At 38.5% G+C, this 115,111-nt stretch overlaps 1 protein-coding gene and 1 pseudogene across 2 annotated transcripts; one reads left to right on the forward strand and one right to left on the reverse strand.

The window, feature by feature from the left end:
* The first annotated feature begins 25,125 nt into the window (after window positions 1-25,125).
* NUP205 (nucleoporin 205) lies at window positions 25,126-106,734 on the forward strand. Its single transcript, XM_081244787.1, has 43 exons — window positions 25,126-25,208; window positions 31,452-31,594; window positions 32,836-33,007; window positions 35,443-35,587; window positions 35,973-36,132; window positions 36,932-37,160; window positions 38,388-38,552; window positions 42,937-43,112; window positions 46,019-46,135; window positions 46,318-46,455; window positions 48,335-48,485; window positions 49,531-49,736; window positions 51,469-51,651; window positions 52,770-52,820; window positions 53,341-53,550; window positions 56,279-56,378; window positions 56,824-56,961; window positions 58,156-58,345; window positions 59,332-59,452; window positions 61,232-61,313; window positions 61,589-61,753; window positions 62,086-62,210; window positions 65,226-65,340; window positions 69,272-69,421; window positions 69,991-70,062; window positions 70,424-70,581; window positions 71,100-71,180; window positions 71,969-72,160; window positions 72,664-72,931; window positions 73,024-73,122; window positions 80,948-81,096; window positions 82,027-82,218; window positions 83,329-83,450; window positions 84,982-85,120; window positions 87,150-87,276; window positions 92,261-92,337; window positions 94,364-94,492; window positions 94,714-94,840; window positions 102,103-102,269; window positions 104,223-104,346; window positions 105,044-105,172; window positions 105,741-105,814; window positions 106,381-106,734. The coding sequence occupies exons 1-43, from the start codon at window positions 25,181-25,183 to the stop codon at window positions 106,531-106,533; spliced, it is 6,039 nt and encodes a 2,012-aa protein (XP_081100913.1). The 5' UTR covers window positions 25,126-25,180; the 3' UTR covers window positions 106,534-106,734.
* LOC308622346 (ras-related C3 botulinum toxin substrate 1-like) lies at window positions 67,435-68,964 on the reverse strand (annotated as a pseudogene). Its single transcript has one exon. The product of its transcript is annotated as a ras-related C3 botulinum toxin substrate 1-like (transcript).
* Window positions 106,735-115,111: the final 8,377 nt, after the last annotated feature.

Genomic DNA, 115,111 nt, shown 5'->3' on the forward strand with positions numbered 1-115,111 from the left:
AGACATTTATCCTCCAATAGTCTTAATAACCTCATCAGAAGGAAGGAGCGTTATCTAATCCCCAGAGACCAGTGCAGCCCTTATGTACCTTTGCCCTGCTTTTTACTTTTCTGGCCTTGCGTGTTGAGACCAAGTCTATAGCCCAGTGTCAGAGGTTTTCCCTTTTAGGACCCAGTTCTGGGGATCTCTGCCCTTGTCCTTATTTCTGTCAGAGTCTGGCCCCAATCACTTCACATTCACTGTATCAGTCGGGGTTCTTGAAGACAAAGAACAGTGATGGGTCCTGGCTAACAAAAGTGGAAAATAAATGTATTAGAAGGACATTGGATGACTCACTCAGTTGGCTTGGAAATGGAGAGCCAGGCTTGGAAAACAGGCAGGAACCAGGGGGCTGGCAGCTGAAGCAGTCTGGTTAAGAGCACAAATGTCACAGGCATCGCATCCATCACCATTGTTCTGTTGTCTCTGTTGCATACTGCCACAAGTAAATCTGACTAACCCTTCCTCCTTGCATCACTCAGAGTCCTAGAAAGAGCATCTAATTGCAGACCCTAGGTCACATGCATGGTCTTTAGCTGTCCAAATACTCAGGCAAAACTTGGTGGCATACTGATTGGTATTTTTGCTTTGTTGCCACTGGCTTCCCCTGGCTGATACTCCCCCCAAGTTGAAAGAATCAGGATTGGTCATGGAGATGCAAAATCACTTTGGCAAAGAGGCTTCCATGGATTTCATGCTGACCCTATTTGGACTGATCATTGTATAGCCATCCTTTGGATAGTTAGCCTTTCTTTTCAACTCAAGACTTGCCCTTAGTTCCGTTATAACTCTCTTGCTCTTGTTCTCTGCCTTTCCCTTTGCCATGCTTCTCTACAAAACTATTTGAACCTGTTCATTCTACTTTGTCTTCATGACTAAGACCCTTCTCCCAGCCTTAATCATTTCAAACATGTAGTCCCATGTTTTATACCTTTTCCAGCTTTAAGGCTTTTGTACAATGGAAAAATCTGCACACATGTAGCTAAAGTTATTTCTCTTCAACCGTCTTGTGCTCCTATCCAAACACTTCACTTAACTCTTAAACCAACCTATTCATAAAGAGAACATTCATTACAAAAAAATCCAGTTTTCTTTTGCATGTTACAAGCCTCTAATTTCTATTGTCCTACTAAATTACTAGAGATTTAAATTTTTTTCCTTTTTTAAAAATTTGAAAAAAGTACCCCTAAAATGGTTTCAAAGAGCCCTTTTTCCCTGTGTTTACCTAATATTATTTTCCCTCTGAAATACCTGTATGTTTATGTATATTCTTTTCAGTATTTTTTATAATAGCTGGTAATTGCTTATAAAAATTCTAAATGTCCAGTGATAGTAGATTGGCTAAAGAAATTATAGTATATTCATATAGTGGAACTCTGTGTAGTTCATGTAAAGAATGATATAGATCCATATATGCTGGTGTGGAGCCATGTCCATCACATCCTGGTATGTGAACAAGAGAGACCAGAAGTATGTGTATGGTATATTATCATTTGTGAAAAAACATTTTATGTATGTGCAAAGAATGTCTTCAGAAGGATATATAAGAAACTAGTAATAGTAATTCCCTCTGGAAGAAGAATCTGTTGCCTGGGGAAAGAGGTGAGAGGGAGAGGTTCTTTTCATTTCATGCTCAATGTGGTACCAAAATAAAATAAATTATTTCTACTTGGGGGAAAATTCAGACACAGAGACAAAAACCGTAATAATTTATGATTCATCTGAAGGACCTTGAGAAACAACTCCATTTAAGGACTTTGGGTTCATGGTTTCTGATTTCTCATTTGAGTTTGGTTGCCACAAAAACTTTGGGGAAAACGGGATTTGGGGTTTCACTTTTATCTCTTTGGAGAAGCTGATCTGCATTTTGGAAGAGCCATTCTAGAACACAGGAGTTGGATATCTAATCTTCTACGTTACTCTTTCTTCAACAAGTATTTATTGAGCACCTGTGGGGATACTAGGGCCAGTGCTACACACTGAAGTGGCCCATATGCTGCAAACAGTTTTCATATTCTGATGAGAATAAAGTGGGAGAAAATATAAACTTGACTATAACTCTTGCTCCATCACTTGGAGCACAGTTCTGTGTGATTTTCTCATTCCAAGTCCTTGAAATACCAGTAAAGAGACTCAAGAATTAAAAAAAAATTTTGTTTATGTTCAGGCACATTTACTTCCAAACTATGCCTTTTTTTCCTCCCAATATTCCAGTAGGTATCAAGTAGTTTTTAAGAAACCAGGATCCTATTTTCATGGCGCAAGCTTTTGTAGGACAAATCAAGTAAGTAATAAACTGCAGAAAATGTCATAGAAGTTTGTTTGAATATTTTAAATATGTATATTTAATTTTGTTTCAACATTTTATCACAAAATTTACTTGAGACCTGAGGGATTTCAGCAAAATAATGCTGCATGTTTGGAAATAAAATCATTCTTTTAGCCTTTTTTTCCCATTTGGCACTCTACTGACATCTACCAATGCTATGAAAATCTAGTTCTTTAGTTCTTTTCCAAAGATTTAGACAACTATTTCCACCTTGAGACATTTGTAGAGACTAAATAAAAAGCAACATAACTGAGACAGAAATATCTGGTACTTTACTCAGCCAAGTTACAATTGTAATGTTCATCATCTTTCCACTGGGGGAGGCCAGTGAAAAATAAGTGTGAGCCATCAAGAAGCCACTAGGAAAGCTAATTGACCACAAAAGCCTAAGGAACAGCAGTCCCAGATTACATAGTGCATACAGATAGATGTTTCATTCATTCATTCATGTATTTATTCAGTTTAGTACTAATGTGGACTCTCGAGTCAGACTGCCTGACTTTTAATCTTGACTTTGTTACTTATTACTAGTGTGTGACCTTGTTCCAATCATTCAACTTTTCTGTGCCTCAGTTTCCTTATCTGTAAAATAGTACGTAGTGCTTCATAGGGTGTTTACTATTTGCTCTTTGAACAGTGCCTGGCCCATAGTAAACATTACAGAAGTGCTTGTTAGATTAATTTAACTCAATAGTTTAACAAATATGCATTGAGCAACTACTATGGTCCAGGCATTGAGCCTGATGCTTGGGTTACAGTGGTTAATAAGAGAGTCACAGAATCTGCCGCCTTAACTTTGAGACAATGGAGAAAGACACAATTAAACACGTGATAACAGAAAATGTGAGGAGTATTTTGACCAGGAATGTATAAGGCATTATGGGAGCACAGTGTGGAGGAACATCTCTAGCCCATGTCAAATGGAAGTCTGGCTGTTCTTGGGAGGAGCTTTGCAGGCACCAGAGGGGCAGTACAGTATAGTGGTTAAGTGGCCCTGAGAAGCCCAGCTTTCTGGGTCTGTATCATGGATCTCTGTCACTTACTGCTTATGAGACCTTGAGCAACTTACTTAACCTCTCTGTACCTCAGGTTCCTCATCTACAAAATGGGAATCATAATTGTACCTGCCTCTTAGAGTTGTAATGTGGATTCAATGTGTTTACACATCTAAGTTAAACAGTACCTGGAATATTGTAAGTACATTTTAAGTGTCTTAATAATGAGTATTACTTGAGTATTAGTATTATTACTTAATAATAAGTAATAAATGAAAATAGGATGATAATATGATAATACTGTTGTAGTTGATCTTTTTTTTTAATACACGTTTATTGATTTTTGGCTGCGTTGGGTCTTTCTTGCTGCGCGTGGGCTTTCTTTTCTCTAGTTGCGGGCAGGCTTCTCATTGCAGTGGCTCCTCTTGTTGCAGATCATGGGCTTCATTGCTTTGTGGCACGTGGGATCTTCCTGGACCAGGGCTCGAACCTGTGTCTCCTGCATTGGCAGACAGATTCTTAACCACTGTGCCACCAGGGAAGTCCCTGTTGTAGTTGATCTTATCTAGCTCTCTTCTTCAGCTTTACCTCTCCTTTTATGAGACAGGTGAAAATTTTAGAGCATTTTAGAGCGTTATGTTTTTCCTGCATCTTTTGCCTAAATCCGTGGTATAACTAAAAACTTCCTCCTTACTTCCTCCCCTTTGAAGTCTAGCTTTTTTTAAAAGTTTTTCTTTTTTTTTTTGATGTGGACCATTTTTAAAGTCTTTATTGAATTTGTTACAATTTTGCTTCTGTATTACGTTTGTTAGTTTCATTTTTTTGTTTTTTTTGCCTGAGGCATGTGGGATCTCAGCTCCCCAGCCAGGGATTGAACCCGCACTCGCTGCATTGGAAAGCGAAGTCTTAACCACTGGACTACCAGGGAAGTCCCTGAAGTCCAGCTTTTAGTATAGGTTTTAAAAGGGATCTTTAAAATTCTAGAAGCTGGATCCATTGCATGCATGGATAATACCAGCATGCCTTCTAATGTATTTTGGCTTTCCGTTTCTTGAAAGAGCACTCAACTTGCAGTCAGAAGACTTAGGTTTCATGCCTGGCTGTGCCACTTTCTGGATGGCAAGACTTTCTGGGCTTGGGCAAGTCACCTAATTTGTCTGATCTTCAGTTTTCTCATCTGTAAAACTGGAGAATAATAACTCCTCATTTGGGCTTCCCTGGTGGCGCAGTGGCTGAGAATCTGCCTGCCAATGCAGGGGACACGGGTTTGAGCCCTGGTCGGGGAAGATCCCACATGCTGTGGAGCAACTAAGCCCGTGCACTACAACGGCTGAGCCTGGCTCTAGAGCCCGTGAGCCACAACTACTGAGCCCACATGCGGCAACTACTGAAGCCCACGCACCTAGAGCCCGTGCTCTGCAATGAGAGAAGCCACTGCAATGAGAAGCCCGCGCACTGCAACGAAGAGTAGCCCCCGCTCACCGCAACTAGAGAAAGCCCACGCGCGGCAACAAAGGCACATAGGAAGGAAGGAGGACTTTGTAACCTGTAACAATCCATTCAATTAGAAATACAGCTGATCTCCCTTATATGTGGAATCTAAAATAGTCAAGCTCATAGAAGCAGAGAGTAGAAGTGATTGCCGGGAGCTGGGGGGAGAGGGGGATGGGGAGGTAATGGTTGAAGGGTACAAAGTTTCGATTATGTGAGATAATTAAGTTCTGGAGATCTGCTATACAGAATAGTGCCTATAGGTAACTACTGATAAGTTAAAATTTGCTAAGAGGGTAATTCTTTTCTTTTTTTTGAATTTTTGAATTTTATTTTATTTATTTTTTATACAGCATGTTCTTATTAGTTACCTATTTTATACATATTAGTGTATATATGTCAATCCCAATCTCCCAATTCATCCCATCACCACCACCACCCCCGCCGCTTTCCCCCTTGGTGTCCATACATTTGTTCTCTACATCTGTGTCTCGATTGCTGCCCTGCAAACTGGTTCATCTGTACCATTTTTCTAGGTTCCACATATATGCGTTAATATACGATATTTGTTTTTCTCTTTCTGACTTACTTCACTCTGTATGACAGTCTCTAGATTCATCCACGTCTCACAAATGACCCAATTTCATTCCTTTTTATGGCTGAGTAATATTCCATTGTATATATGTACCACACCTTCTTTATCCATTCGTCTGTCGTTGGGCATTTAGGTTGCTTCCATGATCTGCCTATTGTAAAAAGTGCTGCAATGAACATTGGGGTGCATGTGTCTTTTTGAATTAGGGTTTTCTCTGGGTATATGCCCAGTAGTGGGATTGCTGGGTCATATGGTAATTCTATTCTTAGTTTTTTAAGGAAACTCCATACTGTTCTCCATAGTGGCTGTGTCAATTTACATTCCCACCAACAGTGCAAGAGGGTTCCCTTTTGTCTACACCCTCTCCAGCATTTGTTGTTTGTAGATTTTCTGATGATGCCCATTCTAACTGGTGTGAGGTGGCACCTCATTGTAGTTTTGATTTGCATTCCTCTAATAATTAGTGATGTTGAGCAGCTTTTCATGTGCTCCTTGGCCATCTGTCTGTCTTCTTTGGAGAAATGTCTATTTAGGTCTTCTGCCCATTTTTGGATTGTGATGTTTGTTTTTTTAAATATTGAGCTGCATGACCTGTTTATATATTTTGGAGATTAATCCTTTGTTCGTTGATTCGTTTGCAAATATTTTCTCCCATGCTGAGGGTTGTCTTTTAGTCTTGTTTATTATTTCCTTTGCTGTGCAAAAGCTTTGAAGTTTCATTAGGTCCCATTTGTTTCTTTTTGTTTTTATTTCCATTACTCTAGGAGGTGGATCAAAAAAGATCTTGCTGTGATTTATGTCAAAGAGTGTTATTCCTACATTTTCCTCTAAGAGTTTTATAGTGTCTGGTCTCACATTTAGGTCTCTAATCCATTTTGAGTTTATTTTTGTGTATGGTGTTAGAGAGCATTCTAATTTCATTCTTTTACATGTAGCTGTCCAGTTTTCCCAGCACCACTTATTGAAGAGACTGTCTTTTCTCCATTGTATATCCTTGTCTCCTTTGTCATAGATTAGTTGACCATAGGTGTGTGGGTTTCTCTCTGGGCTTTCTATCCTGTTCCATTGATCTATATTTCTGTTTTTGTGCCAGTACCATATTGTCTTGATTACTGTAGCTTTGTAGTATAATCTGAAGTCTGGGAGCCTGATTCCTCCAGCTCTGTTTTTTTCTAAGAGGGTAATTCTTAAGTGTTCTTATCACATACACACATAGGCACACAAATAATAATAATACTAATGAGGGAGGTGGGAGGAAAATGTGGGATATATTTATGGCTTTGATGGTGGTGGTTTCACAGGTATATACTTAACCCAAACTCATCAAGTTGTATACATTAAATATGTACAGCTTTTTACATATGAATCATATCTCAACCAAGTGGTAAGAAAATTAGAAATACAACCACATGAATATACCTCTTAGAATATCTGATCTAGTTTTCCACATAGCTGGTTACTCCTGTGGCCCATTCATGTTGCCCAATAAATCCTCAGCCATCTGCCCCAAAGCTTTGGCTACTTACATCAATTCCAGATCAATCTCAGAGGGCTAACTAGGGCTTAAATTGCGAGAGGGGTAAGTTTGTGGGTATGGGAAAGAAACCAAAATTGTTTTCTTCTTTTTTACCCTGTTCTCTTTCTTCTCTCTCTCCTTTACTTCCTGAAAAACCTTTGAACCACCCATTCAACAAAAGGAAAATAGGTAAGAGGAGTTTTTCTTTCTGTCCCCTATCTGTATTTCTATGGTCCTTTATTTCCATCTGTATCACATAGAGAGTCATGGTGTATTGAAGTTATGTGTTGATCTATCTGTTATTCCTACAGATCTCTTTTTTGTTTGTTTTTCATGGTGAGTTCTCAATAAATGTTTGTTGGATTGAATTTACCTGAATAGAGTGTAATATAATTGAAGCTATTCAGAGCTCAGAGCGTATTTCACACACTTAGATCAAGTGATTTATTCAAAAAGAGTTTCAGGGGGGTTAAAAATAGAGATCTGGATCCAGGCAGTTTTGTTCAGAGAATTTTGAGGGGGTAAAATAGCTCTGGCTGCAGGCTAGGGTCTTTGTAATGAGAAAAATGCAAATATGAAGAATTGCAAAACACCACTGGGGAAATGTCTGGGTATTTTTGAACCTTTGGCAGAGTTGTATTTCTGTCTGGAATACACTTCCTTCTCTTCCCTCATGTCTCTAATCTTAGTCATGGCTTAACCCAGTAGCACATAATAAATATGCAAAATTTATAGAAGTCTTTTTCTAAATCCTCATCCCTTGAAATTACGACCTGGCAATTTCTTCCCTCACCAATAATTCTGAATTCAACATGGAATATAAATATGGCAACTGCATATCCTGACTTTTCCACCACAGTTTTGATTTAAAATATTATCTCAGTATCAGACTTGTTTCCTTTTTGTTTCATATTTATGGGGGTCCTATAATAAATAGTTTATGTGAGAAAATGACTAAATGACATTATTTTTAAGATATTATGATTTATTTAATTATGTTTTTAAACATAAGGTAAGGAGAGTATTTGGATTCCTAAAGAAATATATTTCAACAAATTCCCGAACTTGGCCAGCAATAAAAAATGCAAGTTAAAATTAGATATCACTTTAATAAAAAACTACCTAATAACATATATTTAAAAGTTATAATATTTAGTGTGGGTGAAGGTTGGAGAATCAGGTTCATCCTATGTAAGGAAAGTAAATTCTTTAAAACAAATTTGCAATATTTGTTGAGAGCATTAAAGAATTCATGCATGTTAAACTAATAACGTTACTTCTAGGAAACCTTTCTAAAGAATATGGACAAAGATTCATACATAAAGATGTTCATCAAAGTATTTATAACAATGAAAAATTAGAAGAAATCTAAATATTCAGTATTAGAAGCTCGGCTACATAAATTTAGGACTGTATATCCATGCACTGGATTAATACACTGGCTTTTGAATTCTTAGCACATAAATGTTCTCTGAGCAGAATGACAAAGTTGAAAACGGTGATTTCGAAGAATATTTAATGATGAAGAACATAAGAGGGACTTCCCTGGCAGTTCAGTGGTTAGGACTCTACACTCCCATTGCAGGGGGCCTGGGTTTGATCCCTGGTTGGGGAACTAGGATCCTGCTCAGCCAAAAAAAAAAAACTACACATAAGAAACAATGTAAATACATAGTATTAATAATTTATATTAATATCAATATGTCCAGCTGGAATTAAAGCAAGATCTCTAATGATGGGATTACAGCTAATTTCAGTTTTTATTCCTTGAACTAGTTTGTGTTTTCTAAATGCTCAGTGATGAGCATGTGTTATTGTTATAATCAGAAAAAAATAATTTAAAATTATGGATGCTTAACAGTGACCTCAACACAGAGATAAACTATTATCCTAGAAGCAAGGTTGGGTGAGTGAGGGAGTCAGGAGAGGTGTGTCAAAGAAATTCTTGCCTGGAAAGAGCATTGCAGTGGACCACTCTGCAGACCCAGAGGTGAGAGCTGGGCTTTGCCTGTTGACATCCAGAGAATATTTAAGCACTGAGAACTCAGAAAGCCAAGATCGTGGAAGAATTTGGTTTGAACATGTTTAAAAGAATTGAAAACCCCTCTGTCTTGTAGGAGAGAGGATCAGAGAAGAGAGCACCAATAGTTTAAGAAAAGCTAACAGCTATGAAGTCACACAGCAATGCAGAACAGTGTCCTGGGAAGGTCAGCCAGTCACCCAGACAGGTCCCCCACCTCTGTCCAGGAAGGTGGAAACTAACAAATTATTCTCATTTATTTATTTATTTAAGATATTTATTAAGCACCTCATAAGTACCAGGCACTGTGAAAAACCCAGGGAATATATATTGGTGAATAATATACCAGGAACACAGGTATAGTTGAACAAGCTGAGTTTATTAACTCATTGTTGCAAATGAGTTAATAACACCATGGGGAAATGAGGGGCGTTTCAGTAAGAAGGTTTTAGAAAGGACTTAAAAGATTTGGATTTTGTTTGGGTAATTTGGGGGAGGGTTCAAGGAAACACAGGTTTGTTCTGGATTGGGTGCTTTCAGGAAGCAGGAATAATCCTGATTCATCATATCAATCTATCTTATCTATAGGGAGGGCAAACTGAAGTAAGGCTAAAACTGTAGTTGGGAAAGAGGTGACAGTCACTCACATTAGCTGGAGGGAGGGTTTGGGCTTGTTTTGTTTTGTTTTGTTTTGTTTTTGTTTCTTTCTTTTTTTTTTTTTGCGGTACGCGGGCCTCTCACCGCTGTGGCCTCTCCCGTTGCGGAGCACAGGCTCCGGACGCGCAGGCTCAGCGGCCATGGCTCACAGGCCCATCCACTCCGCGGCATGTGGGATCCTCCCGGACCAGGGCACGAACCCGCATCCCCCGCATCAGCAGGCAGACTCCCAACCACTGCGCCCCCAGGGAAGCCCGGATTTTGGCATTTTATAGCTTGGAAAATGTTATCATTTTCTCTCCTATTCAGATGTGATTACAGAGTGGTCTTATTTTGGTCTTGATTCATCATGGTCACAGAGTGCCTTTATCTGCTGTTGATGTTGTGTGACATTGTTTATGTTCAGTGGGAAAACATCAAGACCTAGTTATGAGCGCTGGGCCAACTCACAGCAACACCAAGGCCTAAGTGATTATATCTGGCCAGCTCCTGGATATCAGTGGGCTACTTTTTCTCACAAGTAAGTAAGTAAATGTAAAACTTCAGATTATGCTAAGCGCTATACAAAATTAATAGGATGCAATGATAGAGAATCAAGGACAGGGTGGGATCCATTTACATAAGTTGGTTAAAGAAAGCTTCTCTTAGGAAGTAATGTTGCAATCAAGGTCAGAAGCACATTACATTTTCTTATATACATGTGGATTCTGGATGATGATGTAAATGTATTTCTTATTGTGGGTTGTCAAAAGAAAAAAAGAAAAAGGAAAACCATCGCATTATGAAGATATGAACATGCGTAAAACAAACAGATGAGATTGGATCCAGATCATACAAGTCCTTATAGGCGAGGAGTTTCTGTTTTATTTTTATTAGATTGATCAACATAAAATTGTTGATTTTCACTTTTGACCAGTGATTTTGATGCTGAAAACGTAGCCTCTGTGCACCGGTGCCTACTGAATCTTGGAGACAGAGTTTTGGATAAAGTAGAAAAGAATAGCTTTATTGCTTTGTCAGGCAAAGGGGGACACAGCAGGCTCGTGCCCCTCAAAACTGTGTGTCCCAACCTGGGAAGATTTGGTGAGGGGTTTTACAGCAATGGTTCAAGGGTGGGATTGCTGATAAGGATTAGGGTGTGTGCAGGGCCTGCACTCCTTTAATCTGGCCTCAGGTGGTCTTCTTCTGGAATGAAGAATGATAACATCTTCCATTTGTTGGGGGTTTTAGTCCTGTAAAGAGCTCAAAGATGTTGTTATGTGTATCCCTTGAGGTGGAACCAGGACCCTGCCCTAAGTCTGCACTGTTGTTTCTTGGCTGCTCCTCCCGTGTCTCTGTATCCCCTCCCTTCCCTGATTAACAACTCTTCCAATCTGCCCTTTGGGACTCAGGGAAGGTCATGGAGGCTGGACTCTATTCCCTATAAACAAGTAACAGGGGACACAGAAAGGCTTCTGAGCCCAGGAGCCCCACAGGGTCCTGCTAGATTTCTATTTCACTTGGTTCAACTTAATGCAGTTAAACACCTTTAAAGGTTCTAAGCAGGGGCTGCAATGACTGGATTTATGTTTTAAAAAAATCACCCTGGCTGCTGGGTGGAAGATAGATGGGAGGCAGGTCAGAGGGCAGGGAAAAGATCAGTAAGGATGTGATTGCTTTGAAATAACCCTGTTTTGATACAGAGTCCTCGCATTGGTTGACTTAGAAATCTGTTTTATTAGTTACGCAGTGGAATGTGGGCAGTAAGGAGTTGACTCATGCTAGAAAAATTCACAAGAGAGTGATAATAGTAGAATCAAAATGCCATTTATTAATTCACAATGAAAAATAAAACTATCAGGCAGGGCTTCCCTGGTGGCGCAGTGGTTGAGAGTCTGCCTGCCAATGCAGGGGACACGGGTTCGGGCCTTGGTCTGGGAAGATCCCACATGCCGCGGAGCAACTGGGCCCGTGAGCCACAATTACTGAGCCTGCGCGTCTGGAGCCTGTGCTCCGCAACAAGAGAGGCCGCGATAGTAAGAGGCCCGCGCACCGCGATGAAGAGTGGACCCCGCTCGCCACAACTAGAGAAAGCCCTCGCACAGAAACAAAGACCCAACACAGCCATAAATAAATAAATAAAAATAAATAAATTTAAAAAAAACTGTCAGGCAACTGAATTCTTGTGTTTATTGATTAATGCCATCTTTTTACATGGGTAGCTAAATTCAAGTCAATAGATTATTTGATGGGATTGCAAAAAATCAGAGCGAGGGGGGGCTTCCCTGGTGGCGCAGTGGTTGAGAATCTGCCTGCTAATGCGGGGGACACGGGTTCAAGCCCCTGTCCGGGAGGATCCCACATGCCGCAGAGCGGCTGGGCCCGTGAACCACACTACTGAGCCCGCGCATCTGGAGCCTGTGCTCCGCAACAAGAGAGGCCGCGATAGTGAGAGGCCCGTGCACTGCGATGAAGAGTGGTCCCCGCTTGCCACAATTAGAGAAAGCCCTTGCACAGAAACAAAGACCCAACACAGCAAAAATAAATTAATTAATTAATAAACTCCTACCCGCAACATCTAAAAAAAAAAGAAAAAAAATCAGAGCAAGGGGAATTAGCCATTGCTAGCAAACATTGTTGGCGTGACCCCTAGTCGGAAGTACATTTTACATGGAGACCTAGTTTACACCACACAAAATAGAGCTGAAACAAAAATTTTACAAATCAGAACATACCCTTATTACACACGAGACACTGATACTTTGTTATATTCTATCTTTTTTCAATAAAAAAATATTGAGGCACAGGCCCAATAAATTGATTTCAAGATCTACTAATGTGTCACAGCTTGCAATTTCAAAATCAGAGTCAAATCATCTTAATGCTAGTTGGCATCACACTGTGATAGTCCAGTTTGGGATGATGCATCAGTAGCACCTCTAGATTCAGGGTTAGTCTGCCAGCTGCCCTCTGCAACAACTTCCTGGCTTTCACATTTCCTGGCAACGGCCCCAGGCTCAGTCTCCCATTATCCTCCAAAACCTGCTGGGAGCCTTTCCTTGCCGCAGTTTTTTCCCAGTCTCTGCTCAGGTCCTAGGTGATGGGTAGCACCTTGCTTGAACTGCCTCCGCTCTCAACCTCACCTTGCCTTTACCCTGTTGAGCAACAGTGGTCTTTCTCACTCTGGGTAGGACAGAAGGAGAGAATGAGTCACCTGCACAGCTAACGGCCTATGCCCCAAAGTTTAACTGTGCTACGCAGCTCCATATTTCAGATTCAGCAAATTAAAGTTAGCTATAAGGACTCAGTTCCACCTCCAGCAGAGGTCCAGGACTGATTGGGTTGAGGATGAAATGAGGACTCTGCAAATTAGAGTCATGATCCGAAACACCCAGGCGTCAGGAGGCCAGCAGCAGCCCCTGAAAGTGAGGTTTCTCCCTGGAGATCTTTCCACTTGCTACTGATCCAAGTTTCCTACCAGAACAGCAAAAAGGGAAATGCTTCCTAGAACTCCGTTAGGTCACCCACCAGGGAGCAGTTTAAGGGTAGGGGCGATAATGCTGAGAGGAGTTAGAGGTCAAGAAGGCCAAGAAGGCCTGTTGCAGGAGTGACCTCTGGGGAGGCCCAGATGCAGGTGTTGTCACTCTAACCTCTTTTGGTTGGCCCTAAGTAGAAATGTTGCCCTGCATAATTGTAGGTAGTACTGTCACTCACATCTATGTTCAGGTCCTGGACTGGTTCTCGTTGTTGAAAGGATTTTGTACCTTTTCTTTTTTTTTCTTTCTTCTTTTCTTTTTCTTTATTTTTTATTGAGGTATAGTTAATTTACAATGTGTTAGTTTCAAGTGTACAGCAATGTGATTCAGTTATACATGTATATATTCATTTTCAGATTCTTTTTCATTATAGGTTATTACAAGATATTGAGTATAGTTCCCTGTGCTATACAGTAGGACCTTGTTGTTTATCTATTTTATATATAAGTGTGTATATGTTACTCCCAAACACCTAATTTATCTCCCCGCCCTCCCACTACCCCCTTTGGTAACCATCAGTTTGTTTTCTATGTCTGTGAGTCTATCTCTGTTTTGTAAATATAAGTTCATTTGTATCAATTTTTAGATGCCACATATAAGTGTATCATATGATATTCATCTTTCCTTTTCTGACTTACTTCACTTAGTATGATAATCTCTAGGTCCATCCACGTTGCTGCAAATGGCATTATTTCATTCTTTTTATGGCTGAGTAGAATTCATTGTATATATACATATATATATAGCACATCTTCTTTATCCATTCATCTGTTGATGGACATTTAGGTTGTTTCCATGTCTTGGCTATTGTGAATAGTGCTGCTATGAACATAGGGGTGCATGTATCTTTTTGAATTATAGTTTTGTTGGGATATATGCCCAGTAGTGGGATTGCTGGATCATATGGTAGCTCTATTTTCAGTTTTTTGAGGAACATCCATACTGCTCTCCATAGTGGCTGCAGCAATTTACATTCCCACCAATAGTGTAGATTATTATAAAATATTGAGTAAGACATGCTTAACTTTCATTCGGTTTAAAGTATCTTCTAATTTTGCTTGTGATTTTTTTCTCCTTGGGTCCTTCTCAGTAGTTTCTTCTCTCTCAATCTCACTCTGCCTTGCACACCAACATTTTTCTCCTGTATATTCATTCATTCAACAAATATTTATTGATCGCCTGCTATGAGGTGCTAGGTACTGTTCTAGGTATTTCAGAGACAAGAGTGAGTAAAATAACTATCCCTGCCCACACAGAACATATATCTTAGTAGGAGTTACTATTTTATGATTTGGCCTGTATTTACTCCTATCAAAGGGTCACCTTCCTTTTGAAGTCTTGACATACTATTTCCTTCCTATATCTCCTTATGACTTTACAGAACTTATTTACAACTATGCAATGGTACCAGTGACTTTTACATTTAAAAAGTACTTAATGCCTCTTATTTATATTATACTTAAACAGTAGATTCAAACCTCTTGCCTGCATATATTTCCTAAATTTATAATCATCTTTTTGAGAGGGATGGTATTTATTGGGAGATGTGTTCTTCTCTGTCGTATTTATGACTTGTTCTGTCTGAATTCAGGAAGATGGACTGAATTTTCATAAGCAATGGCTAGCTTTAGGATTGAATCATAACCAAGGTTTCCTAACATTGTCAACAAAAAAAATTCTGGGATTATGCTGATTTAAACTTTCTCTTTTATACTTTCACTGTTTGAAAAATGAACAAAGTAAGGAGACTCTCCAACGACTGTGAACATAATTAACAACTTTTCCTGGTCACTTGTGGAGTGATCATAGTTTTTAAAATAAGGCAGTCAAAAACCAAATACATACAAAATGAAAGCAAAAAATGAATAGCTGAGAAGGGATTCATATCCACAATATATAAAGAACTTTAAAAATCCAACAACAACAAAAATCAAATTAAAAAATGGACCAAGGACTTGAATAGACATTTTTCCAAAGAAAATATATAAACGTCCAATAAGCACATGAAATGATGTTCCACATCATTAATCACTATGGAAATGCAAATAAAAACCAAATGAGATACCACTTCATACCCATTAGAATGGCTATTATCAAAAAAATGAAAATAACAAGTATTGATGAAAATGTGGGGAAATTGAAAAGCTTGTGCACTGTTTGGTGGGAATGCAAAATGGTGCAGCTGCTGTGGAAATGTTATGGTAATTCCTCAAAAAGTAAACACAGAATTACCATATGATCCAACAATTCCACTTCTGGGTATAATTCCAGAGTAATTGAATGTAGGAACTGGAAATGTTTGTTCACCCATGTTCATAGCAGCATTATTCACAATAGTCAAAAGGTGGAAGCAACCCAGGTGTCCAACAGATGAATGGATAAACAAAATGTGGTCTATACATACACTGGGCTATTATTTAACCTTAAAAAAGAAGGAAATTCTGATACCTGCTACAACATGGATGAACACTGACATTATGATAAGTGAAAATAAACCAGTCACAAAAGGACAAGTATTGTATGATTTGTCTTATATGAGGTACCTAGAGTAGTCAAATTCATAGAATCAGAAAGTAGAATGGTGGTTGCCCATGGGCTGGGAAGAGGGGAGAATAGGGAGTTGTTTAATGGGTACAAAGTTTGGATGGGAAAGATGAAAAAGTTCTGGAGATGGTGGTGATGCTTTGAGAACAGTGTGAATACACTTAATGCCACAGAACTGTACACCTAAACATGGTCATAATTTTAGGCTATGTTTATTTTATCACAGTTAAAAAAAATGAATACCCAGACTTGGTCTAGGTACTGTGCAGGTGTAATTTTAGAAACCAAGAAGCAACAATATTTCAATGCTAGAAAGTACCTTTTTTTTTTTAACTACATTTTAAAAATGATTACCTTGCTTTGGCATTGTCACGCTTATGACTGGAGATTAAAAATCTTAAAATCAGGACTTCCCTGGTGCAATGGTTAAGAAACCACCTGCAGGCGACATGGGTTCGAGCCCTGCTCTGGGAAGAATCCACATGCCGCAGAGCAACTAAGCTCGTGAGCCATAACTACTGAGCTTGCGCTCTAGAGCCCACAAGCGACAACTACTGAGCCACAACTACTGAAGCCCATGCGCCTAGAGCCCGTGCTCTGAAACAAGAGAAGCCACTGCAGTGAGAAGCCTTCGCACCACAATGAAGAGTAGCCCCTGCTCGCTGCAACTACAGTAAGCTGGCGCACAGCAACGAAGACCCAACACAGCCAAAAATAAAATAAATAAATATATTTTAAAAAAATCTTAAAATCACAATATACTCAACTAAGTTCTAGCAGCCACATTAATTTTCTGTCTAATTTTAAAAGCATCTAAATTAGTCTTATTACTACTTATATGCTTATTAAATGAAATGTGTAAATTAAAATGTATAAGGTTATGCAACATGGCTGAGTTAACACTGCCATGGGAGCCTCATTAAAAGAGTTCGTTGGGGCTTCCCTGATGACGCAGTGTTTGGGAGTCCGCCTGCCGATGCCGGGGGCACGGGTTTGTGCCCCGGTCCGGGAGGTTCCCACATGCCCTGGAGAAGCTGGGCCCGTGAGCCGTGGAGAAGCTGGGCCCGTGAACCATGGCCACTGGGCCTGCGCATCCGGAGCGGGGGAGGCCACAGCAGTGAGAGGCCCGCGTACCGCAAAAAAAAAAAAAAAAAAAGTTCGTTGATGCTATGCTATTATTAACACAGTCATCCCTGGGTATTCACAGGGGATTGGTTCTAGGACCCCCTCACCAATACCAAATTCTGAGGATGCTCAAGTCCCTTATATAAAATGGCGAAGAATTTGCATATAACCTACACATGTCTTCCCCCCTAACCATACTTTAAATCATCTCTAAATTACTTGTAATACCTAATACAATGTAAATACTATGCAAATAGTTGCCGGCACCAGGCAAATACAAGTTTTGCCTTTTGGAACTTCCTGTAATTTTTTTCCCCCAATATTTTTGTTTTTTGGTTTTTTTTTTGCAGTACGCGGGCCTCTCACTCCTGTGGCCTCTCCTGTTGCGGAGCACAGGCTCCGGACGCGCAGGCCCAGCGGCCATGGCCCACGGGCCCAGCCACTCCACGGCATGTGGGATCCTCCCGGACCGGGGCACGAACCCGTGTCCCCTGCATCGGCAGGCGGACTCTCAACCACTGCGCCACCAGGGAAGCCCCCCCCCCCAATATTTTTGATCTGTGGTTGGTTAGATCCTTAGTTGTGGAACCCACGGATACAGAGGGCTGACTGCATTAATACAATGTATCTTTATCAGACACTCATTCAATGGCTCCTTTTTTCTTTACTTAATCCCCATATTTTACCCTCATTGTTCTTTATACTGATCGTCCTATGACTACAGCAGAATATCTTCTAAGTGTTTTATATTAAATTTATATGTTATTTTACTGAATCCTCACAGCAATTCAGGGAAAGTATTATTTCTATTTTAATGGATGAGGAAACTCAGAGAGGTTGAAAAACTTGCTTACTATCACACAGTGTGTCACTGGCAAGGTAGAAATTTAAGATTTTATTTTTTTTTAATAAATAAATTTATTTATTTATTTATTGGCTGCATCGGGTCTTTGTTGCTGCACACGGGCTTTCTCTAGTTGCAGCAAGTGGGGGCTACTCTTTGTTGTGGTGTGTAGGCTTCTCATTGTGGTGGCTTCTCTTGTTGCAGAGCACGGGCTCTAGGCGTGCGGGCTTCAGTAGTTGTGGCTTGCAGGCTCTAGAGCGCAGGCTCAGTAGTTGTGGTGCACGGGCTTAGTTGCTCCGCGGCATATGGAATCTTCCCCGACCAGGGCTCGAGCCTGTGTCCCCTGCATTGGCAGGAGGATTCTTAACCACTGTGCCATCCGGGAAGCCCAAGGTAGAAATTTAGATTCAGGGCAACCTGTCTCAAAAGTCTCTCCTCAACTCCACCAGCATGTAAACCTTACACTGCTGATTAGTCCCTTCCTAAAATCTCAACTCTTCCATGAAGCAAGAAGAGAAGATACACAATACACATCACTGAAGAATGGCCCTAGGCCAAAATGGAAGCAGAGATATGACACACACAACAGCTTCATGGTAATCTGGTGTCTTAAAATCTTCTTTCTCTAATTTATTTATCTTGCATTTGTTTGCACTTGGGAATGTTTCCTATTGTCCTTTGTTTCTGAGTTTACATCATGTCCTGAACAGTACGGTAGTTTATTTCAATTAATGCTCTCTTGTTCCTTGTACATAGTTTCACTTTGAGTATTCTTCTGATAGGATGAATGCTCTGCTTTTTCATCACACTCAGACAGAGCTCTGCTTTCCTCAGTAACTCCCCACTGTCCTTCACACACTGCTGCCCAAGACTGGAGCCAAGTATTCATGCTAATTCCCAGAATACAACCCAGACTCTTTTTTGATCAGGTAAATTGACTTTGCCACCAGCACTATTACACTCCTTTACTCCTCCTGCTCGTTTTCCTGTTCTATGTCACACACCTCTGTGGCACATGCCTCCTGTCAGGACACAAGTTCTCACATGTATGTGTAGGAAAACCTCTCAAGAGGATTCAACCAGCTAATTCCTTAGCTGGAGCCCTGGTGTTTTTCCTCTAACGAAGTATGGAATACCCTATCCCCTTCAGGTCCGTATTGGCAATCCATGCATGAGGAAAAGAGGGACCAGCCTTCTTTTCCAAGAGTTGTCAGGTACTTGCGAGAGAGATGGTGGAATATGAAGCCATTTTCAAGGAGCCCACGGTATAGTCTGGCAATGGGTAGAAGACAGCAGCTTGACCTTTCCTTACCTTTATTCATTCAACAAACGTTTGTTGGCTACTAGCTGCCTCTACTCTTCTGTGTGCAGCTTTCAGTCCAGAAGGACAGACAAACTTCTGGGAAATTATAGTACATTATTGGAGAGCACAGGATGGTGTGTAGTCCAGGCTGGGGTAGGAGGGGCGGGGCGGAAGTGATGCTTGAGAAGAGTAACCAGATGAAGGGGCTAAAGTTATTCCTGAACGAGAAGATAGTGCCAACAAAGATTTGGAGGGAAGAAGGTGTGACTCCAGCAGCTAGAGGGAATACCCCATGAAGAAGGGAGCTGCCCTGGTAAAGGGCTCCAGGAGCTGAAGAGGCTCAGAATGTCTATCTAAGTAACCCAGTAATCACTAAAGAGCCTAAGGGGAGTAGGTGTGAGTATAGTTGAAGAGGCCTGAAGGGACCAGGTCGTGAACTGCCTTGTATTCCATTGTAAGAAGTGTGGACTTGCCCTCAGGATAGTGACAAGAACTTGAAGGGTTTTAGGGGGAGGATGAAGTGGACCCTCTGGTCACACTGTGGAAGGTAAACTGGAAATGAGTGGGACTGGAGGCAGGAAGACCAGTTAGAGGGCTGTTGGAATAATCCTGCCTATGAAGGGAGGCTTTTACGCAGAGTCATTTGCTGCATTGTGGTTGCGACTCTCTCAGGGAAAATCTGGGGAAATTTTGTGTCCTACTCCACCAGAGACTGCCAGTGTTCCAAGGCCAGTAGTTCTGCTACTGCAAACCCACAGCTGGCCACTGACTGGGGGCAAACATGACGGTGAATCTGTCATGCCTGGAGTCCTCCACTGGCCGGATATGGAAAATCACAGAACTTGAAACTCACCTAAATTTCTAAGCCTTGTCCAGAGGAATTCTGGCAGCTCTGTAAATATGAAACCTTGGACTTTGTCACTTTTTCACTGATCTGTTCCCCCACTCCCAGCCCCCATACGCTCTCGTGACCATCTCGTCAAATTGTAGCATCTGTCCATTCATGTGCCACTTCTTTCATGTAATTTTCCACTTTTTATTTCCTGGACTCCAAATAAGAGTTAACTGTCTTGGAAAGATACCTACATCCCCATGACCATTGCAATCTTATTTACAATAGCCAAGATATGGAAACAACGCGGCCAAAAAAAAAAAAAGAATGAAATCTTGTCATTTGCGACAACATGGATGGACCTTGAGGGCATTATGCTGAGTGAAATAAGTCAGGCAGACAAAGATAAGTACTATATGATCTCACTTATATGTGGAGTCTTAAAAAAAAACAGCAAACAGGGAATTAATTCCCTAGCAGTCCAGTGGTTAAGACTCAGCTCTTTCATTGCCGGGAGCCTGGGGTTCAATCCCCAGTCTGGGAACTAAGATCCCGCAAGCCATGTGGTGCAGCCAAAAAAAAAAACACGCAAAAAACAACCAAACGTCATAGATACAAAGAACAGATTGGTGGTTAGCAGAGGCAGAAGTTGGGGGATAAGTGAAATGGGTGAAGGGAGTCAAAATATACAAACTTCCCAGTTATAAAATCAATAAGCCACTGGGATAGAATTACAGCATGGTGACTATAGTTAATAATACTGTATTGCACATTTGAAAGTTAAGACAGTAAATCTTAAAAGCTCTCATCCAAAGAAAAAGGATTCTGTAACTGTGTATGGTGACCATGTTAACTAGACTTACACGGTGATCATTTTGCAGTACATACAAGTGTTGAGCTATTATGTTGTACACCTGAAACTAATATAATGTATGTAATTATACTTCATTTTTTTCAAAAAAGAATTAACTGTTCTTATTTTAAGATTTCAAAGAATTTTGTGTATACAGTTAAAACAATTAACTGGAGCAATGAGGGAAGTTACAAACAATGGATCAATTAGACTGGGGCACAGTTGTACCCCTTACCCCAGATAAATCACAAATTGGTTAATTGCTATTACTTCCATGTTTGCAGTGCACTCTTACAGCTTGGTTAAACTCCTCCTAAGTAATTGAGTATACCTCCACTTAGCACTTATTTTGCCTTAGAAAAAGTTTATTTTTGTTTAAACAGCACTCACAGAGCACTAAATGTCAGGCACAGTCTAAGCACTTTATGAATACGCCTCTTAACGACTCTACAGTGTAGATACTAATATTATCACCTGCATTTTGAGATGAGAAAACTGAGCCACTAAGGAGGGTTTCACAGCTAATAAGTAAGGGACACAGAATTTGAACCCAGGAAGCCTAGCTTTAGGGTCTGCGCTCTTAGCCACAATTGCATACACATGGCCTCTCTCTCCGCCAGTAGATCTTGGAAGCACCAAGTTCTGCCAATTGTTTTTTCCTGAATTGTGACTGTAAGCCAGGGATGCGGCAGCAGCAGGGAATACAAATGTACAAAGACATAGTGTTGCTCTCTGGGAGTAAATCAGTTGTTTATTGAACGTAACAGACCACAAAACTGTGGTCTAAAACAGCAGCCTTTTACTTGCTCACAATTCCGAACTCTGGGCTGGACTCACTTACCCATTTGCAGTCAAGTGATGGCTCGACTAGGACTAGAGCATCCGAGATGGCCTTACTCATGTCTAGCATCTCAGCTGGTTTAGCTGGAACAGCTGGAGGCTGGCTAGGCTTCTCTCCTCCTGGTCTTTCATTCTCAAGGAGGCTGGCTGGGGTTTCCTTTCATGATATCTCAGGGCAGTAAAAAGCAAAAGTGGAAGCAGCAAGGCCCCTCAAATGCTAGGCTTGGAACTCAACCAACGTCACTTCCACTGTACTGTTTTGGTCCAAGCAAGTCAGAAGTCCCACCCAGATTCAGTGAGGCAGATGATTACATAATGGCTTGAATTCAGGGACGTGGGTGGTGGTAACTTGGTGGGTGGTTGACAGAGGGACATAGAGAGAAAGATAGGTATTCTAGGCGGATAGGAAAGCAGATGTACAAGTACACGTACCAGAAAGCATGTCGTACCTGGGGAATAAGAAATAGTTCAGAGTGATTAGAGTAAAGGGCACTTGAGGGAGAATAAGCGTGAGGAGGTTGAAGAAGGAGGTGGAACCAGATCAGGAAGTGGCATGAGTGCCTTCCTGAGAAGTTTCAAATGTTACCCATAGGAACTAGGTCACTGAGAAATTTTGATTAGGGCACGTACATGATATGATTTGTGTATTTGAATGTCACTTTGGGAGACCATGAGAAGGGGTGAGATGGAAATCAGGAAGATCCTTGAGAAAGTTATTGCAAAATACCAGGTATAAGAAGATGAGACCTCGGGCTTCCCTGGTGGCGCAGTGGTTGAGAGTCCGCCTGCCGATGCAGGGGACACGGGTTCGTGCCCCGGCCCAGGAAGATCCCACACGCCGCGGAGCGGCTGGGCCCGTGAGCCATGGCTGCTGAGCCTGCGCGTCCGGAGCCTGTGCTCCACAACGGGGGAGGCCACAGCAAGTGAGAGGCCCGCGTATCGCAAAAAAAAAAAAAAAAAAAGAGACCTCAATGGAACAATGGCATAGGGAGCAGAGAAGAGAAAAAGGACTCCAGAAATATTTATGAGGCAAGATGAATAGGATATGGCAATTGAAGGAAGAATATGGAGTGAATCCCAAGTTTCCAACTTTGGCAACCGAGTAGATACAGGGGACTGAGTTTTATGAGAAAAGTGCTCATTTAAGCTTTGGATCAATTGACTTTGAGATGCCTGTATGACAGTCAATAGAAGTGTGGGGTAGACAAGTTGGATATACAAATCTGAATCCTAGGAGAGAGGACTGGATTAAAGATACAAATACAAAATTCATTAACAAACATGTGGTGGTAAGAAGCCATAGATCCCAGAAGCATGTAGAATGGTAGAATAGAGGCTGGGAATGACCAAAAGGGAAGAACAACATTTAATGATGAGAAGAGAGAGAGAAGGTGCTTCCCTGGTGGCGCAGTGGTTAAGAACCGCTTGCCAATGCAGGGGACACGGGTTCAATCCCTGGTCTGGTAAGATCCCACATGCTGCAGAGCAACTAAGCCCGTGCACCACAACTAGTGAGCCTGTGCTCTAGAACCCATGAGCCACAACTACATGAGCCTGCATACTGCAAGTACTGAAGCCCACGCGCCTAGAGCCAGTGCTCCACAACAAGAGAAGCCACTGCAATGAGAAGCCCGCGCACCGCAATGAAGAGTAGCCCCACTAGAGAAAGCCTGCACGCAGCAACGAAGACCAAACACAGCCAAAAATAAATAGATAAAATAAATAAATTTATTTTTAAAAAAAGAGAGAGAAAGAGAAAGCCATATAGGAAACTTAAAAAGGAGAACTATAAAGACAGGAGGAAAACTAGGAGGGGTGGTGCCCCATAAATCAAGGGAGAAAAGAATTTCTAAGGTATTCGGAAAAGTGCTTGTGGGATTTGACAACCCATCACTGGTGACCATGCTGAGAGCAGTTTTAGAGGAGCTAATAACCCAATTGCTATGGATTGAGTAAACCTCAGTCAAGTGAGTGCATGCCTGTATGTGAGATGATGGGTGAGGGGGAGTTGCAGGAAGTTAGATTTCTTTCATCGAAAGTGATCTACCAAGAGGGAAATGTGTGGGCTTAAAGAGTGTGTGAGGGGAAGGCTCATAATAGTTGTGCTGAGAAAGAAAATCTTCTTTGAATGCCACTTCCTGCCAAGTTTCTGCTCAATATTTTTCTCACTTTCATGCTAAACTTCGGAAAAAATCCCTTTACCTTTTCATTCTCTCTTCTTCACTCCTTAAGACCACTTTCACTGTAATCCGACATTTGTCTCTATATAACAATGACTTTCAAAAAAATTACCCGTGACTTTTGTGTTCCACCTAATGTACATTGTGTCATTCAATATTATTTGTTCAGAAGAATGAATATGCTTGCTATTCTTAACAAGGTACTCTGTGATTTTGTTTAAATTATTTAATTCCGATTTCCAGTAGTGAAATGAGACTATAAACTCTATTTTCTTCCAATCTCAGTGGAATGTTGGGAGGAGTTGATAAAGTGAGGGTGTGAGGTACATGGAACATCTATGAAGTAAACAGCTATAATTATATTTCCCTAGTAGGATTGTTTCAGGGATTAAATGAGATAATGTAACAACAACAACATTCTTAATAAATATTCTTAATAAATATCTGGTATATGTTAGCAAATTCATTTTTTATTGAAGTATAGTTGAGTTACAATGTTGTGTTAATTACTGCTGTACAACAAAGTGGCTCATTTATACACATATATACATACATTCTTTTTCCTATTTTTTTCCATTATGGTTATCACAGGATATTGAATATAGTTCCTTGTGTGTATACCGTAGGACCTTGTTGTTTGATAGCAAATTCTTAATAAATTCTTAATAATTACCTGGCATATGATAGCAAATGGTAATGACTGTATTTTAGTTTGAAAATTAGCAAACTAAAATTTAGCAAGTGAAAACAGAAGGTCCAGTTATTTGGGGGTGCTTAGGTAGAAAAATATTTGGTGTTTATGAAATGATATGTCTGCAAATTGCTTCAAAATAATCTCCTGTGTTGGGGGTGAGGAACAGGAACTGACCAGCTATTGAAGCTGGTCATTCATTATTCTAATTTTGTATACATCTGAAGTTTTCATAGTAAAAAGTTATGATTGTTTATCTGCATGCAACTATATTGACGCAATACACTGGTATATATACAGTAGATGAAATGTAATGAACTTAGTTTGCAACCCATCAAATGGATTTTTGAGGTTTAGACACCTTACACCTCACTCCACTCCCCAAAGTAAGGGAGTAACGCAAGGAAGATTTAATTTGAAATGGAGATAATTATTTGGATTTACGGCTTTCATATCATAAGTGGGCGTCATTTCAATAAACAGTCTTTTTCTGTTCCAGCTAACCAACTTTAATCACTAGAAACAAACTACAAGTCCCAGGATGCACTGCACGATTAACGTAAACTCGAGGACCTCGGGTCTTCGAACTGGTTACCCTCGCCTGACTTGAATGGGAATTTTCGTCAATCCCGGCGAAAATTGACGTCTGTGACTTAGAGCAGATTTTGGAGTATTTGTACGCCTGTGTCGGTCGAGCGTGCATTTCGGAAGGGACAGCGTGGTGTCTTTCTGATTAGGCGCGGCCCCGGGCAGCCTCACCCCCTTCTGGGGCTTCCGTGCGGCGGGAGGGCTCTGTTAGTTCGCCTCCAAGATGGCGACGCTGTTGGCGGTAAATTCGGGTAGGTACGGGCCGGGCCAGAAGTCAAGCTGTGGGGCAGGGTGCTGGTCCGTTCTTCAGGCAGAGACGCGGGCAGTGAGGTTCCTCGGAGTCCAGGTCCGCACTTGTGCATAGTTCCCGCTTCTCCCTAGCTCTGGGCCTAGAGTCCCGCCTCTCCCCAGTTTGAATGGCGGGCGTCGGCGCTGCGGCTCTAGCCCTAGAGTTCGGGCTTAAGGATCGAGGTGCGGAGGCTTGGTCCCCTGGAACCGGGCGTGCAGTTCTCGCAGCCCAGGGCCGAGTCTGGTCCCTTCCATTCCCCACCCCATTATGTGTCTGCGGTCCGAATTCCTGCGGGATTTGCAGTTCTCTGGCAATGAGGCCGGGAGACCTGAGATATTTTTCAGCCACGAGCGCAGGCTGAAAACTCGCACCTCAAAATGGACACTGGGGCCCTTCTTGGAGGTTGGGTGGGTGGGTGGGTCCTACAGGAAGAGAGGTCCCTTGATTATGAAGCCTGTAATCCGGAAGGTGGCCCAGGAGTGCCGTGATTCCCAGCTCTGCGTGTGTGGCCCGCCCCTGGATGCTCCTGTACCTTTGGAGCAATAGATCTTCGGGGAGGGGCAGAATCTAGAAGGGAGTAAAGAAACTCTGGAAGATTTGGATTGGGTCCTCTGGGCAATTCTCAATCAGGGGCGGACCCCCCTCCCATCGGGGCGTTTGAAAGAGTGGGTGCATTTTGACTGTCACAATTCCTGGGATGCACCGCTGGCTCCTAGTGGGCGGGCCAAGGATGCCAAAAGTGCTGCAGCGGTCGGAGCGGGCCTGAAAATGAAGAATTTCCTGCTCAGAATGCCTTGATTGAGCCGTACTAAACTTCATGGGCGGTTAAGAGCACGCCTGTGTGGTAAATGCTTGTAGAGGATCTCACTCAAGAGGAGTCTTTTCTGGGCGCCTTTTCTTTCCGTCCTTATACAGTCTTTTTGTTGCTGGTTTATTCTTTTCACACGACTGATATTCTTGAAAACTTGTCTAAACCTGACTTTAGCAAATCAAACCATTTCGGAAACACTACGATAAATTGTTGTATAATCATGATTATGTTTATCGAGTACCTTCTTTTTCGCAGCCACTGGACTAAGCGTTGTACTTTCATCTTATTTAGTCCCCTTTATACAACTCTGGGGTAGCTGCTATTAAACACCCCATTTTACAGGTTAGGAAATAGAGTGTTAGAGTGGTTAAGTAACTTCTCCAAGGTTATACAGCTAATGATTCTAAGCCAGTCTTTGATACTTAAATGTCTACATGCTCCTACTTAAGCAAAACCTAATTCATTTCATTACATAATATTTCCATACATCTGAATGTTAGTAGTGAAATTACTTCCTTAGTACTGCTGTCCTGCCCTCCCACACAGATGTAAACTTAAAACAAGACTTGGGTGTTATATGTGTGGTTGTATACTTTTCTTTAGTATGTACTCGTCTTAAGTTACTGTCATTAAACATAAATCATTGAAGGAAAAGGAGTTGCCAACAGTTGCAAAGAATATACATTGTATAACAAGGCCTCGTGGCAGGAGTGTTTAATTGGCAACATAGAAAGGAAACATTTTAAAGAGCCCAGTCAGGAGAATATTTTTTTTAAAAAAGTAAATGTCCAGCGAAGCAACCCAAATGCCCATTGACGAATGAATGGGTAAACAATGTGGTCTATAGATATATAATGGAATGTTATTTAGCTTTAAGAAGGAAATCCTGTCCTATGCTCAGCATGAATGAACCTTGAAGACATTCTGCTAAGTGAAGTAAGCTAGTAACAAAAAGACAAATACTGTATGATTCTACTTGTATGAGGGGTTGGAAGTAATAGAAACAAAAATGTTGGTTGCCAGAGGTTGGTGGGAGGGGGAAATGGGGAGTCGTTTAACGGGTACAAAATTTCAGTTTTGCAAGATGAAAGAGTTCTGGAGATATGTTGTACAACAATGTGAAAGCCCTTAATGCTACTGAACTGCACACTTCAAAATGTTTTTAAGATGGCAAATTCTATGTTATGTGCTTTTTACCATAATTCAAAAAAAAGTTAAACATCTCAGAGTTGTAGAAGGGGAAAAAAGTAGAGGTAGAGTTTGAAGGCCTATGCCTGAGTTTCAGCGGCATGATTTACTAGTATTGTGACCTGTATCAGCCCCGCTGAGTAGACCTACAGGCTTGTGAGTAAAGCAACCATTAACACTGACAATCCTTGGATGGCTGTCTGGTCACCCCTGTCCTGTTCATAGCATTGTCTATTTCAGACCTTTTCCACGCTCCTCAAATCTTTAAGCTCCAACTGATCCCTCAGTCTCCTAGTCACAGAGAAAATAGAAGCCAACAGGCATGAACTCTTTTTTTCACCCTTGAACCTACAAACCTAGATATATCTGCACTCTTTCGAGTCAGTTTCCCTGTGTCTTCCTGTCTAAGGTAAATCCTGCCCTTTACACTCTTCTCCCCATTATTCCCTCCTCTCTCTTTTATTCCTTTTCTTTCCACTAATTGCCCAAATCTTTATCTTGATCTCATGCCTCATTCCAGTTACTGTCCTCTTGCTCCTCTTCACAGTCAAACCTTTCAAAGATTCATCAGTGTTCAGACTCTGTTGCCATATCTTCTCCTCCTCTACCCACTCTAGTCTGTTCCCATCCTCCTAACAGCTCTCAACATTTACATGCTTTTCTGTTTCACTAAGTCCACCAGACATTTGAAATCTATCTCACTTGATCTTTTAGGGTAAAGACCCAAATCCTTAACATGGGCAGGTAAGCCCTGCATGGTATGGCAGTTGCCTCCCTTGCTGATCCCTTCTTGGTACTCTCCCTCTCTTGGCATTTTCAGGGGTTTGAGAGTGCAGCATTTCCTCTTGCCTTGGGAACCCACATGCTGTCTTCTTTTCCTGCAGTGTACGTCCACCACCTCCCACTCCTACTTTTATCCTTCACATTTCAGCCTAATTATCACTTGCTCAGTGAATCCTTCCCTTCCCTGATCTCCCTGGCTAGGTCACATTCCCCTATTATGTGATCGTTGCCCTGGGTACTTCACCTTCATAGCACATACCATAACGGATATTGCCCTTACATATGACTATATGGTAAATGTGCTTCCTCACTACACTGTGAGCTTACCTGTACCTAGTACATGATGAATGAGTGAATAAATGTGACTTGCTGGAAGTATTCCTAAAATTTAGGAAAATAAATGTATTCCTCAAACAAGCAAATGACTTATGTTAAAAATACATATTTAGTAATTTGGAAAAATTATAGCCTCCTTTCATCTGTAATCAATAACAGGGAGATATTTACCAAAATTAGTCAAACCAAAGACAAAATGAATATAATTCTTTGTTGCACCTACCTTCTGTGATGTGTTGATGTTAATGATGGACTCAGGAGGCTGGTATCTGGGGTTTTTTTTTTTTTTTTTTTTTGGCCGTACGCGGCCCTCTCACTGTTGTGGCCTTTCCCGTTGCGGAGCACAGGCTCCGGACACGCAGGCTCAGCGGCCATGGCTCAAGGGCCCAGCCGCTCCACGGCATGTGGGATCTTCCCGGACCAGGGCACGAACCCGTGTCCCCTGCATCGGCAGGCGGACTGTCAACCACTGCGCCACCAGGGAAGCCCTATGTGGGGTTTTTTAGTGTAGATTTTTGATCTGTTATTGGATGCCTCCCCACAAATGGGGGGAAGTGGAATTCTCTCTAGAATTCACTGAGTTTATTCAAACTAAGTGTGTATAGTGCAAAGAAAGTTATTCTTCAGGGGTTCTATTGAGTATTACTTTTATAGACAGTTTACTTTTGTTAGCTTTTTGTCAGGTTTTAAAAATACCTGTGGTAAGGCGAGTTTCACATTTGCCTACAAGTCATTTTTGATAACTTTCCTTCATCCCCTGTGCCAATCAGTTACCAGTTCTGACTCTACCAACAGACCTTGCCTTTCTGTTTTACTGCCCTCATCCTGGTTAAGGTTCCATCACCTCATGAGTAGCTTACCTACCCAACAACCTTGGGTCCTGACACTTCATATTCTAGTTAGTCCATTGGTCACACCATTGTCCAATTTCACTTTGTCATCTACTACTTGAAACATTCCCATTTACTAACAGGAAAACTTCCATCTTGGCCAGGAATACAAGGCTCAAACCTACTCTGTCCTTTGCAGCTGGAAAGAGCCAAGAAAATGACCTCTAGGGAAGTCAGTTAGTCACCATCCAACTAGCACCTCACAGGCAGTCACCAGGATCCAGAGTCAGGTCCTCATTTTGGCAGGCCTGGAACTGTGATGTTTGTTAGTGTATCCACAGTTGAGTAGATTCCAGTAATTGATGTTCTCTGATCACATTGGGAAAAGACAGATATATAAACCAGTATGTCAATTAATTGATCTTTAGTGGGAAGTACATCTGCATGGGTACTCATTTCATCAGCACATTTTTAATTCTAGAAATTTGTATGATGAGCTATATTTTTCATTAGAAGATTGGCAAGTTTAGGATCAAACAGGAGAAGCAAAGCAGGGAGTTGGATGGTTGCTCGCTATGTAAGGCCTAGACATGGTGATTCCCATTCCTCCACATCCCCGCACCAAAGACCTGATGCAAAACTTCCTGCTCTGCCCTTCAGATTAGGTTAGAGTCTTCCTTTTATATGTTCACATAGCACTCTGTACTTCTCCATTAGACTAGTAGTTCTGTTTTTTTTTTTTTAATTTAATTTTTATTTTTGGCTGTGTTGGGTCTTCGTTGCTGTGCGTGGGCTTTCTCTAGTTGCGGCGAGTGGGGGCTACTCTTCGTTGCAGTGCGCGGGCTTCTCATTGCGGTGGCTTCTCTAGCTGCAGAGCACGGGCTCTAGGCACACAGGCTTCAGTAGTTGTGGCGCACGGGCTTCAGTTGTTGTGGCTCGCGGGCTCCAGAGCGCAGGTTCAGCAGTTGTGGCGCATGGGCTTAGTTGCTCCGTGGCATGTGGGATCTTCCTGGACCAGGGCTCGAACCCTTGTCCCCTGCATTGGCAGGTGGATTCTTAACCACTGTGCCACCAGGGAAGCCCTGGTAGTTGTGTTTTGAATTCTGCATTTAATGCCTGTCTTTCTTGTCAATCTATAAGTTTTCTGAGGCCTGGGATCCCATCTGTCTTGCTTGCTCTGTAGTCCCTGGCACATGCATGGCCCTCAGTAAATGTTTGTTGAGTGAATGGCTGATCCAGCTTGACTGGTTTAGTCTGTCCTCTCCCTGCACATCCTTTTAAAAAATTTTTTTTGCCCAGTAAATTGCCTTCTTCTGACAACATTGTTCATAAGATTGTAATGCATTTAGTTAAGTTATCTTGCATGTCATTCTGACTGTTCTGGTGACTTTAGTGGGATTTGTGTTTTCTCAGATGGCAGTTAAACATGTTTGCAGACCACCCTTTACGGTTTAAGCTATAGTTAATTCATCTGTTGAGTGAGTGAGTGGTTTTGATTAGTTTCTCTTTCAGAGTCTTTATAAACACAGGGGTGCCATATCTGATTGTTTGCAAACAGAAACTTTGGGCTTCCAGGTCATGTTTTTCAAACTATGCTTAGTAGCAAAAGCTCTCTTAAGTATTACTTATTATTATTATTACCTTTACAAAGCAAAATGTGATCCTTTTTATAAGAGTTTACAAAAGACTTCCATATTTCTATGTTGTTTTTTAATAGCTAGTGTCCCAGCCAAAATAAAAACTTATTTTTTCAGCTTCCAAGTTTTACAGAATCTGATTTTTCCCCCCTATTCTTGCTTTTCCTCTGGATGATAGGGAGGGAAGGAAAGGCAGTTACATTTATTGAGTGACTATGATATGCCAGACACTATATTGTATATTTTACCTAGTTTATCTCATTTAATTCATTCAACCCTATGAAGCAGGAGATGTCCCTATTTTATATAAAAGGAAACTGAAGTTCAAAGAGGTTATTTTCTCACTCCATGTCACGTGAGTAATATTAAGTGACAAAACCAGGTTCAGCTGATATTCCAATTTAAAGTCAGGATTTACTTTATATTAAGTTAGGTAAAATGACATTTATATTATTGCTTCTGAATTCTAATATTCTTTTATATTAATGTTTGGTTTGTATATATAACTCCTTATATTTAAAAGTAGCTGTGAGCATGGCTAAAATGTATAGACGATAACCTGACCTTATTTTCCAAATATATGTTTTATTTGATGCTGATTTTTATTTTTTTTCTTTAAGCTGCTAGTCTGTGGGGTCCTTACAAAGACATTTGGCAGACTGTGGGAAATGCTCTTTGGAGAAGACAGCCTGAAGCTGTTCACCTTCTTGACATGATTTTGAAGAAACACAAACCTGACTTCATCTCATTGTTCAGAAACCCAGTAGGAAATTTTCTTTTTTTTGCTTCTTGCATTTGCTTTTTCCTTTAAAGATTGAAGGAGCAAGTAAATTCTTAATGCATGTAAATGAAATGTTACTTGTTCTAGTCCATTGATTCAAGTTTTTTCTAAAAATGGAAGTTTCCTGGGAGCAATTATTATCTTTTTTCTCTTCTCCATAGAAGTTAATATTGTATTTATTTCTAGCTAGGAGATATCTTAATAGTATTTGAATACAATTTAGAAAGTTCCGTATATTTCAGAAATATGAGCCTCCTTGGAATTTCTGACTTATAGTTAATCTGTCTAAGCTTACTTAGTAAGATTGATTATTTTATTTATTCCCAGGTACACTTCAACATTTTAGCTCTTCCTAATGTTATGTAAGTTGTGTTAGCAGTTAATTCTTACATATTGTTAATCACTGCATCTTGATGTACTTTTCAACCAGGGGTAGTGTACTTCAGTGGCAGGGATTCATACTTGGAAGCTCCTTTCCCTGCTGCTTGACAATTTTTTTTTATAGACCAGCAAGACCATCTAAGAACTATTTAAGAGCCCTAGCCTGGGAGCCAGTTGAGCTGAGTTCCAGTCTTGGCTCTACCACTAAAGAGTTGTATGACCACAGGCAAGTCACCTGACTTATCTGGGCATCAGTTTTTCCATTCTATTAATAGAGAAGTTGAATTAAATGACTGTATGGCCTTTTTCAAGGTGTAAATACCTAAGATTTTATGATCTATCAAGTAATTCTATACTATATGTTATTTGTTAAATATTTGCACTAAGGAAGCCTTTTTGCAAATAAGACTACATTTTAAAATAACATACTAATAAGCTATCATTAGCCCTACTAATTAATTCTATAATTCTTTTCGATTTGCTATTTCCCACTTGAAGATTTATTGTTTTTATATTTATTAAAGACATAATTGGAAAGTTTCTTAGACATTTGAAAAATAGTATGCTATTTTGTGTGATTTCTCAACATTTTGTAGTTCAGAGTTTAGCAGAAGCAGTTATTGAGAAGGTAATAACAGTATAAAAAGTTGAAAGTGATGTAAAATGTTACGTCATAAAGGTCTAACTATATCTGATAGTTAGACCTTTATCTGATAAGAAATGCTCCTGTTTGTCACTTTACCAGACTGCCTTGTGAATAAACTTCTCTAGGTAACAATTTACCTTGTCTCCATGTGCTATTGTCATTACATGATCCTATTTATTTATTTTTATTGTTGTAGCCAAAAAATGTTCAACAACATGAGAAGGTTCAGAAAGCCAGTACAGAGGGAGTTGCTATCCAGGGTCAACAGGGAACCCGACTTCTTCCTGAACAGCTCATTAAAGAAGGCTTTATCCTCAGTGACCTTTTTGATATTGGAGAATTGGCAGCTGTTGAGCTTCTCCTTGCTGGTAGGTTGACATTTAACTGAACCTACGCTAAGGTAGTACATAAATGTAAAATTATTCACTTGTAATTTAAAATACTATATCATTTAGATTCCAAAATAGTTTCTAAAGATGTAGTTTATTTGATATTCACAGTGTTTCCTTTTGTTTATCTTTTTTTTTTTTTTTTTTTTTGTGGTACGCGGGCCTCTCACTGTTGTGGCCTCTCCTGTTGTGGAGCACAGGCTCTGGACGCGCAGGCTCTGCGGCCATGGCTCATGGGCCTAGCGGCTCCATGGCATGCGGGATCTTCCCGGACCGGGGCATGAACCCGTGTCCCCTGCATCGGCAGGTGGACTCTCAACCACTGCGCCACCAGGGAAGCCCTCCTTTTGTTTATCTTTGACTAATGGGAAGGCTTTAGTTTAGTGATCAGAGTTGTTAAAGGAAATTTAACTTTTTTTTTTTTTTTGCGGTACACGGGCCTCTCACTGTTGTGGCCTCTCCTGCTACGGAGCACAGGCTCCGGACGCGCAGGCCCAGCAGCCATGGCTCACGGGCCCAGCCGCTCCGCGGCATGTGGGATCCTCCCGGACCGGGGCATGAACCCGTGTCCCCTGCATCGGCAGGCTGACTCTCAACCACTGCGCCACCAGGGAAGCCCTTAACTGTTTTAAGATAGACTTTTTCATGGTAATTGACTAGCAAAGAATGACTGCATCTCAGAAGTTTTGTAGCACAAAGCATTTATTGTTATATAATGAGTAAGAAGGTAATGTCACTGCTTTTTTGGAGTTTCTTTTTGAGGGGGTGATTCAGATAATGAATAAAGAATAAGATAATTTCGATAATACTGAGTTCTAGGAAGAAAATAAAACAAGGCAGTGGGATATAGAGACATGGGGGGTGATAGGGGGCACCTGTAAGTAGGGTACTTAGGGAAGGCCTCTCTGAGATTGGGGCATTTGATCTGCGACCTGTATGATGACAAGATACCAGAGTTGTTGGGGAAGGGTGTTCCAGGGAGAATAGACAGCTCAAGGTGCAAACAAAGGCCTGCTGAAGGCTACAAAGACTACTGTGGCTGGAACATCAGGAACTAGGGAGAATGAAGGAAGACGAGGACAGAGCAGGAGTCGGATCATAGTCTTGCCGACCGTGAGGATTATTTGGATTTTATTCTAATTACAGTGGGAGGTTGTTGGCAGGGGCTTTAAGCAGGAGTTGCAGAATCCAGAATAACTGAAATTATTTCTCTGGCTGCTGTAGAGAGAAAAGATAGAAATTTCCATAAAATAAACAGTTCATTTTAATTATAGCAAGGGAACCATGTGAAGAAGCCAGGTGGGCATTTTAATTGAAAGAAAGTCTAATACGTCTGAAGATAGCATGTGGCTGCCAGAATCCTTTTTGACCTAAGGCTGCATTAAAAGAAATATGATATTGAGAATGACTAAGGTCGTTTTCCCATTCTGTGATGCAGACATGCTTGAATTTTGAGTTTAACTCAAAATTTCATTTAACAGTTATTTTTTCTGTGCATATTATGGGCCAGGCACTGTGTTAAGACTCCAGGGATATAAAGATGAATAAAACTTCAACTAGTGTAAAGGAGCTCATGGTCTAGTGATTGAGAAAGACATGGAAACCAATAACTATGCCACCGTTAAGTGCACTAATGCAAGGTTTAGGGATTGTCCAGAGGGGAGGCATTTAAATTGACCTCAGTTTGAACAGGGAAGTCCACAAAGATAACGAGGCTTACGGTAGTTGTTGAAAAATGAGTAGGCATATGTCAGATGTAGTAAGTGTGCAGTCAGGAGGACAGAGGGCTTCTAGACAGAAGAAATCGCCTGTAAGAGGTGTGAGGCAGTGAGATGAATTTGGGGAACAGAAGGGAGTAGAGTGTAAGAGCGATTGGGCCAAGGGGCGAGAAAAACCATAGGAAATGAAACTGAAACTATAGGCAAAATAGTCCAGAAAAGAGAAAGTAGAACTTGTTCAAAGGAGAGCAGTTAAAAAGGGCGAGTAAGGCTTCCCTGGTGGCGCGGTGGTTGAGAGTCCGCCTGCCGATATGCAGGGGACACCGGTTCGTGCCCCGGTCCGGGAAGATCCCACATGCCGCAGAGCGGCTGGGCCCGTGAGCCATGGCCGCTGAGCCTGCGCGTCCGGAGCCTGTGCTCCGCAACGGGAGAGGCCACAACAGTGAGGGCGAGTAAAAGCTGAAACATAAGAAAATGTTATTTAATTTACTAGGGGAAGAAACATACAAATATTTGAAAGACTTCTTGTGAAAGAGAGAAAACAATGGGTAGATGTTTGAAGTAGGGACTCTTAAGACCCTTTAAACCCTGAGGTTCTGCGATTTCTGTGAACTGAACATTGGTATAGTGATTTTTGTCTCAGCCTAAACACATACGTGTTTATTTACTAAATTATTTCTCAACTTCCTTTCCTAGGAGAGCACCAGCAGCCACATTTTCCTGGCCTCACCAGAGGCTTAGTAGCTGTTCTCTTATACTGGGATGGAAAGCGATGCATTGCAAATTCCCTGAAAGCCTTGATACAGTCTCGACGAGGAAAGACATGGACCCTCGAACTCAGGTCTGTTTGCATGCTAGGATTTCAAGGGGTTAATTAGAAATTGCTTGAAGAATTATAATTTTAGAAACAAAAATTCTCTTTAGTAGGCATAATTTAAGTGTATAACCTAAGCTGAGTAATAAATAACTCCCTTATTCTGCCAAGAATGACACAACAGTTTAAACCTGCTTTATTTTGTTTACAAATGAAATGTAATTCAGTTATTTATGGTTAGAAGTTTATTGAAACACAATGATCTAAAAAGAATGGCAAGAGCTAGGTTATAACTCATCCTCGTTGTTTCCAGTAACCCAACATTGTCATCAAGAGTGTTTGCTATATCCATGTGATGAGAAAGTATAAACATTACTGTTTATTATAACTTTATTGATTATTTTCATTACAGTCCAGAGCTGGTTTCCATGACAACACGGTTTACTGATGAGCTGATGGAGCAAGGATTGACTTACAAAGTTCTTACTCTTGTGTCACAGATTGATGTTAACAATGAGTTTGAGAAACTACAGCGTGAGAGAGGTTTGGGCAGTGAAAAACATCGAAAAGAGGCAAGGGTTCAATGACATCAATTCATGGGTTGTCTGTGTCACATCTTGGAGGCAGAAAAGTCATGTCACTTAGAACATTCTTCTAATACAGGCATAGGAAAATTAACAATGCCTAGGAAAGTGTGTAGGCAGTTGTGTCCATGAAATTGACTTGCACTTGTTTCAGCCTCTTTCTAGTCACTATATGCCATGCTAGCACTTTTTCTGGAATGAGCCCTTTAAGAAATTTCTTTTTTTTTTTTAATTTATTTTTGGCTGTGTTGGGTCTTTATTGCCGCGCGCAGGCTTCCTCTAGTTGCAGCGAGTGGGGGCTACTCTTTGTTGCGGTGTGTGGGCTTCTCATTGTGGTGGCTTCTCTTGTTGCAGAGCACGGGCTCTAGGTGCGTGGGCTTCCGTAGTTGTGGCACGTGGGCTCAGTAGTTATGGCTAGTGGGCTCTAGAGCACAGGCTCAATAGTTGTGACGCACGGGCTTAGTTGCGCCACGGCATGTGGGATCATCCCAGAACAGGGCTTGAACCCGTGTCCCCTGCATTGGCAGGCTGATTCTTAACCACTGCACCACCAAGGAAGCCCCGTGGACTTTAAGAAATTGATTGTCTTATAGAGGAGGTTGGGACTTAAGATTGAGGAATTAACAGTAGGGTTTGTTCAGAATTGCAGAGGTGAGATTTTAGGGTCACTTACGGATTCAGATACCTTTATATGGTTCGTCTTTATGATAGATAGTTTACATTTTGGAATAAGATCAGGCTTCAGTGTAATTTATTTATACCGATAATCATTCATCTTTATTTCTAGGTTTCTGATCTCATCAAGGAGTGCAGGCAGTCTCTGGCAGAAAGCCTTTTTGCGTGGGCTTGCCAATCACCTTTAGGCAAAGATGACACTCTGCTCCTTATTGGACATTTGGAAAGAGTGACTGTTGAGGCTAATGGCTCATTGGATGCAGTGAATCTGGCTCTTCTTATGGCACTTCTGTACTGCTTTGATATCAGTTTTATAGAACAAAGCACAGAGGAACGTGATGGTATTGGATTTTGTACCTATTAATACATTTATTTCAAAAATCAGATTTAATTGTAGAGATAACATTTAAGAAGGATGATTTTTTAACAACTAAGATAAAAATAGTATATTTTATTCCTTTGTGTGTAATTCATTCATATTTGAATACTTAGATATAAGATCACATTTTTAAAGTAATTGCAGCCTCGTTAGATATTTCTGTTATCTTTTGAGGTTTTGGAATGGGAAAGTACTAAGGAATTTGCAATATATGTTTGTTGAGTTAGGCATGCCTAATTTACTTGCTTGTTTTTTTTTTTTTTTTTAATTAATTAATTTATTTGGTTGTGCCAGGTCTTAGTTGCGGCAGGTGGGCTCCTTAGTTGCGGCATGTGGACTCCTTAGTTGTGGCAGGTGGGCTGCTTAGTTGTGGCTCACCCATTCCTTAGTTGCGGCATGCAAACTCTTAGTTGCGGCATGCATGTGGGATCTAGGTCCCTGGCCAAGGATCGAACCTGGGCCCCCCGCATTGGGAGCACAGAGTCTTAACCACTGCGCAACCAGGGAAGTCCCCCTACTTGCTTGTTTCTTTACTATTCACATTTTAAACCTTTCATTCTAAGGGAGGATAACTATAATTTTTAGTAATATATTATCTTTGACTTTTTTTTTCTGTGAAGTAGATAAAATTTCTCTTGGTAACCTTGTAAACAGTTACTGCTTAGAACCGAGGATCTCAAAAATGATTCCCACAAAGGAAGCTTATTGCCATTTAATGTCATAAATATTTATAATTATTCCAGCAGTTGTCCGCTGTCCGCTTTTGATTGTATCATCCCCGTCTCCTTTCGTTAGGTATGTGAGGGGACCAGACATTTCCCACTCCTCTTCGGTGATCATCCTTAGCCATTACAAAAGGCTTATTTAAAATACAACTACTCCTTACTGCCAATCAAATTGTCACATAGTACATTATGTGTCACATAACAAGCAGTACCTGTGCTTCTCATATAGGATTGCTGCCAGTTAATGCATTGGTCAGATTTCCTGTATTGAATGAAATGAATCACAGAATTAAGTAGATGTAGTCTGTTTTTATGATAGTATACTTATTACTTCAAACATTAATTATAATTAGTCATAATTTTTTGATGGGAATACTCTGACTTTCTAATTCTTAGACATTATTCCGGTATATTCTAAGTAAAAATTTCTCTACTTTGGTATAGTTGTCTATTTTTGTTTTCAGATATGATTCATCAACTTCCACTGTTGACAGAGAGACAATACATTGCAACAATTCACTCTCGTCTTCAAGACTCACAGCCTTGGAAACTGCCGGGGCTGCAAGCCACTGTGAGACTTGCCTGGGCACTGGCGTTGAGGGGGATATCTCAGCTCCCTGATGTGACAGGTAAACTGATTGTAGGTCATTTTGTTATGAGGAAATGACATATCAACGTTTAACGCATTTCGGAAAAGGTGTTATCTTTTTCTTTTTTTTATTTGGCTGTGCCGTGTAAGGAAAAGGTGTTATCTTTGACATGTATAAGCATGAGCCTAGGAAGATACCTAGAATTGTGGTAAATGAAATTTTGTATTGTGAAATACAGACCTTTTCCTTTTTTCTTGTCTCCCAAAAGAAATTATTTGAAAAATTTTTTCCCTTTCTTGCAGCCAGTGACAATTCTCTTTTAGCTTCTTTTTTTCCTTAAGAGTTTTAAATTTGAAATGACAGTATAACAATATTTTTTTTTACCTTTTTCTTTTTGGTTTTGTTCACAGACAGACTAATTTTTCTCACATTGTGTCAGATTAAAAGCTACTATTATTTTAAAATATAGTATATTAAGTGATATTTGGTTCAATCAATAATGGATGTGGAATCTGACTTCTAACAATCTGTTACCCACTATAGCATATCCTCTTCTGCTGTTTATGTTCAGGTAATTATCATACTAATAGTGGTTTACTCTAACAGGATGAGAACTATGCTTTTGTTGTAATTTGAAGCCCCCAAAATTGTCACTTCTGTAGGTTTTTACGGTAAATCTGGAAAGGTTTTATTAAAGTTTACAGTCCATGTCAAAGTCTCCTAGTCTTAGAGTGTCAGCAGATTCCAGTATCTTATCAATTGTATGATTCCAGAACATTTTGTTCTCTAGTCTCATGCTGTTCCCAAGTGGGCTGTGGAAAGATTTTTTTAATTTTTGAAATTTATTTATTTTTTCTACAGCAGGTTCTTATTAGTTATCTATTTTATACATATTAGTGTATATATGTCAATCCATATCTCCCAATTCATCCCCCCCCCAACCAGTTTCCCCTTTTGGTGTCCATACGTTTGTTCTCTACATCTGTCTCTATTTCTGCCCTGAAAACCGGTTCATCTGTACCATTTTTCTAGGTTCCACATATATGCGTTAATATACGATATTTGTTTTCCTCTTTCTGTCTTACTTCCCTTGTATGACAGTCTCTAGATCCATCCACATCTCTACAAATGACCCAGTTTGTTCCTTTTTATGGCTGAGTAATACTCCATTGTATATATGTACCACACCTTCTTTATCCATTCGTCTGTCGATGGGCATTTAGGTTGCTCCCATGACCTGGCTATTGTAAATAGTGCTGCAGTGAACATTGGGGTGCATGTGTCTTTTCGAATTATGGTTTTCTCTGGGTATATGCCCAGTAGTGGGATTGCTGGGTCATATGGTAATCTATTTTTAGTTTTTTAAGGAACCTCCATACTGTTCTCCATAGTGGCTGTATCAATTTACATTCCTACCAACAGTGCAAGAGGTTCCCTTTTCTCCACACCCTCTCCAGCATTTGTTGTTTGTAGATTTTCTGATAAGCCCATTCTAAATGGTGTGAGGTGGTACCTCATTGTAGTTTTGATTTGCACTTCTCTAATAATTAGTGATGTTGAGCAGCTTTTCATGTGCTTCTTGGCCATCTGTATGTCTTCTTTGGAGAAATGTCTATTTAGGTCTTCTGCCGATTTTTGGATTGGGTTGTTTGTTTTTTTAATATTGAGCTGCATGAGCTGTTTATATATTTTGGAGATTAATCCTTTGTCCGTTGATCATTTCCAAATATTTTCTCCCATTCTGAGGGTTGTCTTTTCGTCTTGTTTGTAGCCTCCTTTGCTTTGCAAAAGCTTTTAAGTTTCATTAGGTCCCATTTGTTTATTTTTGTTTTTATTTCCATTACTCTAGGAGGTGGGTCAAAAAGGATCTTGCTGTGATTTATGTCATAGAGTGTTCTGCCTGTGTTTTCCTCTAAGAGTTTTATAGTGTCTGGTCTTACATTTAGGTCTCTAATCCATTTTGAGTTTATTTTTGTGTATGGTATTAGGGAGTGTTCTAATTTCATTCTTTTACATGTAGCTGTCCAGTTTTCCCAGCACCACTTATTGAAGAGACTGCCTTTTCTCCATTGTATATCTTTGCCTCCTTTGTAATAGATTAGTTGATCATAGGGGCATGGGTTTCTCTCTGGGCTTTCTATCCTGTTCCATTGATCTATATTTCTGTTTTTGTGCCAGTACCGTATTGTCTTCACTACTGTAGCTTTGTAGTATAGTCTGAAGTCAGGGAGTCTGATTCCTCCAGCTCCGTTTTTTTCCCTCAAGACTGCTCGTGGAAAGCTTTTTTTGTGTTACAAGTTTTTCTTTGCCCAAGTATTTTTTTTTAATAAATAAATTTATTTCTTTATTTATTTTTGCGTGCATTGGGTTTTTGTTGCTGCACACGGGCTTTCTCTAGTTATGGGGAGTGGGGGCTACTCTTTGCTGTGGTGTGCAGGCTCTCATTGCAGTGGCTTCTCTTGTGGAGCATGGGCTCTAGGCGCATGGGCTTCAGTAATTGTGGCATGTGGGCTCAGTAGTTGTGGTGCACAGGCTTAGTTGCTCCACGGCATGTGGGATCTTCCTGGACCAGGGCTCGAACCCATGCCCCCTGCATTGGCAGGTGGATTCTTAACCACTGAGCCACCAGGTATTTTTTATATTAAAGCTGGTAGATGGCAAATTAGACATTTATGGTCATGTACAAATTCTGTTTCTCAACTATACCTCTTATTCATTTACAAGTCTTATTTCAGTACTTCTCTGGCATAAAATTACTGTATACTTTTAAGTAGCTGTGTGATAGTTAATCAAATTCATATACTGTAAATTACTGTACCATTGGCCTAATCTTGAGAGGCACAGTAGAAAATACTATATACTTCACTACATAAGAATAGGATTCCAGGCCTAGTTTCAAGTCCTAGATCTTTGGCTACTTAATCTCTTTAGTTTTACATGCTCATACCCTTTTATAATCTTTAAAATTAAGGGTATTATAATGAATGTTTTTCTTTTTTTTTTTTGGCTGTGCTGCATGGCTTGTGGTATCTTAGTTCCCTGACCAGGGATTTGACAGGCCCTCGGCAGTGAAAGCGCAGAGTCCTGACTACTGGACCACCAGAGAATTCGCTATAATGAACATTTTAAAGTATACATTTTAATCTGTTAATTTGTATTTTAAAAATTACTAGAAAAGATGAATAGCTTATATTGGAGAAATGGTCATTTCTTGAAATAATCCCGACGAGTTTTAACAAAGATGTGAATTTTGAAAAATTAGTTCCTACTGTTTTTGTAGACTTCTGGACATTTTATAAAATATGATTATTACATTATTTTATAAAAAGTGTGTTTTGAATTTTACTAAATTGAGACGGTAAAACTCAATTTACATTAAGATATTAGTGTGCTTTATTACCTAAGTAAGTAGTCTTCAAGAAATAGTTCTTAATTCCAGTATTTCTGAATTCAAGTGAAGGCTTGGAACTAGTTATTGTTATTAATATTTAATTAATATTAATAATTAATAATTTTAGTAATCACTACTGTTAGTAGTATTAAAGAATTAAGAAACTATTTTGTTCTCAAGGAGTTTGTATGATATGGGTAGATATACAGGCTTTATTTCAAAATGCAAAACAACACATAAACAAAAAAAGGGAAAAACCAACCAATCTCTTTTCCTCTGGTTGAGACTATCCTGGTTTATATCTATTCCCGACCCTTTTCAAGGCATTGAAAGTGTACTTTAAGTAACAGAATGTATTTGGTCTCTATGACAGTGAAGCAGAATAAGCTATTTAACATTTTTTTTTCAAAGACAGATTATCACAAAATTACCTAGTAATTAAAAATTTTTATTTATTTATTTATTTATTCATTTTTGGTTGAGTTGGGCCTTCGTTGCTGTGTGTGGGCTTTCTCTAATTGCGGCGAGTGGGGGCTGGTATTCATTGTGGTGCAGGGGCTTCTCACTGCGGTGACTTCTCTTGTTGTGGAGCATGGGCTCTAGGCACGCAGGCTTCAGTAGCTGTGGCACGCAGGCTCAGTAGTTGTGGCTTGCGGTGTCTAGAGCACAGGCTCAGTAGTTGTGGTACACGGGCGGCATGTGGGATCTTCCCCATCCGGGGCTCAAACCTTTGTCCCCTCCATTGGCAGGCGGATTCTTAACCACTGTGCCACCAGGAAAGTCCCTTAAGTAATTTTTTTATCACTCTCGATGTTATTGTGAAGAGTAGATGATTTTCTAATGTACTTTTTCTGTAGTTCTTTGGGGTTTGTGAGTCAATTACAGTTACACACTGTCTTATTTTGTGTACAGAACATGTTAGAAGGTTGAGAAGAGATCTTAATTTTGAACCATCAGCAGAATATTTTGAGATATTATAATCTAGTTTAGTAATTTTTCCTCCATGTGCTGTTTTTCTAAATGTGTTCCTAGCTCTGGCTGAATTCACAGAAGCAGATGAAGCAATGGCAGAGCTCGCAATTGCAGACAGTGTTTTCCTGTTCCTCACTGAATCCGTAGTGGTGTCAGAAAACTTCTATCAGGAGGAATTTTATATTCGTAGAATCCATAATCTCATTACAGATTTCCTGGCACTTATGCCAATGAAGGTAAGTGTAATAATGTAGGATGAGTAAAAAGTAATAGAAGAATTTTATAAAATAATTTAAAATTGACTAACCAACTTTATGTTTTGGAAACTAATAAAATCTTTTACTGTAGACTAATATTTGGCAGTAGTTGTTATGTTACAGCTTGTGAATTAGTTTGTGATTCATGAAAATGAAATAATGTAAGACCCATTAACTGAGAACAAGCTAAAAGGAAGAAATATTTGACGTTGAGAATTGTTTGTAATGGGAAAATAATAGGCAAATGAAAATGCTTCTGTGGGGAGAAAATTATTAACTTCATGCTACCCTGGAGAATCAGTGCTAAGGTTGTCTTATTTAATGCCTTTTATACATGATTTGGAAGAGATATAGTGGAGAATCTCCAGTTTTATAGTTTCATAGATAATTGTTTAGACTCTTAATTATAGTGTATAAATAGACCTCCACATAGATAGGGCTAAAGTAATGGGTTTAAGACACTAATGCAAAGGTTGCTTTTTTTCTTTCTTTCTTTTTCCTTAGTAACAGGGCCCAGGGGCTCTGCCTACCTTTAGTGAGGTTACATTTGAATAAAGTGCTCGAGCTATAACTTTGATCCAAAAAGGAATTCTTAGAGCCATTTCAGACAGTTCCTACATAGCATATGTTCTGTGTGCCATTTTGTGTCAAGGAAGCCATCAGAGTCGTGGCAGGAAGTAAAGGAAGGGGTAAAGTCCTATAAAACTGCCTTTTGTGTGTGTGTGCATAAAAAAAGCACCCGAAGGGTCTACACCTATAATACTAATGTGCAGTTCTGATATCATACCTACTGAAAAACGTAAGGCAAATGGAAAAACTACCCAGAATGGTAGCAAACAAGGAATGAAGTGCTTACTCATGGTATAATGAATCAAGTGTTCATTGAGTTTCTCCTGTATTCCAGGTAACCTTGCTAGGAATTGTGAAGAAAACAAATAAGTAGGAGATTGATTCCCTGCCAGCAAAGAATATACAGTCTAGTTCAGCGGTCCCCAACCTTTTTGGCACCAGGGACTGGTTTCGTGGAGGATAATTTTTCCACGGAAGCCGGGGGAGGGGGTTGGGGGGGATGGTTCAGGCGGTAATGCGAGCGATGGGGAACGATGGGGAGCGATGGGGAGCGGCAGATGAAGCTTCTCTGATTGCCTGCTGCTCACCTCCTGCTGTGCGGCCTGGTTCCTAACAGGCCACAGGCCACTACTGGTCCACGGCCTGGGGGTTGGGGACCCCTGGTGTCTAGTTGGAGAAATGAGATATACACAGAAAAATACAGGTAGTAACAGTAAGTAAATGACAGGTATAGACAGTAAATTACAGTGGATTTCTTAGGCTAAGGATAGCTCACTCAGGACTGGAGCAGTCAAGGAGTGTTTAACAGGTAACTTGAGACCTCATCAGCCTTGAAGGACGTGATAGATGAACATCATAGAATTTTGGAATAGGAAGAAACCCTTTCATTTTACATTTGTGGAAATGAAGCCTTAGAAAGGGTTAAGGCTTTAACTTTTTCCTAGTTATTGGTCCAGAAGGGACTTTTACTACGGAAAGATAGTGGTCATCTGGAAAGATAAAGGCTGAGAGGAGTTTGAATAAACAAAGTCATATATGGCTTGGATAGGGTAAACAATGAACTTATTCACACAATTTTGGGACACTAGAATTTTGTTAATAGATACAGTACTATTTAGGTTATCTATGTCTTCTTAAATGAGCTTTGAAGGTTTGTGTCTGTCAATGAATTTGTTTATTCCAGTTATCAAATCAATTGGCATAAAGTTATTCCTAATATTCCTAATATCATACTTTTTATGTCTGTATGATCTGTAGTGATGTTTCTTCTTTCATCCCTAATATTGGTTAATTTGTGTTTTCTCCCTTTTTTCTTAACCCGGCTAGAGATTCATCAATCTCATTGATCTCTCCAATGAGCCAGCCTTTGGCTTTGTTGATTTTCTTTTTTTTTTTTTTTTTTTTTTTGCGTTACATGGGCCTCTCACTGTTGTGGCCTCTCCTGTTGCGGAGCACAGGCTCCAGACGCGCAGGCTCAGCGGCCATGGCTCACGGGCCCAGCCGCTCCGCGGCATGTGGGATCCTCCCAGACCGGGGCACGAACCCGCGTCCCCTGCATCGGCAGGCGGACTCTCAACCACTGCGCCACCAGGGAGGCCCTGTTGATTTTCTTATATTTTCTTTCACTGTTATTGATTTCTGCTTTTATTATTTTTTTCCTCTCTGCTTAGGTTTTAACTTGCCCTAATCATTTCAGTTTTTTACCACAGAAGCTTAGATTATTGATTTGAAACCTTTCTTTTTTTCTACTATGGGCATTTAATGTTATAAATTTATCTGTGATTTCTGTTTTAATTGGGTCACACAAAGTTTGATATGTCGTGTTTTCATTTTTATTCTGTTTAATGTATTTTGTAGTTTTCCTTGAGACTTCTTTGATTGCTGAGTTATTTACAAGTACATTGTTTAATTAAGAAATGTTTGGGGAGCTAGTTTTGCTCATTACATGACTATAGTGGTGGTATTAGTAGTTAGTAGGTGGTACCAGGGATGCTAAATGTCCTGTGATGTTTAGAATCATCCAACCTAGTGAAGAAGTATCCTACCCCAAATGTCAGTAATTGAGGAACACTTTAGTTAAAATTAACTTATCTGTAGTGGAAAATGCATTGAAGTCATAAGATATTACAAATTATGGTTAATAATATTGCAGTAAAATTCCTAGCATATTTCTTCACATTTTTCAAGTGGAATAGATATTTAAACAATATTTTTCTTTTATGTAATCACTTTTAGACAGTTGCCTGATTTTCTGATTTCATTATTATTAACCCATATAATAAATTTACATATAAACTATGTAATAAATTTAATAGGTGAAGCAGTTGAGGAATCGGGCAGATGAAGATGCTCGAATGATTCACATGAGTATGCAGATGGGCAACGAACCCCCCATTTCACCTAGAAGGGATCTGGAACAGTTAATGCTCTTGGTAAGTTGTTATACTGGATGGACTATCATCTCCCTCTCTCCGTTGTTTCTTCCCTACCTTTGGAAGATTTCAGATCTCATATCTTAAATATACAAGTGGATTCAATAAAAATGTAAATTTTTATTTAAAAGTAATTTTTGAGTTACAGGCATTTTCCCACAGTCTTTGTTTACTGTTTGCAGATTGGTGAGCTATATAAAAAGAATCCTTTTAATTTGGAGCTTGCACTAGAATACTGGTGTCCCTCAGAACCTCTTCAGACTTCCACTATCCTGGGTTCTTACCTTGGGGTGGCTCATCAGCGACCCCCTCAGCGCCAGGTGAGCTCCTAGTTTTTCTACTTTTGTACTCTGGGATGGTAACTAGAAATCTTAAAAACATGAAAAATGGTATTTCCTGCTGTTATTGCTGTTTGTGCAAATGAACATTATTGTAACCTTTAGACATTTATACTTTTTCCTTTTATTTAAGGAAATTGAAACTCTTAAATTGATCTGATCATTTTGGAGTTTACGTAGTCAGCCTTTTATTAGATTCTAGCTATGCATCAAAGCATTAGACACAGAAAAGTGTCTAGTTTCTTTATGAGTTGCTTACTTGGATTTAATTAGTATTTATTAACATACTCTGTCCTCTAGAAGCATGACAAAGAATATACATCATTCTTAGCAAGTTGAGGAAGATAGGAGAGGTAAAAATACTACAGGGAAAAGACTTAGAAGTTATAATTAATGACAGAATGCCTATGAGTCAGTAGATAGTGTAGGAAAAAGTCCATTTTCTATCCTGTAGTAACTAAAGGATGCTGTGCAGCAGCAAATCAGATGGATTGCCATATCTGTCTTCATCTCTTTGGGATTTTCTGTTCTAGATGTTTTCATGCATATAATACAATTTTCATTTGTGTTAGCTAGAGTCTAAGATCAGGACCTCCCCTTTTTTTAACTGTATTTCTTACATTTATTGTTTCACTTTTTTCCATTTAAAAAGTTTTGGAGAAGGGTTTATTAAAACTTTATAAATACTAAAAGAAATTTCCATTATGAAAATTTGCAAACATATGAAAGCGAGAATAATTATAATAAACACCCAACATCTTAATTTATTTTTATTATTTTTACAGCAAATTCCCCTTTCCATTTAATCATTTATTTATTGACTGTGTTGCGGTATGTGGTATCTTAGTTCCCCAACCAGGGATCAAACCGGTGCCCCCTGCAGTAGAAGGGTGGAGTCCTAACCACTGGACTGCCAGGGAATTTCCCCAGAATAATTTCTCTTTTTTTTTTCTTGCCTTGTGACTTGTGGTCCCTTAGTTCCCCAACCAGGGATTGAACCCAGGCCCTCAGCAGTGAGAGCATGGAGTCTTAACCACTGGACCACCAGGGAATTCCCCAACATCTTAATTTAATAGCTGTTAACATCTTGCCATGTTCACTTCCACTCTTGTTATTTCTCCTGCTTTTATTTTGCTGGATTATTTTAAAGTAAACTATAGGCAGCATGACCTTTCACCTCTCATTGGTTAAGTTAGTATCTCTTAAAAATAGGGATATTTTTCTGTATAATCATAAAATTGTTATACCTAACAGATTTAACAATTTCCAGAGATCTGTAACATGTTTGGTTCTGAGTTCCAACTAATTAGTCTGAATAATATGTTTAGTTGTTAATAATAGATTTAAGGCATAAGCAAGAGAAAAGAGAAATCTAAGAAGTAGACTTAGAGAACAGGAGCGTAGGAATATGTATTGGCCAGAACGCAAAACAGAATATGTTTAGGTTACTATAAAAAGTTCTTTCAGGTTCCTAGATCTTCATACTAAATTTGACTAGGATTTAGGAACTCTGGGTTCTAAGTGTACCTTTGAATTTGCTAGTTAATTTTAAATGAGTAAATTTCTTCAGTTGTTTTACATATTTAGAATGTGAGTAGTCTTATGTTTTGTGACATTAAGATGTTTTTAAAAATGTACTTTATGTTCACAAAGATATTCTATAATTGCATTAAATTTGCTAATGACAAACTTGAAAATGCAATTTTTCATAAATAGAATACCAGATTATTTTGTCTTGGGTGGGGAGTTAAATGAGAGTACTTAATTCATTTTAGTTCATATGTAGTCTTTATTAGCTAGTCCATGTTAGCTTAAAGTTAAGATATGCTTTATGTAAACTGTTGGTTTTTCCCTATTTCAGGTTGTCTTGTCAAAGTTTGTTAGGCAAATGGGTGACCTGTTGCCTCCAACTATTTATATTCCTTATTTGAAAATGCTCCAGGGATTGGCCAATGGGCCCCAGTGTGCCCACTACTGTTTTAGTCTACTCAAAGTCAATGGTAGCAGTCACGGTAAGAAAAATCTAGTTGTTGTCTGAGTTTGTTTTGACATTCAGTATCCTTCTACCTATTAAAGCGTATTGGTTATATGTGCTAGGTTCTACTGGGCGTATACGTTATTTTTATAACAGAGAGAAGCCCACTGCTGGCTTTATGTATGGCGATGCTTTGATTATGGTCTCACAGACTGGAGAGTTACCATTTGCTTTATAAAATACAGTTCAGTTTAAGAAATGAGAATTAATATACATTTTTAAGAACACATCTGGTGCTCAAAGCAAAATATACACCTTTGCTACATAAGTTTGATTTCTTTATCTTCATAAGTCCTTATTTTCTAAATTTCTGTTCTTACAGTTTTTCTCTCAACCCTCTCCCAATTTCCTCACTTAATTTTCAGACTTGAGTCTGGTTACACCAAAAATAGTGCAAAAGGGAAGAGGAAGAAATATTTATTAAACACCTCTGTCAGGTAGATATTATTACTTTCATTTTTACATGTGAGGAAACTGAGGTTTAGCAAAGTTAAGTAATTTACCGAAGGTCACGAGTCACAGGGAAGCCATGATTGGAACTGAGATCTGCCTGGCTCCAAGACCTGTGTTTTGACTATTCTGTCAAGCCTTCCTTGTCTTATCTGCTAGGCTTTTGCTCTCAGTGCTTGGTATGTAATAGAGTACTGTAATTTGCAAATCTAGATGGTAGTTCTGTCTCTCTTTGGGAATTTAATTTAAGCTCAACATTTGGGAACTACTCATGGGAAAAGCAGCCCTGTATAGTTACATGACAATACAGAGTACTGTCCTGGATTCGAAGTAGGTAACTGACATCCAAAGTAATTTACCTTTGCATTACATGGGCACCACCCAGTTTTAGTCCCAGGGATAAATTGATCCAGAGTTTAGTTTACAGAGGGTTTCTAACCCATTTTCAACACACAGCTTATCTAGGACAAAGGCAAACAAAGTTTATTGTTTTAAATTTATTTTCTTCCTCCATTTCCAAGCAAATGCTTAGACAATTTTGAAAGGAAATTCTGTGCTGTGTTTCTTTACAGTTGAAAATATTCAGGGGGCAGGCGGCAGTCCTGTTTCCTGGGAACATTTCTTTCACTCCTTGATGCTTTACCATGAACACCTCCGGAAGGATCTTCCGAGTGCAGATAGTGTCCAGTACCGTCACCTTCCTTCACGTGGCATCACCCAGAAGGAGCAGGATGGGTTGATTGCTTTTTTACAGCTCACATCTACCATCATTACTTGGGTAGGTAACCCACCCACCGCATGTGAGAATGTAGCTTTGTGTTCTAACACAGTGGCATTGTAAGGAGCCCCCAAGTTTCCTTATAACGCTTAAAGTTTATGAGTGATAAATTTAGCATATATATTTGGCGTTCTGTTCTTTTTTTTTTTGTGTGGTTAGTATTTTATGCTGTTCTGTTCTTAAGTTCTTTGTTTCTTCACCTTTAGAGGGTATAGTTCTGGTAGCCCCTGCTTACTGCCATAAATGTGTATGAAAATAATAGCCTAAGCCTCAAAGAAAATAATCAGAAGGGCAAATAAGAATGAGCTGTTGGATACACATCCTTCTAGAAGGTTTCCTAGCATAGGTGTGGATATATAGGTTCTTGTGTATATACATATATATATATATATACACATAAAGAGTATTTTTAATTAAAAAGAAAATTTATTTACTGAATATTTTTTCATATATATATATATATATATATATATATATATATCTCATAGCTTCTTAATCCATTTATCTTTTGATGGACAGTTAGGCTGCTTCCGTATCTTGGCGATTGTAAGTAATGCTGCTATGAACATTGGGGTGCTTGTATCTTTTCAAATTAGTGTTTTTGTTTTGGGGTATATACCCAGGAGTAGAATTGCGGGGTCATATGGTAGTTCTGTTTTTAGTTTTTTGAGAACCCTCCGTACTGTTTTCCACGGTGGCTGCACAATTTACATTCCCACCAACAGTGTAGGAGAGTTTCCTTTTCTCCATATTCTCGCCTTCGTGTTCTTTTTGATGATAGTCATTCTGACAGGTGTGAGGTGGTATCTCACTGTGGTTTTGATTTGCATTTCCCTGATGATTAGTGACGTTGAGCGTCTTTTCATGTGCCTGTTGGCCATCTGCATGTCATTTTTGGAGAAGTGTCTTTTCAAGACTTCTGCCCATTTTTAGTCGTGTTGTTTGTTTTTGTGACGTTGAATTGTGTGAGCTATTTATATATTTTGGATATTAACCCCTTATTGGTCATATCATTTACAAATATTTTCTCCCATTCAGTAGGTAGTCTTCATTTTGTCGAGGGTTTCCTTTACTGTGCAAAAACTTTTAAGTTTAATTAGGTCCCATTTGCTCTTCTAGTTGTTTCTTTTGTTCACTAGAGCAAAGCTAAGTTCCTTAGTCTGACATTCTCTCCGAAGGATAGGAAGAGTGTCTTCTAACTTACTGGTTTTTCCAGTAATGCTAAATAGTATTAAAGGTCGAAACATAAAGTTTGTAATTATTTTTTGTTGAATTAAAATGGAGTGATACTTGATACCGTGTGTGTGGGAGGGTGTGTGTGCACATGCGTGTGTGCATGTGTGTGTATTTCCATTTTTTTCTCAGAAAAGGACAAGGTATTTTATTCATTCATATCTAACGTTGTTCCAGAAAAGATGTAAAATGCCTATGTAAGATTTATGTGACCCTGGAAGACTTTCTCTGTTTGTATGTATTATTTTCCATTCTTAGAGCTGTCCAAGTAATTCTACAAAGGCTATCTTTTCTCCATTTTTTACACTGACTGAGCTAGTGATCTGATTTGATCTACTGGTAGAGTTCAAGCATTTGCCGTAGGCTTATCTTTGTTTTAGTATGTATTAAGCCTATGAATACTCAGTGTAAGTGTTAGCAATTTAGATGATTACTGGTCATTTTTCTTAGCTTTTGAAAATGGAAAGTCTCTCTTGTTCTTTTTGTATTCAATACTCAGAGTGAAAATGCTCGTTTGGCACTCTGTGAACATCCTCAGTGGACCCCCGTGGTGGTGATTCTGGGACTCCTGCAATGCAGCATCCCTCCTGTACTAAAGGCCGAACTACTGAAGGCACTTGCAGCGTTTGGAAAATCTCCTGAAATTGCTGCTTCTCTCTGGCAGTCGTTGGAATACACTCAGGTAGTAGTATGAGCTCTCTTATTTACATTATTACAGTTTGGAAGTGAGATTTGATAATATTGTACAAGCAAGTGCATCCAGTTGAAACGTATAGTATACCACGAACTTCACAGATAGAAAGTTATGATTTTGGTACTAAGCATAGCATCAGAAACTAACAGTCTTGGGTTTTTCTCTTGGATCAGCTGACAGCTTCACTGGGTTACTGGAGACTGGTTCTTCTCTTTGTTTTTCAGTGTTTGTAAGATTAATAAATTCCTCAACTCTGTCTTTGATACTAGGCTGATATAAGCCTTCAGAAGTCATGTGTACTCATTAAATGTGGGAGATGCCTGTTTTTTTGCTGCTTCCTTCTGTACCCTTCCTGTCTTAAAGCAGATGAGTGAAGTGTCTCTATCAACTCTTATTTCTTTAGTTATAAGCCCTATTGGAATTTTTATGTCAAGATAGAGTTATTCTATATGTGGTAAAGTAAAAAAAGGAAAATAAGAATGTGTCCTATAGAGATTTTTCTAGTAAAATGGTTAGGAGGAATATATGTTTGTGTTAGAAATAATACCACATAAGGGAGCCTATGATTCTGACACATTGGTAAAGCTACTGTTTTGAAGCAGTATTCTAGTTGTTTTGTGACATACATGTCCTGAAGATGTTAATGATACTTTATAAAAACAAAAATTAAGGGAGTTGGTGTGTGCTGGAGGCTTGGCCACTTTTAGTTTAGTGTTGATACTTCATTTTTTCATTCATGAGCGTGTCAGTACTTATCATTGTCCTAAGTGCTTCTTTATACCTAAGATGAAGTGTGTTTGGGTGAGGTTTTATCTCATAAATCCTTTTAAGGTTCATTCCTGGAATATCTGAGAGGAAAGTTGCTGAAAACACATCTTGTGTGCACTTAGAAATTACCAGTTTTCTGAAGCCCAGGTAATTGGAAGTTCTCCCTGAGCCTGGACGCAATTGCTAATGAAAGTTCATCAGAGACTTCTCAGTTGTCATTTCTGATTGACATTGTAAGATGTAGAATGTGGTGGGTGTTGTATATGACTGTTACTGCAAAGCTGCTTCTTTTCATTGATAAATGAGTGCTCCTAACATCTAATTCTTATTATTTTAAGGTACTGCAAACTGTAAGAGTTCCAAGCCAGAGGCAAGCTATTGGTATTGAGGTAAAGCTTTCCTGTTAGTTTAAATGCTATATTCATACATTCACATGATAAAAAGACTAAGAAAAAATATACTTACCCTATTAGGGTTCTGTAATTTTCAACTTTAATGTATTTTCATTTGAGGGTTTTTTGTGTTGAAATGGAGATGAAACTTTTTATGAAAGAAATCAAAATACTTTTGCTTTCAGAGTTGGAAAGGCATGTTAGATGGCAGCCATCCAAACTGAAAGTTTGGTTTGAACTCCGTTTAATTAGGCTACTTGGGTTAACCCTAAAGTGAGAACTTACTTGTTTTAGTTTCTTTTCTTCTCTGTCCGCTCCCTTCCTCTTTTTTAAAGAAACATTTAAGATTTCCATTTTTAACTTTTGTGCCTTTACCTCTGAATAAAAAATGATAATATCTGTGTGGGTCTTTGGGTGTGATATTAAACCGATATTAATGAGTTAATGTCTGAAAATGCTTTGCACTTTATAGCTGATGGTTTTATGTTACCGAATTTCCTTTATTTTTCTTTGGAAGGTGGAACTAAATGAGATAGAATCCCGATGTGAAGAATACCCATTAACTCGTGCCTTTTGCCAGCTAATCAGTACCCTGGTGGAGAGCTCCTTTCCTTCTAATTTGGGCGCTGGACTCCGGCCTCCCGGCTTTGACCCTTATTTGCAGTTCCTTAGAGATTCTGTGTTTCTCCGATTCCGTACAAGAGCTTACCGGAGAGCAGCTGAAAAGGTTATGTTCAGAGAAAAACTTTTGTCTCCTTACTCATTTATTGCTGCTTTTTCTTTTATTAGAGGTACAAGATGCTATAAGCTCATTTTAGCTTTTGAAAGTTAGTAAAATTCATAGTCTTATACTGACATATCCATGGTCTGATTGGTTTATATGCATTAAAAAATAAATTAAGGCATTAAAACCAAAGCAGTGACTTTTTAGTGATCAGTAATTTAATTGATATGAAGTCATAGTCATTTAGATCCTTAATTGAACAAATTTTGACCAAAATTGAACCAAAAGTGTTACACCTTTGGCAGTTGGAAACACACTATCCTTTATTGGGATGATTTTGGTTAGGGATTAAAATAAGTTTAAACTTGCACGCTAATTTCTAATGATTAGTAGCACTTCTGGGTTGTGGAGTCTGGTTTAGTGGGAAGGCATATTGTGATTCATTAGGTATGTTTGCCGTGGATAGTGGCTGAGGGAGCACTGACAGTTATGTACATATTTGCTCTGGTTGCAATACACTCACAACTGAGCTAAATGTATATATCAGCTTATGTAATTCTAATATTACTGCAAGGCAGGTACTATTAATATTCCCATTTTACAGATGGAGGCTTAGCAAAGTTAAGGAACTTGCTTAAGGTCCAGGACCAGGATTTGAACCTAGGACTCTGATTCCAGATCCAAGCTCATAACCACTAAGCTATGTAAGAAACCCTTCCAGGTTCTGATGTAATTCACTTTAGTCTATAATACTGTTTATTGGTTCACAGACTACCCTTGGATATATCTTGTAGGGACATTTCTGCTTTATTTTTATAGTTTGCTGTTTTTGAACCTGTTGGGTTTATTTGTTGTATTAATGATTATAAAATAATATAGTTCATGCTAATTTGGGAAATTAGGAAAATATAGAAAAATATATGAAGAAATTATATCACCCATAATCCTGTTGCCAAGGGAAGGGTAACTATTATTCTTTTTCTTATGCATATCTACTTTAACTGAGATAATGAGCTGCATTAGCTTGTATGCCTTTTTGGCCACTAAACATAGTATTATGAGGATTTTTTTCATGCTATTAAAGATTCTTTGAAAACAGTCTTTTTAATGACTGCATAATCATTACTTGTATCTAGCATAGTTTATTTTTCATTGCCGTATCGTTGGACATAGTTTGTTTCTAATATTTAGTCCCAAATAACTGAAGTTTAGTTTTTGTCAGTTGCTTTAGAAGTTTTGCTTCTCATATGGTAGAAGTAAACACTGAGAGGGGTATACATTTTATTGAAGCACTAGAATTACCTTATTAACATATGTTTCCTTATTGGATGTAAACTATAACAGCAGCCATGCCTCATTAATAGAAGTCATTTCAGATGGATAATGGATGCTGATAATTGCAATCTCTTCAACAAAATGTTCTGATACTTTTTGGCATTTCTTTTAAATATCTTATTTGCCTTTTCTTACAAAGGTCATTATGACCTAAGGGTTTAGAGCTTTAGTCAGCAACTTTCTTTACGTGTTTATTATTTTTCGCCCATGCATTTTTCTATATTTCCAGCACTGCTGCTCTTCCCAGCTACCATTTTTTTCCCCATATATTACCCTAAGAAATTTTTCCTCAATTTTGTGAATTTATTTCACTAGGAAGTCTTCTTAAGGTTTAACTTACATCTTTGTATTTTAGAACACTAGCTTCTCAAAAACAATGCTTTGGATTGAGATAAATAACTATAAACAGAGTGTTAGAGGCAGTGTGTATATTTATTAATCCTAAAATCCATTATTATGTGGTGATAAGCATTTTTTATTTAAACAAATTATTTTGAAAAATTTGGAAAATAGAGAAAAGTAAATAATTTTTTAAAAATAGTTTAAAAATGATTATCCCAGTTCTCAAAATCAGCCATGATAAAATAATGTACAGTGGAAATAATGACTAAAGTAATATTTAAAAAACCACCATGTACAGTTACCAAACTCAGCCTTATTAAAATTCTATGCAGTGGATTTTTTAAACAGTTTAATTTTATTGTCTGTACAGTTATATATGTTTTCCCTTTTCCTTGTTGTTACATAGCTTTTGAAAACATTTTAAACAAAGAGGTGATAATGAGGTCATTTGGGGGAAGCCTACCAGTGATTCTTAACTTTTTTTTTTTTTTTTTTTATTCTTAACTTTGGCTAGAGCCATGAACACTGGTCTGGGAATTAGAAGTGCAGGGCTGGACCTCCAGCACGTTTGCTTCCAAGCTTTATGGTCTTGGGGATATCATTCACTGCTCTGAGCTTCCACTTGCTTCACCTGCAAAATAAGTGTTGATTAAATGAGATGATTCCTCCGATCCTGTCCAGCTGAGATTCTTAAGAGAAACTGAAATATTTGACACTTTGGAGAGGTGTTCAAATCTGGTGTTGTTTAATTATAAATCGACTATGGCTAGATAACTTAGTGCTTTAGATTTATTAACAAAGCCCAAATATCTGCTATAGAGATGTTTCTTTTAGACTAATGCTTTTACAAATGTTTTACCTTGAAAAATTAACCAATCCATTGTCCTTTAGCAAAACAAAGCAAAATGAACTGAAATTTCTATATTGCTTAGCATAAATAAAGTAGAAAGGGGACTTCATTCATTTTCCAGAGGAAAGTGGGAGGAATGAAAAACTTAGCAAGGTTATCACCTTGAACTGTTACTGTTATTGAAATATTTATATTTTTCTATAGTGGGAAGTCGCTGAGGTTGTTTTGGCGGTGTTTTATAAATTGCTCGGAGATTATGAACCTCAACTTGAAGATTTTGTAGACCAGTTTGTGGAACTACAAGGTAATTTAATTCTGTCACTTTCAAACAAGGTGTCAGCTATTTATAAACCTATTTATAATTTATAAATTATTATACATGAGCTATAAATTGTTTCTGGTTATAAGTTAAATTATAATTTTATGTTTTTTGGTGCATTGTTTAAGTCATTTTGATTGTTCTGAGCAAGATAAAATAAAGTAAAATTTCACTGAATGGAGGAGTAAGAACATTGCCTTACAGATTCTTTAGTGAGTTAACATATAACATGTGAACTAATTGCTATGTGCAGATCAGCTCTTTTGGAAATTACCACTGTATATAGTTGGTATCACTGTCTCTAAATTGAAACTTGCCTTCATCTGTTTAGATACCATTTAATTTACAAGTCTCACATATTTCATAGAAATCAAGGGTGTGACAAAAATACTAATTCACCATCTTTTGCACTATGTTATGTTCTATTTAGGAGAAGAAATCATAGCCTATAAGCCACCAGGATTTAGTCTGATGTATCATCTTCTGAATGAGTCACCAATGTTGGAGCTTGCTCTTAGTTTACTGGAGGAAGGCGTTAAGCAGCTTGATACCTATGCTCCTTTCCCTGGTATGTGCCTGAATGTCTTCATATATTGAAAACAGTTTTGCTGGTTTTGTCTTCTGTAAACTGAAGGTTTGAAGTAGATGACCTCTGAACTTCCTTTCCACTGTAAGATTCTCTCTCTGTATCTACAGTGTTGTTTTAGTGAGTCATACAATGAAAGTATATTAACAGTGAAAGCAGACTAAAGTACAGAGACTCTCATTATAACTGTCTTATTGCAGGATCTTTGGTAGGTAATCATAATTATCTCTTATTACTTTAACGTCTTTAACATGTCTAACTTTAAATTTTTACATTTAATTAATTTAATTAAATTTTAATCTTTGTTTTGTTTTCTTCACAGTATTTGTAAAAGCCCTTACTATAGGGTGTGGTACATAGTGTTCAATAAATTTCATTTACTATTACTAGTAGTTATTATCATTTATTGAGTGCTTACTATGCATTTGGCAATTTTTTTTTTTTTTGCTGGACGCGGGCCTCTCACTGTTGTGGCCTCTCCCGTTGCGGAACACAGGCTCCATACACACAGGCTCGGCGACCGTGGCTCACAGGCCCAGTCGCTCCGTGGCATGTGGGATCTTCCCGGACCGGGGCACGAACCCGTGTCCCCTGCATCGGCAGGCAGATTCTCAACCACTGGGCCACCAGGGAAGCCCCCAGAGCACATGTATTTTAAATTTGAATGGTGGGATTATAGGTGACTCTTGTTTATATTTTCTGCTTCTTTATTTTCCAGATTTTCCACAATGGTTATGTATTATTTTAAATCAGTTTCTTGGCCTCAGCACCATTGGCACCTTTGGCAGAATAATTCTTTAATGTAGAGGCTGTCCTCTTGTCCTCTACCCACTAGATGCCTGCAGCACATCCCTTGTTGTGACAACCTAAAGTGTCTCCAGATATTGCTATATGTCCTCTGGGGCCGAGCTCACTCCCATCTGAGAACCATTGCTCTAAATAATCAGGGAAAGGATACAGGAAAAATTACTGAGAAGCCATTGCATTAGAGTAATCTGAGTCACAGAAGTTACCATGACTTGTCTGGGTGAGGAGTCTTGTAAAGTTACTGCTGAAGATTTGAAAACTTGAGGTCTTTTTGAATCTGGAACTTGTCCTTTATCTTGTTTTCCTAAGAATTGATGATGAGTTTCTAAGATTCATGTAGAACTTTCTAACTTTGATTTTGCTCTATAGGGAAGAAACACCTGGAGAAAGCAGTGCAACATTGCCTTGCACTTCTCAATCTTACTCTGCAAAAGGAAAACCTCTTTATGGATCTTCTAAGAGAGAGTCAGCTGGCTCTAATAGTCTGTCCTTTAGAACAGCTATTGCAGGGAATCAATCCCAGAACTAAGAAGGCTGATAATGTGGTGAACATTGCCAGGTAAGTTCCATTTGTAGGTAGAGAAATGATGAAATGAGTGAGATGGCATTCTAGCTTTATTTCCAAATCTGGTCAGATCCCTAATGCATCACTTAAAATTTTTTTTTGTCTCCTTTTATTATTATCTTCTTTTGCTTCTCTGATTTTAATTACTCTGAACCTTATAATCTTTCTCTTCTTTTTAACTTACTCTTTTTTTTAAGTGCATTTAAAAAAATTATTTATTTTATTTATTTGGTTCACTGGGTCTTAGTTGCAGCAGGCATGCTCCTTAGTTACAGCTCGTGGGCTCCTTAGTTGTGGCATGTGAAGTCTTAGTTGCAGCATGCATGTGGGATCTAGTTCCTTGACCAGGGATTGAACCCAGGGCCCCTGGATTGGGAGCACGGAGTCTTAACCACTGCGTCACCAGGGAAGTCCCTTTCTAACTTACTCTATGTCCTAAAAAATTTCTAAGTACAAAATGACATAATCTTAATATTGTTTGCCTCCTCTTGGGAAATTGGATGTTTGGAGGATAGGACTGGGGAGCAAACTTTTCATTATATAATCTGAACTTCTGGTGGTTTGCTGGCAGTGCTTGGTGTTCCATGACTTGTGGAAGCATCTCCCAATCTCTGCCTTCACCTTTACACAGCATTCTCCCTGTGTGTGTGTCTGTGTCCACATTTCCCTTTTTTATAAGGATATCAGTCACTGGATTAGGATTCTCCTTGATGACCTCATCTTAGCTTGGTTAATTATATCTTCAAAGACTCTATTTCCAGATAAGGTCATTCTGGGTTTGGCTATCAACATATGAATTTTGGGAAAACATGATTCAACCTGTAACAGGTTACATCTAGTTAGAAGGGGAAACCTTTGTCTAATTTACCCAAAAGTGCTGTATGGGTAGGGGAAGCCCTGATCCTAAATGTTCTGTATCGAGAATAGTAAGAAGCAAAAATTTCATCACATAGTTCCTCAAATGTTCTCTTGTTTTAAAGATACCTATATCATGGCAATACTAATCCAGAATTGGCTTTTGAAAGTGCCAAGATCCTCTGCTGTATCTCTTGCAATTCCAATATTCAGATAAAATTGGTTGGAGATTTCACACATGACCAGGTAACTGATTTTGTTGTTGTTATTTTTTGGTGTTTCCTGAGTACATCTTACTCTTGTATGTGGAAAAATTCTGAGAGTAAGTATATTTGTATATGATGGATGAAAGCCTACCCATGTGCTGGGCTGTGATTTGTGTTTGATGATAATACCATTCCCAGTGATACTACATATACTATAGTATGTGATTATACTCTATATTATGGTATGTGACTGTATGGCCTAATGAGACTGTTGCTACTCCAGGCACATTAAAGTGATTATTAGGTTTGTAAGTGCAACTTCTGTTTGTTTCTTGCATCCTTTGTTTCACCCTTCCTCAGTTGCCTCTGTGGTGAGTGAGCCTCTGCAATTCTGATTTCACTGTTGTGAGTTGTCTACTTCTATGGCTTTTTGGTGACCCACATTTGTGTCACTTCATTTGATACACTGAAGAATGTTTTTAGATGTTTTCCTCTTTTAGTCCAATTTATAATAGTTCTCTTTCTAGTCACTGAATAGCTATAATTGGGGAATCTGCTATTTTTCTTTCTCTTTATAGACATTTGTCCTTTTGTATTTTATGCTGGTAATCACTGCTCTTGCTAGTTGAAGAATATTATTGTCTTACCCTGTTTTGAAGCAGGGACTCTTCTGGCATTCTGGGTGGGACAGATCTTCATTTTATGTGTAACTGTCCCTCAAATTGCAGGACTCTTAGCATCCCTGGTTCCCTGCCACTGTCTGTCAGTAGTAATCTCTAGTTGTGTTGACTCAAAATGCCCCCACATATTTCTAAGTGCCTTCTGGAGTGGCAGTATTGCCCAAGTTGAGAACCATTATTTATAGTAAAATATAGATGTCTAATCTGGTTTTTGGATGAAGTTCGTGAAACCACATAATTAATTAGGGGATGTTGAATGAAGATTTTCAGTTTGCTGTCATTCGAGTATGAATTTGAATCGTTATTGCCAATTTTAGCATCCTGCTAGAGTTCTTGTTTTTTATTTGTTTTTTTTTTTTTTAAGTGTATCTATTTATTTATTTATTTTTTTGGCTGCTTTGGGTCTTAGTTGTGTCACGCGGGCTCTTCGTTTCGGCACGCGGGCTTCTCTCTAGTTGTGGCGTGCAGGTTTTCTCTCTCTAGTTGTGCTGCACGGGCTCCAGAGCATGTGGGCTGTGTAGTCTGTGGCATGCAGGCTCTCTAGTTGAGGCTCGTGGTCTTAGTTTCCCTGCGGCATGTGGGATCTTAGTTCCCCGACCAGGGAACGAACCCGTGTCCCCTGCATTGGAAGATGGATTCTTTACCACTGGACCACCAGGGAAGTCCCCATAGCATCCTGCTAGAGTTTTTAAAGGAGGTAAAGTAGTATCTAGTCTCTCAGCCCAGAAATATAAAACCTGGTGTACGTGTACATTTCTAAAGAGAGAAGATGAGAATTTTATTTTATATTTTAGTTAAGATCTGAGAGCATTGAGTATATAATGAAGAAGTTATGAAATAGCAATTTAATGTTATTTTTTAAAAAAACTAGTTTGATTCTTTGGGAAAGAAAATTAGTGAAGCAAGTTTTAAAACCAATAAACTTTAAAAGTTTTTGTTTCTTTATTTCTATAGCAAGCTAAATGGCACTCAGTTAAGGAACTCAGCTTTATATTAATTAAAAATGTAACTAAAACCTAAGTACTTTCCTTGGAGCAGATTTGCCTTTTTTCTTTATAGAAAAATGTTTCTAAATATATATCATATTTATCATAGTTTCTCTAATATTTAGTCACTTAAAAATCTTTATATGACTTCAGAGTGTAAGTCAGAAGCTGATGGCTGGATTTGTGGAGTGTTTGGATAGTGAAGATACAGAAGAATTTGTACGTCTAGAAGAGGGTATGTCTTAGATTAACATGTATATTTTTTATTTTATGTAAATGCTTACTGTAAAGAAAACTGTTGAATGTCTAGTGGTGATGTAAGAGAAATTTGAGAATTTGCTAGCATAAAAGTATATAAGGCTTTTGGGAAACCTCTTAAATCTGAACTTAATGTAATGGCTAATCAAGTAAACTAAAACTAAAGAAAACATGGAGGTTTGGGATACAAGTTTTATATTTTTCCATTTGATTTATGTTAACTTTTTATTGTTTTGTGATTTCCACATTAAGGATCAGAACTTGAAAAGAAATTAGCTGGAATCCGTCATGAAACAAGAATCCACATCTTGAATCTTCTCATCACCTCTCTGGAACGCAATCCACCAAATCTTGCTCTCTACCTACTGGGCTTTGAATTGAAGAAACCTGTCAGTACCACAAACCTACAAGACCCAGGTATAGCCATAAGACACATAGGCATTTATTTCTTTTCATATTTATGTTGCTAAATGGTCATTTATTGAATTCCAGGCTCATGGGATAATTCACTGAAAGAAATAAATAATGTATGAAAGGTAATGTGATGGGCCAATCTTTAGGACTTATATCAAGTGTGGACAAACTAAGCCTTGAAAAGTTAGTATTTAATAAATTTTCTGTATCAATAGTTGAAAGGATGTTTATGGTAGGGTATATGTGTATGGAATGTAAGTTTTATAAAGGTATTTTAAGGTTTTTAATGCAGAAATTTGAAAAGAGAAGCTGAATTTCCTTTTGGTTTTACGCAGGAGTGTTAGGTTGCCCTCGGACCTGCCTTCATGCCATCTTAAACATCTTGGAGAAGGGAACTGAAGGGAGAACAGGCCCGGTGGCAGTGAGAGAATCTCCTCAACTCGCTGAGCTGTGTTACCAGGTATACAGAGGGCTGCACTTTGTAGCACTTAGGAGAAGAAGCTTAATTAAATGCTTGATTCCATTGCAGATATGAAAGTATGACAGTATGACTGAATTGAAATGAGTTTCATGTAGTGGTTTGACCAGTCTTTCATTTATGGGTAAAAATCCTGTAGATCTACATGATCCTATATGTTGATCACTTGAAACATAAGGGAAGTTGGATGCATTTAGACCAGATAACGTGGCAACTTTTCAAGGATGCTGTGTTTCAAGTTGTTTCTTTTTGGTGATGAGAGTAGTAGATTTGAGTCAGAAGACCTCTGGTTCCTATCTCTGCCCCTTAACTAGCTATGTCACCTTGGGCATACCATGAAACTTCTCTGAGTTTTTAAATCTGTGAAATGGGCTGTTGTGAGACTTACATGAGAATGCAAGAATGTAAGTGAAAGTACTTTTTAAGAACCATGTAAATTATGCAGCCCTATAGCTATATGTAAGGTGGTAGACAGTGAAATTAATGTAAGTTTAAACTGTAATGAGAACTGTTGTCTTATTTGTGTTTTATTCTTTTGTTTATTTCTTGTTTTATTCATTTGATAAGTTTTAAGAAGTAGGCTTTATAAGATACGACTAATTTCTCAATTTAAGTGACACCCTGATTCTCATTTTCATGATAAGAAATGAGTCATTAACTTCTAGTAACGTGGAGATTTTTCTTTGTTATTTTCCTGTTTTTCTTTTTGTAATTCTTTGCTGTTTTCCTCTATCCTCTAGCTATCCAAACAGCCCTTCACTTCTGAGTACTACAGCTAGGTCTTCCTGTGAATCCCTTAATTTGGGAACAAACTTGATGTATATTTTAGCACAGTGTTACAGATTTTGACATATTTAGGTAGCAGCAATTGATAAGGTTGATCATCTGGGCTAAAGGAGTTAGGCAAGCGAAGTAAGTGAATGAAACCAGATTTAAGACAAATAGATGGGGAGGGGAGGGAGAGGAGAGTCTGGCAGACTGGAGAGCACATGCCCTGCTACTCAGCCCCTGCTCATTCTTACTCTGTTGGGATGCAGGCCCTGGTTTGCCAGATCCTCTGCTTTTCGAAACGCTGTACTGGCCAAACAAAACATGTCTAAACCAGCAGTGAGCCAGTTTATTACACGTGCTCTATGACTTTGCTACTCAAAATGTGGACCGGCACCATCAGCATCACCTCTTGGAAGCTTGTTAGCACAGAATCTCAGGCCCCACTCCAGACCTGCTGAGTCAGAATCTGCATTTTAACAAGAAGCACTGCTCCATTTTTAATGAAAGAGGCTTCCTTTTCCTCTAGTTTATTTATTTATTTGTTTGTTTGCTTGTTTATTTATTTAGGCTGTGTTGGCTCTTCATTGCTGCACAGGGGCTTTCTCTAGTTGCGGCGAGCAGGGGCTACTCTTTGTTGCAGTGCGCGGGCTTCTTATTGTGGTGGCTTCTCTTGTTGCGGAGCACGGGCTCTAGGCATGCGGGCTTCAGTAGCTGTGGCTCGCGGGCTTCAGTAGTTGTGGCTCATGGGCTCTAGAGCGCAGGATCAGCAGTTGTGGTGCACAGGCTTAGTTGCTTCGCAGCATGTGGGATCTTCCGGACCAGGGGACGAACCTGTGCCCCAGCTTTGGCAGGCAGATTCTTAACCATGGCGCCACCAGGGAAGTTCCAACCTCTAGGTTTATACTTCACTATGCTTCAGGAAAAAATTAAACCTCTAAGAAGAGCTTGTTAGTTTAAAAATAAATTTGATCAATCAATCAATCAATCAATCAATCAATAAGTTTGATCATATGGAAGGGAAATAATTTGGGCCTTATTGATACTTTCATCATCCAGCAGTATGAGGTCTTCTGGTTGAAGAGTTGACACTGAATCTTGTGCCTTTGCTCTCTTCACTTTAACGATGGAGATTTTTCCTACCTGGTCTTGGGAACTAGGAAGTGTATCACGCAAACCCTTGTAAAGTGGCTCTTCATGCTTTTGGAACTCACTATTGTGTCTTTCTCCCTCTAATAGTATTACCCCTCCCATATCTGAGCATATTTGAGCATCTGTTCTTGAATCTTCTTAACTTACCATCTAATATGAATAACTTGGTTTTGTTTTGAGAAGTTCAGTATTTATAGAGTGTCAAAAACAATATCAAAGCTGTTTGAAAGACAAGCATACATCTGCAAGTACTTAAGCTTTACCTTGTGTTCCCTTCTTACGTTTTCCTTGGGTATACATGTTATTTATTTAGGTATGTTCAGTAGACATACAATTTTGTGTCCCCCCCACTCCGTAAACTTTCTATGCTGCTACAATATAAATTACACTTAGGTTGTTTCTAGTCTTTTTACTCTGCTTACTCAACATCTTTAGTTACCTTTTGTTATTTTATATTTTCTTAAGACTGTATTTCTAGACACAAATTGAATTTACAGTCTGTTGTCGTTACTAGTTGTATTGTCATAGCGAACACTGAATTGGTGAATACTGAACCATTGCTCTTCGGGAATACATAGGATTAGATACCTGCAAGGGATTCTCTGATCCCAACATTTTTATCAACTGATTAATACATAACTTTGGTTTTTAGAAGTTACTTCTGAGTAATTTGCTACTAATAATAGTTAAAATACTAAAACTTGTTAATTAACTACATGTATATATATTGGAGTTGGCCAAAAATGTTGTTTGGGTTTTTCATAACATCTTATGGAAAAACCCGAACAAACTTGTAGGCCAACTCAATATTAATATATTTAGGGTGATTTCAAGATTAGTCCTATAATACTGTTGTCAGCATTCTCCAATTGTATTCCAGTATATTTTGAGTTAGTGTGCCAAGAACTGCTTATAATTCTGAGCTTTTATTTTATATATACATGTGTTTATCCATTTTGCTTTAGTTGCTAATGGGTCTTAGTTTCCACTTAGTAGATTTAAGTACGCCTTTTTTCTTAAAATGTATAATATAAAAAGCTGATTTGGGAGTTTTCTTATTTTACTGTAATTCTTTAGGTGATATATCAGTTATGTGCATGCTCTGATACATCTGGTCCTACTATGAGATACTTGAGAACCAGCCAGGACTTCTTATTTTCTCAGTTGCAACATTTGCCATTTTCTAACAAAGGTAGGACATTATTTTCCCTTATTATTAAAACAAATCTGTAAAGTATGTGTTGAGTGATTTTAATTTCATAACAGCTGAGGGTAGCAGTTTTAGAATTTGTGGAATTCTGTTCTCATTTTATTACTTTGCTTCTGTGTTCCTTTGGGTTGCTTTTGTAATTTGTGCTTGAGAAACCTGATGTTTTAACTGCCAGCGTAAAATTATTTTAAAATAGGATGGAATTTGATCCTTTTACTAACAAATAAAATTTTAAAATTGTGTTGAAGGGATAAGAAAATATAAGAAGATTTTGGAAATTTAGATTTTTTGAGTGAAATTATTTCATAAAAATCTCTTTTACTTTTGTTTCTTTTGTATATATTGAAACCAATTCAGGTCTTGAAATGAAAAATAGAAAACTAATTACGATGGAAACTATAACTTTAGTTTATTGGCCTGATCAACACAGTTATCCCAGGCTACCTATGTTTTATAGGATTCTATTTTATATAATTTTATTTTTGATCAAGTTATAAGTTTTCTGAGTTCACATTATATCCAGACAGTAGTGGTTTTATTGAGTTTTTTTAAAGTTTATTTTGCATCATCTTTATGTTTCAGGAAATCTAGGCTCACAAATTTCATGAATTTCCATTACTAGTAGTTATCAGCTTCTATTTACTTTTTAGAGTATGGTGTGAGAGACTGTTGGGAATTACCTAGTGGCAGAAAATTTTCACTTAATTTTCATAATAAGTGTATTTTATTTTTAGCCCTAAGATTTTGTTTATAAGGTTTTTAAGAAACCCTTTTTAATACCTAATTAGAAAAAAACAATTAATATCTTGCCTATTATGCTTTCTACTTTTTAAAAATTGATGTAGCTTTGCTTGTAATCATTATTGCTAGCAGTAGTAGTAGTGTTTGGTGAATTTTATTTATAAAACTGTCATAATTTAGGACTTCAAAGCCAGGTATATTGAAATAATATTGGATTCAAAAACTTCTATTGTATAAGGGATTCCCAGTCCTAATTATATATTAGATCAAATGTCCTTCATAATCTCAAGACATCATAAAATTATGCAATTTAGATTTATTTTAGTTTTTTAAAATGTATTTGTTTTCTGAAATAAGAATCAAATTTTATGATAGTGGTTTTGTTTTTAACAAGTTAAATATTTGCGAATTACTTGGGTTTTCTTTTTTATTTTCATGATTCAAGGATTTATTAAGTCATACATGCAAAACATACTGCTAATTGCATTAGCAAAAGATCAGTGTAAAAACACTCCACCATTCTGCAACTGTCAGCTTAAACAATTTTGTTCTAGTGGTTGAAAGGTCCAAGCTCATATTCTTACCAGTGGGTAAGTTGTGCAGAACTTCGTTAGCATGAGCACAGGGTTGACAGAACCTCACAGACCCCAAGGAACATCGGGCAAAGAAAGGAAGCGTGTGTGCACTCAGTGAGGCAAGCGGTGGGGGGGGTCAGTGTTATTAGTCCAGGTGCAGTGTCAGTGATCTGGCAAGGTTTACAGTTTAAGAATATCTAAAGTATTTTAAAAACTGTAAAGTTGCAACACATGATTTTTATACCTAGTTACTAGAAGACCAAGGAAAGCACTTATTGGCTTTGAATAAAGTAACATGAAAACAGGAACGCACTTTTACTAATCTACAAAAAACATTTTCTAATGCATATTCAGAAAGATTTTATAATACAAGGAGGCATATTGCTCATTAAGAAGGGTTTCTAGGGGCTTCCCTGGTGGCGCAGTGGTTAAGAGTCCACCTGCCAATGCAGGGGACACGGGTTCAAGCCCTGGTCTGGGAAGATCCCACATGCCACAGAGCAACTAAGGCCTGTGCGCCACGACTACTGAGCCTGCACTCTAGAGCCCACAAGCCACAACTGCTGTGCCTGCGTGCCTAGAGCCCATGCTCCGCAACGGGAGAAGCCACTGCAATGAGAAACCCACGCACCGCAACAAAGAGTAGCTCCCGCTCGCCACAACTAGAGAAAGCCCGCGCGCAGCAATGAAGACCCAATGCAGCCAAAAATAAATAAATAAAATAAATAAATTTGTAAAAAAAAAAGGGGGGGGAGTTCTATAAGAAAAGCACTTACTAAGTTTGCAGCTATGAGAATGACCAGATCAAAGATGCATTAAATGCCCAATTTCAGGAGGGATAGGCAGGTTTAAGGAAAAGGAAAAGCTTAAGAAAACACTTACTGATGATACTGACCTTTCTTCATCATCTACTGCATTTGACAGAAATTAACCTTTTAAAACTTTACCTGTGACACTTATAATAGTTTAATTATTACATATACAATGTAGTGTAAATTTCCATATTTTGTAAAAATACTGTCTTCATCCTCTGATCACAAGTGTTCCACACACTCCACCCAGTGCACCCATGGCCAGAGCAGAATGCTTCATCGGAGGGAGCACGGGAGTAAGAGCTCTGTTCAAAATCTCACAAAAGCTAATACACTAATTTCTTCTAAAAGTCTCACTATGAAATCAAAAAGATTGATCCAAAGAGCTGAGCTGTTACATTCATTCATTATGATGTAAAGTACAATGTTAGGTAGTGAACACGGGCTGCTGGTAAATCAGGATGCATTAAATGACAACGTTTCAGGAAGGAGGCTGTACCGCTCTTCACGTCTGAAACTCATTAGCAAGTGCCTGCATCTCCTGCCTCAGAAGCTACAGTCTCTTCCAAACAAAGGTCTTTAAACAGTTTAGTGGTTAGTGTTCTTAGCCCAGCAGTGCAACTTAGTTCACAAGGTATTTTGGCAACTCTTAATCTGAGCAAGAATAGGGGCTTTGAAAAATAAGCCTTTAAGGAAGCTTGTCATTTTAGGGCTAAACTTTAATAGAATGTGAAAGTTTGAACTCTTACACTTTAAACAAACAAAACCTGGAAATTACTGATTGGTTCAAAATGGTTTTATGGAAAAACTAATCTGTAACAAAAACTTGGCATTGAGCGCAAAGTCTCCACCGTTTGACCAAAGCGTACAAAGGGTCCTGGGGGACCGGACAGGCAGGAGGGGCCCAGACATTCACAGCAGCAGGCATTTTCTCTTTCTCTGCTTGACGGGAGGTGGGCAGAGAACTGCCCAGATAGCTTCATCAAAAACTGTCTTGAGGCCTTGCTGCGTGAGCGCCGAGCACTCCCGGCATTTGATGGCAACGATCTCCTTGGCCATGGCCGAGGCCTGCGGGTAGGTGATGGGTGTCAGCTTCTTCTCCTGCAGTTTCTCAATCGTGTCTTTATCATCCCTCAGATCAAGTTTCGTCCGCACCAGGATGATAGGAGTGTTGGGACAGTGGTGTCACACTTCAGGGTACCACTTTGCACAAACATTTTCAGGACTCACAAGAGAAAAGCAACTTAAGAATCCATCTGTTTGCGGATAGGATAGGGGATGTAATAGGTCATAATCATCTTGTCCACCTGTATCCCACAAGCCCAGATTCACCAGTTTTCCATCCGCCATAACATTGGCAGAATAGTTGTCCAAGACAGTGGGGTATACTCTTCAGGAAAGGCATTGGTCATGTAACTGATGAGGAGGCAAGCTTTACCTACAGCGCCGTCTCCAGCCACCACACACTTGGCCTGCATCGGGTATGGTAGACTCAGAATCCTCTACGTCTGTGTGAAATTATTCTGTTGACAGAAACTTGATTCTCTTTTGTTCTTCAGTTGCTTTTGCTCAACTTTCATACACATATACTAGTTTATTTTTTCTCCCTTGGCATCTGTTTTTTTTCTTTTTTAATTTTCTAGAGCGATAAATTATTATGGTGCCAATTTTCATAAAATATTGACTATGTTACATGGGAAAATATCTGGTGAGTTATGGATTTTAGGTCTGTTCTGATCTTGTGTTATTATACTGGGAAACTAAACATTCATATTTCAATTCCAGAATATGAAATATCTATGCTGAACCAAATGTCGTGGCTGATGAAGACTGCCTCGATAGAACTAAGGGTGACTTCTCTGAATCGCCAACGGTCACACACCCAGAGGCTCCTTCACCTCCTACTGGATGACATGCCAGTGAAACCATACTCAGGTGAACGTGTTGGCATTTGTATTGTTATGCTGCTGACTGGTCTGTGTGAATGCAAGCACAAATCTGAATCTTATGGTTAGTATGTGATTGTAGGCCAAACAAGCTCTTTCTGCCTTTAGAATTCTCTTCCTTAAAACACAAAATCACCCATAATTGCAATTTTATTGTTGTTTGGAGCATTCACATTTTGCTGTATTCATAGACACAGATACACAGTGGAGTTTGTCACACTGACCCAGCATGACCCAAGATATTCTAATACGTGTTTTACATGCAAATTAAGCATAAGCTTTTCTAATCATCTCACTGGCATGATTGGGTCCTGCCTCCTTTGGAGTTCTGATTATGCTCTCTACAATTGTGAAGTGCATCTCATAGAGACGGAAAGAATTAGATGCATGTTGTTGATAAGTCCTCATCATCTTTGCATTTTAATTATCCATTCACAAGGGGCTCTTTGACCTAGAAACAGTGAGATAGAAATAAAATACCTTGTGTTTGTTATTTCCAAATAAATTTTATGAGTGTGTTGTTCTTTTTCTGATCTATTATTACTGATGCTCCAACAGATGGGGAAGGAGGAATAGAAGAGGAAAATAGGTCTGTCTCTGGGTTCCTGCACTTTGATACTGCTACAAAAGGTAAAACCCTTTGAATTTGTAATAAATTTGTAGATATGTATATATTAAATTGCATAAAATCTCAAGAGGTAATTAATGCCTGTATCTGCAAATTCTGAACTGATGTAGAAAAGCTATATGAAGGATTGTTTGTCATCAAAAAAAATTTTTTTATAACTAAGATGATAGGATGGGAAAACAATATTTTTGCAAATGAATGTATTAGAAATAAAATCCAATTTAGATTTCAACACAGTCTTCAATTTCCAGACTGCTGTCCTTTCTGAACATAGTGCTGTCTTTGAGGGTGAGCTGAGTACGGTGGTTAGCTCTTCTCTTCAGTGTCCCAAGTGAAATAGAACTACTTTTTTATTATTTCTAGTACGTCGAAAAATTCTCAGTATTCTCGACTCCATTGACTTCAGTCAGGAGATCCCCGAGCCTTTGCAATTGGATTTCTTTGATCGGGCCCAGATTGAACAAGTTATCGCTAACTGTGAACACAAGAATTTACGGGGACAGACAGTCTGCAATGTCAAGGTGAGCGTTGCTTTAGAGCATGTGCAGTATCAAGTGGTTCAGACTTTGAGTCGTTAAGGAAAAAACAACTTTTTATTTTCTAATAGAGATATTGGTTTATTGGACTGGTTTTCACTTTTCAAACAGTCAGGAAAGAAAACTGAATAGGCCACACTAATTTTGCCTCTATAAAAGGTTCCCTATCACCTTCCTCTTAGTAGTCATGCTACCCAGCTATAACAATGGAGTGGTTTTACCCATTTAACTCTCTACCAGGTAAATGGTAATCACCTCACTAGTAGGAAGAAGCTATCCCGTGCAGTTCCACTAACTTCCCTGCCACAGGCGCTCTTTGGTATCACTCTCCGGCATGTGAGGGATATACTGTTTTTGACAGAAACTTGGACAGTGCCACTATTAGATTATATATAAAGGTATCTGAAACTTTTCCGTCTAGGGCAGTTCAGAGTAATTGCTAGGTTATTGTTCTACCAGTGTCTGAAATGGTCTTATTTTTCTCTCATTTCTCAATTATATAGCTTCTTCATAGAGTTCTCGTAGCCGAAGTAAATGCCCTTCAGGGTATGGCAGCCATAGGACAGAGACCTCTGCTAATGGAGGTAAGCCCTGTTGAGTATATGTTAGTTTTAACCTTTTAACTATGTAACTACTTAAATTGCCAGTTAGAAGACAAAACAGTGAATTGACTTCTAGTTCATTATTAGTAAACTACTTAAAAGTTAAATTTTAATGGTATCTTTCGCTTTTGACTTTGTGACTGTTAAAAGCTGAACTGAAGTTAATGTCTGGATGCCAGGAAAAATAACATCCTTTCTGCTAAGCTAGTTGAGGATTTTGTAACCTTTTCATATTGTGTAATAGAGTTCACTTGCTCCCTATCAGCGAGGAAGGAGTCATTTGTCACTACAAATGGAGAGATACGGGTAAGAGAGCAGGTGGGAAGAACCACATTCATGGAAACACAGTTGGTGAGGTCAAAGCAAGAGGCAAAGAAATAAAAGACACATCAAAGAAACATGCCATTGAACTTGGGTTTTAGGGAACTCTAGTGTTCCAGAGTAGTATAACTAGACAGTTGCAAGAAAAAAGAAGATGGGGTTAAAAACTCATTTCCACGCACATCACCTCTGCCCTCTGCCTTACACACGCGCGCATGCGTACACACACACACACACACACACACACAGCCTTATTTATTATTTTTCATAGCTCTGGCTACCAGTATAATGTGAAAAGTTATCTGCTGACTTGCAAGCATGTGGAAGGTTTCTGGACTATTCTATAAATGTTTTCAGATTAACTGACAGTGTTAAAAATAGGAACCTGTTGGTTAAAAGACGTTATTTGCCTGTGTGTTAACCTTGCAATTCAATTTCTGCGGCTTTAGGAAATCAGCACTATACTTCAGTACGTGGTAGGAAGAAACAAATTGTTGCAGTGTCTTCATGCAAAACGGCATGCTCTGGAGTCATGGAGGCAGCTGGTAGAAATTATACTGACAGCTTGCCCTCAGGACCTCATTCAGGCAGAGGATCGACAACTGATTATTCGTGATATTTTACAAGATGTGCATGATAAGGTGACATGCTTCATAAGTTACTTTATACTGCCAAAAGAATATTTATATCATTTAAACATAGAGTTTGCCACTCCTTTTTTCCCATTTGGAGTAAATAGAGTTGTGCAATGCCAGTGTTAAGACTTTCCTTGAGAAAGGTATTAACTCTGTACAGTAATGGTTCTCAACCAGAGTGTGTATCAGAATTTTCTGGGAAGCTTTTTAAAAATCTACATGACACATCTTACCCTAGACCTACTGAATGGGAGACTCTGGTGGTGAGGCCATTATGTTAATTTCCATGAAAAACCTCTAGGGAATTCTGATAGGGCTCCCTTCTGGTTAAGAACACGTTACCCAGCATTCTATTTAAATTTCTTTTTGTGTATTAGCTTCTACTGTCTTTGAACAATACAATTCCATTCTTATATTCTTATGGTAATTGAAAAGCTAAATGTATAAGACATGTTAATGACTGTAGCTGAAAGCAGGGTGCTCACTCTGATTTGTCTTTCTGCTTTAAGATACTGGATGATGAAGCAGCACAGGAGTTAATGCCAGTGGTAGCAGGTGCTGTATTCACCCTGACCGCTCACCTAAGCCAAGCCGTTCGCACAGAACAGAAGCAACCAGTAGTCTTGGGACCCGGAGAGGCTCATTATGCTTTTGTGCTTGATAACTCTTGCACCTCACCTCCGCCTGCAGAGAATGCAGTGATGGGGTTTGCGTCTATTGGAGATTCTTCGCTTCATATCATATTGAAGAAACTGTTAGACTTCATTTTGAAGACAGGTTTTTTCATCTAAATTTTCTATAACTTACAACTTCTGTATTTGTTTTAACTTAATTTGAAAAAAGGTTTTTACGCTACTGTATTTTCCTAGGTGGCGGATTCCAGCGAGTGAGGACACACCTGTATGGCTCACTGCTTTATTACTTACAGATTGCCCAGAGACCCGATGAACCAGACACCTTAGAAGCAGGTAGAATTAGATTTCTGTCTTTTCTGTTTTTAGAGATTGGTTACTTTAAATTTTTTTTAAAAATCACCTTTTCATCTTTTGGCTCAGCGAAGCTTTAATAAATGAGTCTTTATGGAATCAAAGTGCTTGCTCTAAAGTCAAGGAAGAATGTTTAGTTTTCTAACATTGTGACAATAGTACAAAAGTAATGTAAGCACAGACCCTCAAATACTACTTTAGCTTATATATTTTTGTAACTCCCACTCACCTCTGGTCCCATTGAACAATACATACAGTACATATCTTTTAAAATAGCTCTGTTATTCCATAGTATAGAAGTACCATTTGTTTAACCATTTGCCTTATTCATAAGTGTTTAAATTGTTTCTAATTTTTTACTATCACAAAAAAGCTGCATCAAATATTCTTTTATATGCCTATATATTTCTCAGGAAGGATACTTCATGGTGGAATTTCCATGTGAAAGAGGGTGCACATTTTTATTTTAATAGATTCTACCAAATGGCCTTCTACCAGTTTAAATTCTCATCAGTAGTATACATATGTCTTTTTGTACTAATGTGAAGTTTTTCTTGGATAAATTCCAAGGAGTAGAATTTCTTGGTCAAAAGATCTGTGTATTTAAAACAATGATAAATCAACTTTGTAAACTATTGTTATCTTTTTTCTTTTTTTTTTGACTGCGCTGCTCAGCCTGTGGGATCTTAGTTCCCCAACCAGGGACTGAACCCAGGCCCTTGGCAGGGAGAGCGCGGAGTCCTAACCACTGGACTGCCAAAGAATTCCCATATAGTTAGCATTTTTAAATAAGAGTTAATAATATGGATTCTTTCATCGCCAAATGTGAAAAATGTTTTTAACTATTCAGGAGACCAGCGTATAATACTCTTTGCCAGAGTTACTCTGCTATTTAAGAACTTGTCATAAGTACCTTCTCATAATGGGCTCCTTGTGCTTTCTGAGAACCTTAATGAGTATTTGTTATTTTGTACACAGATTCTTTTTTTTTTATATATAAATTTATTTGTCTGTTTTTGGCTGCGTTGGGTCTTTGTTGCTGCGCGTGGGCTTTCTCTAGTTGCGGCAAGCGGGGGCTACTCTTTTTCGTGGTGTGCGGGCTTCTCATTGCGGTGGCTTCTCTTACTGCGGAGCACGGGCTCTAGGCACGCGGGCTTCAGTAGTTGTGGTACGCGGGCTCTAGAGCGCAGGCTCAGTAGTTGTGGTACACAGGTTTAGTTGTTCCGTGGCATGTGGTATCTTCCCGGACCAGGGCTCGAACCCGTGTCCCCTGCATTGGCAGGCGGATTCTTAACCACTGCGCCACCAGGGAAGTCCTGTACACAGATTCTTAAAAACCACTCTGTGTGTAAGACTTAGATTATCTCATATTATTCATTACTGGCTATATATTTTTGTATAATATCTCCCTTAGAATGTAATAATAGCCAAATGATGTATTTATAGGAATTTCCTACCAGCATAAATAATGCACAAAAATATTTTTAAGGTCGTTAAAAATAATAGTTCAGAGAAACTTTTTAAACAAATAGGAACTTTTTTTTTTTTTTTTTTTTTTTTTTTGCGGTAGGCGGGCCTCTCACTGTTGTGGCCTCTCCCCTTGCAGAGCACAGGCTCCGGATGCGCAGGCTCAGCAGCCATGGCTCACGGGCCCAGCCGCTCTGCGGCATGTGGGATCTTCCCAGACCGGGGCACGAACCCGTGTCCCCTGCATCGGCAGGCGGACTCTCAACCACTGCGCCACCAGGGAAGCCCAGGAACTTTTTTTAAGAGAGATAATCCGCCAATACACCTCCCCCATTTTCCTCTTGACTAAAAAAAAAAAAATTTTTTAACATTGTATTTAGTTGAATTGGCAAAAATCACCACTTAACCACTAGATGGAGCTCTACAACGTGCTTTATAAGAAGTCATTATCAAGATGTGGTAAAAGCAGTGTGACCATAAAAGAAGATTCTCCTTTTTTAAAAAAAAAAATCTGTTATCTTTTTATTATTATTATTATTTATTTTTATTTTGTTTATTTTGGTTGTTCCAGGTCTTAGTTGTGGCTCACCGGCTCCTTAGTTATGGCATGCATGTGGGATCTGGTTCCCTGACCAGAGATCAAACCCAGGCCCCCTGCACTGGGAGTGTGGAGTCTTAACCACTGTGCCACCAGGGAAGTCCCTCTCCTTTGTTTTTAATTTTCAAATGATCTATTTTTAGAGCAATTTTATCCCTTAAGTAGCTTTTTTTTCTTAGTCATAATTACTGCTTATTTTGACTTGTTTTAGACAGATAGCAAAGTACTTTATTCCCTAGATACTAGTATTTTTAATTTTTAAATTAAAAATATTAAATTTAATAAATATTAATTGAGCACATACTTTTGTGCCAGTGTACCTATTTTCTGTTGTTTTAAAACAAAAACTGAATTTTTAATGTTTATATACTTATTTTTTGATACCACTTTTTCTTTACTTTTACATAAACATATGTACTGAATACTGGGCAGCCATTTTCCCTGTTTGGTATAAAAGGAATCTGACTTAGAGAGGCTAAGTGACTTACTTCTTTTTGACAGATCTGAGAATTAGAGTTCAGTATCAGCAATGTAGTTGTAGCTCATATCACAAATGACTAATTTCTAATAGATAAAGAGCATCTACAAATCAATAACCCAACAGAAAAATGGGCAAAGGATATGAGCAATTTAGGGAAAAGGAAATTCAGACGTCTCTTAAGCATAGAGTTAAATTTCTGAAAATCCATATGGGTGGATCCTATCACTTTGAGCTGGCAATGCAGTAGATCTGGGGAGGAACCAAAGCATATTTTGGGTTGGCCCAAAAGTTCATTTGGGTTTTTCTGTAAGATGATACGGAAAAACCCAAATGAACCTTTTGGCCAACCCAATAATTTTTTTGATAAAATTATTTGGAGGATCTTATATGTTTCCTTAATTAAAAACAGTGTAGTTCAAATCTGACATTGCTTTTGCATATGTAATTCCTGGGGCTTAGTTGACAGCCATTGACATCACAAATATCTCTCTTTGCATTTTTTTCACTTTTTTTTCCTCTCTCTTTTTCACCAGTGACCACTAGAAAGAAAAAGTGGATAACCTGACCAGAGCCTAAATGTTTAATATGAACCCCAATTATTATGTTCTTAATTTCTCTATTGATCTGTTCCTTAAGCTCTAGTATTATAAAAATATTTCACATTTAAAAACAGATTGATAATGACAAAGATATATACTTTTCAGCATATTTTTAATCAGATTAATGTTTTCAATAAAAGTTTATAAAGCCAACCTATAAAGTTATGCTAACACCTCAGTGTAGAGGATATAGTTTATCCTCCTTAATTTTATTTCTGTGAGATTAGCCCTGTTTGAATGTTTTGTTGTAATTTCAGTAAAACGGATTATATTGCTTTTAAAACAGATTCATTTTTAACTTTCCATTTTCTAGGAGCTTATCATTCAACTTTAATTTATAGTTGATTGATATAGCTGTATGAAAGATGTCAGTTTGAATTTTTAATTTTAAAATTGTTTAAATTGTTGTAATTTTAAGCACTTTTATTATAAGTTTTTCTCATATGTTCTATTTTCTTCTAAACTGGCTTTTCTTTTTAAGTTTGACAAGTTAATGGTACTCGGTAGTATCTTTTATTTATAAATAAGAATTTGGAATTATAATAAGAATGAGGAATTTTCTGCTCTGCTCATAATTCTTCTGGGCTATTGTGACTTTTGATCAAGAATATTCCTGTTGTTCTTTGTTTATGAAACCATAATATCCAATCATCTTTTTAAAAGAGATTAGAAAAGATAATCTCTTGCCATTATTAAATTTTTTAGGATCCTATCATGAGATTTTCAGTTTTTATGTTCTAGGTGTTAGTATGATCTAGAATTATAGTACAAGTACACCTCTGATTTTAGTCATAAAGTAGTGGGACTAAAAGGATTTCATAGAGCATCTTGCCTGTTGTTAACTCCGTTCTTGTGAATCTGACTCCAATAAGTGACTTAAAAATACAGTACCAGCTACAGGAATTCCCTGGCAGTCCAGTGGTTAGGATGCCGCACTTTCATTGCCGAGGGCATGGGTTCCATCCCTGGTCGGGGAACTAAGATCCTGCATGCTGCGTGATGTGACCAAAAAATAAAAATAATAAAAATAAAAATACCAGCTGTAGCTATATATGTGCGTGTAGTGGGTGCAGGCTTTATGCTTGATGTGAATTTAGATGTACATTTCTCACCACTCCTTTTATTTTTTTTACAACCTGAGTCAGGTCCTAGAACCTTAGAACCTGACTAAAAATTCATAATCAGATATTTAAAAAATATCTTTTGGGGCTTCCCTGGTGGCTCAGTGGTTGAGAGTCTGCCTGCCGATGCAGGGGACACGGGTTCGTGCCCCGGTCTGGGAAGATCCCACATGCCGTGGAGCGGCTAGGCCCATGAGCCATGGCCGCTGAGCCTGCGCGTCCAGAGCCTGTGCAAAAAACAATTTTTACTTTTATTTTTTTATTTAAAAATAAATATTGATTATAGGAAATTTAGAACATACTAATAAACCAAAGGAAAAGTCACACATTTTACCCTTCTAAGATAACTATCACGACATTTTGGTTATAGCCAGCCATCTTTTTTTATTGATTTAAATCTTCTGTTTTCTCTCTATTTAGTATTTTATCAGCTTTTCCTGCCTCATTAAGTAACATTTTTAATACCTGTATAGATTTTGCCACTTATGGATATACCATAATTTATTTAGCCTACCCATTTTTGGACATTTAGATTATTTCCCCTTTTTACAATTCAAACAAAAATCAGTAATCATTTGGTGGTTGATTATTTTTAGTTGTTCCAGGAAGCAGGAAATATTAATTGGGTTCTTGCTTTCATAAAATCTTTTTTTTTTTTTTTTTTTTTTTTTTTTGCAGTACGCGGGCCTCTCACTGCTGTGGCCTCTCCCGTTGCGGAGCACAGGCTCCGGACGCACAGGCCCAGCGGCCATGGCTCACGGGCCCAGCCGCTCCGCGGCACGTGGGATCCTCCCGAACCGGGGCACGAACCCGCGTCCCCTGCATCGGCAGGCGGACTCTCAACCACTGCGCCACCAGGGAAGCCCCATAAAATCTTCTATCCTAGTAAAAATGGCAATATATGTGTTTATAAAACAATAAGCCTTAAATTGGATGATATAGACCAGATGCCAGCAAGCTTTTTCTGTATAGGGCCAGATAATAACTAGTTCAGGCTTTGCAAGCCATATGTTCTCTGGTGCAACTACTCAACTCTGCCATTATTGTGCAAAAGAAGCCAGAGACGTATGCTATGTTGCATTAAACTTTTATTTACAAAAACAAGTGGGAGATCACATTTTGCCCATGAGCCTTAGTTTGCCAACCCCAAGTATAAATTACAAGTTTTATAAGAGTTAAGAAGAGAAAGGAAATCAATAGTTTTGCTGGACTCTTCTGGTGGGGTTGCATATACATAAGAATGTTTGAACTAAGGAATTCATGGCTAAAATATGTTAAACCTATAAGGTAGTGGCTTTCAGACTTTTGTCCAAAGCCTTTATTCAGATAATTTTGTGACAATCCTATGCGTAAAACAGAAGAGGAGATGCCATAGCTCCTCAGGCTGGGTTCCTGAAAACCCACCCACCGTGGTACCCCACCCTGAGAGCATCTGGTGGCATCCCTGGAGCAGTTTCTAAACTTGCCTTTAAGCTGTCAATCAATCAGTAATTAATATTTGAGCTTCTACTATGTGCTAGACACTGTGCTAAATTCTGGAGAAACAGTGGTAGACAAGACAGAATCCGTTGTTAATAAGCTTACACTCGATGTGAGCAGACAGATACAAGCATGGAAACTAAAAAATAACATAATTTGAGTAAATCTGATAAATACTGTGGAGAAGATAAAATAGTACTGTGATATATTGTGTGTGGGGTGGGAGGAGGAGGGAAGCTGGATGTAGTTGAGGAAGCAATATTTGATAGAGGCTGAAATGATGAAGAGGAGGCAGCCTTGCTAAGATCTGGGGAAGAATATAAAGAACAGCTAGTGCGAAGATCCTGAGACTGAAGGAAGTGCTGAATTTGAGGGCTAGTGTGGCGGCAGCGTTGGGGTGGAGGTGGAGAGTGGAGGGAGGTGAAATAGAAGTAGATGGGACCAGGTGACTGAAGGAAGTGACACGGTTGAGAAAATAATCTCATACCCTGCTTTGACACTATTAGAAATTAAATATGACTAAAACAAAATCAAAGTAGTGGTAAAGATATTTTAGGGAAAAAATATCCTTAAAACTCTGAAGGTTTGACTGCTGCAATCTTTATAGTGGAATATAGACCACATTGAGTGTACTTTTTTTTTTTTTTTTTTTTGGTACTCTCACTGTTGTGGCCTCTCCCGTTGCGCAGCACAGGCTCCGGACGCACAGGCTCAGCGGCCATGGCTCACGGGCCCAGCCGCTCTGTGGCATGTGGGATCTTCCCAGACCGGGGCACGAACCCATGTCCCCTGCATCGGCAGGCGGACTCTCAACCACTGCGCCACCAGGGAAGCCCTTGTGTGTTACTTTTATTTTTCTTGGTTAAACCTGCTTTGTTTTGTCCTCCATTCTGATCACCCTGTCTTGAGAATCTTTCCTCAGTTTAAAAACTGCTACCATTGAGGCTTCCCTGGTGGCGCAGTGGTTGAGAGTCCGCCTGCCGATGCAGGGGACACGGGTTCGTGCCCCGGTCTGGGAAGATCCCACATGCCGCGGAGCAGCTGGGCCCGTGAGCCATGACCGCTGAGCCTGCGCGTCCGGAGCCTGTGCCCCGCAACGGGAGAGGCCACAACAGTGAGAGGCCTGCATACCGCAAAAAAAACAAAACAAACAAAACAAAAAAAAACAAAAAACTGCTACCATTGACATATATACACTACTAAATCTAAAATAGTTAGCTAGTGGGAAGCAGCCGCATAGCACAGGGAGATCAGCTCCATGCTTTGTGACCACCTAGAGGGGTGGGATAGGGAGGGTGGGAAGGAGACGCAAGAGGGAGGGGATATGGGGATATATGTATACGTATAGCTGATTCACTTTGTTATATGGCAGCAACTAACACACCAGTGTAAAGCAATTATACTCGAATAAAGATGTTAAAAAAAAAAAACTGCTACCATGTACTAGTTGGGGAAAAGTCATAAGATTAGTTTCAAATACAGATTATTGCTTTATGTAGTGTATTTATGAAACTTTTCTAAAAGGTTTACAGGAATCTATGTAAAGCATATGATCCTATCTTTAATTATCAGTGTTCCTTGAATTAAATTAAATTTAATTCATTTAAATGATCTTCATAATGAGTATACCTTTTCTTTTTAATAAATATTTCAATTAAAAAATATAAAAGAATAAAATATCTGTTTTTTGGAAGCAGATCTTTGTCTACTTTGTACCTGCTCCTTTGTAGCCAAATTCTCATAGATCTCAATAAAGGATAAAACCAGATTGATTAGTGGAATAAATACAGGAATGTTTCTCCTGGAGTTTCATAATTCATTTTGATTTCTTTAAGGATAGTTTATCCTTTTCCTAATACCATTGTTATCTCAGTGTACATGCATGGAATAGTGCATTGTGTTCTTAAAGTTTACCTGCCTAGACTCATTGGTTGATGGGTCTTTGTGTGCAGGCAATAATGGAAGGATTCTTCTGTTGTCGTCATGTATGAGGTGTAATTACTCAGTTACCAAACTGCTTTTTGCTGGAGTGTTTTATATTTCTTCTCTTGTAACCCTTTAGCCAAGAAAACCATGTGGGAAAGGCTGACTGCCCCTGAAGATGTGTTTAGTAAATTACAGCGAGAAAACATAGCCATCATTGAGAGCTATGGTGCTGCCCTCATGGAAGTGGTCTGTCGAGATGCTTGTGATGGTCATGAGATTGGAAGGGTATAGTAACTCCTGCTTAGTATTATAATTGGATAGATGTTTTGACTTATTAAGGCATAAACTGGATCAGCTTTTCAAATGTATGTTATATATTGGGAATTATTTTCTGTAATATATTTTAGTGAATTTTCTTATTTACTGTAATTTGGAATTTCTGTTTTGTTCATTCATATGTTTTGTTTACTTACGTTCAGAATCCTTTAGTTCAGACTGTACCCTCAGAATAATCTTTTTGCTAATTTTGAGATTTGCCTTACACTGGTAGAAATTAACCAGCAGAGATGCTGGTTAATCAAGATCTTGGCATAAGAGAATGCTGGATACGTAGCTTTTATACTGAATGTATCTTTCTCTGCTTTTTCAAGGAGTATTTGCATTTATATATCTTTAAAATATTATGTCATCCTGGTGATAATACAGTGAGAAGATAATTCCCTGCTGGTGGAAAATTACATAGCATTTGAATCATGTACTCTCTCAATTATGTTAAAAAAAAGTATTTGGGAAGACATAGAACAAAGTAATCTGTGTTTGTCAGATAATGTATTTTCTGTATAGTTTTCTGTTTTCTACAAGGAGCATGTGAAACTTTACAATTGGGGGGTGAGCTATTTTTAAAAATCCCTTTCCTCCAGCAAGTAATGTTTAGATTTTGCTAAAATATATTTAATGCCATTATTTTAATGTGTTAGGTTTTGTTTCAGAAATATAACTTTACCCTGAAATTTTTTCTTTTATTAATAAATCAAGATTCTGGATACATACACACATTTTTCTCAAAAAAAAAAAAAGAGAGAGAGAGAGAATTGTATTGCAGGCAACCATTCTCCTTGTAAGAAAACTTTTAAACATTGCCAGATAAAGGGAGTTACTGTTGTTGATTTTGGTAGCCATCTCCACATTTTGGATTTTGATCTGTTCTTCCGTCAGATGCTGGCACTGGCTCTACTTGATCGGATTGTCTCCGTAGATAAGCAGCAGCAGTGGCTTCTGTATCTTTCTAACAGTGGCTATTTGAAGGTGCTTGTGGACAGCCTGGTAGAAGATGACCGTACTTTGCAGAGCTTACTCACTCCACAGCCTCCCCTTTTAAAAGCCCTTTATACTTACGAATCCAAAATGGTAAGGCTTTATATTCACTTGAAGTTAGATCAACAGGTCATTTCCTCTTGGGGTTAAGGATATATTAAAGAAAATTAACGTGGCCTACATTTTGCATGTTTCTATCATACAAACTTTAATCATTTCTAAGGAGTTTTAAATTTGGGGACATGTGCTAAAACTGTATCTTCTGAGCATTCCAAAGTTGAGTTGAAATGGTCCTGAGAGGGTTAGTTGGGTACTGAGACTGCTGCTTACTCACTTCGATTGCTGGTGGTGGCAAAGCCACATGACACCCAGTGGTCTGTGAGGAGAAGAGTGAGCACAAATGTCCTTCCGCAACGAAAATCAGACTGTTAGTTGCCTGTTGAGATTCCAGTGTAGATGTGCTGGTTCTACTTGAAACACAGGATTTTTCAGTACAGTATGTATAATTCATTTCTTTTCCTCCAAATCTGTTTTAATTTCTGTTTCCTCCTGCTTAAAAATACCACAAATGTCACAATAAGAGAAGCACTAGGGCCTCCCTGGTGGCGCAGTGGTTGAGAGTCTGCCTGCTGATGCAGGGGATATGGGTTCGTGCCCGGGTCCGGGAGGATCCCACATGCCGTGGAGCGGCTGGGCCCGTGAGCCATGGCTGCTGGGCCTGCGCGTCCGGAGCCTGTGCTCCGCAGCGGGAGAGGCCACAACAGTGGGAGGCCCAAGTACCGCAAAAAAAAAAAAAGAGAAGCACTAAAGTCTTAGATTCTTCATTAATTCTGTTTTCCCTCCTTCCTTCATTTATTCAACAAGTATTTATTAAATATCTGTTACATGCCAGGTATGGCACTAAGTAGTAGAGATACAGCTGTGAGCAAAACAATCTTCCCTGCCCTCCATAAGCCCACATCATGATTGAGTTGAATGCTTAATCCATGCAAGGCGTATGTAGCACTTCAGATACGCTGTGCCATTTACTCCTCATAAAAATCCTATGGTTAAGGTGGTATAATATACCCCTTCCTAGCTAGCTCAGAATTTCTCTTCACCAATGATTACAGATCAAAAATGTGCTATGAGAAAGTCTCATTTTAATGTGAGACCCTTGGCTCTGATCTCTGTACTGATGACTTTTGTTTCATAACTTCTTAGGCATTTCTCACAAGAGTAGCCAAGATACAACAGGGCGCTTTAGAGCTGCTGAGGTCTGGGGTGATTGTGAGGCTGGCACAATGCCAAGTCTATGACATGCGCCCAGAAATGGACCCACAGGGGTAAGCATCCATATCAATTTCTTTTTTTTTAATGGTTTTTAAAATTTTTTTAATTTAATTTTATTTATTTTTTATACAGCAGATTCTTATTAGTCATCCATTTTATACACATCAGTGTATACACGTCAATCCCAATTGCCCAATTCATCACACCACCATCCTCACCACCCCCCCACCGCCTCTTTTTTTAAAGTTACCAGTAAAGGATTATTAAGGAAAAAAAAAATTTCAAACACAATTTTGCCGTTTATAATTCTGTTGGAGCAGTACTCTCATCTTGATGGTTTTGTTTGGTCATATACCCCTGCCATTAACTAATAAATGAAAATTGCTAATAAGGGTAAAAGTGGGTAGGGACCTAGTGCTTTCCATTTTAGAGCAGTAACGTAAGAGGGAAATGGGAGAGCATTTTGTTAGACGTTTTTCTTCCCAACTTTATTGTTCTGTTTAGTAGAAGTACATGTTTTCGGTTATACTGGTCTTTTAAAATATTGTAACGAAATTATAATTTGTTGTGGATTTTCTTTTCTTGATGACTTGAATAGTATTTTATATTTTTCTCATTTTAACATTTTACCAACTGCTTGCTAATTTGAAAGCTTCAAGTGAAATGATTTTAAGTTTCAAACTTTCTAGCAGATTTCTCAGTTGAGTTTGAATATTAATTTTTTCTTTTTTGTCTACATGGCTTCAGTGTTGTTAGGGCCTATAGCATACTCTCCTACTGTTAAATAACATTTAGGTCAGTTTGAGTAATTTTCCTCAAAAGATCCATTGCCAAATTGTATGTTTGAGTTTTTTAGGCTTAACTATAGAAGTATTTTACTTCTAGAAAAGAAAATTTTTTTAGTATAACTTTCTAAGGTTTTAAACACGCGAATTGTTACTTTTACCTTAGGTGAAGAGGATTGAGTAAATTGTGTTCCTCAGTTCATGGCACATTATTACTGCCTGTCTTTGGAAAGCCTTTCTGTTATTTCTTTTTATTTCCATATTCTGCTTTCATTCTCTTCTCTTCAACAGGCAACCATTTTTTTTTGCTCAAAAATTTAAATAGAAATATTTACAATAAATAAGAGTTTATGAATACAGTGCTCTGAGACCTCATCTTAAAGGTCAAGTGATTTTACAATCTCATTTTAATTTTTAAAATCTTGTTTTATTTTATATAATGGACAATGTAGATTCATTTTTGGCTTTGGGTGTACAAGAGGGAAATTTGGGGAGAGTAACTTTTGTTTCTGTCTGTTTCTCACACATAGTCTCTGTGGCCCAAGGGAACATTTAGAGTAGAATAAGTATGTTTGGGGAATTTTAGCACCATCTTTTCAAATTAATGCAATTATTCTTTACGAAGATTTAAAAAAATTCAGATAACTGTTTTCACTAACTGTACCTCTGGGATACAGTGTCCTCATTAGTAGCTTCACATCTGAATTAGCCACCTGTGATTGTTTGCCGTGGAGATGGTTGGGGACTGTTTTAACTGTTGGACTGTTGCTCTCTCCTTGTTCACTGGATGCGAATCAAGCATGTTTGGCCTGAGAGATGCCCCAGTGTTCATCCCTACTCCAGTGGACCGGTACCGCCAGATTCTGCTTCCAGCTCTCCGCTTGTGCCAGGTCATCCTCACGTCTAGTATGGCCCAGCACTTGCAGGCAGCAGGGCAGGTAAGAGGAATCCTTGGTGTAGAGATCATCAAAATCTTTATTTTACAAATGCAGAAGCCCTAGGCATAGAACACTTAACGTGAATTTACCTTAATTGTTCTGTTTATGGCAGAGCTGGGTATTGAAAATAGACCCCTTGCACTTTGCTCTGAACTTTATTGGCCTGTTTTTGTACTCTTGTTTGAATGAAACACCACAGCTAATTAATAGAATAGTGAGATAGAAGGCAAGAGATCTAAATTTGTTGTTCTGCAAAAGGAAGCAGTTATTGTGATAGAAATAAGCTGGCTTCTAAAATGTAATTTAACCAGGTATTTATTAGAGAATGCTGCTCCTTTTATTAGACCTTGCAGAAAATACAAAAGATATATGATGATGCCACATTTAGTTGTGATGTAACTTTTGTTACATCAATGAGTTATTGATGTTACAGAATGAGTAATTTAAATAAGTGAGTTTCTAATAAAATATTTTTCCTTCAAACACCATAAATTAGTTTTATTTTCATTGCTTTTCAGTGAAATCTTCAAAAATATGTTTGTTTCTTAGAGTAATAATACAATATACAATTTAACCTTTCACTGATTAATTAGGCTTATTACTAAGAATCTGCAGTTTTTTATTGTGTTGCTCTATTATTATGATACCCTCAGGAATTAGGACACATCCTAATAATTTATGGTGATTTTATCTGCTTTCCCTGCCATCAGTCTTCAGGCGTATCTTCCCAAGATAGAATGCTGCTGTTTCTAGTGTGCTACCTGATTTTATATTGCATTAGTCTAAGTGACATTCTACCCCTTTATATGCGGCCTTTGAGTCAGTTCCTTAACACCCAAAAACTTAGTCTTCTTCTTTCTCGAGATTAAGGTTTTTTAATAGAAGTGGGAGATTGTGATACAAGGCCAGTCTTATACTGAGCATAGAGGAATTACCTGAGTAGCTTCTTTAAAAAATACAGATTACTGAGTTTCATGTCCAACAATGATGGGCGGAGGCCAGGAATCTGTATTAAAAAATAAAAGGGGCACAGTTCCTGAGAGATTCAAATGTTCAGCCAGTTGTGGTGTAGTCCCTGCCTTCAGGGCATCTATAATCTAGTTAAGAAGATGTTTGAATGTGAAAATGAGTAGTCTTCTCTACTGGTACACTGTAAAATGCTAAGCTGAAAGGGCAGAGTTTAGAGGTCAAGATTTGTATCTCATTTATTTTCATCATATCAAAAGGAGAGTTAGACAAAAGCTTTTATGTGATTGTCCCCATGTCACACTAGTCAGACTTTCACAGAGCAAACTTGAATTCAGTAAGTCATTTTTTTTAAAAATAAATTTATTTATTTATTTATTTATTTTTGGCTGCATTGTGTCTTCGTTGCTGCGCGCAGGCTTTCTCTAGTTGTGGCGAGCGGGGGCTTCTCGTTGCAGTGGCTTCTCGTTGCAGAGCACGGGCTTTAGGCGCATAGGCTTCAGCAGTTGTGGCACGTGGGCTCAGTAGTTGTAGCTCGTGGGCCCTAGAGCGCAGGCTCAGTAGTTGTGGCGCACGGGCTTAGTCGCTCTGCGGCATGTGGGATCTTCCCGGACCAGGGCTCGAACCTCTGTCCCCTGCATTGGCAGGCGGATTCTTAACTACTGAGTCACCAGGGAAGTCCCAGTAAGTCATTTTTGAACACACTCATTTTAAATTCATGTTCTAGTTCCATTTAGACAAAAATAAAAAAAAAATAGGGGTCAAATAATAGTTTTCATACAGTAGTTCCAAGTTATATTATACTCTTCTATAGTAGCTTCTAAGTGTATTAATCTCTAAACTTTGAAATAATCCTTATCTTTAGCTTTCTTATGAAATTTAGTTAGATGTTTGCTTCTTGAAGAAATAAACTACGTAAATGCAAAAGACAACTGCTTATCTAATATTCATTACATTAAATTACTTGCTTCAATGTTATTAAACAGGTGGATATAAATTTATAATACAATTTTCTACTCTTCCACCTCTGTTTTTCCATTTCCCCTCCTTTTCTTCATCTTAGGTGTTGCAGTTTCTCATTTCTCATTCTGATACCATACAAGCAATCTTGCGCTGTCAGGATGTTAGTGCTGGGTCTTTGCAGGAATTGGCTCTGCTGACAGGAATTATAAGTAAAGCAGCACTTCCTGGTGAGTTGATTATGTTGAATGGATTTTTACCAGTGCTTTACAGACTGACATACACTTAATAGAATGAGGTTATTATTACTTTGCAGGTATATATGACTTATTTGTGATTGGAACTAACAGAGTTAACTGCCTTTTTAAAAAATATTTATTTAGTTATTTATTTTACTTTTGGCTGCGTCGGGTCTTAGTCGTGGCACACAGGATCTTTGTTGCGGTATGTGGGATCCTCTGCTGCAGCACGCGGGCTTAGTTGCCCCGCGGCATGTGGGATCTTAGTTCCCCGACCAGGGACTGAAGCAGCGTCCCCTGCATCGGAAGGTGGATTTTTAACCACTAGACCACCAGGGAAGTCCCCTTAACTGCATTTATTTGAAGTAATATGTTTATAAAAGTGATATATGGTCAGTGTAAAAAATTCAGAAAGTTCAAGAAAATAATTAACACTCAAATCCCACTATCTAGAAATTATCAAATGTTAACATTGATAAGTAGCTTTTCAAACATTGCTCTATGTATATGTATGTATTGGTGGGGGGAGGGGCGGTGGAGAGAAACAGACATACAGAGGTAATTTACGAGAATGGGATACCTTTTACATTCAGTTTTAGAAAACAACTATTTAATTTTACGTGAACTTTACAGATGAAAAACTAATTGAAGAGAAACTGAAGACATTGATGAATTCCAGACAAATGTTTCTTTACTACAAGTGTACAAGAGATATTAGTTCTTAAAAGATCACTATGATTAAGAAGAAAAAAAGATTATGCTAAATTACTAAGATATTTTGGTCATTAAAAAAGTTTTTTTTTACTACATATAAATTTTAGACAGGGGGCTTCCCTGGTGGCGCAGTGGTTGAGAGTCCGCCTGCCGATGCAGGGGACACGGGTTCGTGCCCCGGTCCGGGAAGATCCCACATGCCACGGAGCGGCTGGGCCCGTGAGCCATGGCCGCTGAGCCTGCGCGTCCGGAGCCTGTGCTCCGCAACGGGAGAGGCCACAACAGTGAGAGGCCCACGTATCGCAAAAAAAAAAAAAATTTTTTTTAGAGAGAATCAACTAACTCCTGATGTGAAAGATGAAGTAATGAGTTATTTTACAATTCTTCTTCCACGCTCATGTTGTTTGCTTGTATTATTTTTACTTTGTTGAGTAAATATTATTTATATTCAGCCCTGCAACCATAATAACTTCAGCTATTTAGTTTTACTTGTATATTTACATGGATTCACAGAAAAACACCAATTCTTTTTTTTCCTCCTATAGCTTCACCATTTCTGAGTTCTTTCTTTTGATTTATCTCTTGGTGTTTTTAATTCATATTGAGGTCCCCTCCCCTAAGAAAAAGTATATAATCTTCCCTGAATGCTCTAATGTTTACAAATATCTAAAGGTTGCCTTTATTCTTGAATGACAGCATGGCCTACTATTAATAATAATGTCATATTTTTTACAAATGAGGAAACTGAGGCACAGAGAGGTTAACTTGTCCAAAGTCACACAAATAATACTGTAGGGTTTTTCATGCAGTGTGGCTTCTGAGTCTGTGTGCTTAACTACTAGCCTATACTACCTCCGTCTTTATATTGCTGTGGAGAAGTCTGAGGCCAACTTCTGATTCTGCCCCAACACCCGCAATATTTTTTCCTCTCTGGGCATGCCTCAGTGCCTGAGCCCTTTGTGTTGGGAGGAGAGAGTTTGGCAGGGCGGAGTGCAGTGCATATTACGGTACTTAGAGCCTGTGCTCATTCTGAGGAGATCCCAGGGTCAACTTCACCCAGCCTTGGAGTGTCTTAGTCCTGTGTGCTTATTATGTTCATTTCCCCACTTCATTCCAGTGTCCTGAGATGATAACCAAGACAGGCCACCCTTCTTGCCTTTACTAAGGTCCCATAGTGCTATGTAGTGGTTCTTCTCCAAATGGTTTTTACGTTGGTTTCTCCTAATTACTAGTTCTCCTGATTACTTAATTTACTTAATCACCCAAATGTGCTTCTTCGCAAATTGTGGGGTCTCTATGAGAATTTGCAAGAGTTTGTTGGCTTATCTTCTTTTCTCTGTACTGCTTCTGAGGGGTGGGATGAGGGTCATGAGTTGAATTATGCTACTTACTCCCCTGGAGTTTTCTTCATCTCCCCCCCTTTTTTTTTTTTTCCTTAACCACCACCATGCTTTAGTATTTATGGTGAAAGTTGGCCCCTTTCCCTTTTTGGTGAATTTCATTTATTTGTAGGTTGATTATAGAAGGGACATTCTATGATACTACTTCATTCTGCCATCTTAATCCAGAAGTCCTGAGTTAGTACAGAGAAAATTTACCTTTTATCAGATCCTCTGCCAAGGTGATTTTATTGATGAATTTTCCTTTTGTTACTTTTTAAAATTACTTGAAATATTCTGTATTTTGCTAATAGCAGCATTTAACCCTGTCACTGTATTAAAGTTTTCTTCAGAAAGGCACAGTTTATTTTAACATGCTCATGATATATTCAAACAAAATAAAAGAATAAAGCACCCTGACCAGCAATTCCTGCTCCCTAAAAGGAACCAATTATCAATTTATACTTTGATTTTCTAGCAGTTTCTCTGCACATGGTGTAAACATTTTTTCCTCCCTACACAAATGAAATACCATACACACTGCTCTGTAATTTTTTCCCCACATTATGTCTTGGGGATTTTTTCTCATCGGCATGTATAGTTCCTACCTGACTCTTTAATTGGTGGAATAGTTTTCCAATTGTGAGGTGGTTACCCAGACCCCTATGACACGTTGACTGTTTCCGATCTTTTTAAAAATGTCAAACTGTTTGGCATTTAATAACTGTGTGTGTGTGTGTGTGTGTGTATACATATACATATACATTTTTGTATATATGAGCTGGTAGGCTTGCTAAGTTCCTGGCAGTGCTTGGTCAGATATAAATATACATATATATATATATATATATATATTTATACATATATACCATTACGTACGTGTGTGTATGTATACATACACACACACACTTTAAAATAATTTTAAAAGATAATGCCAAATTACCCCCCTAATTTTTAAAAATAACTTTAAAAAATAATTTATACGGGGCTTCCCCTGGTGGCGCAGCGGTTGAGAGTCCGCCTGCCGATGCAGGGGACGCGGGTTCGTACCCCGGTCTGGGAGGGTCCCACATGCCGCGGAGCGGCTGGGCCCGTGAGCTATGGCCGCTGAGCCTGCGGGTCCGGAGCCTGTGCTCCACAACGGGAGAGGCCACAACAGTGAGAGGCCCGCGTACCGCCAAAAAAATAATAATAATAATAATTTATACTCCTCTTAACCCTACTCTGCCCAGTTCAGCCCTTGATTACATATGGTTTTGTATTATCCTGTAATTTTACCATATGGTTTTGTCTTAAATGCTTAGCCCAGTACCAGGTATGTTGTACCTCCTCAACTACTTATCATCAGGTTAACTTTTTATCTGTGACCCACAGATATTCTGTAAAGTGTTTTGGAGTTGAGGATGATATATATGGTCCACAGCACTCAGGTGGCATGTAGCGGAAAGGTCTTAAGAATCTGAGAATTGGACTTCCTGGTGGTCCAGTGGTTAAGGCTGTGCTTCCACTGCAGGGGACTCGGGTTCGATCCCTGGTTGGGGAAGCTCCGCATGCCACTCGGTGCTGCCAAAAGAAAAAAGAATCTGAGAATTGCTAGTTTTTTAAAATAGAGGCAGCAGTTGGTGTGCAGGAGGAATGAACGAACTGGGGAACAGCAACACAGGCTGCAGAGATCAGAAAGGTTAAGGACAAACAGGAAAAAGCCAAAGTTCCATGGTAGTGTTAAGTGCAAACTCCAGCTTTCAAGGAGTTAAGATGGAAAAGGAGGGCATAAGAATCACAAGCAACAAGTGGAGAAAAAAATATTTCAAGAATTTGATATTAACCAGGGTTTTACTTGGTTTTGTTTTGTTTTGGAGTACAAGGGAGACCTGAACACATTTTTAGATAGTGTGGAAAAATCCTCTGCGGTAGGGTAAATTTTAGAGAGTAATTAAATAAAGTGATTCTGGGAGCCTACTCTCCGTGGAGGTGGAGGTGGGAAAGGGAAAGGAGCTAGTGGAGCAATGAGGCGCAGGTGAGGTAACAAGCCAGCATGTGCCAAGTGATATGAGTATTTTCTGTAGGTTTGTGTAGAGGTTGATGGGCTGAGAAATCTAAAAGGAGGAAGGCTTGTCATTATAAGGAGCAAAGGATAAGGTTCCGGGTTATGTGCTATGGAGTGTATGCTTGGAAGTAAGAAATGGATTAAAGGGATTGTGAAAACACATGGATAGTTAGGGTGGCTGGGACCAGATCAGCTGGGTTCTCCTCATGGCTACAGTCATGGAACAAAGAAACACACCAGTGGAGAGAATGACCCATGGGTTTGCTTGGAGGGCTCAATAGCAATAAAGGGAGTCCATGGTACTATAAAAGGTTGATCAGCTTTAGGGATTTCATAATGGGTCCAAACTGAGAAATTGAATGGCAACTTTTTTGTGTATGTGTAAATGGTACTTTGCCTAAGGGAAAAGAAAAAAACTCAAGTGGTACAATACATAGAAGAGATAAAAGAAAAAAAATGCATTTCGTTCTTAGTGTTTTATATTCTGAACTGTTACATGAGAAAGTAATTTACTGCTGAGTTTAGAAAATTTTAACTTTTATGTTTATAAATAAAAAGTAGATTTTTCTCGAAAACTTTGAAGTGCCTTTTTGAATTACTGATTCAATCTAGATTTAGCTTGCATATGACTGAATATGTGGTATGGTACACTTACATATTGTGTGGTGGTACACAATCTTTGTAAAGTCGTATTTCTCAAACCTCCTTCATGGCAGAGTCTGTGTCTATTTATGCATATCTATATAAATATATATATTTATACCATTCCTGGTTTTTTAATGTTTTTATTTTTTTGATTATAACACTACATTTAAAAGCATTCCAAATTTTATAGGTATACTAAGTGAACTTGATGTTGATGTAAATGAAGGATCTCTAATGGAGCTACAGGGACATATTGGAAGATTCCAGGTAACTGATTCTTTCTTACTTCTTTTTTATTTTTATTTTTTAAATTAAAAAAATTTTTTTACTTCTTTAAAGAGCAGCTGTAAGACTTGTAACAAAATACAACAGTCCTCTCACTGATCCTCCCCATTCTGCTCCCTGAATTTGGGTAAACCCAGCAACGGTTTTAATTGATTCTTTCATATCTCTAAATAATATGCTTATGTTACTACTACTTGATTTTCCAATTTTAAGAGTCATCTATTGACCTTCCATCGAGAAGGATGGGAATTTAGATCTCTTTACTCCTGTTCTTCTGTCATACAATATGTACCTCTCTCGTAACGTGTCCCCACCCCCAACTCTAATTGTATCATAATTTCGATTAGATTAATATTTAGTGTTATATTATTATTACTATGAAATGTCATTTATGAATAAGCCATGGATGGACCATATGTTACTTTTCTATACAACACTTTTTCCTAGAGTAATTGTTTCTTTTTTTTATTTGCTTGGTTTTATGTACTTATTTCTAATTTATTCCCAAACTCTCCTCCAGTTATGTAATCTCTTTTCAATATATTCAAACAGAGTAGATAGCTTATCAATTAGATATTTTATCACAGTCTTTCTGGGAGCCTCCTGGCCTGCTTTGATTTGAGCACCTTCACTTTTTTTTGGCTGCAGAAGAATTATATTTATATAGTAGAATTTATATTCCATTGTTTTTGATACAGTAATTTTCTTAACCAGTCCTCTTTTCATGAGCTGTTTTTCAAGTTTCCAAAAGAAAAATGCTGCCATCAGCATAATTGTTATCACTGGGTGCATGGGTAAACAAGTAGTACATTTTGAGTCATTGTCAAATAGCACTCCAGAAAGGCTTGTACTCTCTCTAACCAAGCCAAAATACTCTTTTGTTTTGTTTTTTTAAGCCTTCTAACTTTTTTCATTGGTGGGGAGAAAAAAATATTTTTGATGCATCTTTCATAAGGTAGCCTCTGGAAATGTGTTAGTGCATCTGTTTTTGTAAGAATAGCAAACAGCCAGTTTTAAGTTTTAAAAAGAGTATTTTGACAAATTAAATTTATATTATAATCTCCTTAGTATGTTTTGCCTTATCCATACTTACTATTTAAACTAACATCAGTTTAAGTTAGATATTATATAATATATATGGATATATATATGTAGGGGTAAGTGTGTGTATGTGTAATACCAATGTTTTAAATGTGTTTTTATTGTGCACTTACTAGGTGCAGAACACTGTACTAAGCACTTTAAATACAATTCAATGTCTCAGGTAATCCTAACAATAATCTTATAAGATAGGAATTGCTATTATCACTCTAGAAATATGAACACAGAGGCTTGAGGAACTTAAGTAACTTGTCCCAGGACATATAGCAAAAAGTCATGTACCTGTTACTGGAACCCACATCTCTGATTCTGGACATACTGCCAATTTTGCAAAGCTTGTCCTTTCCCACTGAGAACCTTAGGAACAATTATATTCTCAGGTGAAAAGTACCAACATTTCAAGCAAATGAGCTTTGCGATTTATCTGCCAAGGTTTCTTCTGTGTTCCCAACTCCTTTTTGAAGTCCCCAGAAGCAGCCACAGGAGTAAGAGCCTTTAAATTTGAGCCTCAGTAGACAAAATTATCACGAATCTGCTTCTGTTTGCCATCTCATTTTGCTTCTCATTGTTTATTGATTAGTATTTATTTAATGGGAATCTACTAAGGAATTATTTGGTGTGATACAAAAAATCTTTGGCAAGCACTTAGATTTTAGTGGGGGTTAACTGCTAAAAGAATTAATATTCTTTTAATGAGTTGTCTGCCAAGTAAATACATTTGCAGAAAGGTACATTTTAATATTGCTAACTTTAGTTGGGTCCGTTGGAAGTAAGAGATTAGATGCTTTAAAGTGTGATTTCACTCCCCACTGAGTTTTTCTTTTTCATCTCCCTCAAGAAAGATAGGTCACTAACTTTAAACATACACAACTAGATATGAACAAGAAAGTATCTTTTCTTTCCTTAGCGCCAGTGCTTAGGACTACTAAGTCGCTTTGGTGGCTCCGACAGACTGCGTCAGTTTAAATTTCAAGATGATAATGTGGAGGGGGATAGAGTGAGCAAGAAAGATGAGATCGAACTGGCCATGCAGCAGGTAAGAGGAGTGAGAGTTGTGGAACTATTCTTCAAGCTTTTTATGTTTTTGGAGATATTTGAGAAAAATAATAGATGTGGGTAATTTTACAGATTGATTTGTAACTTTGTTGTAATTTTACAAACTGATCTATAACTTTGTTCTCCTTCAAATCTGGATTTCCATGATATGAGGCATTTGGGGAGCTAATATTTTTGTTACTGCTTGTTCTTCCTTTGTAGATTTGTGCCAATGTCATGGAATATTGCCAGTCACTCATGTTACAGAGTTCCCCTACCTTTCAGCATGCTGTGTGTCTCTTCACCCCTAGCCTGTCAGAAACCATTAATAGAGATGGGCCCCGGCAAGGTGAGCTAGCTAGTTCTTTCTTTCTGTATTTGAGGAATTAAGTTGCCAGGATTATGACAAGCTCTAGTTGGCCCCAGTAAGATGCATTTTTTTTTTTTTTTTTACCACCAGTAATGAATGGGAAATTTTAAAAACGACTTCTTTAAGACGGAGTGATGAGGAGGTACTGTTGTCAGACCTGTGGATACAGCTGGAGAACTGGAAAGAATAGAGAAATTTAAGATTTTCTGAGGATGAATCTGGAAGAGCCATGTGGGGAGAGTATAGTTTTATGTAGCATGTGAGACCCAAAAGGCTCTAGGATTGGAGAGTAAACTAGCCAGGTGAAAAGTATGAAAATAGACAGTTTGTATGTTAAATCATGTTAAGCTGAATTTAGTGTCTCAGTTGGGTTTTATATTTAGCTCCAAATTTCTGTAACATAGCAAAGTAAAATTTCGATACTTAGTAAGCTGATGTAGCCTATGATTCCCTAGTGACCCAGTGGGGAAGATTAGGAGTATGAGGCCGGATTATGGATTGGTTAAAGCTTTTGTCCCATGGGACATTCAAAAGCCAAAGCCCGTTTGGATCTTGGTGGTTGTATTGTGATGGACTGGTGGTGATCTCAAGAAACCTTTTGTTTGAGATTTCTGTGAATCATTTTGTCACATTTTCATCGTCTTCAGGATCTTATTTTCTCTGAAAATTGCTTAATCACATAAAATATCTATTTAATAGAATAATATTATGAAAAAATATGTTATGCCAAGAACTCTTGTTTGTCTAACTCCATTATAAAATGTCCTAGCAAGTGGGATTAAGAAAAAATGTTTTATTGAGGTTTTTTATTTACATACAACAAAATTCACCCATCTTAGGTGTACAGTTTGAGTACTTTTTGTAATTTTATGCAGTGTGTAACCACTACCACAACCAAAATGTAGAATAATTCCCTCATCCTTAAAAGTTTCTTCTTGTCCCTTTGCATGTGATTGTTTCCTTTGACCCCCTGGTCAAGGTGTCTATTATTTTGCCTTTTCCAGAATTTTATATAAATGGAATCATACAATATGTAGTCTTTTTCGTGTTTCGACTTCTTTCATTTAGCTCAGTGTTTTTGAAATCCATCCATGTGTGTATTACTATTTTGTTCCTTTTTATTTCTGGCTGGTATTCCATATTAAAAATATACCATATGGGCCTCCCTGGTGGCGCAGTGGTTGAGAGTCCGCCTGCCGTTGCAGGGGATACGGGTTCGTGCCCCGGTCTGGGAGGATCCCATATGCCGCGGAGCAGCTGGGCCCGTGAGCCATGGCCGCTGAGCCTGTGCGTCCGGAGCCTGTGCTCCGCAACGGGAGAGGCCACAGCAGTGAGAGGCCCACGTACCGCAAAAAAAAAAAAAAAAAAAAAAAAAAAAAAAAAATATACCATAATATATCTCTCCACTAGTTGATAGACATTTGGGTTATTTCCAGATTTTTAGCTATTGTGAATAATGCTACTATGAATATTTGGATATAAATCTTTATGTGGACATAATGTTTTCATATCTTTTGATTAGATACCTAAGAATGCAATTGCTGGCTTCTGTGGTATGTTTAACTAAATAAGATACTGCCATTCTGTTTTACAAAGTACAATCATTTTGCATTCCTACCAGCCATGTATAAGAGTTCTAGCTGATCCACATCCTTGCCAATGCTTGGTTTGTCAGCCATTCTAGTGGTTGTGTTGTGATATCTCACTGTGATTTTAATTTGCATTTCCTTGATGACTAGTGATGAGCCTGTGTCCAGTTTTAGTACCATTTGTTGAAAAGATTATCTTTTTCTGTTTGGATTACTTTGATACCTTTTCTCAAACATCAATTGACCACATAAATTTGGGTTTATTTTGGACTCTCGATTCTGTTCCATTAATCTGTATGTCTGTTCTTTCTCTTAATACCACACTGTCTTTATATACTTTATACACACTGTCTTTATATACTTATTCTTCAATAGCTTTATATCAACAATAAAAACCACCTTGAAATCAGGTGGTTTAAATCCTCTAGCTTTGTTCTTCTTTTTCAAAATATCTTATGCTTAGGGTTTACATGGTTTATTTCTTTCTGTCCATTTATTTTCATCCTATCCATGTTTTTATGTTTAAAGTGCATCTCTTGTACACAGAGAGTTGAGTCTTTTTTTTCTTTAATCCATTTTGACTATCTCTGCTTTTAGTGATGTGTTTAGTCCTTTAATATTTAGTGTAATTATTGATACGATTGGATTTGGGTCTATCATTTAATTGTTTTCTACTTATTAATTGCTTTCTACCTCCTTTCTCTGTTTATTTTTCCTTACCTGCTTTAAAAAAATGTTTTATAGAATTTGATTTTAATTTTACTATCGGGTTTTTACCTACACTTCTTTGTATTATTTTTTTTTTAGGAGTTGCCATAGTTTTTCACAGCCTATTTATTGCTAATAGAATATCACTTCATTCAAAATTTACAACTCTTACAGCTGTATAGACCCACGTTCCCCCCTTCTTTTATGTTACAATTGTTACATGTATTACATCTACATACACTATAAATTCCCTTAGACAGTAATTTTTATTTCAAACAATTTATTGCTTTATAAGTAAAGAACAAAAGGGTAAAAAAGAAAAAAATAGTCTTTTGCATTTATTTAGATATTAAACACATTTGATGCTCTTTATTCTTTCTCAATGATCAGAGTTTCCACGTGGTGTTATTTCCCTTCAGGCTGAAAAATTTCTTATATAAGTACGGGTCCGTTAGTGATGAATTCTCTTAACTTTCTTTTATTGAAAATGTCTTGATTTTGCCTTCATTCTTGCAGGATAATTCTGCTGGATATAGAATTCTGAGCTGGTAGTTTTGTGCTTTCTGTACTTTAAAGATATGGTTTCACTTTCTTTTGTCTTCCATGATTTCTAATGAGAAGTCAGTCATTGATGGGAATATTGTTCCTCTATATGTAAAGTGTTGTTTTTCTGTTGCTGCTCTTGAGATGTGCTCTTCCTCTTTAAACAGTTTGACTGTTAACGTACCTTGGTGTGGGCATCTTTGTGTTTATTCCGTTTAGTGTTGTTGAGAATTTTTTATCTATACATTTCTTTGTTTTATCAATTTTGGGGAAATTTTGACTGTTTTTTCTTCAAATATTTTCAGCCCCATTCTCTTCAAACATATATTAGATGGTTTGATACTATGGTTTCTTTTTGTAATGCTCTTTATTTATAAGAAATAGGATGAGAACATTTGCTATACTTTTTTATTATTTGATTTACTCTCTCATGTAAAGTTGCATTACAGTTTATGTGTGTTAGCATGATTTCAAGGCCCTGAAGGTAAATGTAATGGGCAGATCATTTATTTTTTGCAAACATTCCTCCTTGTAATTTTTTGTTTATATCTTGGTATCATATGAATATGTAAATTTTACGTTAGCAACTATATTTACAGATAATTGAAGACTGGAATTTTTTTCTTCCAGTTTTATTGAGATATAATTGACATACAGCACTGTATAAGTTTAAAGTGTACAGCATAATGATCTGACTTATACATCATGAAATGGTTATCACAATAAGTTTAGTGAACATCCATCATCTCATATAGATACAACACAAAAGGGGAAAAATTTTTTTTCTTGTGATGAGGACCCCTAGGATTTACTCTCCCAACAACTTTTATGCATGACATAGAGCAGTGTGAATTATATTTATTGCATGGTACATTACATCCCTAGTGCTTATTTATCTTAAAACTGGAAGTTTGTGCCTTTTGACCACTTCAGTTGCTTTATCTTCAAGTTCACTTATTCTTTCCTCAATAAGCTCTATTTGGCAAAATATATCCAGTGAATTTTTTTTATTTCAGAAATTGTATTTTTCAGTTTTAGAATTTTTGTTTGATTCTCTTATCTCATTTCTATTTTCTCTACTGAGATTAACTATGTTTTCATTGTTTGTTTTCCCTCAGTTATAATAGCTACTTTAAAACGCTCATTCATTAGTTACCAACATCTGGTTTATCAGGGATTCGACTTGCTTGGTTTTCTTGTCCCTCGAGAATGTGTTCCATTTTCTTAGTTGTTTATATGTTGGGTATTTAAAATTGTATACTGGACATTACAAAGGTTTGAAGGTTCTAGATTCCATTATTTTTTCCCTGTATGGTGTTTTTCTTTTGTTTTGGCTTAATTACCTTGGCTATTTTGACCTGTGAACACTGATTCTTGGGTGACAGGTGCTGCGTCAGTTTATGTCTTTTGCCTTTAGCTGAGATGTTTTGAGTGTGTTACGTGCATGGTTCAGTTAGTGATGTGGGTAGCTATAGGGATCCCCTGTCTACTCTTCTGGGATTCCTCTAAAACTTTCTTCACTGGTCATGGTTTCCCGGCTTCTCTTCTTTTGGTTTGTCAGGCGTTAATGACTGTGCTTTTTTCATCAGCACTCCTGCTTCTGCATTGTGTTGCTTGTGCTACTGCTGGGTGTACTTAGCCCCAGGCCGAAGGCCATGAGCTGAGAGCTTAGAGTTGTACAGGTTCCATCTGCCCTCTTTCCAGTGCGCCTGCACTCTCCCTACCAGCGTCTGTCTGCTTCTGTTTACTTTGGTAACTTTAGGTAGTTATTTTTTGTGTTATGTCTAGGTTTTTTATTTTCTGCCATGAGCAGGGAGTGGGCTGTTGTCTGGTATGGTCTTAGTTTGACATATTTGGAAACAGAAGTTCTTAAAACCTAATAAGATACCTTTACTTAACAATACCTGTCATTCAGTGATTCATTTGGAGTAGGCTTGGGTGAGAGTATGTCTTAAAGAAATTGAGGAAGTAACTATAAAGATTTATAGTAATATTTTATAGAGTAAAGTGCTTAAATCATTCAAACTGGATATATAAAACAATTTCTTTGACTTAGTTAAGCAAATTAATTCTACATAGTTCTAGCTTTCTCCTATATTCAAAAAGTTTGCTGCCAGGAAGATCACTAGACTACAAAGGTGCAGCCCACCGGCATGAGGGAAAAGTGCTAGTTCAGGTGGCTCGGCAAATAGGAAAAAGGAGGTCTTCTTCACTTGGAGGGGCATGGAATGATTGGGAATCCTACTCAAAGACCCCTTTTCATTCAGAAGAGTGGTTTTCCTACCACGTAGCCGTGACATTTAACCTGCTGTGCCCCCCCTTCTGTCTGGGAGTTTGTAAATGAGCATGAATCTGTTTACTAATCCCTGTAGGTCTGTAGCTTGATGCAGACCTCTAACTCTGCCTCAAGAGGGCAATCCTTTTCCTCCCCTTTGAATCTAACTTTTTAAAACAAACTTAACCTGAGCATAAGATTTTTCAAACAAAATTGTAATTTTGTCATTTATTCTTCAAAACATTAATATCACTAATAATTATTAAAATTTCATTAGTTTCTTATCATTTTGAGCCAATCTTTTGCATACCATGTCATTTTTTGATCTTTAATACTTAAAGATGAACTTTATGAAACCTTATAAATTGGTCTTTTTCTTCAGACTTTTTTAAGGGTTAATAAGCATATTCTTCTCTGCCAATTCTAGACATATGAATGGGTAGGTATCTGGTAGGTTCTAGAATATTTAGTTATAGAGACATAGTTTAACCTAGTGGTTAAGAGCACAGACTGATGATGAACTGCCTGGATTTAAATCCCAGTGCTACAAGTGACTTAAGAAAAATGACTTACTCTTTGTGCCTCAGTTTCCTTGTCTATAAAGTGGAAGTAATAACAAGCTCCCTCTGATGAATTATTGTAAGGATTAAATGTGTTAATATGTGTAAAGTGCTTTAGAACAGTGCCTGGTGCTTGGCATGACATCAATGTTAGCTATTATTATTCTTCTTATTATTGCTCTTGTATTATTGTTATCCTCTAGTATATTTACTATTACTTGTGATCAAGGAACCCTTTTCTGTAGCACTTCCACTTCTTTGACTTCATGGTCTTTTCTGCAGAATCTGTTTCTGTAGTTATATATCTCATGGGCCATCCTCATCTGATGTCTAAGTCTGGTGCCTCTGAATGCTCTAATATTTTCTAGTCTTAAGCAAGTTGGTATATAAGAACTCCTGAAGTGATTTGGAATACTCTCAGCATTAGACCATCATATTTATGGATAGCTTCCTACCAAGTTGAGGTCACACGAATGTCTGGGGACCAGCGTACCTAATTTCACTAGAAGAAGCACTGTGTGATGACCTGTATCATAAAGATTGTCGTATCTTCACTGAGACTGGTGAAGGAGAATTGGCAAATCAGATGAGTATAGGATATTTTTTTGGTGGCAGAATCCACTGACAAGGGACTCTTTTCTCTTTTCCCCTCCACATGAAGGTCTATGAGATTGGACTTTGGAGCAAAGTTCAAGGGGGTGGCAGTGAAGGAAGCAAATGTAGATCTCTCCTTCAGTGTTCATGGCAGTTGGGGCCATTAAACAAAGATTATCTGCATATTAAACCTGAAATTACCAAGGTGTTTCTCAAAGAAATTCCTCAGTCACAAGGGGAAATTGCTTTACTTGCACCACACAAACCGTCTCTATCAATAGAATAGGAACATTATTGCTCACCTTGTTTTTCTTCCCTCTGCAAACAGCTTCTCCAACATCACGTTTTTCTTTTATACCTTCATCAGAAAGTCGTCAAGTAAAAGGCAGACCATTTTGTTTTGCTATCCAAATGGAGTTATTGTGGTAGAAGACTTACTAAACTTTAAATTTAATTATCTATTTTTTAACTATTTGTTAGTGTTCTCCTTGTCTCTTTGTAAGAATAACTTTGATCTGGGAACTCAGCAACCAGAAAGATGCAGACTGGAAATGAGTCCATATAAGTAGAGCCACAGGGCAAGGCAGGAGTTATTCACCTGGGGTCAGGAAACTATAAACTGTACTTGTGTGCACGGGGTGGGGGGTGGTGGAGAGATGGGTGTAAAGGTTTATAACTTCTAGAGTTCTCAAAGAGGTCTTCACCCAGTAAGGGGTAAGCTGTCTCAGTGTCCATCAGCCAGATTTCCTTATTGTCTCAAGGCTCCAGCATTATGTACGTACCTCATTACAGTAGCTCCTAACCACTCCTTTGAACTGTCAATGGTATTTAAAAGTAGTCTTGGACTGGTTTTAATAATAGTTTACATGCCCTTAAATGCCTGAGCTTTCCTTTTTTTAAAAAAAAACAGGTCATTTGAGATTCATATAAAATGGCTATAAGTAGAACATTGTTTTTTATCAACTCTATTAGATACCCAAGCTCCAGTGATTCCATACTGGCGCCTACCTGGTTTGGGCATTATTGTCTACCTGCTGAAACAGAGCGCTAATGATTTCTTCAGCTATTATGACAGTCATCGACGGAGTGTCAACAAGCTACAGAACGTGGAACAACTTCCCCCAGATGAGATAAAAGAGGTATAAATCTTATAATGAGCAGTAGATACTTTTATTTTTTTAAGATTTATTTTATTATTTATTTATTTTATTTATTTTTGGCTGCGTCGGGTCTTAGTTACGGCACTCGGGCTCTTCGTTGTGGTGTGCGGGCCTCTCTCATTGTGGCGTGCAGGCCTTCTCTCTCTAGTTGTGGCTCGTGGGCTCCAGAGCGCCTGGACTCTGCAGTTTGCGGCATGCAGGCTCTCCAGTTGAGGCGCACGAGCTCAGCAGTTTTGGCGTGCGGGCTCAGCTGCCCTGCGGCGTGTGGGATCCTAGTTCCCTGACCAGGGATGGAACCTGCACCCCCAGCATTGTGAGGCAGATTCTTTACCACTGGACCACCAGGGAAGTCCCAAGCGATGGAGACTTTTGAGAACCCATTGTTTTTACTGATAAGGACAAGGGGCCTGGTGTCAGACTTGTAGGTAAAGATGATGCATGCAGTGAGATGAAAGGAATTACAATGACTCAGAGCTCTGTGTGGCTTGAAGAAGAGTTCCTCACCTCAGCAGCACACCTCATGAGCATAGAAACTCTTGAATGAGTGACAGGAAGTTGTACCTGTTCAAGAAAACCACCTGCTATTCAGTAGAAATTTCGGCAGCTGGCCTTTGAATAAAGAGTTTGGTAATTTATACTCTAAAAATCTGTGCTGAGAAACTTAGGTGCAGATGCTTTTTCAGTTGGAAGTGATTCCTTAGGTAAGATGTCTCTGTTCCTTCAGCATTTTCAATATCTGTTAAGTGAATTTTTCGGACAAATGAGATGGCATATCAGACTTGACTGCCTTCTCTCAATGATCCAGAATCATACCCTGGCACTTACTGTTACTAAAGATGCTGAGTTACTGGGCCTGCTCTCTAAGTAGCCTGCCTTTCTTTCCATTTGGCACAGCTAAGCTATAAGGCTTCCCTTGGCCAGTGCTGAAGCTTCGTGGTGTCTTTTGTGGCAGCCTGCATGTTGAGCCATTTTGCCATTCCTGGTTCACACCAGGTTTTCTGAAAAACACCATGTCACTCTTAAGAGTAGTCAGAGCCTACTCCCTTTTACCATTCTTATAATTCTAGGGGACATTTATTGAGAGTTTATGATGTGCCAAGCCATGAGCTACATATTCTACCTGAATACCTTAGGCAGATATTGTTGTGTCTCCTATTTCTCAGATGAGGAAGCTGAGGCACTGAAAGATTGACTAACTTATCCAAAGCCACACAGCTAGCAAGTACAGGTTGAGGCAGGTGTCATTGACTGGGTTCAGGTAGTCCCTGAAATTGTGTGGTTTACACCCGGCAGTCCTTCCCCGTCGTGCACAGCTCATGGGTGATGCTAGTACGCACGGGAGGAGCTGCAGCATTACAGAAAAGCATGTGGCACCCCCAGTCCCACTGCAGAACACCTGCCGCCAAACCCAGGGTCTGCACGTTAAATTGACCCATTGTGCTTGCAAGTGTGCCAGATGGAGAAGGGATCAGGGGAGGTTCTGGTTGATGATCTTATATTTATTACGCTCTACAAGTCTAATTCACATTTTCTTCAGAAGATACCTGACAGCTGTTATAGAAATTCTCCACACGGCATTGTGACAGTTACTGCTTGGAAATCCCACTGTTTTGTTTTGTTTTAATTTGACAAGAAATTCAGGATTGGTTGGCCCATCAGCAGATTGGAAATGTCTGTTTCAGGGACTGGACTTTCAAAAAGCAGCAGATGAACGTTCATTTGTGAATTCAACTGCTTCTTTGGCTCTCGTTTTTTAAAATTACTAGCTTCCTAATTAGATAATTAACTCTTGTCTGCAAGGATGTTTAAATTTATTTGAATGTTTTTCACAGTACATATCACAAGTGACTACTTATAGTATATATAGATTTTCATTAAATTTTTGTTACAATATATGTCATTCTTAATACTGTGTTTGTTTTTTTTTCTTAGTTGTGTCAGTCTGTGATGCCTACTGGTGTTGATAAAATCTCCACTACCCAGAAATATGTTCTAGCAAGACGCCGTTTGGTGAAGCTGATCAACAATCGAGCTAAACTGCTCTCCCTTTGTTCTTGTATCCTTAATGGATCATAGTGGGGCTTGAAGGGTGACCTTTAAGAGAATTTTCAAATGTGGGAACTGTTTACTTATTTTCACATTATTTGGGTATCAAAATCATGTGGAAAGGGACATAATTACTGTTAGTTTTTTTTTCTAGTTAAATGTGTGATATATTTCTAAATTGAAAATATTTTTCTTACCTTTTAGAGTAACTAGTAATCCTCATAATATACACAGACACTTTCTGTCCAGACAGGAGACAAGGACACTGAAGGCTATGCTGGCACAGCATCCCCCAGTTTCCACCTCCTTCCTCTCAGCACATCTTGCTGCTTTCTGGAGAGACCTTACATCCGGTTTATTAGACTCAGGCTGTGGTACATCACTGAATGGTGCAGTCTCTTCTTTTCCCTCCTGCTCAGAAACTGTTTTGCAAAATCATATGATGAGGGCTTCCCTGGTGGCGCAGTGGTTGAGAGTCCGCCTGCCGATGCAGGGGACACGGGTTCGTGCCCCTATCCCGGAAGATCCCACGTGCCGCGCAGCGGCTGGGCCCGCGAGCCATGGCCGCGGAGCCTGTGTGTCCGGAGCCTGTGCTCCGCAACGGGAGAGGCCACAGCAGTGAGAGGCCCGCGTACAGCAAAAAAAAAAAAAAAAAAAAAAATCATATGATGAGATTGTTTTCCTTAAATCTGAGCTCTCCTCTATAGTTATCATAGAGACCTGCCTGTTTATTCTCTGGCGCCATCTGGAGTACTACTTGTTACATTGCACACCCACGGATTCTCAAGACTCCTTATTTGCCTCCAGGACCTTATTTAAAAGCAGAAGACTACAAGGTAAACTTTATTCTGAAAATTAGTGAACCATAAATGCCTATAGATTTTAGCACCTTAAAAAACTAGTTACATTTAATCTACTTTTTACTGTTCAGGTTACTAAGGGTGGACTAGGTAATCAAGAGCTACTTAGTTACTAGGCATAGCTATGTTTTGTATTTTCCTTTCTGTCCATGGGAAATTGTGTGGAGCACAAGAGCGTTGTAGAGGCTGCCTTCAGCTGCTCCTCAGCTTCTTGCAGTTAATGGCTGACCCAGGTCCAGAGTCCTCTGGTCACAAATAATTTTCCAGAAGAATGGAAATGGGTCAGCCTAGGCCATGATTCTTGTTGCTCGAGGGACCTTCTGTGGCTGATGAGCGTGTATTGGATCCCTTAGGTGGCAAGAAACAGAAGGAAAGCTTGAGAACCCTGGCCTAGAACAGTGAAATGCTTCCTAGGGGCTTCCATTTACTGAAAGCTGAAATAGAGTTCTCAGTCTTGTCCCCTGTGGTTCATTGTCATCAGGTTCTTCCATTGTGTAGTAGACACACACCTGCAAAGCTGGTTTGACTGTGTCTTTATCTCTAGATTCCTTCGCTTCAGAAAGCAATCTGGATTTTAGAAGTGGGCTGACTGTAGTGAGCCAACATGATATAGACCAGGTAAGGTTCTATTCTCATACTCTTTTTTTTTTTTCTGAAAGTAAAAAGGGAAAGCCTGGTATATTAGTAAGATAATAGTTTTCAAGTTTGCATACAAAGACCTGGTTTGAATTCTAGCATAGCCACCTATTAGCTACGTGACTCAGAACAATTTACTTAGCTTCTGAGCCTCCATTTCCTCAGCTCAGAAATGGGAATGATAATTCAACCTCTAAGCATTTTGTCAGAATTAAATGAGGCTTCATGTGTGAGACTCGTAGGGTAGTGCCTAGAACATAGTAAGAGTTCAGTAAGGGTAAGCATCATGATCTGGAAACTCCGTATATCAATAGTTATTGCTATTTAAAGCAAATTTTAAGTTTTACACATTTATACAACAAGGGAAAGAAGGAAAAACAGTATCATACCAGTAAATTCTAGGGTGGAAAATGTGAATGTTGAGTTAATTTGGCACTTGGGAAAGGACCACATTACAAAAATTCAAAGGTATTTTAAATAGGAAGACATAGAATAAAAGAAATATTTGAGACTACTTAATAATGAAATGTCACCTGCGTTACTTGTAGCTTCAGGCTGATGCCATCAGTGCTTTCGGAGAATCACTACAAAAGAAACTTCTGGACATTGAAGGATTGTATTCAAAAGTTCGATCTCGCTATAGTTTCATACAAGCTCTTGTCAGACGTATCCGAGGCTTGCTGAGGATATCACGGAACTGAGAGCCCGTGCTTATGCTCTTCTGAGGAAGAGAGGAATTGGGGAAAACTGTCTCCTTTTTATAGTTTCTTTCTAAATTATGACCAAAAGATATTTTGCTATTTCTTTCTTTATATATGGACTTCTTTTCTGTAAACTTCTTTGCCTGGTGTCGTCCTCACTAGTAAAAAATAAATAAATAAATACTTTTTAGAAAAAACAAATATGTGGTCAGTCTCTTGAAATTTTATCTAGAATATGGTCAATATTATCAGAAATTCAACAAATAATCCTTCCACAGTGATGGTTTTCCCCCAGGGGTGTTATTCGGAATGCTAAATTAAAGGCATGGTCTGAAAATTCTAATTTTTTCTCTCTTTGTAGCTATAATACACTTTTTATGATAATGCTCTTTAAAGTCAAGCCATCTCCTTACTAAAATTATTTTTTCAAATAATCACTTGCATTTGTTCCTTAAAATATCTGTGGAACTTTTCAAATAAATCATCTGCCTGTATTTCTCATATAGTTAATAGGATGGCTGCAGTTAGAGAAAAAGAATTTACCCAATCACCACTCTATTTCTTGCCCGATAGTATTTATGTGCACGTGACTACCTCATCTGAAAGTCCGTTTTCCCGTTTCCAGCCAAAAATTATTTCAGCCTGATATATAGAAGAGACTGCTGAGAGGGGAAAGAGTCTTGACTCTCAGGTAGTGGCAGAAAATTAACACTTAGTTCTATGGTGTTATGGGTTTTTTTCCCTTAATCTTATAATAAAATTTCCATGGCTCTTTAAGCATTTATAAAAGGCTTTGTCATTGTTATTGTATTTTGAAATTAATCTACTGCCTACCACTTATAAATATCAAGCCGTAGCTGGAAAGCATCCTGTTAATAAATAGCATTGTTAGAGGGATGTGAATGAATAATTAACTGGTCCAAGATATAGTAATACTGACTGTTGCTCCACTGGTGAGGCATATGGTAAACTTTATCACGTGGAACACAGGCATGAACACAGAAATAATCAAAAAGAGCTTGGGGCACAGATTCAAAGCATCTTATAAACCTCTGAAGTGTGAAGCCTTCTGCAGGACAGAGATATTAGCTAATTTGGAATTAGTTACGCTTTTGGATTTACTAAGCTTCTTTATTTTGTTTTCCCATCATTTCTTCCAAAATTACAGCAGACTGGGGGTCAAAAGTTAGGGCAGTGGAGAAGTGTGTGGGAGGGAGAAGAAGGAAGGATTGCAGCTGCACGTATGCTACTTAAAAGACTGACCAGAAATGCTGTTTGTGTAATAAATACGACGGGGAGAGGCTAGCACTCAAGGCCCACGCCGCCTGACTCCCACTGTTCCCTGGGGCGTGGAGAGAGGCTGTTTTATGCAGCATGTGCTCTTCAGCAAAGCAAAGGAGATTGAAAGAGATTTTAGATGGCTTGTTTAAAAAAGTTTTAGCATTTAAAGGTAGATCCATCGGGCTTCCCTGGTGGCGCAGTGGTTGAGAGTCCGCCTGCCGATGCAGAGAACGCGGGTTCGTGCCCCGGTCTGGGAGGATCCCACGTGCTGCGGAGCGGCTGGGCCCGTGAGCCATGGCCGCTGAGCCTGCGCGTCCGGAACCTGTGCTCCGCAACGGGAGAAGCCACAGCAGTGGGAGGCCCACGTACCACAAAAAAAAAAAAAAAAAAAAAAGGTAGATTCATCTATTCCTCAACAATACTAAATAAATATAGGATCTTAATATGTTGTTTTTACTGAGTTAATTAGTTTGGTGGAATTAGGAAATCAAAAAGAGGTGAGTACCTTCTTCCTAGTTATTAGTGTTTTAGTTTTGATAAATTAGGGATGTTTAAATATAGCTGTCTGAGCTTTAGCTGAGCTATTTATAAAAGCAGTCATACACAATCTAGTCTTTTCTAAGTATTTGTCTATTGTTTTCCCAACTTATTTTGACAAACTTTGAATCTTCATAAAAGTTGAAAGAAAAGTAATGAACCCATAAACCTTTCACCTAGCTTCATCAGTTATCAACATTTTGCACATTTGCTTTATCTCATTTTTTTAATATGTATATATACTGGTTTGCTTCCTTAACTATTTGAAAGTAGGTCGTAGACATCATGACACTTCACTAAATATTTCAGCAGGTAAGAACAAGGATATTTCCTTCCTAACCACAATACAATTATCACACTTAAAGACGTTTACCTTTTTAAATTTTTTTGGCTGTATCTCACAGCTTGTGGGATCTTAGTTCCCCAACCAGGGATTGAACCTGGGCCTTTGGCAGTGAGAGCGAGGAGTCCTAACCACTGGACCACCAGGGAATTCCCAACAATATTTTCTAATGTTTAGTCCACATTCACATTGTCTCAGTTGCCCTGAAAATGTACTTTTAGAACTTTTTTTTTTTAACCCAGGATTTAATTATCACACATTACATTTAATTATCTCTTTAGCTTCCTTCATTCTGAAACAGTTCCTCTGTCTTTTGGGGGAGGAGAGGGTCTCTTACAACATTGACTTTTTTTAGCTGTTTTGAAAAGGGTATTTGGTTTTTCTTTATTAGATTCAGGTTAAACATTTTTGGCAAGAATACTGCAATTATTCAGGTGATATGCCTCGGCGTGTCATATCAGGAGGTACGTATCAGTTTGTCCCATTATATTGTTTGGTCATTTGGTTATGGTAGTATTTGACAAACCATCTCTATTGTAAAGGTTCCCTGTTTCCCATTGCAATGAGTAATCTGTGGCTTGATACGCTGAGACCATGAATATCTTGTTTCTAAAAAATCTTTCAGCCATAGCTTTTATCAGTCATTCCAATTAAATATTTTTATTGCATACTGTTTCAATCATACAAATAATATAGTCAAGGTAATAAACGCCCATCTAGGTGTTCTGTTCACTCTGTCATTTCATACAGCTAATTTTATCAAATCTTAAAATTAATTATATTTGCTGTAGATCTTTCTAAAGAAAGAAATATGGGGAATGTAAATTGGTGCAGCCACTATGGAAAACAGTGTGGAATTTCCTTAAAAAACTAAAAATAGAACTATCATATGATCCAGCAGTTCCACTCCTGGGTATATATCCAGAAAAAATGAAAACACTAATTCAAAAAGGTACATGCACCCCAGTGCTCATAGAAGCACCATTTACAATAGCCAAGACATGGATGCAACCCAAGTGCCCATCAATAGACAATTGGATTAAGAAGATGTGGTATATATACAATGGAATATTAACCATAGAAAAGAATGAAATACTGCCACTTGCAGCCACATAGGTGGACCTAGAGAATATGCTTAGTGAAATGTCAGACAATGAAAGACAAATATATGCTGTCATTTATATGTGGAATCTAAAAAATAATACAAATGAATGTATATGTGAGACAGAAACAGACTCAGATATAGAAAACCTGTGATTACCAAAGGGTAGAGAGAAGGGGGAGGGACAAATTAGGGGTATGGGATTAACAGATATTGTACAAACTCCTGTATATAAAATAGATAAGCAACAAGGATATACGGTTTAGCACAGAAAATCATACCCATTATCTTATAATGACCTATAATGGAATGTAATCTGCAAAACTACTGAATCACATCACTATGCTGTACACCTGAAACTAAGAGAGTATTGTAAGTCAGCTATACTTCAATTAAAAAAATATATAGATACAGTTGAGGCTCCTGTGAATTCTCTGATCCCATTCCCCTCCCTCCTTCTTGGAGATAAACATTATCAATAATTCGTTGTTGTTCTTTCCCATTTATGCTTTATACTTCCACTACATAGGTGTATTCATAGGCATTACAAAGTATTGTTTTACAGGTTGTTAATTTATATATGTGTATCATCAGGTTATTTTTTTTTTCTTTTCTTTGGCTGCACTGCATGTGGGATCTTAGTTCCCTGACCAGGGACGGAACCCATGCCCCCTGCATTGGAAGTGTGGAGTCTTGACAACTGGACCGTCTGTGTCATCATAGTATGTCATCATATTATGAAGCAATTTGCAGGTTGGTTTTTTTGTTTGTTTTGTTTAACATTGTGTTTTTGATAATCCCTCATGCTCATTTATTATACTTATGGAATTATAGTATTGCATTTTACAAATACCCTAATTTATTCATTCTACTATTGGTGAGCTGGTAGATGTTTTAAGTTCCCAATATTTTGCTATTACCAGCAGTGCTGCAATAATGATTATCATACATATAAGAGGGCTTCTCTGGATTATGCAACTAGAAATGGAAATCCTGAGTTGGAGATTAAATGCTTCAATTTCACTAGACATTGCAGTATTTTTCTTAGGGGTCATACCAATTTTCTCCTACCCATAGGGTGAGGGCTCCTGTTTGTCCACACCATTGATAACACTTCCAATTGTCATACTTTTTTTAAGAGCAATTTTTTTTTTTTTTTTTTTTTTTTTTGCGGTACGTGGGCCTCTCACTGTTGTGGCCTCTCCTGTTGCGGAGCACAGGCTCCTGACGCGCAAGCTCAGCAGCCATGGCTCATGGGCCCAGCCGCTCCGCAGCATGCGGGATCTTCCCAGACCGGGGCACGAACCTGTGTCCCCTGCATCGGCAGGCGGACTCTCAACCACTGCGCCACCAGGGAAGCCCCAAGAGCAATTTTTGTTTTACAACAAAATTAAGAGGAAGATACAGAGATTTCCCAAATACTCCCTATAGCTACACCTGCATAGTCTCCCCTGTTATCAACATCACTCACCAGGTACATTTTTACCAAGGATGTTCCTACATCCTACACTGACACATCATAACCAGTTGAAGTCCATGGTCTTTATCTTAGGGTTCACTCTTGGTGTTGTACATTCTATGAGTTTGGACAAATGTATAATGACATATGTCCTTCATTGTAACATTGTACATCGTATTTTCACTGCTCTAAAAATCCTCCGCGATTTGCCTATGCCTAATCATTTCTCCACCCGCCCTGGCAACCAATGACCTTTTTATTGTCTACATAATGTCATATAGTTACCTTTTGCAGAATGTCATATAGTTGGAATCATATAGTAAGTAGCCTTTTCAGATTAGCTTCTTTCACTTAGTAATGTGCATTTAAGCTTCTTCCATGTCTTTTCGTGGCTTGATAGCTCTTTTTTTTTTTTTTCTTTTAAGCACTGAATAGTATTCCGTTATCTGGATATACCAGTTTACTTATGCATTCACCTACTGAAGGACATCCTGGTTGTTTCCAAGTTTTGGCAATTATGATCCAAGCTGCTGTAAACATCCACGTGCAGGTTTTTGTGTGGACATAAGTTTTCAACTCCTTTGGGTAAATACCAAGGAGCATGATTGCTGGATCATATGGTAAGAGTATGTTTAGTTTTGTAAGAAACCACTAAACTGTTCCAAAGTGGCTGTACCATTTTGCATTCCCACCAACAGTGTATGAGAGTTCCTATTGTTCCACATCCTCTCCAGCATTTGGTGCTGCTGTCAGTGATCTGGATTTTGGCCATTCTAATTGATGTGTAGTGATATCTCATTGTTGTTTTAATTTGCATTTCCCTGATGACATATGATGTGAAGCATCTTTTCATATGTTTATTTGCCATCTGTATATCTTCTTTGGTGAGGTGTCTGTAAAGGTCTTTGGTCCATTTTAAAATCAGGTTGTTTGTTTTCTTATTGTTGAGTTTTAAAGTTCTTTGTGTATTTTGGATAACAGTCCTGTATCAGATTCATCTTTTGCGAATGTTTTCTCCCAGTTTATGGCTTGTCTTCTATCTCTGTTGATAATGTCTTTTGCAGAGCAGAAGTTTTTAATTTTATTAAAATCTAGCTTATCATTTATTTCGTTCATGGATTGTGTGTTTGGTGTTGTATTGAAAAAGGCACCACTATACCTAAGGTTATCTAGGTTTTCTCCTATGTTATCTCCTAGGAGTTTTATAGTTTTGTGTTATATATTTAGGTCTATGATCCATTTTGATTAATTTTGGTGAAGGGTCTGTGTCTAGATTCATTTTTTTGCATGTGAATGTGCACTTTACTTACTTTTTTCCCATGTGGATAATCAGTTTTCTTTTTATGATTCATTGAATAGCCCATGCTTTCTCACCAGTCGGTCATATTGCCTCTGTCATATGCCTCAGATATGTAGGAGTTCTTTATACAAAGGAATTAGTCCCTTGTCATAGGTACAAATGATGTTTCTTTCTTCTTTTTCTATTTGCCATACTAACACTTTGTTTTTTTCCACTTATACTGAAGATCTTTCTATATCAACACATATAAAACCTCTCCCTTTCTTTCTGTCTCTCTCACAAACACACATATACACACAGTATTTCAGTGTATGTATATAGCATGATTTACTCAGTTACTTATTAACATTTCTATTTTTTTTTTTTTGCCACGATGAATGTTTTTGAATATACACAAGTTCATGCGATTGCTGAGATAAAGGATATGCTCATTTACACTTCTGATAGTTTTGGCCAAATTGTCCTCCACAGAAGTTTTTAACAATTTGTTTCCAGACTTCCCTGGTGCTTCAGCAGTTAAGAATCCGCCTACAATGAAGGGACACAGGTTCGAGCCCTGGTCCTGGAAGATCCCACATGCTGCGGGACAACTAAGCCTGTGCACCACAACTACTGAGCCTGTGCTCTGGAGCCTGTGAGCCACAACTACTGAAGCCCACGCGCCTACAGCCCGTGCTCTGCAACAAGAGAAGCCACCGCAATGAGAAGCCCACACACTGCAACGAAGAGTAGCCCCCACTCACCGCAACTAGAGAAAGCTCACGCACAGCAACGAAGACCCAACACAGCCAAAAAAAACCCACCAACAACAAAAATTTGTATCCCCGTTAGTACTGTATAGCTATGCCTGTTTCCCTACTTTTTCCAATACATTGTATAATCAAACTTTTTGATTTTTGCTAATCAGGAGGAAAATGACACCTCATTATGGTAGTAATTTACATTTCTCTTAGTGTGAACGTCACTGAGTATCTTTCCATATGTTTGAGCCATTTGTATTTCCTTTTCTATGAGCTGTTCATGTCCTTTGACCACATTTTATTGGATTGTTGGTCTCAATGAATTGTGGGAGCTCTTTACATAAAGAAAATTAGGCCTTGTCACTTATTTTACAAATAATGTTTTTCTTCCTTTCCCTTTCTCTCTCTCTCTTCCTTTCTGCCATACAGAAAATTTTTTATTTGTATGTAGTTGATTTTATCAGTCTTTTCTTTTATGGCTTCTGGGTTTTGTACCATGTGGGTCATGTGAAAAACCTTCAAATTTGGAAATTATAAAAGAATTTCTCCCTTTTTAGTGATTTTAATATTTCTTTTTGTTTTGCTTTGTTTTGTTTAGGTTGTTATTTATCTGTAACTTATTTATGTGTAAAGTGTGAAGTAGGAACCCAACATTATTTTTTCCAGGTGGAAAAATAACAGTGAACCTCATTAGATCCATATCATTTGTTGAATGATCCATGTTATACGCATTTGATGCTCAGAATCACTGGTATGGAACTGAAAAAGGCAGACTGATCAAGAATTAAAATTTTGAAAGTCAAGTATCACAGAATGGCAATGGATATGAAATTTGAGGCTAATGGTCCTTGATTGAAGTTCTGATCTCTTGGGGGTTTAGACCAGATAGAAAAGGGTGAAGCCAGGAGGAAGCTCATAGCTTGTGAGAATATGGAACAGCTGAGAGACTGGACATCTGGCTAAGGTCAAAGAGTTGATAGGATAGAAGGTAGGATTTTGGAATGTAATACTTCACAGGTGGAGCAGGTCCAGGAGGTGACAAAGTGTGGGTTATGAACATGATGGTGGATTGCTGAAGTGGTGTGAGGATCAAAGTCATTAGAGGTAAGGATTCTTTGAACATACAAGTGTTCATGGCCTTTGAAGTCACCCACGATGATGATAGCTTGAGACTGAATGGAAGGCTGTTAGATGCCAAACCTTCAGTGAATGGGGGGACTGCCTAGGAAGTCAATAAGTTAAGGCATTGTGAAGGGATAGAGGGAAGATGTGAATTTTAAAGGCAGTTTTTAAAATATGAGAACATTTAAGTAATAACCTGGGGCTTCCCTGGTGGCGCAGTGGTTGAGAATCTGCCTGCTAATGCAGGGGACACAGGTTCGAGCCCTGGTCTGGGAGGATCCCACATGCCACGGAGCAACTAGGCCCGTGAGCCACAACTACTGAGCCTGCGCGTCTGGAGCCTGTGCTCTGCAACAAGAGAGGCCGCCGTAGTGAGAGGCCTGCGCACCATGATGAAGAGTGGCCCCCGCTTGCCACAACTGGAGAAAGCCCTCACACAGAAACGAAGACACAACACAGCAAAAATAAATTAATTAATTAATAAACTCCTACCCCCAACATCTTCTAAAAAAAAAAAAAAGTAATAACCTGAAAGTAGTCAAAGAATCCTGCCTTTTCCATGCCTCGTGGTTATTTGGGGTTATGGAGAGAGAGCCTTTGGAAAGGCCTTAGGGGAAAAGCCAGACTTCATTTAAGGCTTTATCTGTAAGAAGGAAACAGGTTTTTTTTTTTTTTAAGATGTTGGGCGTAGGAG

Source organism: Mesoplodon bidens, assembly GCF_964165515.1.
Source record: "Mesoplodon bidens genome assembly, chromosome: 9".
NCBI lineage: Eukaryota > Metazoa > Chordata > Mammalia > Artiodactyla > Ziphiidae > Mesoplodon > Mesoplodon bidens.

Excerpts from the sequence above, each read along its gene's own strand:
- NUP205 (XM_081244787.1), top strand. The coding sequence starts at position 25,181 with ATGGCGACGCTGTTGGCGGTAAATTCGG. Across the intron at positions 61,314-61,588 it reads ATTTGTACGTCTAGAAGAGG|GATCAGAACTTGAAAAGAAA; the intron begins GTATGTCTTAGA and ends TTCCACATTAAG. Across the intron at positions 69,422-69,990 it reads GCCAGTGAAACCATACTCAG|ATGGGGAAGGAGGAATAGAA; the intron begins GTGAACGTGTTG and ends ATGCTCCAACAG.